The 144,179-nt window shown below is 43.2% G+C and overlaps 2 protein-coding genes across 13 annotated transcripts in view; one reads left to right on the top strand and one right to left on the bottom strand.

Annotated features, from left to right (window-relative positions):
• fignl2 (fidgetin like 2) overlaps nucleotides 1-7,784 on the top strand; it is a 35,590-nt gene extending 27,806 nt beyond the window's left edge. For 2 of the 4 annotated variants that reach the window (XM_029722418.1, XM_029722419.1), the window contains one exon: nucleotides 1,885-7,784. In XM_029722418.1, the coding sequence (XP_029578278.1) occupies nucleotides 1,885-4,028 (2,144 nt within the window). In that variant the 3' untranslated portion in view covers nucleotides 4,029-7,784. Of the gene's footprint in view, nucleotides 1-285; nucleotides 308-746; nucleotides 1,141-1,884 lie in introns of those variants that run through there. The other 2 variants (XM_029722421.1, XM_029722420.1) reach the window with 2 other exon arrangements.
• A 37,875-nt stretch (nucleotides 7,785-45,659) lies between these two features.
• LOC115167796 (sodium channel protein type 8 subunit alpha) lies at nucleotides 45,660-131,006 on the bottom strand. Of its 9 annotated transcripts, none has more exons than XM_029722409.1 (28): nucleotides 130,757-131,006; nucleotides 124,679-125,011; nucleotides 106,219-106,337; nucleotides 103,104-103,193; nucleotides 102,593-102,721; nucleotides 101,921-102,012; nucleotides 90,072-90,293; nucleotides 89,802-89,865; nucleotides 88,192-88,333; nucleotides 83,327-83,533; nucleotides 82,202-82,489; nucleotides 79,242-79,565; nucleotides 78,196-78,216; nucleotides 77,037-77,172; nucleotides 74,983-75,221; nucleotides 72,298-72,471; nucleotides 71,517-71,873; nucleotides 70,775-71,248; nucleotides 70,555-70,557; nucleotides 69,059-69,179; nucleotides 68,686-68,840; nucleotides 67,378-67,551; nucleotides 60,001-60,123; nucleotides 54,301-54,585; nucleotides 53,744-53,935; nucleotides 53,330-53,434; nucleotides 52,399-52,669; nucleotides 45,660-52,032 (listed from the first exon to the last, which is right to left on the bottom strand). In XM_029722409.1, the coding sequence occupies exons 2-28, from the start codon at nucleotides 124,952-124,954 to the stop codon at nucleotides 50,882-50,884; spliced, it is 5,934 nt and encodes a 1,977-aa protein (XP_029578269.1). In that variant the 5' UTR covers nucleotides 124,955-125,011; nucleotides 130,757-131,006; the 3' UTR covers nucleotides 45,660-50,881. The 9 variants fall into 9 exon arrangements, with proteins under 9 accessions (XP_029578269.1, XP_029578268.1, XP_029578273.1 ...); XM_029722408.1 differs by lacking the exon at nucleotides 101,921-102,012 and adding an exon at nucleotides 101,593-101,684 and having other exon boundaries at nucleotides 130,757-131,005; XM_029722413.1 differs by lacking the exon at nucleotides 101,921-102,012 and adding an exon at nucleotides 101,593-101,684 and having other exon boundaries at nucleotides 79,275-79,565; nucleotides 130,757-131,005.
• Between the last annotated feature and the right edge of the window lie 13,173 nt (nucleotides 131,007-144,179).

The following is a 144,179-nucleotide window of genomic DNA, read 5'->3' as shown; positions in this document are numbered from 1 at the left end:
ACCTTTTCAGTGTGTGTTGGGTTACCAGCCGGTCCTGGCACCATGGCACCAGAGCCAGACCGAGGCTCCTGTGGTGGAGGACTGGGTGCAGCGCTCCAAGGAGACCTGGAGAGCCGTCCAGGAATCCCTGAAGCAAGCCAGTGGACGGCAGAAGAGGAGTGCTGACCGCCACCGCAGTGAGGCCCCCGTGTTCGTACCGGGGGACAGGGTCTGGCTCTCGACCCAGAACCTGCCCCTCCGCTTGTCCTGCCGGAAGCTGGGGCCGCAGTATGTGGGGCCCTTCAAAGTCCTGAGGAGGATAAACGAGGTGTGTTATAGGTTACAACTCCCTTCCGATTACCGTATTAACCCCTCATTTCATGTGTCTCTCCTCAGGCCGGTGGTAGCTGGTCCCCTGCAGGAAGGTCAGGTGCCGGAGGTCCCTCCGCCCCCTCTGGACATCGGAGGTGCCCCGGCGTACAGCATAAGGGCCATACTGGACTCGAGATGCCGGGTGAGGGGCCTGCAGTACCTCGTGGACTGGGAGGGGTACGGTCCGGAGGAGAGGTGCTGGGTACCGGTGGAGGACGTCTTGGACCCGTCCCTGTTGAGGGATTTCCATTGCCTCCACCCGGAGCGCCCTGCGCCTCGCCCTCCGGGTCGCCCTCGAGGCCGGTGTCGGCGTGCTGCGGGAGCCGCGCGTCGGGGGGGTACTGTCACGACTCCTACCGAAGGTGGCTCGGCCTCCTGCTCAGGTGGCGCTCGGCGGTCATCGTCACCGGCCTACTAGCTGCCACTGATTCCTTTTTGTTTTCCCCCCTTTTCGTTATTAGGTGCACCTGTTCTTAGTTGGGCTAATTAGCTGGCTTTATTAGCCAGCAGGCCCGCCTGCTCTGTGTGCGGGATTATTTTTCCATTGTATGCTGTGCGTGATTACACGCAGTTTGTTGCACATTCTTCACTGGTGCGTATGTTTGTGCAAGCTGTGTTTGTCCCGTGTGTTAGGGGCACTTTGCTTTGTTGTGCGCTCTGTGCTCTGTTTGGGTTGGCTGTCATTTTGTGTGGAAGCCTATTAAAGCCCATACACCGAATCGCTGTTTTCCTGCATTTGATTCCTCATCTACCAACACCCACGCTTTACAGGAACTCTTCCAAGTCAAGGTAAGCTTTTGGTTTTACTAATTTATTGCTACCAGGGCCCGCAGGTGTAAGTGCTAAACTGCTTACTGACTGTACACCGTAACGTTACTGCATGATTGCAGGTTGTTAGTTCTATTAAATATGTTGACTATGACGTTACTTTAGCTAATATGGTGACACCGATGTAGACTGTGTGTAGCTGTTATGATATGGCTTGGCTTGGAAAGGTTTTTTCGACTGGTCACATACAGCTGATGTGTTGTGCATTGAAGTCCACAAGCGAAGGGAAAAGGTAAGCGGAGGAGATTGCAAAGATGCGAGAAGGAATACATCGTGGCTGCTATGAAAGTGAACTGTGTTCACATGTGATTAGGGGTATATTCATTCCGCCGATTATGTTGACAAACTTTTCATAGGCTAGGTTGTAGCAACCTCATGGTGGGTATAGGGAAAATTTGAGTATCATGTAGTAGCCTAAACCTATCGCTGTTACATTGAAATGGGTGAATGGAATATGATTGACAGTCATCCAATATGCTTTAATAGAAATACGGCCATGTTCATGAAAAAAAATGTAATCGTACTCCCTTCTTAAACGGCACCGACCACCACTGGTTTCAACACATTTATTGTTCTGTGTTGTCTCGTATATTTCCTGGTTTCTGTCTCTGTCTCCTCCAGGCTTGTATAAGATGCACTGGAACCACTGTCCTAAACAGCACCTTACAACCTGGTGTCTCTCTCTCTCTGTTTCCTCTCCTCCAGGCCTGTATAAGATGCACTGGAACCCGGAGCATGCCCAGTCCCTCAGCCAGTGGCCTGAGCAGCACTTGGATGTGTCCTCCACCACCTCCTCGCCGGCCCACAAGTCCGAGCTGTACGCCGCTGGCCGCACCCACGGCCGAGGAGGCTCCACCCACGGCTACGCCTGGGCCAATGACGACATTGGTGCCCTAACCGCCTCCAATCTGCTGAAGAGCTATGCAGAGAAGTACTCTGGTGTTCTAGACTCGCCCTACAACCGTCCACCGGGGCCCGCTGTAGGGGCCTACCCAGAGCCAGGGGCCTTCGGGGGCCTCAATGGCCTCAAGACTGAGCTGGAGCCCTGGCCCCTGAGCCACAGTGCGGAGGGGCCCTACCCCGGGTCCCTGGATGGTCTGTCAGGCCCCAAGGTTGGGGCCACATCAGCAGGGCCCCCAGGGGCCAGCAGTGTGTCAGTGGTCAACAGTAACCTCTCAGACTCTGGATATAGTGGTAGCAGCTCCTGCTCTGGGTCTCACTCCGGTGACTACAACCCCCCCAGCTACAACGGTACCTACCTCTCGTCTGGGTACTGCCCCGGGCCCCTGCCTGGCTCAGCACTTCCCCCCGCCTCCCTCCACCACCCCCTCCAGCCCACGCCCACCCTGGTGCCCAGCTACTCGCCCTCCACCCAAGTTTACAACTACCCGCCAACCAGCTACCCCCACCAGCCCAGCCTGGCCCCCGCTTACAGCCACCCCTCTGCAGGGTACTTACACTCCGGGCTGGTCGCCCCTACTCCTCTCCCCTCCCGGCCCACCGTAGTCGGGGGTAGCTACAGCTACCAGGAGTCTGGAGGTGGGGTGAAGAGGAAGGCATTTGACATGTCATTGGAAGAGGAGGGGGAAGGTTCTCGATACAGGAAGTATTCAGGCTACGACCCAATGAAGTCCGGAGGAGGAGGGGACTCTCTCTCTCCCTACAGCATGGGGGATAAAGGAAAAATCAGATTCACCACAGGCAGCACAGATCCCCTGGCATTTAAGCCCAGTAAGCCCTCCTCCCAGCCCCTGGTATCCCCTCCCTATATGGTGGCTGTAGCAGGGGAGAACAGCCCGGCAGCAGGGATGACTGGAGAGAACGGAGGAGGAGGGTCAGAAAACCAGGGCTTCTCCCACACCCAGCAGCAACAGCAGCAGCACCGCTCCTCCCAGGCTCACAACCAGAAACGCCCCTCCCTCCACGGCCAGGGCCAGCCTGGGTCTGGACCAGGGGAGACAGCCAGCCTGAAGAGTCCAGACCCCATGGTTCTGGATCTAGTCAACGGGGAAGTGCTGGACTGCAGCCCAGCCCTGCTATGGGGGGAGCTGACTGGGCTGACCCATGTCAAGGCTGCCCTGGAGGAGGAGCTGTTGTGGCCCTGTCTAAGGCCCAGCCCTGCCATCCTCCCCCCAGCCACCGTGCTGCTGTTCGGCCCCCGGGGAGGCGGGAAGACCACCCTGGCCCGCTCCATGGCCGCACAGCTGGGGGCCTCCTTCTATAGGCTCAGCGGGGCCATGTTAGCTTCTAAAGGCAAGGTGGAGGCCGAGGGGATCCTGGAGGCCACGCTGCAGGTGGCGGGGGCGAGACAGCCTTCTGTTGTGCTGCTCAGTGAAGTGGAGGCTCTGGAGGATGAGGAGGGGCTGAGGCAGGTGTTGCTATCCACCCTGGAGAAGGCCCAGATGGGGTTAGGGTCGGCGGGGGGAGACCCTGGGCTGGTGATCGTGGTGTGTACCACCGGCAGGCCAGACCTGCTCCAGGATACGGTGCATCGGAGCTTCGCCAAGCACTACCACGTGGGCCTGCCAGATGCGGGGATGCGGAGACAGGTGCTGCTGCAGACGCTGGTGCCCCAGGGATGTTCTCTCAGTGACAGGGAGCTGGGGGCTGTACTGCAGCGGTCAGAGGGCTTCTCTGTGTGGGAGCTGCTGCAGCTCTGCCAGCAGGCCCTATCCTCAGCATCCTCCTCGGGCCCTCAGGGGCCCTTACACAGCCTTTCAGGACAGGCTACGGGGCCCCCAGCCCTCAAAGACTTTGAGAACGCCTTCTGCAAGGTGCGTCCGCAGTCGCACGCCACCCCGAAAGAACTGGACACTTGTATGGAGTGGAGCAAGGTGTACAGCCACTGAGAAGGCAGAAAGGCAGGGAGACAGCCACTGTATGTAATATAATGTAGGGGACTGTGAATGTAAACCCTGTCTTCACTTTTGACATGATGAAAAGTCTTGGGAATGTTTTACTGTTTAGTTTTTTTGTAATTACTTATTATTATGCAACCAAAAGAGTTAGATTGTCAAGATCGAAGGTTTGGGAGAGATGAGGAGCAGATTTAACATAAGTTTCTCTGGTTAGTATGCCATGGTGTGCTGATGTTTCTATTAAATATACATATACTTTATTTTTCCCAAAGAAAAAGATAGATGAAGCCTTTGTGGACGGGGCAGTGTATTACAGTAGTAGTCAAACCTATATGGTGGGATAGCTGCATCATTGGAGATTACTTCTCAAAGGTTCAAATCCTAACTTGAGATCCATGTGCATAACTTGTCTCTCAAATCTCGACATCAACGCATGAATCACGCAAAAGTCGAGTTGAGTGCAACGTGCATCTCTAGACAGTTAGGATTCCACCCAAAGATCCATATTTTTTGGTGATCCAGGACATAAATCAGTAATGTGTTGTCAAGGTGACGTAGTCCAAGGTGATGGATCGTCAGGGTCTTTTGGAACAACCTGGACTTGTCCAATAAGAAACACTTTTTTTTTGCTTTCCGTTGCAAAACAGATTGAAAAGGGGCAGGACTACCTGGACTCGTCCGATAAAAAACACACATTTTAGTTTTTCGTTGCAAAAGATTTTAAAACATTTGTTTGAGAGATCCCCCTGTCGTCTGACTGCTACTCTCAGGACACTATCTATTACCAGTCCACTCCTGTGGTATTTTCGTTTTCATTGGTCATTTGGTGTGTGAAAACAGTTTAGAATCTATTTGGACAACTATAGTGTTTTTTTTTACCCCAAAAATGATCAACAATACCTCATTGTCTCTTAGCATTATGGGTTATTAACTTAAAACACAGCTTTTAGCTTCTCACCAAAATCATGTCATTGTGCTGAAATAATTCAACAAAAAGCATCATCATCATTTGATCTGGTCTTATCGTGGACACTTTGGCTCAATAGTCCCTCTTTCCCATATAGTACAGTATCACATCATTCACAGCTGTTTTGGAGACAAATCCAGTACAATAGCTCATCAATTGTGTACACCCTGAATGGTAATGTACATACAACAACAAAAAAACGTTAATATGCAACTTTACAAAAACATTGAAATAGAACATAAAGGTAATGAGACTAGGTTGTGGTTGAATATACAACACTGTCATTCAACGCCATGAGTATAACATCCACACATACAACATATTTGAACTGTGGTTTGTCACACATTCCTCATTCAGTGCAGTTTTCCCTGAGAACGCTGCTTTAATACAGCCCTATAACACAGACAAGCACAGCAAGGCAAGATGGCGGTTCCTTTGATGTCTGTTTGTCTCTTTCACCTATCTGCTTGTTTTCTTAGTATGTATGTATGTAGTCTTGTTTGAAATGCTCAGGAAGAATTTCTTTACCTCAAAAAAGAAATAAAGAATGTATGTAATCTTCAGTCTTAGTGAAGAGAGTAAAAGAGGGGAGGAAGAGCTGACGAGCAAGAGGAGAAAAGACCTCACACAGTCCTGTTGTATACACACTGCAGCTGTCTGTGCATATGCCTCGAGGGAGAAACTTGAAAATGCTACAAAGAGTAACATTGAATGTAATTCAGGTATTTCAAAGGATATTTGATCCCATAAAATCCATGTTTTTATTATTATATATGAATATATAAATACAAAAAAAAATTATCCTTTTATTTTTAATGTAGATGTTTTTGGTGGAATGATGATTGTCTTTATGAAGTGTTATGTAGAACACAGAAAATATTCATTTTTTGCTGGACAAACTGTTTACAAATCAACCCAAAGCATTGTGAGTTAACATGTCATATTCATGCATTAATGTTATATACATCTTTTATTGTAATAGATGCAACTCTTTATCGAACTCTATTAATAAAAGGTGCACATTTATATTCCAAGCCTGGACACAGACAAGAAGCAGTAAAACCATTGTCATATACATTTAATTGTCATATGCATTTAAGTGTCATATACAGCAGAAAGAAAATAGAAAATGAGCAAGGACCTAAAGATGAATCAGCTATATGCAGTCGGCAGCTAATCATGTCTAACAATAACCATATATTGTTAATCAGTATTATGCATTATGTACAATACAATACAATCCTAGATATAACATGACAATCCAGAGACAAGCATACACACAGGGTTGTGCCGTCGCTACTACTCTGTTTAACAACAGCCTGGAAATATCTTGTTATTCAGTCCAGCTGCAGGTACTGAGGTGAGGTCATGATTATTGGATCGTTACCATGGTGTGCAGACTGGAGGTACACTGGAGGATGATGTAATCGTCTTCTGCTTCTTCTTCTCCGTCTCTGTCTCTCTTTATCTCTCCCCATCTCTCTCTCTCTTCTCGTTATCGCTCTTTCTCTGCACCCAATGCAGTCATTATAGAGGTAGGGTCGTCCCTATAGCCCTAGCTGTTGGCCCCAGTGACCATGTGGCTGGCCCCCCTCTGCCCTCTCCCTCCTCCATCCATCCCTCCCCTCCTCCTACCCCCTGCTTCCCTCCTCCTTTTGGAGTGGCATTGCTCTGATTGATGTCCAGGAACCTAATATCACAACCCTGGCCTCTCTCCAGTCTCCCCTGTACAGCTGGTGGCTTCAGTCATGCCATAGAGCCGGGTCAAACACGCTGACCCCAGGGTTAAGGCACATTTTGTAAAAGTAGTACACCATAAAGGGAATAGGGTGCCATTTGGGACGCATAGTAGGTCTAAGAAACTGAAAATACATCTTCAAACTAAGCAGGAGAAATAAGCCTTAGGGAGCCTCTGAGAGATGGGTTTGAATATGTAATCATTTATGTGTAATAACATTAAGATACATAATTTATAAGGATCATTAGAGGCAGTTATAATTCGTTTTCAGATAGAGGTGTTACATATCAGGCAGGGGCTGGGGCTTGAGGCAAATTGTCGTAGTTTATAACAGAAGTCATGGGAGTTTAGTTCATGAAAAGCAGCCGATATCAATACTATCATTAGTTAATGTGAATAATGAAAAATATTTTAGCTATTTCCCAGAGCTCAGATTCCCAAAATCGTCCATGTTTGTCAAACATGGAGATTCGGAAAAACATAATCATTTTGATCATTATTCTGTCAGTTGTTGTTTTTTTGTTTTTCATTAATGGATTACCTCGCTCTACATATGTTACTGCTTAAAGTATTAATCAGAGATAATAAGTGGGAATAGGTCTTATCATTAGAGGTATTGATGATTGGGTGAGGTAGTACTTCCTAAAGGAAAGTCAAACAACCTCACAATGTTTGACTCATGCATATCATTGATATCATGTCTACAATACACCTTTGTTTAATCAGTGTTGATTCTTCTTAAAGCCAAGAAGGAAACAAAAAATACAACAACAGTTTGTTCAACAAAATAGGCTTTTGTTAGCTGTTTTTAATCTAATATTACAGTAACGTTGTTCTTGCTTCTTGTACATCTTCTGTAACCATTTCTACCTCATTTGGCAACATATTGTACATGAAAGTATTAATTTCATGTCTTTTTTTATGTCTGTTTTCAAACTGATAATAATGTTCTTGAACTGTAATAATGGTCTACCTCAGAAAATACTGTATTTTAAGAGAAGATTATTACACAATATTAAACATAAATATGTCAATATTGGAATGTTGGCCCTGTCATTATTTTTTGAATGACATCAGAGTGTATGATTTTTTGGTGAGTATTTTGACAGTTGTAAAATGAGAAGAGGATACAGGTAGGTGGGAAGAATAGATGTGGGGATTGAACCGCGGTCTACAGTGGGGAGCTTGATGCATGTGCCATAAGTCTTGCCACTCAACCACGGCTTTGAACAACATTGGGGTTTTGGTTGCAGAGTTCTGATTTCGGATTCCAATTGGGTTGTTAAAAAAATTCCAATTCCAGAGAGTGCTGGAATGATAACATGGTTTCATCTTACCTCACTCTACATCCATATCCTGGACTGACCCCAATGTTAAGGTCAGTTAAGTCACTTCAATTGATTAACAAATCATTTAATGAATCAAAACGCTAATGATTTTTCGCACTAGCAGTAACATGGCTTTATATACTGAACAAAAATATAAATGCAACATGCAAAGTGTTGGTACCATGTTTTATGAACTGAAATAAATGATCCCCAAAATGTTCCATACGCACAAAAAGATTATTTCGCTCAAATTTTGTGCGCAAATTTGTTGACATCCCTATTAGTGAGCATTTCCCCTTTGCCAAGATAATCCATCCACCTGACAGGTGTGGCATATCAAGAAGCTGATTAAACAGCATGATCATTACACAGCTGCACCTTGTGCTGGGGACAAAAAAAGGTCACTAAAATGTGCAGTTTTGTCACACAACACGATGTCACAAGTGTCTCTAGTTTTGAGGGAGCATGCAATTGGCATTCTGACTACAGGAATGTCCACCAGAGCTGTTGCCAGAGAATTTCATGTTAATTTCTCTACCATAAGCTGCATCCAATGCTGTTTTAGAGAATTTGGCAGTAGGTCCAACCGGCCTCACAACCGCAGACCATGTGTCAACGTTTTGAACAGAGTGCCCCATGGTGGCGTTGGGGTTATGGTATTGGCAGGCATAAGCTATGGACAACGAACACGAACAGCATTTTAACGATGGCAATGTGAATGCACAGAAATACCGTGATGAAATCCTGAGGCCCATTATGAGACCCATTTTTTTAAGGTATCGGTGACCAACAGATGCATATCTGTATTCCCAGTCATGCGAATCCATAGACTAGGGCTTAATTAACTTATTCCAACTGACTGATTTCCTCGTATGAACTGTAACTCCGTAAAATCTTTGAAATTGTTGCATGTTGCGTTTATATTTTGTTCAGTATAGTTAGGCTATATTGCCACCGTGCTATATATTCACACCACAGGCTGCTGAGGGGAGAACGTTATTATGGTAATGGCTGGAGGGGAATAGGTGGAATGGTATCAAACACATGTGTTTGATGCCATTCCATTAGCTTTGTTCCAGCCATTATTATGAGCCGTCCTCCCCTCAGCATCCTCCACTGATTCACACAGGCATCTCTGGTGAAATAGATTAGCCTACATATGAATGATGTACACAGAACAAAGTACAGGTTCAAATAAAGTATATTGTCTTGGTGGTTGTTTTTTGTTTTTGTGTTGGTGCTTGTGTTTTGGGAATGTGGTTATCTTCAGTGCTCTCGGGGCTCAGAGGCAGCAAAGAAGAAAAAAGAATACCGCTTTCAAACCAAGCTGCATGAACATTAAAAAACTATCCTGCAACTGTCAATGGAAGTTTGTTTAAAAAATGATGATTTATTGTTCAAATAAACCTTAGTTTCCTCCACTGTTCTCCAAAGAGTTGCTGGATATTTTTTCACCTCCTTAGTGCAAAGATCCAGCAGCAGCGGCAGTAGCAGACCCAGGCCAGAAACAGCTGAATAATTACACAGTACCCAGAGGACCCAGAGCAGCAGCACCAGAACACTGAGCTCCTCCATCCCTGTCATACCATGTAAACAACACCGTGCCCCATGCTGTCTCCACTTTGCTATTTCTGGGCTTCCTTGACACCTTTCAGAAAACACAGACTGAATGTGAATATATGACAAATGATGTATGGGGACGGTCAGTGACAACTACAGTTAACTCTGAAATAGTGAATTAAATCTACTGGTAGCCATCTCTCAAGAACCTGCAACCCAAATTGAATGGCAAGAATTTCCATAGAGGAACAATCAGTAACAATAATAGTATAAGGGCTCGATTCAATCCGTTTCGCTGAAGTTCAGAGCTATAGTGCGCGAACGCGGGAACATTGTCTTTAAATTTCAGTCGCGCTATAGCACTGAACTTCAGCGATACGGATTGAATCAAGCGCTAACTCTGAAATTAGTCAGTTACTTACTAGTTGTGGTTGAGGGTTAGGGTTGTGGTTGAGGGTTAGAGTTGTGGTTGAGGGTTAAGTTTAGGGTTGTGGTTAAGGGTTAGGGTTGTGGTTGAGGCTAGGGTTGTGGTTGTGGTTAAAGCTAGGGTTAGGGTTGTGGTTGAGGCTAGGGCTAGGGTTAGGGATAGCAGAAATGTCAACATCTTAACTGAACTATAACGTCTGTGTGAGTCCCTGTAGAGTAGCGTGTGGTGGCGGTGGTGGTGGTGGTGGTGTGTGCGTGCATGCGCGTGTGTGTGTGTGTCGGGAGGGGGGGTGGGGAGGGTGTTAACTGTGTGATTAATAATAGTCTAATAATGACATATAGCTGTTTGGTTCCCACATCCTTGTGGTTAGTGGTTGTCCTTCAGCCCATCATCAAGGATAATTGTTTCTCCAGCTGTTAGAAAATTAGTTTCATTTCTTTTTTTTTTTTTTATCATCATGAACACACTTACAAACAACAGACCGAAACATAACCTTGGAAAGGCAGTGAGAGGTTGGGGAGTGGGAGAAAGAGTGCTGAAGGTAAAACACAGAACATGTGGGTTTTAATAATAAGGCAGCAATAGCACCTTGGGTGGAGAGCGAGGCAGCAATAGCACCTTGGGTGGAGAGCGAGGCAGCAATAGCACCTTGGGTGGAGAGCGAGGCAGCAATAGCACCTTGGGTGGAGAGCGAGGCAGCGACCGACAGTGTTCCTTTTCCTGTAGAAGACTGGAGTGAATACCTCAGAAAGGAGTACTAACAAACACCAAAGAATACCAAGAATGTATAAGCCAGCTCAAGCTAATCTACCCCTTTATCTAATTGTACCATAGAGACTATAGGCCTGGTTGATCCTTGCTTCAACATGTGGTTTTCTTCATCCGATCAAGGAATACCAAAGCATACCAAGAATGTGTAAGACATCACTTACTAATCTACCCTTTATCCACTTATTACTATTAGTCCATGGAGGCAACAGGCCTATGTCTGGTGATGTATAATAGGATGTGTTCGAGGATCAGAGGAGATCTGTTGTGTTGGTGGATGTCTGATGGGCGCAACAGACAACGCCCAGAAACACTGCCTGTTGTCCCTGCAATCTGGCCACGGTGACGGTGTTTAGAAGTCAGAAGTTTACATACACCTTAGCCAAATACATTTAAACTCAGTTTTTCACAATTCCTGATATTTAATCCTCGTAAAAATTCCCTGTCTTAGGTCAGTTAGGATCACCCCTTTATTTTAAAAATCTGAAATGTCAGAATAATAGTAGAAAGAATGATTTCCTTCAGCTTTTATTTCTTTCAACACATTCCCAGTGGGTCAGAAGTTTACATACACTCAATTAGTATTTGGTAGCATTGCCATTAAATTGTTTAACTTAGGTCAAACGTTTCAAGTAGCCTTCCACAAGCATCCCACAATAAGTTGGGTGAATTTTGTCCCATTGCTCTTGACAGAGCTGGTGTAACTGAGTCAGGTTTGTAGGCCTCCTTGCTCGCACACGCTTTTTCAGTTCTGCCCACAAATGTTCTATAGGATTGAGGTCAGAGCTTTGTGATGGCCACTCCAATACCTTGACTTTGTTGTCCTTAAGCCATTTTGTCACAACTTTGGAAGTATGCTTGGGGTCATTGTCCATTTGGAAGACCCATTTGCGACCAAGCTTTAACTTCCTGACTGATGTCTTGAGATGTTGCTTCAATATTTCCACATAATTCTCCTCCCTCATGATGCCATCTATTTTGTGCGCCAGTCCCTCCTGCAGCAAAGCACCCCCACAACATGATGCTGCCACCCCGTGCTTCACGGTTGGGATGGTGTTCTTCGGCTTGCAAGCCTCCCCCTTTTTCCTCCAAACATAACGATGGTCATTATGGCCAAACAGTTCTATTTTTGTTTCATCAGACCAGAGGACATTTCTCCATTTCTCTTTCTTTATCCCCATGTGCAGTTGCAAACCATAGTCTGGCTATTTTATGGCGGTTTTGGAGCAGTGGCTTCTTTCTTGCTGAGCGGCCTTTCAGGTTATGTCGATATAGGACTCATTTTACTGTGGATATAGACACTTTTGTACCTGTTTCCTTCAGCATCTTCACAAGGTCCTTTGCTGTTGTTCTGGGATTGATTTGCACTTTTCACACCAAAGTACGTTCATCTCTAGGAGACAGAACGCGTCTCCTTCCTGAGTGGTATGACAGCTGCGTGGTCCCATGGTGTTTATACTTGTGTACTATTGTTTGTACAGATGAACGTGGTACCTTCAGGCATTTGGAAATTGCTCCCAGGGATGAACCAGACTTGTGGAGGTCTACAAAAAAAAAATTCTGAGGTCTTGGCTGATTTCTTTTCATTTTCCCATGATGTCAAGCAAAGAGGCACTGAGTTTGAAGGTAGGCCTTGAAATACATCCACAGGTACACCTCCAATTGACTCAAATTATGTCAATTAGCCTATCAGAAGCTTCTAAAGCCATGACATAATTTTCTGAAATTTTCCAAGCTGTTTAAAGGCACAGTCAACTTAGTGTATGTAAATGTCTGACCCACTGGAATTGTGATACAGTGAATTATAATTGTCTGTAAACAATTGTTGGAAAAATTACTTGCGTCATGCACAAAGTAGATGCCCTAACCGACTTGTCAAAACTATAGTTTGTTAACAAAACAATTTGTGGAGTGGTTGGAAAACACATTTTAATGACTCCAACATAAGTGTATGTAAACTTCCGACTTCAACTGTACAGTTGTTAAACTAATTATAAACTTTTATTAAATCATTTCAAATACTCTATACCTTGGTGCAAAGCGTTATAGTGATAACTACTAGCTAATTTACAAAGTTACTCTTAAATAGCTATACTCCCATACTCTGCTAATGAAGTGTTGTTGTTGTCTTCTGATTGGTTCTCGGCCAACAAGAAGCAGGAAGTCAATCATCTTCCTGTCAGTGTTGTTAATTGGAAGTAATTAGGCGAGTAGAGTTTATAATGAGATAATAAAAGATGCTAATGATCCACCATCATATTTACTCATAATACTGACAGAGGAGAGGAGAGGAGAGGAGAGGAGAGGAGAGGAGAGGAGAGGAGAGGAGAGGAGAGGAGAGGAGAAAGGAGAGGAGAAAGGAGAGGAGAAAGGAGGGGAGGGAAGGAGAAGGAGAAGAAGGGAGGACAAGGGAGGAGAGGAGAGTCACAATAAGGCCTCACAACAAGCTTACAAAAACTTAAATCACATTGCACATGGACACAATGTGAAGTATGCCCCCCTCCCCCCTCTCTCTCTCCAACTTTTCCCTATCACTCTCTTTCTCTCTATCTCTCTCTATTTCTCTTTCTCTCCACCTTGCCTCCTGCCTCTCCATTGTCCAGGCCCCCCCCCTCTCTCTCTCCCTCAGTACGTTTCTCCAGCTCAGCGCTTCTTCTTGCCACTCCATTGTCCAGGCCATGCAGCACAACAGCCTTGATACTGACAAGGTTGACATCAGAGGAGAGACCTGACACGGGGTGAGTTAGAGCTGCCAGCTGCTAGCAATCAAGTCTATTTTGAAATCAGGGACGCAGGGACCCCCAGGGCCAAAGCAGCAACCAGCCCAACCCCTACAGCCCCCACACTACCCCTTTCCCTACAAGTCCCACCGTAGCCTCCACAATCCTTGCCCCCCCCCCATCCAACCCCCCCCCCCCCCCCCCCCCCCCCCCCCCACAGCCCTTGGGCCCACACTATAATTTCCACCACTATCATGGCCCTCACTACCCCTATGGCCCGCAATGTAGCTTCCACACTGGCTGCCACCAAACCTTGACAGCCCCCACACTCTGGCCCTCACTCTACCCCGGCCCCCACCTATTGTAGCCCCACTTACCCTGTGCCCCACTCTGGCTGGCCCACAAGCCCAGAGCCCCCCACCCCATGAGATACTCTACCCTACTCCTACTACCCTGCACAGCTGTATTGGTTCCAGATGTGCAGCCCAGACCAGTCCAGCAATAACAGCAGTGAAGGGCATTTACCTAGGAGCACCCCGAAAATGATTACAGACTAACTGGTAGCGGGGAGGAGAAAGAAATCCCTGCAAGGATCAATGCTCTACCCTAACCAATACTCTACCCTACCCCTACTACCCTGCACATCAATTCTCTGAGAGAAAGAATGGGGCTGAACCATAGGAGAGGCTATTTCAAAATACTATTGAATTCAACATAGAAGGAATAGGATTGCCTCAAACAAATGTCATATTCTCATATTTTATAGCTATCTTGTCCTTGATAGAGCAGCAGCGATATTTTCATCCTATTTCACCCAGTAAATTAAAGAAAATATAACCAGAATTTGTAATGCCCTTGTAACATTTATTTAATTAGGCAAGTCAGTTAAGAACAAATTCTAACTTACAATGACAGCCTACTGGGGAACAGGTGGTTAACTGCCTTGTTCAGAACGACAGATTTATATTTTTTTAACCTTGTTAGCTCAGGGATTCGATCCAACCTTTCGGTTACTGGCCCAACGCTCTAACCACTTGGCTACCTGCTGCCTCAACGTAAGTTATCCTATTTGTATTGGCATGTTGGTTGGGGGGGTGTTTGTCTTCAATGTGTAGGCTACTAAAGAGAAATCTGAATGACAACCCTGGCAGTGGCTGCTCTTGGTAGACTGATGGAATCTTTTGACAGGAAGTAAAAGTCAGTTGATATCATATTTTGGAACAGTACTACAGTTGTTTTGTTTATTTACAGACAAATTGTAGTAATGTTTATGAAAATAAGGCCTCTTCACTATTTAAGAGATCAGCTACTAACCCAACTTTTACCTCGACCAGAGAAGGCCAACAGTGCCTTCAGAAAGTATTCATACCTCTTGACATATTCCACATTTTGTTGTGTTACAGCCTGAATTCTAAATGGATTAACCTTCAACCGGGTGGTTGAGCTGCCTGTTTAATTGAATTTTAAATGAAATCACACATATGAATTTTGTTTGGCATATTTTATCATCTCAACCAATGCCATTTAGTAAAATGATTTATCATATCATTCATTATCGGACTCCTACATTTTTGTTTGACACACATTCAAATATGGTTGAAAACCAGGAAATGAATTAAAACCGAACCTCAATTATCACACATTTTCAGACCTATTTGTGTATAAAATGGGAAATTACAAGCCTGTAAAATGTTGTTGATCTCTAAAACATCCTTTTGGAATTATGAAATTATTCAAATGTTGTTTTATAATTTTAGGAACTCTTGAAAAACATTCTCTACTAGGCAGTTGAGTTGCCCATTAAAGGAATGCAATTTAGTCAAAGCTAGCTATTATGGACAATGGGAAAATATGTTATGGGATTTTATTGTCTGTGCAAATAAACAAAGATTTTCATTTTCATATCAGTATTTACCGTCTTCAATATGTTTCACAATATTATTCATGTCATCTTACAGGTATTATGACCATATAAGCAGTAAACACATTCATTTACATATATTTGAATATTATTTTATTTTTTTCCCAATTACGATGTCATCGCAGCAACTCCCCAACAGGCTCGGGAGGCGAAGGTCAGATCATGCGTCCTCCGGATTGACCTGCCAAACGGCACTTATTAACAAATGCCCGCTTAACCCGGAAGCCAGCCACCAATGTGTGGGAGGAAACACCATTCAACTGACGACTGAGGTCTGCCTGCAAGCACCCGGCCCACCACAAGGAGTCGCTAGAGTGTGATGAGCCAAACCCTCCCCTAACCCGGACAACGCTTGGCCAATTGTGCACCGCCCTATGGGACTCACGATCACGGCCAATTGTGGTACAGCCCGGGATCAAACCCGGGTCTGTAGTACTGCGATGCAGAGCCTTAGACGGCTGCACCACTCGGGAGGCTGAATATACATACTTTGACACAAATGTATCATATTTTATTCTTCTTTGATATCAGTCCTCATTTAACTAGGCCTGTCTTCTATTAAGTAACTGAAGCAGACAATGTTAATTAATATATCTTTTTTTTTAATGACTCATAAAGTCTATGCAAATTCCAATGCAAAATTAGTTTACCCTAATTGGGCAACTTAACCAGCAGGTTGAGATGTTTGCAATGAGTTAGCTATCAAATATTTAAAGTGGTAAAATCCCTGAGCGTTTTCCTTCTTCTCCGGCAACTGAGTTTGGAAGTGTAGGCTAGTGACACAAAATCTCAATTTAATCCATTTTAAATCCAGGCTGTAACACAAACATTTTGGGAAAATGTCAAGGGGTGTGTATAGTTTCTGAAGGCACTGTAAGTACATTCAGACCATTCCCTAGCATTGGAGCCTGTAGAGGTAAAGCATAAGCCTCGGAGAGTAATACTGCCATCTGTTGGTGAATACTTATAACTACATGTACTGGGAGTAGAGAGGAGGGAAGCAAGTATGGTTGCACTATAATGATGTACAACACACTCACCAACTCACAAACAAACTCAGTATAGTCTCAGCTGCTGGTGCTGGAGTGGATGAGACCCAGGGGCAAGGGGCTCCAAACAATGGCAGAGGGAGAGGAAGGGAGGAGGAAGAGGGGGAGGATGAGGTCGTGTTCATTACGGCATGCAACAGAAAACCATTTAAAACGTTTGGCAATGGAAATGAGTGTTTCTTATTGATTATGTCCAAGTAGCCTCTCCTGTTTTCTTCCATTTGGTGCCTAATAAATAGGAACCTGGAGTCTTTGTCTGTTTGTAGTATTTCTCATGCTGTAGGCTATACAGCACACACACACACTGTGAGAGAGGTGGGTAAACCACAGCCATCTGGCTTGACTCATATCCCAATTACAGCTGAGGAGTGTGTGGCCTTCTGCAGTCCTGCGGTATGTGACAGGGACCAGGCCTGACCTCATACAACCCCTAACCCTTGACCTCTGACATCATCACAGGCCCAATCCTGGGGTCACAGAGAGGAGTCTAATGAATGACAGACATAAAAGATTGTCCCAAAGCAGCTGACAGACCACAGGGTGGCCACACATCTCTGGCTTCTCTATTAGTATGCTATGGATTATTTCAAAGGAATTCTAACTACTGATCAGTTGGACATCAACTGTGCCAAATAATATTTGAAGAATACTGCCACATGTAATTCCCCTAGCAAAGATAAATGTACATGTAAACTGTAATTGGAGGTTTTAGCAGCTTATTCAAGTGAGTTGTAGGCTAGTACATAGTCTAAGGCGCACATGCTGGAGGTGAATGCTGGCCATGTATACGATTGGACTTTTATTAAATGTTAATGTCTGTCAAGAGAAACTGAAAATACATTTAAATGTTTAAACTAGGAGCATTCTAAACCGCAATGTTGGGTGCTCTCCGGGGGCCTTATTTATCAACGCCCATTTCTGACTCATTTCTGGCGTAAATGGAGATTCTAGGATTTGCTTTAGCAACAAATTATTAGGATTTACGTACGTTTTCATTGATAAATCAGAGCCATACTACAATTTAAAAGTAAATGTTGCCTACCGCCCACACTTCTATACAAAAGACAAATTGTTGTGCAGCATTTTGTTTATCAATACATGATTGTGTTTCTATTTACTGCCTTGGTATAGGCTCTGAGATTGAATAGGCTATGACGTCACGATCCTATCGCACAGAAATAAGTCTACTGAAGCCTACCCATACTGTCAAATATTTTAAATAGGCTACTGGTCTATTTACTTTCGAGCGTGGTTGGCTATGGAATGAACAATGGATATAATTGGTAACCTAATATTTGTTGTGTAGCGGGAATAAACCAGTCATATCAGAAAAGGAGAGACATGCTCTGAAATATGATTAGGATTTAGGCCTGTATAATAATGCGATCTCCTTACCAAACGCAAATGCATCTGTTTTATCATTTAGGCCAAGGCCCAACTATACATGCTTACAATACAGTTGATCAACCACTAGAAGTTGTGCATTTGCATTGTCTGAGATTTGCGTGGAAATACATACACTTTCCCGTCAATTTCGAAATGGATAATACCTACCTTTGCAGGAAAACTGGCGCACTCAAGGTTAGGCTTTTTTGTGTGAGGCCCATGCTCCTTCACACTCCCTGACACTGATGGAATATGTCAGCATTGAAATGCAAAGAAAGAACACTTCCTATATTTTCCATAATGGCTTCTGTGACAGCATAGGTAACGTAATTGTGGGCTGGCTATCTCTTCTATGAGTTTATTTGTTAAAAGTCTAAGCAGTTGGGGGGGGGGTTCTAGGATGACATGTGGAATTGTATCAATATGGTCGTACGATGGATCATTTAGCTATTAGATATAATTTTTTTCCTTCATAAAATATAGAATTTGGTCTTTACTACTTTAGCCCAGAGAAACACATTGAATAACCCATTCATAAATGGCAAAAAAAAAAGACAATCAAAAAATGAAAATCACACGAAACAAGCTTTTGAAGTGTTTCTCCTATATCTAGGAGATATAAGAATGCTCAGGAAAAATATATACAGTTGAAGTTCGAAGTTTACATACTCTTAGGTTGGAGTCATTAAAACTCGTTTTTCAACCACTCCACAAGTTTCTTGTTAACAAACTATAGCTTTGGCAAGTAGGTTAGGACATCTGCTTTGTGCATGACACAAGTAATTTTTCCAACAATTGTTTACAGACAGATTATTTAACTTATAATTCACTGTATCACAATTCCAGTGGGTCAGAAGTTTACATACACTAAGTTGACTGTGCCTTTTAAACAGCTTGGAAAATTCCAGAAAATGATGTCATGGCTTTTTCTGATAGGCAAATTGAGATCCTTTGAGTCAATTGGAGGTGTATCTGTGGATGTATTTCAAGGCCTACCTTCAAACTCAGTGCCTCTTGCTTGACATCATGGGAAAATGAAAAGAAATCAGCCAAGACCTCGGAAAAAAAATTGTAGACCTCCACAAGTCTGGTTCATCCTTAGGAGCAATTTCCAAATGCCTGAATGTACCACGTTCACAATAGTACGCACGTATAAACACCATGGGACCACGCATCCGTCATACCGCTCAGGAAGGAGACGCGTTCTGTCTCCTAGAGATTAACGTACTTTGGTGCGAAAAGTGCAAATCAATCCCAGAACAACAGCAAAAGACCTTGTGAAGATACTGGAGGAAACGGGTACAAAAATATCTATATCCATAGTAAAACGAGTCCTATATCGACATAACCTGAAAGGCTGCTCAGCAAGGAAGAAGCCACTGCTCCAAAACCGCCATAAAAAGACAGACTACGGTTTGCAACTGCACATGGGGACAAAGATCGTACTTTTTGGAGAAATGTCCTCTGGTCTAATGAAACAAAAATAGAACTGTTTGGCCATACTGACCATCGTTATGTTTGGAGGAAAAAGGGGGAGGCTTGCAAGCCAAAGAACACCATCCCAGCGTGAAGCATGGAGGTGGCAGCATCATGTTGTGGGGGTGCTTTGCTGCAGGAGGGCCTGGTGTACTTCACAAAATAGATGACATCATGAGAAGGAAAATTATGTGGATATATTGAAGTGTAACCGATGTGAAATGGCTAGCTAGTTACCGGTGGTGCGCGCTAATAGCGTTTCAATCGGTGACGTCACTCGCTTTGAGACCTGAAGTAGTTGTTCCCCTTGCTCTGCAAGGGCCGTGGCTTTTGTGGCGCGATGGGTAACGATGCTTTGTGGGTGTCAATTGTTGATGTGTGCAGAGCCCAGGTTGGGGTGAGGAGAGGGACGGAAGCTATACTGTCACAGAAGCAACATCTCAAGACATCAGTCAGGAAGTTAAAGCTTGGTCGCAAATGGGTCTTCCAAATGGACAATGACCCCAAACACACTTCCAAAGTTGTGGCAAAATGGCTTAAGGACAACAAAGTCAAAGTATTGGAGTGGCCACCACAAAGCCCTGACCTCAATCCTATAGAAAATTTGTGGGCAGAACTGAAAAAGCGTGTGCGAGCATGGAGGCCTACAAACCTGACTCAGTTACACCAGCTCTGTCAGGAGGAATGGGCCAAAATTCACTCAACTTATTGTGGGAAGCTTGTGGAAGGCTACCCGAAATGTTTGACCCAAGTTAAACAATTTAATGGCAATGCTACCAAATACTAATTGAGTGTATGTAAACTTCTGACCCACTGATGAAAGAAATTAAAGCTGAAATAAATCATTCTCTCTACTATTATTCTGACATTCCACATTCTTAAAATAAAGTGGTGATCCTAACTGACCTAGACAGGGAATTTTTACTAGGATTAAATGTCAGGAATTGTGAAAAACTGAGTTTAAATGTATTTGGCTAAGGTGTATGTAAACTTCCGACTTCAACTGTATATTTTTTTTTTACACATATTTAACCCCTTTTTTCGGTAGGTACAAAACTACTTTCCTACTTCCGTTGTAATTTGTTTTACCTGTACTGGTTATCTTCAGATGAGTCCCATGACACTTGTGGGGGTCATAGAGAAAAATGGAGAACACCATAGTTTTCGTGAGAATCTCCCCTTTGCACGGTGGGGTCACACTGTTCGGACGCTACATATGTTTCTTTGAGAAGACCGATTTTCGGGATGTCTCATGGTCTGACATCGGCGGATGCGGTGGTTTGAGATGCACCCAATGCAAAAAACAGCTTGAACTGATGGATGTTGATGGGGATTTTTGTATTATGCTACTTAGATTTATTGACACACCGGTGTGCCAATCAACTCTAGGGGGGTTATCAGTAGTTAGTAGACACACTGAATACAACCATCTACTGTCCTGGAGTGTGTATAGTCTGGACAGGTATATAGCCATGGTTGGTGATTTACTGCCACCTACCATTATGGAATGTTTGGTCAGGAGTATAATTAGTTGGCTGACACCTCCTGCTGACCTGGATGGAATGATTTGATCCTTCCTTAACCCATAGCAAGTCCCACACAGTTGACGTTGAACAACATGACGCTGCCCTTTTAAAACAGGTTTTGCGGCAAGTGTGTCCTCTATCCATCTCTATGTATGTCAGCCATCAGAGACTTCCTGCCCTGTTCACACCTGCTGTATGAGAGACAGTCATAAGTCGTGACTGACGGAAGACTCTGACCCTTGACCTGTATGGAGAGGTCACCTCAAACAGGTTCTAATAACTTAATAGCTTCCACCATAATGAGCGAGGGGGGAGAGAAAAAGAGAGAAATAGGAAGAGACAGACAAAGAGACAGAGAGAGAGGGAGAGTCTTCGCACCATGTGGGCCATCATAATGAGAGAGAAAGGGAGAGAAAGAGAGAGAGAGTCTTCAGAGAGTGTGAAGAGCCCCTTGTGGACCCAACAGTGTGGGGGGAGGTGACCTAGCTGTCACAGACAGGTATCCTTATAAAGTGACAGGGATGATGACAGCTCTCCAGTGGTTGGTGAGAAGAAGCCCTCTCTCTCAAAGTGTCTTCAATCTACAGTAGTGTGTGTAGTGTGCCCCTCTCTCTCAGATATTGTTTTAGGTAGATTGTCGGCTACAATAGACTTCAGCTCCCAGCGGTTCCTCTTGCATGCCACAAGCAACGTAGGCTGGAGGAAGACTCCCAAGGACCAGCGTCAAAACTCTGCTGCTGCACATTCTAAAGGTCAGATATAAAACTCTTCCATTGACTGCATGTTTGTTTGACCGACTGGGTTTGAATTTGGGTCGCCTCTGCGCGCCACAAGACCGCTGTGTTAGCCCGCTGAGATAAAGCCTACACGCATTAGCTTGGGGAACCAACACAAGTCTTCAGGACTCAGGCAAGGTTCATGTGCTTTGCTCATGCTTGTCTGCCTGTTTCTCCAGTGTGGGGACCTGACCTGACCAGACCCAGATTCAGGGATGTGTGGTGCAGTGTGGTGTCTCCTGCTCCTGTTGCGCTGTCCTGGTACTGATGAGATGGTGCTGGAGGACAAAGCCTTAGCCAGCCAGTCAAGGTAACACTTTAGGCTACTCTCAATGCTTATCTACCGGTAGTTAGTTATCTTTGTTGAGCCATGAAGTTGAAATGACTGAATAATACATTCTTCAAGGTTTATCCAGTCAGTCCAGGGTGTAAATTGAAATTCCAATATTGAAATATCCTCATTGTAAAAGTATTGTTTTAAAATCTACAAAATGGACTCTATTCAAGTAGTTATTAACATGCAAATCATAAGGAGAATAAATTGTGGCCCCTCATCATTCCTTGTCTCTCCAAGGTGCCATACATATGAGCTGGAGAGAGGACAGAATGGCATCAACAGCTTCAAAAGGCATTCAGACGGAACGTTCACCAATGACTACACCCACTCCCTGGATAAGATCAAGGCTAAAGAATTTGTACAGTGGCTGGCCGGCACTAAACGAGAGAGGTAATGGCACTGACATTTTGTCTAGTAGCACACCACAGATAAACATTCCAGTCAGGATCAGGGTATTGTAAAGCAGGCAGGCCATTAATGATGTGACTGACCTTATACACTTTCACACCACTGAGACAAGCAGAACCGAGCCAAGCTGTACTGCACTGATCTGTTTACGCATCCACCATAGTTGTTGGAGCATTCTAAATGTGTTCTAGGACATTGTGAAAATATCTTATGTCTGAGCCAGCCCAATACGTTTCAGTTAGGGAGTCAGCGCAAACGTGTGGAAAGGAGGTAACACTTCCTTTTAAGGGGTCCTTATTACATATGTAATTACACTGTAACGAGTCTTGTAACTAATTGTAATAATTCATAGTTACACTGTAATAACATGTTGTCATTGCAGTCTGTAATTACAGGGGTGTAACAACGAATCCTTGTTGCCATGCCTGTAACAAATGTTAAACTTCCAATAGCATCCCATTGCACCATGTTTCAGCCTGCACAAACCATATGATAAGTGTTAGCCAATTGAAAACCCACCACCTCAATGACACAACTCTGCAATAAATGGCCCTGGAGTCTGATGCCCAGGCCCAATGGCAAAAATGGGTTCACAAATGGTTTGCATTAAAAATACTTTAAATTGTTAAACCATTTAATGGTGTACCTGACAATGGGTCAATTTCTTTAACCATCAATCACATTTTTTTAGACACATTAATAAATGTGATGAGGAAAATAATTTGTGCTTCCCAAATTATAAGCCTATTAACTAAGTTTGATTGAATAATGGTTTATAAATGCCCTTAAAATGGTCATAAGACAAACCCATCATAAGACAAATGGTCATAAGACATGTAATCTTGCAAGGGTTTCATTGTTGAGGAATATTTTCACTTTGGATGGGATGTATTTGTGCAATTATTTATCTATCCCAGGAATTAAGGCATCATCTCAAGGTTTACATACAGATTTGCTGCGCATACCCGACTGTAGGCTATTCATTATTATTGGGCTACAATCCACAATAATCTATTGATCCTCTGTGGCTAAATTATAAGCCTTCTCGTGGTCTAGTAGGCTATAATTGTCACGACTTCCACCGAATGTGGCTCCTCTCCCTGTTCGGGCGGAGCTCAGCAGTCGTCGTCGCCGTTCTACTAGCTGCCACCAATCCTTTTCCCTTTTTGTTTAGTCATGTCTGTTTTGATTGTTCACCAGTGTCTAGTTTAGTGGGTGTATTTAATCTCGCCCTACCCATTTTGTTTCGTGCGGGTTTGTTTGAGTTTTCCTGTCTTTGGTTCTGGGTGGCGTATATTTTGTTCATTCTATTAAACAGGTGTTTTTTCCTAGACTATGTTCTAGATGATTTTGTGGACTGCTATTTAGTCTGTGCCTGTTGTGTTTGATGAACAGTTAATAAATACGCCTTCTCCGTATTTACTCCTCTCCTGCGCCTGACTTCTACACCCACCTCTCCTAGAGAGACTTGACAGAAAACCCGCACCAGAAAATATATGGAGTCAGCAGGAGCGGACGCGCCCTCCCCATCCATGGAGGAGCGTGTCCTTCAGCATACAGCCGCTCTCCACTGTCTGGCGAGTTTTGGCGAGAATGGAGAGATGGGAGAGGAGCGGTCTCCCTACCCTGTCTTCAGCCACTCTTCAGCCTGCACCACCACCCTCTCCAACGGCGTCCAGCCCCAGCGGGATACGACTCGCGCTCCCGAGGGAGTACGATGGGACAGCTGCCGGGTGCAAGTGGTTCCTGCTCCAGTTGGAGCTTTACCTGGCGACCGTTCACCCGACTCCCTCGGGAGAGGAGAGTGTCAACGTCCTCGTCTCCTGCCTTTTGGGGAAAGCCCTAGAGTGGGCCAACGCGGTCTGGGATGGCCCAGACTCGGCGAGGGACCATTACCCAGAGTTCACCCACCGCTTCCGGGCTGTGTTCGACCACCCACCAGAAGGTAGAGCGGCGGGTGAACTTCTGTTTCATCTGAGGCAGGAGACGAGGAGAGCACAGGATTTCGCTGGAGTTCCGGACCCTGGCCGCCGGCGCGGGGTGGAATGACAGGGCCCTGATAGACCACTATAGGTGTAGCCTACGAGAGGACGTCTGCAGGGAGCTAGCTTGTCGGGACACCACCCTCACTTTGGACCAACTAATAGACATGTCCATCAGACTGGACAACTTGCTGGCTGCCCATGGGCGTTCTGATCGGGTCCTGTTTGTTCCACCTCCCAGCCCACCTGCTCCGACGCCCATGGATTTGGGGGCTGCTGCCGCTAGGTCGACTGGAGGAGGAGCCTCCTCCTGCACCAGTTGTGGTCAGAGAGGACACACTGCTGACCGGTGCTGGAGGAGCTCGTCTGGGAGTCGAGAGGGCAGACAGAGCACTGCTCATACACCTCAGGTGAGTCTGCACCAGACTCACCCAGAGCTCCCTGTTGGCCATATGTATGTGTTGGTTTCTTTTCCTGAGTTTTCCCCTCACTCCCAGCATAAGGCGCTAGTAGATTCGGGCGCAGCGGGGAGCTTTATTGATCGCTGGTTCGCAAGTAGGTTAGGGATTCCCTTGGTTCAGTTGGACCAACCCTTCCCCGTGCACGCACTAGATAGTTGACCACTTGGGTCAGGGCTGGTCAGGGAGGCCACGGTTCCACTGGACATGGTGACACGAGGGGGGCATGAGGAGCGGATTAGTCTCTTCCTCACTGACTCTCCTGTGTTTCCGGTGGTGCTGGGGATTCCCTGGTTGGCTGATCACAATCCCAAAATTTTGTGGAGACAGGGGGTTCTTGAGGGGTGGTCAGAGGAGTGCTCAGGTAGGTGTTAAGGTGTTTCCATCGGTGCGACGACGGTGGAGAGTCCGGACCAAGTCTCCACCGTGCGCATTCCCCCCGAATATGCCGATTTGGCTATCGCTTTCGGTAAAAAGAGGGCGACCCAATTACCACCTCATCGACAAGGGGATTGTGCGATAAACCTCCATGTTAACGCTGCACTCCCTAGGAGTCACATGTATCCCTTGTCACAGGAGGAGACAGTGGCTATGGAGACATATGTCACTGAATCTCTGAGACAGGGATACATTCGGCCATCCACGTCACCCGTCTCCTCGAGTGTCTTTTTTGTGAAGGAGGGAGGTCTGCGTCCGTGCATTGACTATCGAGGTTTAAATTCCATCACAGTGGGATTCAGTTACCCGCTACCTCTCATCGCCACGGCGGTGGAGTCATTTCACGGAGCACGCTTCTTCACAAAACTGGATCTCAGGAGCGCGTATAACTTGGTGCGTATCCGAGAGGGAGATGAGTGGAAGACCGCGTTTAGTATCACATCTGGCCATTATGAGTACCTCGTCATGCCGTATGGGTTGAGGAATGCTCCAGCCGTTTTCCAATCCTTTGTAGACGAGATTCTCAGGGACCTGCATGGGCAGTGTGTGGTGGTCTACATCGATGACATTCTGATCTATTCTGCTACACGCATCGCGCATGTGTCTCTGGTGTGCAAGGTACTTGAGCGACTGTTGGAGCATGACTTATACGTCAACGCCGAGAAATGTGTGTTCTCCAAACAAGCCGTCTCCTTTCTGGGGTATCGCATTTCCACATCTGGGGTGGTGGAGTGTGACCGCATTGCGGCCGTGCGTAATTGGCCGACTCCGACCACGGTAAAGGAGGTGCAGCGGTTTTTAGGGTTTTCCAATTACTACCGGAGGTTTTTCCGGGGTTTTGGGCAGGTGGCTGCTCCCATTACCTCACTGCTGAAGGGTGGGCGGTGCGTTTGAGGTGGTCAGCGGAGGCGGACAGAGCTTTTGGTCGTCTGAAGGCTCTGTTTACAGATGCTCCCGTCTTGGCGCATCCGGACCCCTCTTTGCCATTCATAGTGGAGGTGGATGCGTCTGAGGCTGGGTTGGAGCCGTGCTCTCACAGCGCTCAGGCACGCCCCACAAGCTTCGACCCTGCGCTTTCTTTTCAAGGAAGCTCAGTCCGGCGGAGCGAAACTATGATGTGGGGGACCGGGAGTTGCTGGCTGTGGTAAAAGCCCTGAAGGTGTGGAGACATTGGCTTGAGGGAGCGCAATACTCTTTTCTCATCTGGACTGACCACCGTAATCTGGAGTACATCCGGGCGGCGAGGAGACTGAATCCCAGTCAGGCAAGGTGGGCGATGTTTTTCACCAGATTTTGTTTCACCATTTCATATAGGCCAGGTTCCCAAAACGCTAAGGTTGACGCACTGTCCCGGTCCATCGATCCCACTCCCATACTTCCGGCCTCTTGTCTGGTGGCACCGGTGGTATGGGAGGTGGACGCAGACATCGAGCAGGCGTCACGGTCAGATCCCCCTCCACCAGAGTGTCCAGCTGGTCGGAGGTACGTCCCACTTGGTGTTCGCGATAGATTGATCAGGTGGGTTCACACGCTACCCTCCTCTGGTCATCTGGGTATTGATAGGACGGTGCGGGGTCTTAGAGGGAAGTACTGGTGGCCCACGTTGGCAAGGGACGTGAGGGTTTATCAAATCAAATGTATTTATATAGCCCTTCTTACATCAGCTGATATCTCAAAGTGCTGTACAGAAACCCAGCCTAAAACCCCAAACAGCAAGCAATGCAGGTGTAGAAGCACGGTGGCTATGAAAAACTCCCTAGAAAGGCCAAAACCTAGGAAGAAACCTAGAGAGGAACCAGGCTATGAGGGGTGGCCAGTCCTCTTCTGGCTGTGCCGGGTGGAGATTATAACAGCACATGGCCAAGATGTTCAAATGTTCATAAATGACCAGCAGGGTCAAATAATAATAATCATAGTATTTGTCGAGGGTGCAACAAATCAGAAACTCAAGAGTAAGTGTCAGTTGGCTTTTTCATAGCCGATCTTTGAGAGTTTCTCTACCACTCCTGCTGTCTCTAGAGAGTTGAAAACAGCAGGTCTGGGACAGGTAGCACGTCCAGTGAACAGGTCAGGGTTCCAGCAGGTCTGGGACAGCAGATCTGGGACAGGTAGCACGTCCGGTGAACAGGTCAGGGTTCCATAGCCGCAGGCAGAACAGTTGAAACTGGAGCAGCAGCACGGCCAGGTGGACTGGGGACAGCAAGGAACCATCATGCCAGGTTTACGTCTCCTCCTGTTCGGTGTGCGCTCAGTTTAAGGCTCCTAGACACCTGCCTAGAGGGAAGTTACAGCCCCTTCCCGTTCCACAGCGGCCTTGGTCCCACCTGTCGGTGGATTTCCTCACCGATCTTCCTCCATCACAGGGGAACACTACGATCCTGGTCGTTGTGGATCGGTTTTCTAAGACCTGCTGTCTCCTCCCTTTGCCCTGTCTTCCTACGGCCCTACAGACTGCAGAGGCCCTGTTTACACACGTCTTCCGGCACTACGGGGTGCTGATTGGGGTCCCTAGTTCACGTCCCGGGTGTGGAGGGCGTTTATGGAGCGTCTGGGGGTCTCGATCAGCCTGACCTCGGGTTTTCACCCCAAGAGTAATGGGCAGGTGGAGAGAGTTAATCAGGATGTAGGCAGGTTTTTGCGGTCATATTGCCAGGACCGGCCAGGAGAGTGGGCGAGGTTTGTCCCTTGGGCCGGGATGGCTCAGAATTCGCTCCGCCACTCCTCCACGAACATGTCACCGTTTCAGTGCGTGTTCGGTTATCAGCCCGTCCTGGTACCATGGCATCAGAGCCAGACCGAGGCTCCTGCAGTGGAGGAATGGGTGCAGCGCTCAAAGGAGACCTGGAGAGCCGTCCAGGAATCCCTTAAATGGGCTGGTGGGCGGCAGAAGGTGAGCGCTGACCGCCACCACAGTAAGTCTCCCGTGTTCGCGCCGGGGGACCGGGTCTGGCTCTCGACCCGAAACCTGCCCCTCCGCCTGCCCGGCCGGAAGCTGGGCCCATGGTTTGTAGGGCCATTTAAAGTCCTGAGGAGAATAAACGAGGTATGTTATAGGTTACGCCTTACTATTATTAACCTCTCGTTTCATGTGTCTCTCCTCAGGCCGGTGGTATCTGGTCCACTGCAGAACGCTGAGGTGCGGGAGGTCCATCCGATCCCCCTGGACATTGAGGGGGCCCCGGCATACACAGTACGGTCCATCCTGGACTCTAGGCGTTGGGTGGGGGGCCTGCAGTACCTCGTGGATTGGGAGGGATACGGTCCGGAGGAGAGATGCTGGGTACCGAGGGGGAACATCTTGGACCCATCCCTGCTGAGTGAGTTCCACAACCTCCATCCGGATCGCCCCGCGCCTCGCCCTCCGGGTCGTCCTCGAGGCTGGCGTCGGCGCGCTGCGGGAGCCGCGCGTCGGGGGAGGGTACTGTCACGACTTCCACCGAAGGTGGCTCCTCTCCCAGTTCGGGCGGCGCTCGGCGGTCGTCGTCGCCGGTCTACTAGCTGCCACCGATCCTTTTTCCTTTTTGTTTAGTCAGGTCTGTTTTGATTGTTCACCAGTGTCTAGTTTAGTGGGTGTATTTAATCTCGCCCTACCCATTTTGTTTCGTGCGGGTTTGTTTGCGTTTTCCTGTCTTTGGTTCTGGGTGGCGTATATTTTGTTCATTCTATTAAACAGGTGTTTTTTCCTAGACTATATTCTAGATGATTTTGTGGACTGCTATTTAGTCTGTGCCTGTTGTGTTTGATGAACAGTTAATAAATACGCCTTCTCCGTATTTACTCCTCTCCTGCACCTGACTTCTACACCCACCTCTCCTAGAGAGACTTGACAATAATGAATTATTTAATTTCTTTCTAAACAAACAGCAGTAATTTTGGCTAATTTATTTCAATGTATCAGATGTGCTCCAGCTCCTCCAAAACCCTTCGCGCGGCTATGATACTACAAAGAAATAAAGGATGAAGTCCAACGCTGGAGAGATGAGTTGCAGGCTCATGTCTATCAGAGCAGAGAGGGAGAGAGATCATAGAAAGTGAATCTCATTGAAGTTATGTGAGTGATAGACCGGTACTCACACAGCCACCGCCACCCCTTGGTCTCACACATACAGTCGGTTACAATGTTGTGCAAACCATAAACCCGGGCCGGCCCAACCCCAATCAACACTTAGAATATAGGCCCGGGCTGAAAATCTACTTTTCACATTATGTTTTTTGTGGGGAGAGGAGAGTTAAGGAAGAGACAACTCGAATGAACTTTGATCGTTTTTATTCGAATTTTTACTTTGCAAAATAATTTTTCATGCCATGAAAGTTACCGGATGCGGCCATATAGGTTTCGGAACAAAGTAGTCCAAAACGGAGAGGTGCCGGATCTTGTTCCTGCAGGATCCGGCTCAAATTAAGCAATGCGTTATGGGTTTATCCTCTCTCTTGGATGGTAAGGAAGTTTAGGTTGTCATAATGGGTAATGTACACATGAATTAAATGTTGTTTTATTATTATAATCTGGTATGACCCCCATGCACTCAAAAAAAACTAGGGGTTCAACAAGGGTTCTTCTAAGATCCTCAAAGTTCTTAGAAGAACCTTAGGGTTCTTGGCACTGAAAATGGCCCCCAAAAGGTTCTTCCAAGAACCCCATAGGAGGTGGGTTCATCGAGGAACCTGCTTAGTTGGTGGGGGTTCTTGCAGGAACCTAACTGCCCAACTGAAACATTTGGATTTGAAAGGACAGCAGGTGCAGGCACTTAGCTGAAAAATGTAAAGATCTCCTCAATTTAAGGTAAGGTTTGTCCCTTGTATGATCTAAATAGATATTGTTTTATGATGGTACCATCTATCTTTTCATATTTGTGCAAATCTTTCTAAAACAGAAAATGGATACAATTCAATGGATATCAATCAACAAAGAGGTAAGATTTTGTAGGCTATAAGAGTATGTTGAAGGCTAGCTGTATTGCGTGCAGATGACTGAACTGCTCACTTTTGTGTCTGTAGGTATACAGACAAGGAGGCATACAAAGGTATGTCAATTGGTATTGAGGATACCTAGTCAGTTGTACAAGGTGTGGGGGGCTGCCATAATCAACATCCACATCTTCAGCACCCGGGGAACAGTGGGTTAACTTTCATTTTTACCTTGTCAGCTCGGGGATTCAAACCAGCAACCTTTGCGGTTACCGGCCCAACGCTCCAACCACTAGGCTACGTGTATTGGTATGTTATGCAGATCACATTTACCATCCTCTTCCCTTACCTCTTCAATGGTTTACCATAGGCCTCTGCATTATGGACAAGGTATGTGTATGAAAACCATTATCAAAACCATGGTATGAATTCTGTTGTGTGAATGTTTTGTTAATCATCTGTAATTACTGTTTTTGGGATTCAGAGACTTCTCCCTTCCTACACCTGTTGATCAGGAAACCCGTTCGATCACCATGCACTGCAAAATCATTTTGGCACGGATACGGAGAACATCAACACATTAACATCAACACGCCAGAGGATAAACGCATTGGACTTGGGGCTGCTTTACACTAAAATCGTAATAAACACTGAGCACTAAAATAGTGTGTAATTGTTGTTATTGTAATGCGTAAAAATAATAGGGGAGGGTGGGGGGGTAGTTCAAATATTTACCCCCAAAGTTTCTTCAAAAGGTTCTTCGAGGATCCATTAAAAGGGGTTCTTTAAAGAACCCTTTTCAAGGGTTCTTTGGTGAACTTATTGGGGTTCCCTCACAGTTTCAATTTGAAAAAGCCCTCAAGGATACTCCAGGAACCTTTTCTTTTTAGAGTGTATGGTAGACCCAAATCAGTGAAGTTGACCTATATCTGCTCTTTTCTGTACACTCAACTTAACCCAGGTGGTACACTTTTGATACTAGCAACAATACTGAATGGAGATTTTGAAGTCCACATTCTCGGGTAGGTAATTAGAGCCTTTTGAGCCTCCAACCTTTGTAATCTTGGACACCCAGCGCATCTGTCCACAACAGATTACTACCTTGTGACAGTTATTCGTTGAGAAGAAAATAAATACTAAATTGGTGATTTTTGTAACACACGGCAACAAAAATTTGTTGTTACACCTCTGTAATTACAGACTGTAATTACTACCAGGCACATGTTGTTATTACAGCGAAACGATGAAATTATGGAACTACAATTAACTATTATACTTGTTACAGTGTAATTACACATGTAATTACACTGTAATAATGACCCTTTAAAATGAAATGTTACCGGGAAGGGTAAGACAAAGGTGAGGCTTCTACAGCCATAGGAAAACTGTTAAATGTGTGTTGTATCGGTATCTACCGGTGTACAGAGGCGACAGATTCAACTTGAACAACCTGAGTTTTCCCAACACAGGAGGTACCAAAGTAATTGAATCATATTAAACCATTTCATGGTCAACACCAAAGTTTTCACATTTTTGCCCTGCTTTGAATTAGAATAAAAGTCTTGCTCTGATTTGAAAATACCAGTGTGAACAGAACAATGTTCATTCCAGGGTCAAAATTAATTCTGTTACAATATATATGAACATTTGTGACCTTAGAATTACAAGCATCTATATGCAAAAATATGATTCTGAGATAATTGATAATACAGTTGAATGTTGTAAGCTATTTTTATTGGTAGAAAACATTGTACAGAACAAGGCAATGTCAATAACTCAATTTGTACACAAATGCCGATATAACCTTTCAAGCTCTTGATTTGTGTGAATATTAAATGTTTTATTTAACCTTTGTTTAACCAGGGAAATCCAGTGAAAGGAGGGTCTCATTTCCAATGGTGCCCTGTCAACAGCTATTCATCATATCAATACAATATTACAAAATAAATTATGGTTAACTTCAAAAGGGAGCAATAGATATAAATTATATCAGTCAAAATCAGTCCTCTATATCAGTCCTCATTTATCAGGTTCTTCAAACTGAGCTTTTGAGACCAGACAATTAAGTTTAAAGTGACCTGTAGGTCATTCCAGGAGCTACTATAGGGGCAAAGTAACTAAATGCAGTCTTCCCCAACTCAGAGGGGACCCGCAGAACCCCTAAACCCGCCAGTCTTGAGTTCCAATAAACTTTTATGAGAACAGTCAGCCCTCAAATGCTAGCCACCAGACGTTAGCTATCAAATCAGAGTTGAACAAGCTAGCTAATGTGAGTTAGCAGTCATTTTAGCTGACCAGGTCGTGTTGAAAGCTAGCTGTCTAGCTAGCTACATCATATCAAACCTATCATCTGGTTTGCTTGGTTAGCTAGCTAATAGCTAATGCCATGGCAAGCAAGGTAGGAATTAAGCTAGCTAGCCTGTTATGCTAACAATGACGCTAACCGTTTAGCTAGCTAGCTAGCTAGCTAATGTCATGCAAACAGTCAGCCCTCAAATGCTAGCCACCTGACGTAAGCTAGCAAATCAGAGTTGAACAAGCTAGCTAGCTAATGTGAGTTAGCAGTCATTTTAGCTGGCCAGGTCGTGTTGAAAGCTAGCTATCTAGCTAGCTACATCATATCAAACCTATCATCTGGTTTGCTTGGTTAGCTAGCTAATAGCCAATGCCATGGCAAGCAAGGTAGGAATTAAGGTAGGAATTAAGCTAGCTAGCCTGTTATGCTAATAATAACGCTAACCGTTTAGCTAGCCAATGTCCGCAAGCTAAATACTACATAGCTATGCGTCTGGCTGGCACTGGCAGGAGTATGGGGTAACGTTGGTTACATTAAATTATTCAACATCTTGCTAGCTAGCTAGCTTACAACATTAGCGAAGCCAGCTGCAGTCACATATTGGCTACCTAGCAACATGACATCGTTTATAATTTATGGATACAGTGGAAATGCAATTTGAGCTAGCCCACCAAGGCCAGCGAAACCTGGGGGGACTTCAAAATGAAAACGGGGCTTAAGAGTTCCAAACCTCTTTGCCAATAACAGCTAGTTTTCATTTTTCCCCTTCCCACTCAGACCACTCCCAGAGAGTCCTAGCAAAATTCTTGCTTGAGAAATTGCTCTTTGCTAAGAAGCTATTTTGTTTTTTCTTTGACCATTTTAACTGAAAACAATCACAGTACGGTATTTAATTGTTATTCAAAAATGATTTGATATTGAGATAAAAATGACTGCATTGGACCTTTAAAGAACAGCTTTGTCATCAATCCAAATACTGAAATACTTACAATGGGTATGTTTGTTGACTTCTGTTTGTCAAAATTGTTAGAAAATATAAACTTTGTTGTTGTTTACATTTTAGACATTTAGGAGACGAGCGACTTACATTTCATTCATTTTTTTTCTGGGCTGGCCCCTGTCTTGTTTTGTACGCTTTGTACAAATAATAAAACGCAGAACTACAGGATGTTTCTTAACATAACTCTTTATTAACTAGCTACAACTACATGTTCGCCTATCTCCAACCACGATCAACTGACGATGCCCTAGCCGTCTGGGTGGTGTTAACCAATCACTGCACAGTAGGATACGGCGGTAAAATGCATCCAATTATAATTCAGTATGTATTCACATATGAATATTACATCCCCCTTCTTTTAAAACAAAATACAAATGTTTACATATTCTAAGCTTTTCTTTTGAATACATGCTCTGTAGTTTGAACTCAAGGTAAGTAACCATTTATATTGCATAACACACCAACTGAATCAACATAGACTCTGAAACAATGATCCAACATACTGTTACTTTTAGAACAAGGGATTCTCAGCAACTCAGCTTTCACTGTAGAAATGACATCTTAACATTTCAAACAAATACGATACCAAAGCATTTCAAGTGAACTTTCAATAACAAGTTTACAGTCTGGAACTCTTTTAGGGCAGCGATCCGCCTACACCCTTTGACATTTCACAGGTCGAGGACAGCTCTGGGCTTGACCTCTCTTCCTGACCTTGTGCGATATGATGTTGAGCATGCTTCTGTGTCAGTCAACAGCTCTTGTGGTGTTGCAGGTAAGTATGGTGTATGTTGTGCTGTGTGTGTGTTTAGTCCATCACGTTCTCTTTCAGGGGAACAGTTCATCTCATCAGTGTGTTGTTCTTTTGTGTTCAGTAAGTGACGACGATTGCGGCGGTACACTGCTCCTTCTGCTGTGCGGACGTGATATGAACGTTCAGTGTCAGCTGGCTGGATGACGACTGCTGGTTTCCAGAGGCCATGCTCCTGGATTCTAACTGACTCTCCGTCGATCAGTGGTGGCAGTGGTCTAGCTGACCTGTCGTAGTATCGCTTTTGTTGTTGTTGTCTCTGTGCACGTTTTCCATGCATTTCATTGTAGCTGACGACCTCAGGTTGCAGCTGCTGGTTGGTGCTGGGAAGGGTTGAGCGAAGTCTGCGGCTCATCAACAGCTGGGCTGGTGATTTGAAGTTGTCAACTGGAGTGTTGCGGTACTCAAGGAGACTGAGGTAGGGGTCTCTCTTGTCTGCTTTTGCTTTGTCCATGAGTGATTTAGCAATCTGCACAGATTTTTCAGCAAGGCCATTACTTTGAGGGTAATGTGGGCTTGTGGTGACATGTGTGAACTCCCATGCTTTTGTGAAGGATTCAAACTCATTTGATTTGTAACAGGGCCCATTGTCAGATATTAAAGTCTCTACAATGCCATGCCTGGCAAAGGCTGCTTTTAGCTTGTGTATCACAGCTGCAGATGTGGTGCTGTGAAGCTTGTCGAGTTCGAAGTATCTGCTGTAGTAGTCCACTGTTACGATGTAGTCCTCGTTGTTCCAGGTGAACAGATCGGTTGCCACGACCTGCCAGGGTCGGTCTGGGATACAGTGAGGTAACATTGGCTCTTTGGTGTTTGAGGGGCGTCTTTCAAGACAGATGGTGCATCTACCAACAATGTCCTCTATTTGTTTGCACATTCCAGGCCAAAACATAATGTCCCGTGCTCTCTGTTTGCACTTTTCCATGCCCATGTGTCCAGCATGGATCTTTGTCAAAATCTCTTCTCTGAGACTGGTAGGAATAATGATTTTCTCTCCTTTGAAAATGATTCTGTTGATCTGTGATAGTTCATCACGATGGTTCCAGAATTCTGAGACGCTCTGAGGGCATTTTCTCCTCTCCTCAGGCCATCCATCCTGTATGACTTCCCTCAGCTGTGTGAGTTGAGAGTCCTTTCCTGTTTCTGCTTGGATCTCCTTCAGTTTTGTGTCACTAACTGGTAAGTTGCTGTACACAGTGTGTACTTGCATGTCCATGCCTTCACTGAGGCTGCTGTCCTTGTAGGTAAGAAACTTCCTGGAGAGTGTGTCTGCGACAGGGATGTCTTTGCCTGGACGGTGAGTGATTGTGAAGTCGTATTTTTGTAGTTGAAGGATCATTCTCTGTAGCCTTGGCGGGGCTGCAGCTAGTGGTTTCCTCATTTTTGACTCAAGGGGCTTGTGGTCGGATTCCACAATGACTTGTCGTCCATATACGTACTGATGGAAACGTTTACATCCGAACAGAATGGCATAGAGCTCCTTTTCAATTTGAGCGTAGTTGATTTCACAGTCTGTGAGAGATTTGGAAGCGTAGCCGATGGGCTTTCCTTCTTGCAGTAGCACTGCACCTAGTCCATACTTCGACGGGTCCACTTGGAGTCTGAGCTCTTTGTTGGGGTCGTAGTAGGCAAGGATTGGTCCTGGTTCTCTCGTGATCAAGTCTTTCACATTCTGGAAAGCAATGTCGTGTTGCTTGTCCCAAAGAAACTCACTGGACTGCTTAAGCAGTTGACGCAGGGGTGCATTAGCATTGGAGAGGCTGGGTGCGAACTTGGATAAGTAGTTGACCATGCCAAGCACTGTTTCCAGCTCTGCACGGTTTTTTGGTGGCTCCATTTCTTTTATGGCTGAGATCTTCTGTGGATCTGGCTTGATTCAATTCGCTGTGAGAAGATGTCCGAAGTAGCTGACCTCTGTAGTGCCGACTGTGCTCTTCTCTGGGTTGAGCCGGACTCCTCTCTCGCGGGATCTTTGCAGCATTGCGCGGAGGTTTCGGTCGTGCTCCTCTTTGGTTCGACCATAGACAAGGATGTCATCCACAATTGCCACAACTCTGTCGAGGCCTTCGTACACTTCGTCGATCTTTCGCTGAAACTCGTCTTGGGCTGAGATAATCCCAAAAGGCAGGCGACGGAACCTGTAGCGTCCAAATGGTGTGTTGAATGTTGTGAGCTTAGATTACTCTTCTGTGAGCTTGATAGCCCAGTAGCCTGATCTAGCGTCCATGACACTGAAGTAGTGTGCTCCTGCTAGCTTGTGTGTGATGCCATCTAGCGTCGGTAAAGGGTAATGGGGCCGTTTGATAGCCTTGTTCAAGTCTCTTGGGTCGAGGCATACTCGGAGCTTGCCTGTGCGTGGTTTCTCCACCACCACTAACGCGTTTACCCAGTCGGTCGGTTCTGTAACCTTGGTGACTATGTCAGATTGCTCCATGCTCTGCAACTCTTTCTTCAGACGGGCACGGAGAGCAAGGGGAATCTTTCTCGGGGGGTAGACCACAGGGGTTGCGTCTGGGTCAAGGTGAATGGTACATTCTCCTGGGAATAATCCTATTCCTGTAAAGACATCAGCAAACTCCTCCAGTACATTTTCTGTCTCTACTGGTGCTGTTACTGATAAAACTAGCTTGATGAGGTCCATGTCTAAACATGCTTTAAGACCTAGCACTGCAGGTGCTCTAGTGTCAACAATGTAAAAGTCCAACATCATGTCACTTTCCTTGTATTTGCATTTGAAAGTGCATGTGCCTTTTACTGGGAGCTGTTCACCACCATAACCAGTCAGTCTGCGCATGGTGGGCTGTAGCTCGCACTCAGATGTCAAGCTGCGGTACTTATTCAGAGGAATAATGTTTACTTGTGCACCAGTGTCTAGTTTGAACTTTAGCTTTGTGCCTTGTGTTCCTATCTCAATGTCAGCAAAGGCTTGCTCTGTCTCTGATATGTGACTTTTTCCTGTCACTGAATCAATAAACAGTTCATCATCATTTGACTCTTTGATTGACATTTCATCTTCACTCACTGTGTGTACTGTTTTTCCACGGTAAGCTCTGCACACTTTTGCAAAGTGATTCCATTTACCACATTTAGTACACTGTTTGCCTTTAGCTGGGCAATTTCCTTGTTCACCATGCACTTTGTATCCACAATATCCCCATGTTTTGGGGCGTTTTGAGTCTGTGTCGCTCTGTTTTGGAGTTATGTCTCTCTCCGTTCTGAAACGCGCTCTCTGGGCACCGGAGGTGTGCTTTGATGTCTGCCTGACTGCGCGCACTGCTTGTTCACGTGATGCGCTCGTGCTGCGGCGCGAAATGGTTTTCATCTGAGCCTGTGCTAGCTCGTGAGATCTGGCTATGTCGATAGCTTTGTCCAGCGTTAGCTCAGACCCAACATTCAAAAGTTTCTCTCTCACTCGCGGTGAGTGTATTCCAAATACAATACGGTCCCTGACCATCTCATCCTTGTTTGCATAATCACAGTCTTTCACAAGCAGACGCAGCCCAGTCACAAACGGTTCAAAAGACTCGCTAGCTCCCTGTACTTTCTCATGGAATTTGTACCTAGCGAAAATTGTATTAGTCTTCGGCACAACATATGCTTCAAAACGATCGTAGTATGTTTTCAGTACCTTTGATTCAGCCTCGGTAAGTGTCCATGTGTTGTAAATATCTCTCCCTTTTTCACCGATCCAGAGGAGCAGGTAGCTACATTTTTCCTCTTTCCTTCAGAGGACCCGTGAACATTAGCTCCACATGCTGTTTGTACTTACGCCATGCATCAGGTAAGTTTGTAGACTCCCAGTCCATTCGAGGTGAAGGAACTCCAGAAAAATCCATCTTTTAAGACCATTTACTCTGACACCATGTCTTGTTTTGTACGCTTTGTACAAATAATAAAACGCAGACTACAGGATGTTTCTTAACATAACTCTTTATTAACTAGCTACAACTACATGTTCGCCTATCTCCAACCACGATCAACTGACGATGCCCTAGCCGTCTGGGTGGTCTTAACCAATCACTGCACAGTAGGATACGGCGGTAAAATGCATCCAATTATAATTCAGTATGTATTCACATATGAATATTACAGCCCCCCGTGGGAATCGAACCCACAACCCTGGCGTTGCAAACACCATGCTCTACCAACTGAGCTACAGGGGTTGTTAGAATTGTTATTGAAACAGATGTTTACATTTCGACCTGCAGATGTGAGGACCTTCCCCTCCTTAACCTAGAAGGGTGTGAGAGGACCCAGATGTCACCAGAGGTACCACAAGGACATTTACTAGCTCCTTGTTACCATATACAGCAACATAAAACAGGACTTTCTACCACCAAAAAAGAAAAGGCAGTCCGGTCATTGGTTTATGTTGTGGTAAATTACATAGAAACCTGGACGTTATTTCTGTATTACAGGCTATGTCATGTATGGTAACTGGCTGTTCTGATTTTCTACCGCAAAAAGTCCAGGTGATAACATAAAAATTGAGTTTGGTATGCAACAGAATGTCAACCTTCAGGTCTAAACAGCTTACAATGTATTTTCAGTAAAAGTGGCCATTTTGGTTTTCAAATAGGACCGTAAAAATCCACATCAACCAAATTCGAAGGACAGTTCGGTCAGAGATAGCACACTATACAATGTCAGTCGGTAGAGCATGGCGCTTGCAATGCCAAGGGTTGCGGGTTTGATTCCTGCTGGGGCCACCCATATGTAAAAATGTATGCATAACTGTAAGTTGCTTTGGATAAATGGCATATACTATTATTATTTTAAGGGTTTTTATTGGATGATAATACGGGATGACAAATAAAATGTGTACTGCATTATGACATTTTTGCATTTACTGTGAAGTATTTAATTTTGAGCATGAAATTGTGAACTGAAAATCTGCATTTATGGAAAAAAGCTGTATCATTTGAACAGACTGATACACTCTGTATTACAGGTTATACATTATATTTGATACTTTAATCATTTGGATGGTGCTTATATTTGTCCTATTTCATACATGTACAAGTGTGTATTATATTATTTTTGCATATCCCAACTCCCCCTCAGAGTGGGGTCGTGGTCAGCCATTATCAACATTGACCCTGGAACAATTAGGATTAAGTGCCTTGCTCAAGGGCACATTAACCGATTTTCACCTTGGGGATTCGAACTAGCAACTATTCGGTTACCAGGAAGGCGCCACGCACTTTCCTTGTTAGTGCATAGTCATGCTTGAGACACAGGGCTGTGACAGAGACAGGTGATTTCGCAATTAATCTTTCCTCAATTACTCCTATTGTCTCTCTTCGGTTTTTACTCAGAGGCCGACAGGTAGCCTAGCGGATAGAGTGTTGGGCCAATAACAGATAGGTCAGTAGTTCAAATCCCTGAACTGACATGGTGAAAAAACTGTCATTGTCCCCTTGAGCATGCCACATAATAGGAACACGCCTGGAACTGTTCAGTGCTACAGATAGCCCCAAATGTATTTTATTTTATTAAACCGCGTTGGAGGAGAGAAGGAGAGGAACATTAGACTTTCTCCTCCAATATGGTTGAGAAGGAGATGAGGGGCAAGTAGATCATGGACGCAAGGAATCATGGAAAGAAGAATTGAGATAGAGCCTAATACATCATCTGAAATGAGACCCACTGAGAGGGACTGTTGGTAGACTAGCCAATGATGCCAGCCTACTAGTTTCAGTACACTTACATCACCTAACCAGTAGTGGGCACCCTTGCTCTTCAGATGAGACACCAGCCACCAAAAACAGAACCACAGCTTCCCACCACAGACATGTATGTTGACTTGGGAATGTAGCCTAGAAACGCTATGCGTGGGAGTGAGTAACAGCATATGTTTAGCAATCACAGTAAATACACTGCAAACATCAACAGTGTCTTCCCACCACAGTAATTATTGCAGGCTATCATCCATGTTACTCATATGTGCTGGCTGTATCATGTGATAGATATCTAGAGAAGGAATGACTACCGGTAATAGAATTGCATTATCCACTGATGGAAGGAGGGCGAGATGGAAGGAGGGAGCAGGTGGGAGGGAGGGGATGTAGATGCAGGAGGGAGGGAGGGGTACAGCGCAGCCTGTGTCCGCCTCTCATTGGAGGGAGAGGCTGCTGGCCACTACTGAAATGGAGAGAGCCCGCTCCCTACTGAAATGGAGAGAGCCCCCTCCTGGCTACCCCCCTCCTCTACCCGGGTTCCCCTACACAGCTCCCTGGAGAGAGACAGAGGATGCAGGGAGGACCAGGAGAGAGAGCGAGCGAGGGAGAGAGGGGAGGGAGAGAGAGAGAAGGAGAGAGAGAGGAGGCAGTAGGACTAGGGGAGGATAGAGGAGGCAGGGAGAGACAGAAAAGAGAGGGGTAGATGAGAAGGCAGGGAGAGACAAGAGAGAGGGGTAGATGAGAAGGCAGGGAGAGACAAGAGAGAGAGGGGTAGATGAGAAGGCAGGGAGAGACAAGAGAGAGGGGTAGATGAGAAGGCAGGGAGAGACAAGAGAGAGAGGGGTAGATGAGAAGGCAGGGAGAGACAAGAGAGAGAGGTAGATGAGAAGGCAGGGAGAGACAGAAGAGAGAGAGGGGTAGATGAGAAGGCAGAGAGAGACAGAAGAGAGAGAGGGGTAGATGAGAAGGCAGAGAGAGACAGAAGAGAGAGAGGGGTATATGAGAAGGCAGAGAGAGACAGAAGAGAGAGAAGGGTAGATGAGAAGGCAGAGAGAGACAGAAGAGAGAGAGGGGTATATGAGAAGGCAGAGAGAGACAGAAGAGAGAGAAGGGTAGATGAGAAGGCAGAGAGAGACAGAAGAGAGAGAGGGGTATATGAGAAGGCAGAGAGAGACAGAAGAGAGAGAGGGGTATATGAGAAGGCAGAGAGAGACAGAAGAGAGAGAAGGGTAGATGAGAAGGCAGAGAGAGACAGAAGAGAGAGAGAGGTAGATGAGAAGGCAGAGAGAGACAGAAGAGAGAGAGGGGTAGATGAGAAGGCAGAGAGAGACAGAAGAGAGAGAGGGGTAGATGAGAAGGCAGAGAGAGACAGAAGAGAGAGAGGGGTATATGAGAAGGCAGAGAGAGACAGAAGAGAGAGAAGGGTAGATGAGAAGGCAGAGAGAGACAGAAGAGAGAGAGGGGTATATGAGAAGGCAGAGAGAGACAGAAGAGAGAGAAGGGTAGATGAGAAGGCAGAGAGAGACAGAAGAGAGAGAGGGGTATATGAGAAGGCAGAGAGAGACAGAAGAGAGAGAAGGGTAGATGAGAAGGCAGAGAGGACCAGGAGTTGCTAGAAAATGCTGAGAGAAGTCACACATGCTGTTCTCACTGCTGATTTTGGCTTTCACCACCTGTGTGTATTGAAAAAGGCTAATTCCATATTGAATTACATTCTGTGTTAAATACCTCAAATGGTTAATAGCTAGCACAATACACCTGTCATATATCATACACATGCTATTCCTGGGTGATACACGAATTGAAAGATCTTAACAAAGCTATACCAATAAACAATAATGGTTGATTATTATAGATGTAAATTGTTAACCAGAATAATGGCCCCCAATTCGTGTCATAAAGAGAGGAATCACATGCTAAGTACTGCAGCTACATGACCAAATACACCCCAGTGAGAGGGGAGGGGTGTGGAGAGAGAGAGAGAGAGAGAGAGAGAAAGGGGCAGTGAGAAAGAGAGAATGAGGGAGAGAGTGAGTGGGAAAGTAAGAAACCGAGAAAGAGACAGGAGAGAGAGCGGTAGGTGTGGCTGTCTATGAAGTAGGTCGGACTGTAAGCCTGCCTGCTCACACTAAACACATGACCATTCCGGGGCTCAGCCTATGCCTACAAGCCAACTTCCCCTCCCACCAACCCATGGGACAAGAGGACGTTGTTCTGTAGCTCTGGTCCTTCAGGAAGGCTCAGCGTTAGCAAGCTGCACCAACGCTCTGGACCAGCGCTAACTGTACTGTAGCTAGCTAGCAGAGCACTCGCTGAACACCGACCTACCAGCTCACACACACATCCCATCACACCGCCTCCACAAAATAAAAACATGAAATAACATCACTGACTACACTCTCAGTACATGTCTGTCCTGAGACGAAGAGAGGTACAGGGCTGGCCGTTATAATGGTTATAAAGCTCTATGAATGTGATATGTGTTTTTGTTTGGCGTGTGTAGTGTGAGCAAGGTGGAGGCAGGGAGGCTAGTAGCTAGCACAGCATATCCCAGTGCCGTGGTGATGTCCCAGTGCTCTGGTTGTTGTCTCCCAGCGTAGTCACTGGGCCATGTGTGTGTGTGTGTGTGTGTGTGTGTGTGTGTGTGTGTGTGTGTGTGGGGGGGGGGGGGGGGGGGCATACTGGGAGTGGGCTGCTGAGTCAGCCTGCTCTGCTGCATTAATTTATCTGCACTGCAGTGCTCCACTCCACCACTCCCTCCCCCTCCCCTTCCCTCTCTCTCTGCCGCTCTCTCTCCACCTCACTGCACTCACACAGTCATCCCCGGCAGAGCGAGGGAGAGGCGAAGGAAGAGAAGAGACGGTCAATAGAAAAAAGGACTGGGTCCGACACGCATAATTGTCCAGATGAATGGATAAGATAGAGAAAAACATTTCATATAGAAAAAACCCTGTGAGACCGAACGAGAGAGAGGGGGAAGAAGAAGAGAGAGAAACACTGGGAGAGAGCTGAGCAGAGCAGGGGAGACCATGTGACTAGAAGAGAGAACCAGGCAGGGTTGAACATTTTGTGACAGTGAAAAAAAGGGAGAGGGAGGGAGGGGACAAGAAGACGGAGCGATGAGGAGAGAAAGAGGGAGGGAAGGGACAGGGAGAAGGAGAGAGAAAGGAGAGGAAGGGACAGGGAGAAGGAGAGAGAAAGGAGAGGAAGGAAATGTGAATGTGTACAGTGCAATATACACATAAAGAGAGTCAGTACCATACACTGTCTGTGTGGACATCAGCAATACAACTCTACTACATCAGATTCATACAACTCCATCTCTCCCTAAATGTATTTCCCCTCTTCCTGCTCTTATTTCAGGCGATGACAGAAATTCACACATATGCTGCATCCCAAATGGGAGCCATTTGGTCAATATTGCTGCACTATAAAGGGAATAGGGTGTCATTTGGGACGCCTGATCAAAAGTAGTGCACTATAAAGGGAATAGGGTGCCATTTGGGACGCAAACGGGGTCTTAAGGTTAGGGGGTGGTGATAGTGATACTGGACCATTGGGCTATCTACTCTGGTTCTTTACAATTAACCACAAAGAGAAGCAGCAGTGTTGCTATACAGATGGACTCACCAACATAATGGTCTTTGGTCTGTCTTATGGCTGTGGGGGGATGTCGTTAACATGGGGCTTTAAACAAATTCAATACAGCCTTACATTTCAAAGGATGGCTTTCATCGGCCGGGAAGGACTGTTAGCTGCTATGCCACACCACACTTGACTCTATTTCCTGGAGTGTGTTGTGATGCACTAATGGCATCCACAGTACTGTAGGAACCAAACAAAACGAGCTAATACACACAGAATGGTGAAAGAGTGCAGGGCAAGGGATTCTCAGTGCTAGGCTAGTAACAACACATTGTAAATGATGAGTAAGAGTCAGTAAAAAAGGAACTATAAAAGACTTCCATATTCCAATTTGCATCAAAAGTGTTGCCTACTGTAACGAAAATTAGTGAAGAATCACAATATTGTATAAGTCTGTACTGTAGATACAGTGCCTTTGGAAAGTATTCAGACCCCTTGACTTTTTCCAAACGTTATTCTAAAATGGATTAAATAAGTAAAAAAATGTACAGAAGTATTCAGACACTTTGCTATGAGACTCGAAATTGAGCTCAGGTGCATCCTGTTTAAATTGATCATCCTTGAGATGTTTCTACAACTTGATTGGAGTCCACCTGTGGTAAATTCAGTTGATTGGACATGATTTGGAAAGGCACACACCTGTCTACATAAGGTCCCACAGTTGACAGTGCATGTCAGAGCAAAAACCAAGCCATGAGGATGAAGGAATTGTCCGTAGAGCTCCGAGACAAGATTGTGTCGAGGCACAGGTCTGGAGAAGGGTATCAACAAATTTCTGCAGCATTGAAGGTCCCCAAAAACACAGTGCCCTCCATCATTCTGAAATGGAAGAAGTTTGGAACCACCAAGACTCTTCCTAGAGCTGGCAGCCTGGCCAAACTGAGCAATCGGGGGAGAAGGGCCTTGGTCAGGGAGGTGTTCTCGACAGAGCTCTCGAATTCCTCTGTGGAGATGGGAGAACCTTCCAGTAGGACAACCATCTCTGCAACACTCTACCAATCAGGCTTTTATGGTAGAGTGGCCAGACGGAAGCAACTCCTCAGTAAAAGGCACATGACAGCCCACTTGGAGTTTGCCAAAAGGCACCTAAAGACTCTCAGACCATGAAAAACAAGATTCTCTGGTCTGATGAAACCAAAATTGAACTATTTTGCCGGAATACCAAACGTTACATCTGGAGGAAACCTGGCACCATCCCTACGGTGAAGCATGGTGGTGGCAGCATCATGCTGTGGGGATGTTTTTCAGAGGCAGGGAGACTAGTCAGGATCGAGGCAAAGATGAATGGAGCAAACTACAGAGAGATCCTTGATGAAAACCTGTTCCAGAGTGCTCAGCACCTCAGACTGGGGCAAAGGTTCACCTTCCAACAGGACAACGACCCTAAGCACACAGCCAAGACAATGCAGGAGTGGCTTCGGGACAAGTCTCTGAATGTCCTGGAGTGGCCCAGCCAGAGCCCGGACTTGAACCCAATCAAACATCTCTGGAGAGACCTGAAAATAACTGTGCAGCAACGCTCCCCATCCAACCTGACAGAGTTTGAGAGGATCTGCAGAGAAGAATGGGAGAAACTCCCCAAATACAGATGTGCCAAGCGTGTAGCATCATACCAAAGAAGACTTGAAGCTGTAGTCACTGCCATAGGTGTTTCAACAAAGTACTGAGTAAAGGGTCTGAATACTTATGTAAATGCTATATTTCAGTGTTTGAAAAAATATAGAAATTAACAAAAAATTCTAAAACCCTGTTTTTGCTGTCTCATTATTGGGTATTGTGTGTATATTGATGAGGGAAAAACCAATTTAATCAATTTTGGTATAAGGCTGTAACGTAACAAAATGTGGAAAAAGTCAAGGGGTCTGAATACTTTCCGAAGGCACTGCATGTGGAAATATTTTGAAATCTCAACCAATTGCTTTAATAAATCACAATATTGTAGAAGTCTTCTGTACTGTAAAACACTGATATTCTGAATCTTGATCTATAGTTAAAAATAACCCACAGACAATACAGTTTGTAACTGGAAGGCTGCTTTATTGGTAATAAAAAGGTTCGTGCTCAAATGAAGACAATCTTTCATAAGTTCTTACTAAGAGTCCAAGTGGTTGTGCATCACTACCATCATACTGTATATATCCTGTTTTATATCACGGTGTTCAAATGATAAACAACAGTTTGAAAAGCACTTTTTAATTATTTTTCAGCAAAAAAAGAAAAAAGCCTGTAATAAATCCATGCCAAAAAAAAGAAAGAAAAAAAGAAAACAGAGTCCCGTAATTTAATTAATTCAATATTGATACAAAAATAAATTTCAGATGGAAAGAACAGAAATATAGAAGGCAAGCTGCTTTTTCACAAGCGATAGAAGTGGGTGACACACATAAGCACAAGAAACATAACATTTTGACTTTGAGCTGTTTTGTTAGGCAACATCACATTGTTGAAGTCTATCGAGAAGAGAAGAAGTGGGGTGTTCGTTTCGTTTTCTCGCTTGTAATAGTGGTTAGGATGATCTGATCCTCGGCAGTATCATTTCTGACTCCTCGCGTTGTATGGTACAGACAGACGATGTCGCGCTGTAGCCCCGAGTCCCCGATATATACGTTGTGCTCCATACGTTTAACTCAACGACCACCCCACCCTCACCTGTTCCCTTCCTTACACAGTTTTGAACATTTAAGTGTGGTATCATCATCTTCCCAAAAATCACAGAAAAAAGCAGAAAAAGGCACATGCCAATGAGTGGAGTTAAACACTAGATTAGAAACAAACCATTCAAAGTAAAAGTGAGAGACGATTGAAGCACAAATGATCAGACACTGAAGTGTTGAACTGTAACAGTACTAATGTTGTGTGACTGTATTTATGTGTGGGTAGTTACTCCTAATCGGCTTTGTGGCTGTAGGTGTGGATAGATACATTTACATAGAGCGTTGGACGTATCTATAGATAGATCTACTATGCCTTGGTTGGGATAGACATACTCCATCTTCACTGGAAGAGGCAGTCACATCCAACCTACTTCATCTTGTTGGGACAAATTACTGATTAGTTAGGTTGGTGAGTGAATAGTTGTGTGTCAATTTGAATGTGTGTGTGTGTGTGTGTGTGTGTGTGTGTGTGTGTGTGTGTGTGTGTGTGTGTGTGTGTGTGTGTGTCTATTCTGTGTATGTGTTTGTGTTTGTTAAGTGAAGGTTAAAAAGTATGAAAAGTTTGCAGTAGAATGTGAGAAATGTGCTGGTAGCATAAACCTCTAATCATATCAGGCTACAATCCATGGCAGCAGCTCCAGTGACATTGTATGAGCTATTTCCCAACACATACAGTAGGGTGCTGGAAACCAACCAGTTTTACACATCCACTGAACATGTTGCACATAAATCAAATGTGACAAACAAACAGTGTTCTTTTGTAATATGTATATACATATAGACATATATATGTATACATGTATATATATTTTTGTATTATATAATATCTATATTTCATTCAATTTCCGTCAACAAAGTGAAAAGTGTCTCAAAAAATCCAAAAGGTAACAAATGTGACAAAGGGCATAGCTGGAAGCCATTCTATACTGTTATTGTTTCATTTTACATTATTAGTGGTAACTTTTTAAAATTCCGTATTTACAAAAAACACAACAAAGCATGCCGATAAAATAAAAGAATATAGTACATTATTTATAGTTTCTCTCAAAAAGTTCCTTCCTTTTCAGTGATTGTGCCACCATAGTCTGCACTGTACATATATTTCTTATTTTTGTTCATTTTTTTTTCTCTCCAAGTAAGTTCAATGATCAATGCATCACTCATCTAAAACATCACATCCAAAATGAACACGGGTTAAAATTGGATGGCATTGTTTGCTCTTATGGTTGTATCGTCGGTGAACGATCAATCGGGAATGTATTTGGTTTTAAGTGTGCAGCAGCCAAACAGACGGACGTTATCTGGAGACATGTCTTCATATTGTAAACAGTCCTCTAGATAGTATTATAATAGACAGGACATGGGGATATCAGGTACGGGTACAGGCAGTGTTCAATCAACACACCACAATGGCTTTAATGGTGTGTCCGTAGATACCAGGTTGTTGTCCGACCAGGCATCCGTTTGTTTGTTTGTTTGTATAGAGGACCGACCATCAAGCCTGTGTAAAAAAAAAACAGCAGACACCTTAAAGAGGAAGTGTTAATATTATGTCTCATCTTGTCTAACCTGCCTGTCACTCACAGAGATCTGACTCGTATTGTTGGTTCGGCCTACGCTGGCCTGGCCTGGCCTAGCGCTCGCTCTCTCATCTTGTTTCATCTGAGTCGTAGTAGCTTCAAACTGCCTTTAAAATCCCCTCACGAGTTCTTAAAGGCACGATTCTACTGTGAATCATGAATCAACTTACCATGAGTTGATACGAGTTGATCATACAAGGCCTATCTGATAGAAGTCTAACAGATTCTGAAGAGACAGAGACAATCTGCGAGAAACTACGGTTGGACGGTTCACGCCACTTTGAGCTTATCCCCAGGCAGATTTTTCATTTATCAAACATACAGCAGGTGACCAATAAAATAATAGCCTGCTAGCATATGACATGATGATGCAAGCCTGGGTCCAACATCCATACACTACAAACAGTGTTGAAGCGGTCCCACAAAGCGCAATGATACACTGACAAACATGGGACTTTCAGCACTCACTCCTAAGAAGACAAAATCACTATTCTCCCTGCTGCTCTGGCTCGCCATCTTTACTTTCTCTGATCATTTTCATTCATGGCAGTCAGTCTAGAAACTGTGGAGGGTCCGGGAGAGGATCTGTCGAGTCTCTCCATTGGTCCATTGTTATACCATCCTCCACCTCCCTAATTAAGCCTATCAAATCAGATCTGTTTTTATTCTCTACAAACCTTCCATGGCCGACCGTCTTTTAGTCCTACAGCACATCATGCCAGGAGTGACTGAGCATGTCTTGCTGCAGCTGCTCTATGTATCCTCTATCTGTCCTCTATGTTACTTCTACAGTATGCATCTATGCCGCTTTATAGATGGCTACGCCACATACATTCTCACTGCTCGAAAATTCGAACTTTCTTCTGAGAATGATTGCACTGCAAGAAGGACATCGGATTCAGAGAAGGACATCTATTTACTTCAGAGCTGGCAACTCAAAGTGTCTGGAAAAGGCCACTGATGTACCACTGGGTCACAGTGAACAATATTCTAATAGGGAACTAACTAAGTGACAGAGGAGAGAAGTGGATAAAACAGATATGAAAAGAAGAACGAATCTATGGAAGCATCGCTATATCTTTAGTACATTTCAAACAGCCGTTTCAAAATCTGTTACATCTCCCCCTACAGATGACACTCTCTCTTCTCTGTCCACAGATAGACAAAGCACTGGAGGAGAATTAAACATTTCAACTGACACTTGATCTCGCTACACACAAATCTGTAAAGGATATGGCTATACAGGATATGGCATCAAACATTGCCTGTTCGTACTGCCACAGCAACAACAACAAGACGGAGTGGGTTGGAGACCGCAGGTAAGGGGAGTAGCCGTAGTAACACAGCTAAGACTGGTAACCATAGTAACACAGACAAGGGTGGTAACCGTTGGATGTAAAAAGGTAAATCAAGGTATGTCGCTAAGCCCCAGATTTGGTTTCTTTAGAATGGTCTGAAAAGTTGTTTTTTTCTAAATCTGTGCATCCTCATTCTGAAGATATACTCTTGGTACAACTCAGCAGCAACTTTCCCTGTCCCTCTCAGTACAAACAGAGCAGCAAAAAACCCTTCTAGTTTCTATTTTTCATAAATGTGCCTGAATAAAGCTTTGCCTCTGAGTGCCTCACTACATCCCCTGTTAAAATCCCAATGGGCTTCATAAAAAGATTGGTCTGGCAGTTGAAAAGCAACATTATAGTAAAGGGTAGGTCATACCACTTTATTCCTTCAATATTGTATATATAGATGTATATATATATATATATATATATATATATATAAATCATTTTCCAGTTATTGTTCTCATATACATTTTTCCAGTGGACGGCCTCAAACGTATGGTCAAGCCATTGTAGTGGTCAGAGAATTAGTGTCTTGTAGACTATGATTACGTCATGCATGATTCCTGATCAAAACATGCCTTCATGCAAGTCATTTCTATGCATTGAACGAGCACAATAATTATTAGTTATCTGAGACTCGGTCGGTCAGAGCGAGTCCCCGCCCTTCTTCAGCCCAAGTCTAAACGCTGACTAATGCCCCCTACCCAGTGTGACAGTGTGAAAGCCCATGTAGAAAATGTATTTTCCATTATGTCGGTATAACAAAGAGAGAGAAGATGAAAAGAGGCAAATGTGACATGGGCTAAACGTTATTTGTTCTTTTTTTTGTTGCTGCTCAAATAATGTAAAGACGCAAGTATATTCAGCACAAACAAATGAAAAGTAAAAACCCTTTGTCTACTGTTCTGGGTTTTTTCCTTTCTTTCTCTAATCTTTCATCCTTCGTATTTAAAACTTGCTTAGATGTTGATTATTGTATGTGTTTCCTTGATAAGAAGGACGGTACCGGAACTGGATGTTACAGAGGCCCAGTCAGACTGCGTAGTAGAACAGTTCTAGAGGGTTCTGTAGTGTTCCGTTCCGTTCCACTCCTGGGGTGCTCCCATAGTGGTGGACCTTTCGCTGCAGGGGCTCGTCCACACAGGGTGGTGGCAGTCAGAGACTATTTGCTCCAATAAATCTCCCTCCATTTTGTTTGCAGGGGTTTCTGTCCCTTTTTTTCCCGACGATACCCAACATATATGTAATATGTAGTATGCCAATGGCGGGCACACTTGTATTATTATTGACTTATTATTGATAATTATTTATATTATCATGGTTCTTCCTCACATTATTTCCAAGATATAAAGAAGAAATTCATCATTAGGCAGTAAAATCCTTTTGTGATAATGATGGTGTCCTAACTAAATCCTTATCGTGGGCAACATGTACATCGCCATCGGTGGTTTTCTTCAACCGACCCTAAGTATCCAACGACGAATCTCGATCCTTCATTTTGTATTGAATTTAAGTCCGTAAACATATATATTTTTTTATATAGTTTTCGTACATTTGTTTTAACTTGCAAATGATCTTTTTATACAGTTGTCTGTTTGTTGGGCTCAGAGTCTTTTCTCGTTGTGTGTCTTAATTTGCTAACGACAGTCACTGAACCCTAACTAACACTTCGATTCCCGCTCATCTTTTTGGTTTCTGTCCTTCTCTTTCCTCTCTCCCTCGTTCTCCTCCTGTTTCTCCTTGTCAGGTTTGGTCACGCTGTCGTAGGAGGGAAGAGAGGCGGTGGAGGGTGTGCTCTCTTTTTTCTCCTCGTTGTTGGTCCCACCATTCTCCAGCTTGGTCTTGGGCCTGCGCTTGCAGATGAAGCCCCGTTTAAGCAGGTGAGCGCGGTAGGCTTTCTGGATGCACCGTGCGGATACGTCCTCCTGGCGCCGGCGCAGTGTAGAAGTGATGGGCTCGTATGAGACCTTGGAGGGGTTAGCCGCCACAAAGCGCTCCTCCATCTGCGTGCGTAGCATGTCCAGCTCCCCGCTGTCGCCCAGCACGCGCTTGGTGAAGGCAAACAGGATGTCCAGGCAGTGGATGCGGTCGCCGCTGACCATGGGCATGTCCATGGCGATCAGCTCGATGGTGTTGGGTTTGGGAACGCGGAAAGGGTGCTCCAGGGTGTCGGCAAAGTCACCCAGTTTTTGGAAGGTGATGAACTGGGAAGCGGAGGGGTCGAATTTCTCCCAGATTTCATAGAAGGTCTCGAAGTCGTCTTCACTGAGCGGGTCGGCGCTCTCTTCTGTCGCTACACTGAAATTCTCTAAGATGATGGCGATGTACATATTGACTACGACAAGGAAGGAAATAATGATATACATGACAAAGAAAAATATGCCGACTGAGGGGTTGCCGCAGTTGCCTGTAGACGGTGCACCTGGGTTCTCCATGGTTGGGTCACAGTCAGGAGGGTAGTTGAGGATTGGGAGCAAGAGACCATCCCAGCCTGCAGACGTGGTGATCATGAATAAGCAGATCATGCTGTTCCCGAAGGTCTCAAAGTTATACATGTCGTCTATCCCGGCCCCGTGTTTGACGTAGCCGAAGTTGGACATTCCGAAGATGCTGAAGATGAACATGACCAGGAAGAGCAGGAGGCCGATGTTGAACAGGGCTGGAAGTGACATCATCAAGGCGAAGAGTAAAGTCCGTATGCCCTTGGCTCCTTTGATCAGACGCAGGATGCGGCCGATTCGAGCCAATCGGATAACCCTGAAAAGGGTTGGCGAAACGAAGTACTTCTCAATGATGTCAGCCAGGAACATGCCTGTGGAGGGAGAAGGTAGAGACAAGACAGAGCACACAGTCAGCAGAAATGACTCCCAGTGTCTACCTTCAAATTGTCTCTTCCCTTCTACGATTTTTGGAATTATAGTTACGTTTCCATCCAATTGGCTCCAGAATTTCATGCGAATATTCTACAATCCACATAAAGAAAATATGCCATTTTCCCACCAGCGGATTGTTTCCACAAAACGGACTTGTTGCGGATAGAAATCAGTGCGTTTTGATGTAGTGCTCACAGAATGTACTTTTTCGCTGCGTCCTGGCCAATAATTAGTGCACTACATAAGGAAGCGGGTGCCATTCTAGACACAGCCTCACACTTCTTACACGGCCTCACTCTACTTACCCGCGATGGACAGGATGACAACGACCGTGTCGAACACGTTCCAGCCATTGGTGAAGTAGTAGTGGCGCAGGGCGAAGAGTTTCAGGACGAACTCGATGGTGAAAGCCACGATGAAAATGAAGTTGACCCAATAGAGGATGTTCTCCGTCTCGTCCGACTGGTCGTCTGTCTCCACCATCATGGTGACCATGTTGAGGCAGATCAACATCATAATGGAGATGTCGAAGACTTGCTGGGTCACAAAGTCAAACACCAACCCTTGGATATAGTTCTGTAGAGACAAGGAGACAACAGCAAGACACATACACACACACACACACAGAAACGTACGCATGCAGAGAACACACACACACAGACAACAACAACAACAACGACGACGACGACGACGACACACACACACACATTTTGTTAATCGCAGGGAAATCAATATGTTATCGATTGAAATCAATATTTCAGTGTTAACATCAAATCAGAGTTTATTTGTCACATGCACAGGATACAGCAGGTGTAAACAGTACAGTGAAATGCTTCCTTGCAAGCTCTTCCTCAACAATGCAGTTATGTATACTAAGTAATATAAAATAAATACATACAAGAACATGAGAATAGTTCAAATAATGCAACAACAACAAACAAAAAACCACTAAAAACAACAGAAAACTGCAAAGTTGAGTAGGCGCTAGCAACAAGGCGACAGTCTCTGTCATCCTTCCATATCACTAGTCAGTGTTCCGTCAACAATGAAATACTGACAATACTGATTTCATTCTTTTGTGGCAGTGTTTTACACCATAAAGACCTAGCCTTGTCCCATACTGTGTGTTGAGCTGGCTAAACAAATATGGAGTGATATTACTGCCAACAAACTGTTGGCACTAATATCACTCCATAAAAAAAGCCAGGCTAATAAAAGCAGAGAGCAACAGCCAACCTGTGGTCTGGGAATGGGTTTCTGGGGCTTCTTTGAACCCAGTTTCTTCATGGCATTGTAGTACTTCTTCTGTTCCTCTGTCATGAAGATGTCCTGACCTCCAAAGTATAGGGACACACAAACATTTGGTTACAACCCAAACCTAACCCTAACCAATAACACAGCACTAGGCCATTAGCCAAACGTTGATAACAATACCATTAGCCGCATTACACATTCAGAGCCGTATGCAAACAGTGTAAATAACTACATTAAACTGTGATACTTTCATATGACCAGGTAAAATGCTTTATAACATGTTATAAGCATGTTTGAGCCATTATAATTTTTTTATAACAAGGCCGTATATAATATGCTATACGATTTAGCAAAAAGAGGAGGATGAGGAGGAGGAAGAAAGAAAATAGTTCTTATCTTTTTCTTCTGTTGGTTAAAGTTGTCAATGATGACACCGATGAAGAGGTTGAGGGTGAAGAAGGATCCGAAGATGATGAAGATGACGAAGTAGATGTACATGTAGAGGTTGTCTTCATAGATGGGCTGGTCCTCCACCCTTCTGGAGTCTATGGCTGCGTACATGATGTCCATCCAGCCTTTGAATGTCGCCTTGGAGGCAAAGAGATTCGATTAACATAGAATATTCAAAACACAAAAAAAGTGAAGTCTCGTTTTCATATGAAGAAAAATAAAAAATGTCGAACTCAAACCCAAATTTGATGTGTATCCTGGAGAAGAGCTTGTACATGGAAAGAAATGAGCACATGTGGAAAACAGTATAAAGAACCAATAAATGGACAAACGCATAAAGGAGAGGAATAGAGGGAGAGAGAAGAGCCTCAGAGCGCTGTGCAAGAGGATGGAAGGAAGAGAGAAGAGTAGACACATGACAAAATAGGTTAAAAACAGTGAACGGACGTGTGTGGGGGGGTGGGGTAAGAGAGAGAGAGGGGGGGATGAAGTGACATTCTCACCACTTGAAGCAGAGCCAGGTATCCAGCACCAACATTGTCAAAGTTGATCTTGACATTCTTCCACCTGACCTCAGTGAAGTTCTGATTAATAAGGGCCAGGCACTGTGTCTTGTTGTTGACCTCGGTGGCAAGAAAGTTATCCTCTGAGGTCTGGTTGAAACAGTAGTAGTACTTGCCCGCAAACAAGTTGACTCCCATGATACTGAAAATCAGCCAAAAGATGAGGCAAACCAGCAACACATTCATAATGGAGGGGATGGCTCCCACCAGGGCGTTGACTACCACCTAGACCCGACCCGACGGAGGAGACAGGAGGATAGAACAGTGTGAGAGACAAAACATACTCCATGATACCTATCAAACCCCCCATCAGAGCAGCAGCATACTGTTATGGCATCTTATAGCAGAAAGTGGTAGCGGAATTGAATTTGACATGTTTTATTATTGGAGTCATATAACAAATTGTATTTCAACGTTATTATGATATTTGTATCAAGTATAGTATAGTTTACAGTACGGTTAAGAATATAGTTAGAGTACAATTTAGAGTATGTTTGTGTATATTGTAGTATAGTACAGTATAGTATAATGTAATACAGCACAGTATACTACAGTATTATCATAGTATAGTACAGTATCATATAGTATATTACAGTATAATATAGTATAGTTTAGTAAAATCATATATAGTATAGTATAACAGTGAAAGAGCAGTATCAGCTCTGTTCTAATTAGAAGGAATAGTCTTTGATCTGATCAAGCACACCGCTAGGATTGCCTAAGGGGTCTGCGCACAAACTTTCCTTTAGAGTGAGCATATAACTGTCAAACAAATTGAACTACAAGTGTTTTGCCACACCAGTATGCGGCCTCATCTCTTCCCAAACATTCACCCCCCTCCCTCCATCTGTCCCTTTTCATAAAACAGACTCTAAACACCCTCCACCCAAACTACCACTATCATTTCAACACAATGCAATGGAAAGCATTCTGATCCATAGGGTGCATCCTAAATAGCACCATATTCCCTATACTGTATAGCGCATTACTATATTACAAAAGTAGTGCACTTTCTGGTTAAAAGTAGTTCACTATATAGGGAATAGGGTGCAATTTGAGGCACAACACATAGACTACGTCCGACTTCCACAACACCCACGCCCCCCTCGCCTATCCTCCTTTACAGCTTCTATCTCCACACTACCCAGCATCCGGACAGACCGGCCTTCCATACACTGACGTGCACTAAGCTCAGCGTTCTACACTATCCAGAACCTAAAAGGGTCATTCGGCTGTCCCCAAAGGAGAACCCTTTGAAGAAGCCTTGTTGGTTCGAGGTAGAACCCTTTTGGTTCCAAGTAGAACCCTTCGGGAACCCTTTTTTCTAAGAGGGTAGTGCGTAGTGGGGTTTACCACTAGCTCACTAACAGTGTTAGGCAGGCCGACCAGACCAGCAGCTCTCAGGCACACAGCTGAGCTAAGCATGCATGTCATCTGTTTTTAGCAGACAGACTTGTTTTGTGGAGCCATATTCCCTCCTTGCATACAGTCAGGCAGACAGAGAGCAGAACGAGAGCTTCACGAGCAGCATTCTCTCAGCAACGTGCAGGACGTTGCAATGACTATTTAAAGCTACAGTCAGGGATTTTGGGAGCTGTTCAACGGTCATGTCAATGATGGATATTTATTGATTTACCCATTGGTTCTTGGAGAAATATTACTTACAAATGCTTTTAGTGCTTAGCATAAGTGGATGTCTTTATTTTAACCAAAAATGTAGGTTCACTCTTCTCTAAGAGGTTAACATGTAAATGATGACATCATAGGTACTCTCTTTCTACATGTTATTGGAAGTGTTAACTACAGGCTTTTGACTGTTCCTCTTGAATGATTACGGCATATGGAGCTACTGGCTGCTAACTGGCTGCTATGGCACTGGGGTTGGATAAACACCATATGGCCAGAATGGACACTTCAGGTAGTTGGGTGCCAACTTCTTTCTGTGTGAGCATCCCCAAAAATATGATAAAAATAGCTTACTGAAATAGCTGAATTAGCTGAAGGCTTGTTCCTGGACCTCTAATAATGCATGTAAGAATCTATTGTGAAAAGTCAAATAGCTGCGAAGGAAAAGCTACCTTTGGAGAGGGAACGATCACGATGCGTAAAGAGTTATCAGTATGCCGCATCATCTCACCAACATCACACCTCCCACCTTTCCCATAAGAGAACACATATCACTGCACATGCTGAGAGAATGAACTACTTGCTCCTACTGAGGTAGTATAATTTAACTTGTTTTCAAAGATTCAAGGTAATATTAGCCATGCCTTATATAATCAAATTGGCCATGCCTTATATCATATATAATATATATACCTGTATATATCATATATTATAAATATATTCTCAAAGCAGAGGGAAAATGGCTTTCAAAAGTGCATAATGTGCATCGGCAATTAGAGTACATGCGTGTTGTTACATGGATGGCATTGTTGTGCAATCTCAAGAACCGTTCAAATTGATAAATAAACAGATAGAGAAATGTTTTGGATAGAGAGATAAAGAGATAACCGCCCAAAATGTTGCTTGTCTTTATGTTACATATCTATCTGACAAGTGGATTTGACACTTGTGTACCTTCTGACACAAATCAAGACCAGTCAGGAATAGATGGTGTAGAGTTAGAATTCAGTCCCTCTGTTCTAAGAACTCAGGCATCTGTGTTAAGGTTCTCAGAACTCAATTCTAAGGTTCCGTGGTTCTAAGGTCTCTCTGTGATTGGTCTGTAACTCATGATGTTTCCTGCTCACGTGTCTGCTGCACATTTTTTACATGATGCAGCTGGAAGGTTTTTTTTAATTAATTTTTTTTACATTTAAAGTTAATAATATACAAAATGTTTTAGAACTAAACATTGAAAATGCAACCAAAGACTAGAGAGCAAGCTCATTAGAAAATATATAGTAAGACAGGTGTAAAGGTGACTTGGCGACTGTGTCATGCTTGTACAGTACATTGCATCGCTCCAAAAGTAAAGAAATGAGGCTACAAAGCAGCATAATTAAAGATATAGCATTTAACAAGTGAACATAGGCAGTCAGGTAGGTAGGAACAGCCCATTGCATCATTGCATGTTAAGCAGTGCAATATATTCAAATTTAAAGCTGTGTTATGCTGCTCTCTCTCAGAGCTGTTGACTTGCATTGGCCTCCACCATCACACAACCTTCCATTGCAACGGCCAGAAAATTCAAGTCAGCAAGAGTTCTCAACATTCTAACTCTCCAGAATCTCTTTCATTATTATGGTTGTTGGTGTCATCTCTCCATTCTCGTACTTCCCTATCAATTTATTTACTACTTTGACTTGTCAATTTTAATTTCAAGTTTTCAAAACAAAATAGCAACTCAATTGATGAACATAGACATTGTCTTGAATAGGTGAGTAAGTTAAGTTTTTTTTGTTTTTTTCACTGCTACAGGTATTAGCCTACTGGGCCACCCTCACCTCCTACCACACACACCCAATGAATGAGATCATTCATAGGGGCAATGCAATGTTTGACTACAACATTCCTTAAAAAATGTACCATGATTTTTCACCCAAAAATGACATTGGAATTTTGACCAGTCTAGCTGCCATAGAAATACAACCCTTCTAATTCAATGCTAGTCTCATACCTGAGTAAACCAAACAAAGTAAGTATAGTAGCCATAAGTATAGTAGCCTACATCCATAAAGCCTATCCAAGGGCCTAAAAGTTTTGTGATGTCATCAGCTCGTATTTGCAATGTCATCCTCAAATTTAGCCACTGGATATTTAATATGAATGGGCACTTCAGTATGAACAGAAATGTCAGTCAAATTGAGGATTAGCTAGCTAACCTCTCCTGTACCGTAGTAACAGTAGTGCATAGCACACGTCTAAGCCACTACACCTGGTCTGTCATTTTTGGGACATAATGAAGAGGAATGGGGGAAATGCTCTGTGACTGTCTAGGGTTTAAGAAAGACGAGTGTTGTACTTATAGTTTAATATAATATTGGCCCTGCCTGCCACCCAACCCACTCCTATTATTTAAGAAAATATAAGATATAAGAGAAAGCTCCAGCGTGCTATACAATGTTGCCTCCCAGTTTTACTTCCTGTGTGAGTGGAAGGCAACAGGAAGCAGGAAGTAGGAAGCTCTATAAGACCTGCAGTATAGTTGCTATGTAGCATATTGTGTTATGACATGGGGATAGTAATTCCTTAGGTGAGATGGCAGCCTATCAGCATATTTCCTAAGCTTCTGCCTTAGGGTCAAGAAGAAGACAAAAAAGCAAAGATACTGAATCGGGTCTGCATTTACATTAAATCGGCTCTCGGGCCACATCTGGCCGATGGGCCGTGAGTTTCAAGCCCCTGGTCTACATTGAACTAACTGACATGACTTAACTGACCTCTGCGATTCAGCCATTTAACATCTCAGCCATTTAACATCACACAAAGTGATAATCACAATGACACAGGCAGAAGCTTAGAAAATATTCTCTTCTCAAACCCACAACAATGTGAGTGTGGAGTGTAAGTGTGGTTCTTTCTCAGTCCCTGATGATGCAGATAGATCCTGGACGAGCAGGAAACAGAGAGGAGCAGACAGACTGAGACCTGCTGCAGGCCCAGGCCCTCTACTTGGCAAAGATGGAGTGAGCAGTGGAAGGTTAGGAGGAGAGGTAGGGGTAGAGGTAAGGGGGTGCTGCACAGGGCTGCACTTACATACAAGGATTCAGGAGAGGGTGAGGGTGGAGAGGGTGGTAAGCTCAAACTAGACGACAACGCAACCAATCCAAGGATAGGGAGATAGAAAGGGACTACATGTGACAGAGAGAAAGAGGGACTACGGGTGACAACAACCAGTTGTAACCTGTCTTTACCACCAGGTACCTGGTTCCTACTGGTTGTTCTCTGTGCCAGGTAGATGTGTTAAATGATAGGGTGAGTATAGTGGTTGGGGCGAAAGTTGGGGTGGGTTAGGGGAACTGGGGACAGGTGGTGGTAGGGGGGAGGGGGGCTTCTCGATTAAAAGCAGAGATTGAGAATCAGGCCAAATGAACAGCCAATTGTTGATTCAAATGTTCTATGAAATGGTATGTAGTTTGGCTTTGTTGACATGTAGTGTTGACTCGTATTAATTTTATCTTCTCCCTCCAGCCAATCATTAAAACAAAAAATAAATAATAGTTTATTTTTCTAGTTTTTATGTGATGAGGCAGCTTTGTGACATATCCCTCTAGTTCACTCTTTTTTGTTATTTTCTTTCTGTACATAGCAGTAATACTGAAAATATGAATTAGTATTTATATATCTTTTTTATTCAATTAAAACCAGGGAAATAGTTTCTGCTGGTAATAGTGTATAACTTTGTGGCATTAATATTTAACATTACTTTACACTTCCAGCTGCATCATGACGTGTGCGTATATATATCTATATATAAATTGTATGTGTAAAGTATGGTAGGTGACTTCTTGTCTTGACTATTTTCTTCAAGTTCCTATTAAAAAAAAATCCCCCAATAAATAAATGGATAATTTTTTTGTCATTAAAAAAAATTGAGTTTGGTTACTTTTTGAAAAGATTTCAGTTTCTAGCATGCTTTAATAAACTGTTGAATGGGCATGCGTAAGGATCAGCTGCTTAGCGTTTGGATCTTACCCTCATCCCTTCAAAACGTGACAAGGCTCTGAGGGGTCTCAAGGCCCTTAGTGTCCTTAGTGATTTAATAGGACCTAGATCCGAGTAGCCCAGTGCATTAGCTACCAGACTGATTATAGACACCTACACACAAACAGAGAAGCAAAAGAGTTCCAAACTGTTAGAAGTAGTGAGAATATTCTCTAAAAGTAGAAGAGAGACTCAGACGAGAGCCCTTGGAGCAATAGGGCTGGCATGGGTGGAGAGAGTTGCTTGACATACACACATAAATCTATATGTATGTATATACATGTATAATATTGCATTTATATATGTATATACATTGAGAGAGAAGGTCAATGTTTAGTATAGGTTTTATGTGCGTAGTGTTTTAGTAGCAGTAGTAGGTAGGCCGCAGGAGGAAGGGTTTGTTTCTGTTATTTTAGGGCAGTTGGACGAGACTTGACAAACTCCTTTGTACCTGCAAAGAAACTTGTGGTTGAGAGAGAGAGAGAGAAAAAGAGGAGAAAGAGAAATACATAAGACTCAAAGGAAGGGAAAAATAGGCCAAAAATGTTTTGCCACAGCACACAACTGATTCAGTACAGATACAGACAGGCGAACGAAGGGGACCGGGGAGGAGGAGGAGGAGGAGGAGGGGAGGGAGGAAAGGAGAGAGGTTACAACCTGTAGAAGTTAATATAAAAACCCAACAGACTTGTAGAACCTTACCCTGGCCCCTCTAACATTGTCTCTCCATGTCTGTCGCTCTCGGCTGAGGCATAATATCCCATATAATTTAAGACAGACAAACTTAACGGAACCTAAGAGAAAGAATACAGGTAAATATGTACATGTACGTCATTTTGATTTGCCAAAAATCTCCTTATCATATTCACACAGCATTAGAATCAAATAGGAGCCACATACAATTCATACAGTTAACCACACACTGACAGTAGAAAAGGGTTGGGATAGAGGGTTAAGGGGAGATTGGACACATTAGTTATTTGGCACTGGATGGCACTTAAAGGACCACTGGAGAGACACTGAGTACAGTAGAGTTACACACAGGAACAGGTAACAACACACAACCTCAAAGAAACGGGTGCATCTCCCCCACTCTCACACACAATGGCGCAACACCAAATCAACCCCTAAGCTATGCACTTGTGAAGCACTGAGAGGATTTCTCAGGGGTAAGTAATATTGGTAATAGCTCCACCTTGCTCGACCCACTCTCACACACAGTACCGCAGCTGCCACTCGGTCATGGGGCCCTGAGTTCTTTTATTTTGATATATTTCTTTTTTAAGACTCATGAGCGTTGATCAGGTTTTATTTGTACTTGCAAACATGATTTTGGGGAATAACACTAGCCAAAAATAAAAGTTTACAGCAGTGACTTTTCTGTAATCAACGCAAAGAATTCACCTAAGCTTGACACTTTAAATATTGATTAGTCCTCATTCCTCCCATTTATCACTCATAGAAAGGCAACATACCGACAGTCAACAAATGAACTGCTTCCATCTCAGAGGTTTCGTGATACAGCTAGATAATAAAGCATTGGACCGCTCAGTAAGTGCTTAGCCCAGAGCTGGGCCTCAGTCTCTCAGCGTTCTTAAATAAGCTCTGTTTTAGCCTATGGAAATGGACTAGGAACCTTGGTACTAAGTTCAAGCATCAGGTTAGACGCTCAGCGGAAAGGGAGCTTTTGCAGAGTCCTCATTAACAGGAGAGTCTGGTGATCAATAGGCAGCAACACATACCGTATGCACTGTATAGAAGCGAGGGAGGGGCCTTAAGGAATGATGAGGTAACCTCAAGGAGGCAATGCCTGTCGTTAGAAGATGAAGGGGAGCTGCTGTGACCAGTAGGCCTGTACAGTAGCCACTTCCTGTTGTATCTCAGACACAATTGGGGTCGGAGCGCCATGAGACTGGAAAGCAGAACCAGTAGGCGTATAGTGAAGAGAGGAGAGCAAGGCTAGTTGTGGCAATGGCTTTTTTCAGTCAATATAGGAAGTAAACTGAAATTCCAATGTCAATTTTCATCATTAGTCATTTCCGTTTACTTCCCGAATTGAAATAGAATTGACCCCCACCCTGACGTGACTAAATGGTACTACAGTATCTCATTGACTCAACATTACAGATGTCCATCTAATAGTTCTTAGAACGGCAAACACAAAACGTTTGGCCCGATCTCTCACACCGCCATCGTTCAGGTGGTGAGACTGGGAAGAGAGAGAGCACCAGTTCCGTAACAAAGGGGAAACAGTGGTACAGAGTAAAAACATGTGAAGGCACCTCCAACCAGCCAACCAGAACATACTGGTCAAACTCACTGCAAAGAACACAACATCCAAAGCTGACCAGACCAGTCACAGATAGAGGGGGGATTCTAACAAAGGCAAAATCTTTATTTCGATTTTAAGGCCATTGGCGGTACTACAGTCTATGAAAACGGATATGCTACAATGGCACCCTGGTCATTCCAGTTGACAGCGGTGAAGCTATCGGCATGGAACTCACCACTGGACTCATGACTCATGATGAGTCATCTCTGGGTTATGTGGTTCAAGGACTCCTGAGTCTCCAAGACTCCGTATGACCTGTATATTACACACGATTCCATCAGATTCTAGCTAGCTCAATTCTTTTACTTGAGGACATCCCATTTGTTGATAATCAGTATAGCTGTATAATAACCCAGCAAGCTGTATGATCTGGGCGATGATAAATTGATTGAATGTATTAATAATATATCTTTTTTTAAACACACACATCAAGGATAACACAATAAAGTCACTGACTTATTTCCATTCTGCTTCTTTAAAACAGACGCAAAAATAAAATAAAGATTTTGCCTTTATTCTACCGTCACAGTATTTGGGGTATTTGTCACCTTCAGCCTCAGCCTGACCCCTTGGAGTGCCCCTCCCCCTTAGAGATCAAAGGGCCTGCTGTGTGGGTGTGGCAGCCCTCAGCGAATCAGCGTCGAGCTCTGCAAGGCAAGGCCAATCACATCTCTGGGCTGTGATCCAATGAGGAACAGTGGAACAGAAACAGAAAGAAAAACAGAAAGACAACGGAAACTAAAATCAAACAGAACAAAAACAACAATGATGAAAATGGCTAAATGTCTTAGAAAATAAAAAGGATGGATGGATGGATCCAGCCTCATTCCACTATTACATAACGACTCCATCCCCAACCTCAACTGGCTACTAGCTTTACTAGAAGGATTTGTTTTGATCTAGATTCTACCTTACAGCACTGTGAATATACAATTGAAGAGTACTGAGTCCTGCATAAAAATGTTGGTATCCAAAGAAATACTGTACTGTATTATTAAGAAAGCGTCATTAAGATAGCGGTGTACTGTAACTGACTCTTTTCTCAACAATGTAAAGCACATGATTTGATAAAAATCTATTCTTCAAATTTTGGACCAAATAGACTAGAGGTATATTGTAAGTAATGTATGGCTAAACAAAGCAAGGGTCCAGTAAGTTACTCTGTCATCTCAAAGTAATTCTACTGTATCACATTTGCTATTCACATTTCTAAAATACAAATCAAGAACCAGAGAGGCCAATGAAAATATAACTCAACAGAAATATATCAAAACACAAAAGGTATGTGGAACAGATAAACACGCACACACACACAAACACACACACAGAGAGTAATTCATGCTCGTATAAACTTAAGCAATGATGGTGTCCCCCTTCTGATGGTGCCCACAGAGAGACAACATGGTTCATTCCAAACCAAACCACAGACATCACAGTGACAATGACAGACAGTAGAGTCACAGACAGGCCACAAACAGACGGACTACCCAGGACGACCTAGACTCGGTGAGGCACAGCAGCATTATAAGAGGGACTGACTGCTTGTTTGCCAGTCTGGAGGACCAAACTTACCAACTGGCTGCCACCATCATTACATCATCACCTCAGCACAAGGTCAAAGGTCACTCACAACATTCCTGGGGTAAGAGGAAGCGTAAGACTTTAAGGAGGACGGGAGGGGGGTGGGGGTTGGGTCGAGGGAGGGAGGGAGGGGGGATAGGGGGTGGGGGTATGTCACACTTTGTTGTCAAACATTGACAGCTTGGGAGGGAATTGTCGCCCCCGTACCATACGACCATCCCAAGTGCATCTTGGGAAACGTAGGCCACTGTACGGCCGTAGTACAGTACGGCCATCCTCCCAAGTGTTGGTTCACACCGCAACAATGAACACACTGCAGCTCTGTGCATCACAACCCTGTTGGCTCGGGCTGAAGCCGAGGGTTGTGGGTAAAGATGGGGGTGGGGAGGGGCGTGGTAGAGCCATCAATATACAGAGTTTGGTGAAGTGTTCTGATGGAACCCCATAGTGGCACCAAACTCACCACCTAACGATATTGTAGTGTATATCAATGGCTCTGGGTCGTGGGTTACATTGGAGTCAGTCAGTCCATGGAGGGGACACTAACCCTGTGGGGTACATATAGGACTTCAATTAGATTTAGGTAGAATTTGTTCTACCAGAATCAACACCGAAGGTAAGGTGTCTTGTGTTTTACATGATTGTTTTGTAAACTACGGTATGTTTTAGGTTAATGTTACCTATATTCTATCACAGTTACTACTGTACATAAAACAGCACCATATCTGGAACATGTCTGACATTAACAATGACTGAAAATAGTTAGCAAAAAGACTGTCATTAATTCAAGTTGATTATTCCTTAGGGAATTGCTGTGTAACAATGTCATTTGAAAGGCATGAAAAGGAAGTAACTGTACTGAAAATGAGATCGGTATAATATGCCTTCAACTCTGACAATGGCTGATGCCAATCAATACAGCCTGTTGTAAAGTCGAGCATACTGTGACCGTAAAGGCCAAAACACACCGTGACTACCAACGGCTAAAAACAGCGGGCGCCCGTCATTTTCTGTTCATTTCGAGTCTACATATTTGTATCACCACCGTTCGTTGACACCCAGCGGGCGTTCGCTAACAGAGCACGGCCACCCGCTGCTTTTCGCCATTTGTCTTTTCTGTGCGTCTCAGCAGTGTTCGTTCGGTGTTTAAGAATAGATGGGTCAACCACGGAAATACATAGAGAATCACAGGATCTCTATGGGGTCAACAGTCACATTCTCATACTGTATCATCTCCAGTGGCGGCTGGTGGCACTTTAAATTGGAGGACGGGCTCACGGTAATGGCTGGAACGGAATGGAATGGCATCAAACACACGTATTCCATCGATGCGTTTGATACCATTCCATTCCAGCTATTACTAAGAGCTGTCCTCCCCTCACCAGCCTCCACTGATCATATCTAACCTCCGACCATTAGGGGTTAGATAGAACTCCTGTCAGACAGAGATGGCTTGGGCTGGACCATACAAACAGTGTGTCGGCGACTGTTGAGAGGTGGTTAGTTCAAGGGCAGAGGTAAGAATTCAAAAACACACAGAAGAGAGCTTCTTCATCTTTCCAATGACAAGGTAATAACCAAGGTCATTGGCCAAATCTGACCATCGAAGCAGGATTTCCACACCACAGATACAGTTCAGTCAGGGGATTGGATCATATCTAGGCAACATGACATTACTCAATGCCCCTTGCTGAGGCGTCAACTTTCAAGTCTGAAGGAATTTCTCTGCCTGTATATATATATATATATATATATATATATATATATATATTACTGTTAAAGCAACCAACCGTGAATTATCATTCCCATAACTAATCGATTCAATGGTCCTGGATTCATTTAGAATGGATTAATCAACTTAGAATTACATAACGGAATTAAAGAAATTCCACTTTTCCAAAGACTGTCAAGAGTTGTGTCACAGAAGGGGCAGAGAATGACCAATAACACAGAGATATAAAAGACATCCAGTACATTAGACATACAGTAGATTACACTGTAGACAGGTCAGAGACACAGCAGAGGACACAGTAGAGACACAGTAGAGACACGGTGGAAGACGCATACCCTGTTGTTGCAGAGCATTCCTTGAATATGTTGATCAATAATCTTGGTTATTGATTGGCTGATTGATTCCAATTTGTGCTGCTGCTTAGCTACCAGCGTTCGCATTCCAATATCATTGTCATCAAATTTGAATCATTTTTCTTATCGCTGTTATGTCATAAAACAATAGAATTGGTTTCTATTTGCACATGATGGGAAACAGAGAGTGCACAATTCCTTGCTTCATCGCACACAAAGGGCACATAATAGACAAACTCACAAACAGAGAATTGCCGTTCATATTCAAGCATTGCAGATTGACAAGAAACCAAGTAAACAGAGAGAGAGAGAGAAATTGCTTCATGGAGATGCAAGTGGTGAGAGACATAGATTCCCTTTGAAATTGATGGACTAACTCATGGTATAGTAAACATTTCCATGTTCTCTTGGGATATGGATATTGGATATTGTAAGATTGATGTATCCTACACTTCCTGTTAATGTGACTATCATCATGTCTTCTCACCCATTGCGTAACATGAAGTTGCTGTTCGTTTACTACTCTATCTATCCTCCCAACCCTACCCTACCGTACCACACCACACCCTGTTAGACAGAAGCCTATGTTAGGAATAACTGTACCAAATACCTCTATAAGGGATAACTTAAAGTAACTGTCCAGTGAAAATCTCAGTTTTAAAAACACATCATCTGTTAACTCGTACTCAAATCGAGATGTTGACTCGTCCTATACTCATATTTGTTGCCAAAGCATAAATTAGAGAAAAAAACCTCTAACTTGTATCACAAACAGACCGTTTCAAAAAATGTTTTCTATTTCCTTATAGAGTATGACATAATGTTTTTGTCTGAGACGTCGCATTGGCTGAACTGGCCAATCAGCTGTTTACTTGTCATAAAAAAACATTTATTTATTGACAGGTGTACGCCCACACCATTCTGTTGTTGGTGTACGCCCACACCATTCAAACACAGAAAATCTGCTTTTTAACATACTTTATACAAAAAACTTGGAAGGAAAACTATTTCACTCATATTGTAATTAATTATAGATCATATTTCATAGAAATTTAGAAACACTGGACAGCTACTTTAACAGTGTACTGTGTGACTGAAAGCACGCCTTAGGCCCTATATATAATATATGGAATTTATCTATTTTTACATAAAAATGTGTGTTTTCACCGTAACTCTAAATGACAGGCAGCCTTTTAGAATGTACACAGTATAGTATGTTGCTTCAACAGAGTGTGGTTGCCATAGAAATAGAATTCCAAGAATGGGCCTCCCCATTCAAGTCAATTCTATTTCTACGGTCCTAGCCTCCTATCCTGCCTATACAAAATGGCTACCAAATCTAATGTAAAGAACCAGAAAATGTTACTTACATCGACAATAAAGAAGTCGAGCCAGCACCAGGCATTGGTGAAGTACTTGTGGAATCCGTAGGCGACCCACTTGAGCAACATCTCTAGGATAAAGATGTATGTGAACACACTGTCGGCGTATTCCAAGATGGTCCTGATGGTCTTCCTCTGCTGGATGTACACATCCTCAAAAGCCTGGTGATGGGGGGGGGGGGGGAGATCACATACACGGTTAGCTTCAGCTGAATTGTGGGGTAAATGAACATGCTCTGTGATTGATGAATTTTTTGATAGATTTTAAATACATAGCCTATAATTTGCCTCCGCCATATAAGTACAACAATGAATATATAATAAATCACGGAGGATTAGAAACACAATAAAGTCAACAGACTATTTACATTAAAAGTGATGAAAATGTATACAACAACGGTTCTGTTGCTCAATCATGACAAAAAAAAATATTTAAAAAATGTAGTATTGATTGCACTATTCCATTCCTGCTGATTTGACGTCATGCCTGAAGACATAGCTCCCTTGGCACCAGAAATAGATTCCCCCCGCCTATCCTATCTGATAAATCACACAGTCCATTAGATCCCCTCTCAGATAAATGGTACAGTCCATTAATCACAGAGAGAGTCCAGATGTGTCTCAAATGGCAGCCTATTCCCTATGTAGTACACTACTTTTGGTCAAAAGTAGTGCACTATAAAGGGAATAGACTGCCATTTGGGACAAAGCCTCAGTCAGGCTCTGCTCTGATGCTCCTGCCTGGACCCACTCCCCCCACCCTTCTTAGTACAGCGACTGGCTGAGATGCTCCTGCCTGGCCCATCCCCTCCACCCTTCTTTGTACAGTGACTGGTTGAGATGCTCCTGCCTGGCCCCTCCCCCACCCTCCTTAGTACAGTGACTGGCTGAGATGCTCCTGCCTGGCCCCTCCCCCCACTCTCCTTAGTACAGTGACTGGCTGAGATGGTCCTGCCTGACCCCCCCCCTTCTTAGTACAGTGACTGGCTGTGATGCTTCTGCTTGCCCCCCCCCCACCCTTCTTAGTGACTGGGCCTGCTGACTGCACCACTCCATGTTTTGTCCTATGTCCTCATAGCCAGGCAGAGAGAAACACAGCCCTTAAACAGCCATCCTTCTCCACTCACACTTGACCTCCTTTCTGCCTCCGAAATGGCACCCTACCCTAGTCTCTAGCGCACAAATTTTGACCAAAGCCTCTCTGTCCCGCTGTGTGTGTGTGTGTGTGTGTGTGTGTGTGTGTGTGTGTGTGTGTGTGTGTGTGTGTGTGTGTGAACGTTCCACACTGTGACTTACCAGGGCCCCACTACTGAGTAGGATCATAAAGATAATGACGGTTTCGAACCAGTTATGCTCCACAATTAGATAGCATGTCTTTCTCAGGAACCACCAATATTTTCCCCACCCGTGAGTGATGGGCACGTCGCAGCATGGATACTTGATAATACACTCTGTACGGAAGGGGACAGGAGCAAACACACAACATCATACCGTTTACTAAAACATTGAAAAGAATGTTACGAATTACAAACTGGGAGGAGCGGGGCGGGGCGGGGCAGGGCGGGGCGGGGCACGGAACGCAAGGGAGTGTCAGGGCGTGGTTTAGGGCAGGGAGGGGCGGGGCACGGAGGGGCGGGGCGGGGCAAGGAAGAGCAAGGTGCAGTCCTACCAGGTGTCCAACAGTTTTCTGGGTCTAGGTACTCTTCCACAGCCTCCACCACCACCGCCTCCACCTCCACATCAGGCTTGATGTCTATGGTGCTGCCCTCCGATGAGCTGGTGTCGTCCAGCTACACACACAGACAGAGATGCGCACACACACACACACACACACACGCACAGAGATACAGACAGACACAGAGAGAGAGAGAGAGAGAGACAGAGAGCGAGCGAGCGACAGAGAGACACACAGACACAAAACACACAGAGAGGACGTGAGAATGACAGGGCAAGGGACAGAGGAAATACATCATCGGCAGCAGGCTGACTGATCAGTAGCCCTGTCGGCAGCAACGGCTCTTGGGTTATTGGTACACAGAGAGAGAAAGACAAGAGAGAGACATGACCAACGGCGAAGCCTCTCTCACAGCCATTCATACGTACTGCTGCGTGCATTGCAGCGGGTCTCACTTCCTGTCTCAATGTATAAATAGCTACCTCCCTGAGGCTTCATATAGGTAGACAGATGACGATACAGAGATTAAAGGATGAAGAAGGAGAAGATGTAGACACACTCCTGGGGCTAAGATACATTCTGGTCATACACATAATGAGCTGCGTCTACCCATGTCTACATGCTGAGTGTGTGATCGGTCATGCGCGACGTGTTCTAAATGACCTTGAGTAAACACATGCCAAGACTAGCAGAGAACCAATGACCTGGTTGTAATTCACCTGGACTTTACATTACATTAGAGAGCGCTAGATTTGAAACGAGAGCCTCCAATGAGCGATTCAAGTTGACTTAAACGCTAGACTACCGTAATAATAAGCAAACGATGAGGCTTAAACTGGGAATATCAAAACCCCAGCAGCTGACTGCGATTCCTAACATTATGATATGACAAAGATTTAAGACGTACTGTAGCCTACACGGCTGGAATATCAAATAACCATCCACTCCAGCCATACTGCTAAATGTATCGGCGACGTTTTAAGAAAAGAAAAAAAAACCACCAGTCAGCAGATATCCATTTCATCCACGGCTGTAGCCATTACTATATGAGTGTGTGTATATATGAGTAATGGAGTTACATAAGAGCCTTGGGCAGTGGAAACTAATGTTACACTGGTGACCACACCCATGCTTTACAGCCAGGAGACCACAAAACAACAACCATGGAGTAATGCATTACTCCAACATTGATACAACATCACCGCAACATTACAATAAGATTACCTCGGCATTACCAAAGCACTAATACAACATTACCACGACATTACAATAAGATTACCTCGGCATTACCAAAGCATTAAATTACCACAACGTTACAGTAAGATTACCTCAACATTACCAAAGCATAACTACAACATTGCCACAACATTAATACAACATTACCACAACATTACTACAACATAACCACACCATTTGGTGACTGCAACATTACCCCCATGCAACATTACTACATCGCTGCAACATTACAACATAACCACAACATTACTTACCCCCTGCAAAAATACCACAACATTACTACAACATAATCCTCAAATGACCTCCTGCAACATTACAACAACATCATTATCAAGAGACAAACTATGGGTGTATCTAAAATGGCACCCTATTCCTGGTCATGTGCTACTTTTCATCAGAGCCATATTGATGTACCAGGTTCTCATGACAACATGCTCATTAAACATTTGGCTAACTAACTCTCTGTTCACTCACCTCTTTGCTGTTCTCGTTCTCCGACTCGCTACTGAAGTCCTCGGTGTTGAGGTTCTCAAAGTCGGACTCTCCGACCGCGATGGGAACGCACACGGTCAGGTTTGGATTATGGATGAAGGACATGTGGTCCTCGTCGATCATGTACTTCCCGACGCTGCTCCCTATACCACTAGTGGTGCCGTTACCATTCTTGGTGTAGTCCAGGTCGCGGTTGATATCCACACCACTGTGGTTGGCGATACAGTTCAGTTTCTTGTTGTACATGTCGTCTAAAGGTTTCTGTTCGTCCTCCACCGGCGGCTTCTTGGTCAAGCTGAGCACCAACTCTGCCAGCTTGATCTTGAACCAGGCGATGCCCTTCTTGATGCGGATGACGGAGATCTGAAGGTTGTTCATTTCTCCGTCGTCATCTGTTGCGGCTAAGTTGTCTGCGCTGAACGAGGACAGCAGCAAGGCAAGGAAAAGGTTCAACACCTATAGGGAGGAGAATCAGGCACACACTGGGTCAGACGTGAGGGTGGATCTGGTATGGCCAACGGAGATGTGTGTACAGTGCATGTATGTGCATGTATGTATGTGTAGTGCAACGAACCTGCCGTTCATAAGACGGCAAACTGCTCCCAGAGAGTTACGTTTCTTGGGCCAGTGATTACGGTCACTGCCCTCGGTTATGGCGACTGGGGTTTGAGGGCCATCAGGAAGGCTAGTATTGTATACAAAGATACACTCTGGGGACACTTACCACCAAGTTCCCGATAACCATGACCATCATGAAGACGATGAGACACATGCCCTGGCCGGCCACCTCCATACAGTCCCACATGGTCTCGATCCACTCCCCGCACAGCACCCGGAACACCATCAGGAACGAGTGGAAGAAGTCGTGCATGTGCCAGCGGGGCAGCTTACAGTCCAGGGCGATCTTACACACACAGTCCTTGTAGTTCTTGCCGAACAGCTGCATGCCGACCACGGCAAAGATGAAGACGATGAGCGCTAAGACGAGGGTCAGGTTTCCCAGGGCGCCAACAGAGTTACCGATGATCTTGATCAGCATGTTGAGTGTGGGCCACGACTTGGCCAGTTTAAACACTCTTAGCTGAGGGAGAGGGGCATGGAAGAGAGTGATGGAGAGGGGAGGGAGGAAGAGAGAGAGAGGGAGGAAGAGAGGATGTGAGAATGATGGAAGAAGGGAGAGCGGAAACTACTAATTAGCAGCTGGGGTTTGAGTGATCAATAATTCTGGTTGCGGTAATGGCTCTTGGGGTATTGGTATGGTAATTGATAGAGCAGAAGCAGTAATTATGAAAACTAGCAGTACATATACTAGTAAGGCAGTATATACAGTAAGTTGTTTTGCATACAAGTAAATGTATCACTACAACAGACAGTGCTGCAGTTGAGCAACACCATGTAATCATTCAGTACGTGAATCAATGCACACTGTGGAATTGATATGATTTGTGTACACAACTGACAGACACGTACATTTGGGGGGAGGGCGGGGATAAAAGAGAGATTACCAATCGGAATGATCTGAGCACAGACAGCCCCTCCACGTCAGCCAATGCCAGCTCCACTAACGATAGGGTCACGATGAAGCCGTCAAAGCAGTTCCACCCTTCCTGGAAATAGTAGTATGGATCCATGGCAACCAGCTTGGCAAACATCTCCACAGCAAAGATCCCTGTGAACACCTGGCAGGGACAAATAGAGGTCAGAGGTCAGTTAGAGTAACTGCTACGGAAACATTTACCTTTCAAAGTGACAAACAGAGGTCAGACGTACTGTACTGTAGGAACTGGTACTATAACTCTTTTAAAAAGTTAGCGGTGAGCACTACCTTAGATGGAAGTTAAGATTAGCCCACTAGCATGAAACTAGCACTTACCTCAATTAAGATTCAAGAACGCTTTCTGGAGTCTCTTTGAAATGCATTTCCAATGTCTCCATGGCGTGTGTTTCTCTGTCTAAAGATGGCTGCCTTCACATTCAAAATGTGCAAAACTAGCTCCCTTAGGACAGTGACATTTTCATCACAGGACAGACATTTGGCTAGCAGAATGTCACCTAAGCTAGTAGAAATTGTGGTTTACTAGCCCGGCTAGTCAGTGCTGAAAATCCTTACTTTCCATCCCTTACAGCTGCTCTGAAGTCAGTAAGGCCATTGTGACACCTCTGTGTTCTGCTAATGAGTCTAATGAATGGCTGAAGGTCATAGTTAATCATGGAGTCAGCTGATGTAACACCCTGGGTGTCCATAGATCAAGGTGTGGCCAGGCAGTGTTTGTGTGTGTGTGTGTGTGTGTGTGTGTGTGTGTGTGTGTGTGTGTGTGTGTGTGTGTGTGTGTGTGTGTGTGTGTGTGTGTGTGTGTGTGTGTGTGTGTGTGTGTGTGTGTGTGTGTGTGTGTTTATGTGCGTGAGAGCATTTGTGCGTGTGAAGATGACTCATGCTTCAAGATTATACCCAACCCATGAATGAAAATACCTCTAAGAGAACACACACACTGCCCGATGCTGAATATCACAGAAATAGGTAATACACTGTTTTTTAACAAATTATTTCACAACAAGCACACACTGGTCTAATATGTAAAACATGAAGACTGATCTCATAATCTACTGCAAGTGATACATTTTCCAGCTGCTGTAAATTGATCAAACCCCTAATATCAATATCCTAACCATACCGCTGAAAGAGAGACTGTGTTCTACTGATATGCTATCCATGCTAACAACATGAACGAGTAGCTTTAGCTGACATGCTAACTAGACAGTGAAATCCTATGTGCATCAGCTCTACTTTTGCTGTGTTTCTGTGGAAATTCTAATAGTATCCATGATAACAGCATTAGCTAGTTGCTTTAGCTTTAGCTTGCATTAGCTAGTAGGCTTAAGGCCCTAAGCAATATACTGAAACCGTACGTGCAGCTCAGGAATTTGACTCAGTTTCTGTAGAAATGCTAATTGTAAAAAGGGCCAGGTTGAGATTTCAGAAAGAAAGAGCCGTTCTTCAGGCACCATTTTAGGGGAGCTCATCGATCAGGCAGCATAAAATATGAATGTGGGCCACCCACCAGCCTGGCATGCAGCACAGAGACAGAGCAGGCAGCGTGAAGCAGATTGCTGCCTGGGACAAGGAAATAGCAGCACAGAAGAATGATATGATAAGAGAGGGGGGTTGAGAGGAAGGAAAAAGGACAGAGAGAGAGAAAGAGACTCCTACAGTATACAGACCAGCACCATGTAAGAAATTGGGGGGGGGGGGGGGGAGAAGAGATGAGCAGAGAGGAGAAAGACACAAGGAAGATGTGTATAGATACGGGGACACTGTAGGTAAGGGGTCCGGGAACGTTTTCATTTAGCTTTGAATAGCCAATGAAAGAACTGCCAATTACGTGTACCAAAATAACACAAGCGAATAACACAAGCGAATAGATCTTATAAGAGGAGTTGTCATTGTCAACGCACCAGGACGAGATAACAATGAAATGCCAGATTCTGTTCAGTTTTTTAAATGAACACACCATCAATGATGGGATATACAATGGAAACGAGACAGAGAGCTGAGAGAGAGAGACAGAGAGCTTAGAGAGAGAGAGAGAGAGAGAGAGAGAGAGAGAGAGAGAGACAGAGAGAGAGAGAGACAGAGAGAGAGAGAGAGAGAGAGAGAGAGAGAGAGAGAGAGAGAGAGAGAGAGAGAGAGAGACAGAGAGAGAAAGAGAGAGAGAGACAGAGAGAGAGACAGAGACAGAGAGAGAGAGAGAGAGAGTGAGAGTGAGAGTGAGAGAGAGAGAGAGAGTGAGAGAGAGAGAGAGAGGCCTGGGGTGGTCACATCGTGGTCTAGCTCGCAGTTAGTGTCGCCGCCCCAGGTGCACACATATGAATCTGTCTGACACACACACACTCTCCTCCTGTCTTTCTCGTCCCCTCTGCTGACTGTCCTATCAAGTGGGTTGAATTATTTCAGCTAAATACTGGAAAGTGTCTAATGTTACCATATACTTTCTAAGTTAATACCACACAAATACTAGGTAAGTACTAACTTAAAGTACTTTTTAAAGTGGCACTTCACCACTTTTTAACCTCACATTCATTATCTACAGCGCCATACCAGTGTCTACATGTGAATATGAGGTTAAAAAATTCCCCTTTAATTATTAGCTTATAACGGCTGTAAAATACCACACAAAAAAAGAGATCCTCACCAGGTTTCCCACAGACAGCACCTCCTCAAAGTGCGGTGTCATTGGGTAGTGCTCCATGGCCATGAAGAGGGTGTTGAGGACGATACAGATGGTGATGGCCAGGTCCACGAAAGGGTCCATGACGATCAGGTTGACAATCTCCTTGATCTTCAGCCAGATGGGACAACACTCCCAGATGAGGAAGATGTTGGAGAACTTATACCAGCAAGGTGGACAACTACGCTGAGACTCCTCCAGTTCTGAGAAAATTGATTAAGAGACCACGCCAGGAAAGGAATATATCAAAAATCCAAATAATAGAATAGTCTCCAACAGCGCAAAATCCTGTCCCCGCCCACCTGGCGCTACAGCCAGGCTTAAGGAAACACTCAAAAGTATTTGAAAGAAAACAGAGATACATGTTATAAAATAATAATAATAATATGTTCTGTTCATGTAATATGTATGTCATGCAGTGTCTATAAGTACAAGAATGACAAGCAATAGTTTTAGAACACCTACTCATATAAGGGTTTTTCTTTATTTGTACTATTTTCTACATTGTAGAATAATAGTGAAGACATCAAAACTATGAAATAACACATATGGAATCATGTAGTGACCAAAAAAGTGTTAAACAAATGAAAATATATGTTATATTTTGAGATTCTTCAAATAGCCACCCTTTGCCTTGATGACAGCTTTGCACACTCTTGGCATTCTCTCAACCAGTTTCATGAGGTAGTCATCTGGAATGCATTTCAATAAACAGGTGTGCCTTGTTAAAAGTTAATTTGTGGAATTTCTTTCCTTCTTAATGCGTTTGAGCCAATCAGTTGTGTTGTGACAAGGTAGGGGGGTATACAGAAGATATTTGGCAAAAGACCAAGTACATATTATGGCAAGAACAGCTCAAATAAACAAAGAGAAATGACAGTCCATCATTACTTTAAGACATGAAGGTCAGTCAATACGGAAAAGTTGGACATTAGAACGGTGGAAATTTGTCATTTGGTCAGAGTCCAAATTGGAGATTTTTGGTTCCAACAGCCGTGTCTTTGTGAGACGCGGTGTGGGTGAACGGATGATGTTCGCATGTGTGGTTCCCACCGTAAAGCATGGAGGAGGAGGTGTTATGGTGTGGGGGTGCTTTACTGGTGACACTGTCTGTGATTGATTTAGAATTCAAGGCACACTTAACCAGCATGGATACAACAGCATTCTGCAGGACTATCATGTGGTAGGACTATCATTTGTTTTTCAACAGGACAATGACCCAACACACCTCCAGGCGGTGTAAGGGATATTTGACCAAGAAGGAGAGTGATGGAGTGCTGCATCAGATGACCTGGCCTCCACAATCCCCCGACCTCAACCAAATTGAGATGGTTTAGGATGAGTCGGACCGCAGAGTGAAGAAAAAGCAGCCAACAAGTGCTCAGCATATGTGGGAACTCCTTCAAGACTGTTGGAAAAGCATTCCATGTGAAACTGGTTGAGAGAATGCCAAGAGTGTGCAAAGCTGTCATCAAGGCAAAGGGTGGCTATTTGAAGAATCTCAAATATAAAATATATTTTGCTTTGTATAACACTTTTTTGATTTCTACATGATTCCATATGTGTTATTTCATAGTTTTGATGTCTTCACCATTATTCTATAATGTGTAAAATAGTACAAATAAATAAAAACCCTTGAATGAGTAGGTGTTCTAAAATGTTTGACCGGTAGTGTATGTAGATATAGATATAGGAGATGTAGAACTGTTCGTCCAACGAGAGAGAAGGGCACCTCAGTTGAATCCCGTTTGGGGATTAATAAAGTCTTAATGTAAAAATCTTATCTTATCTTAAATCAGTTAGAAAAGGAAATAGCGAAATAGAAAGAATTGTTCGTCCCAAAAAAAAGGGCGTCTAAGGTAAGAGCCTGTTTAGACTAAGAAAATATGGGAAGTAAGATCTGCCTTTCTTCAACATCAGATTTGAAACTTTTTGTTTTACACTGTCAGCTGAAAACAATAGAGCATGGAAATAGCTAGTTAGTTAGTGTAGGGAAATTAATAGTATGAATAGAGTACCCTCCACTAGTGTGTTGGTGATGACGCTCATGACACTGTTGGCCCGCTCTTTCCTTCCGAAGGAGGTATTGAGCTGGTCCACAGACACCATCAGGGAACCAGACAGCTTCTTCTTCACCTCAACCTCAGTAGTGGGCTGCCAGGAGGAAGAAGAAGAATCAAGCACTGATGGTAGTCAAACCATGAACACCATCCCACAGCGCCATCGCTGGCCAGGGAGGGATGTGCACTTGTAACAAGACTCGATTGGAAGGAGGGGTTAGGCCCATATTGGAGGTTGGTCATTCTTTGGTTGGCACAGCAGATAGTACTGTATTTGTCTTGTTATTGCTAGATGTAGAGAATATGTTGGTTCTAGAAACATGCAGGTCATACGCAGCCAGAGTGGGAGCAGTGGTATGGGGATATTTGACTGTTACATAATACTTGAATAAGAACGTAATATTCTGATATTGAGCAGGGAAGTGTTTTGTATTTGTGTGTGTATGTATTAATGTTGTGACTTACCTATTCTCTGAAACTTGTAAAATAGATTCCAACCACCATTACATCACACCCATTCTAACTCAATGCCCCCCCCCCCCCGCCTAAATGTTCCAAAGCTGCCACTTTGACCGTGTCCGAAAACCCGTACTTGCGTTCTCAATAGTAGGCTGATTGAGTGTAGGAAAATGTAACGTTTTATAGTATGTGACATTTTGAAAATGTTATATGGTTTAAATGCCAGGATGTCATACTAATTTTGCCTTTTATCTAGTAGAATTCGCTGCAACACTATTGAGGAAGAAAAGCGCCTTTTCAGACCCACGTGTGTTTGACAACAGCTGATAATCAGATAAGAGGACGCGCTCTACCGAAATGAACGAACGGCGGGAAACAACGCAATTGCGCATTAGATGACGCCTTCTCAGTATGGGTGAGCCTAGTATGTTGATATTTGTTGCTTACTGCATACATATATACTAGACAGTACGGTCTAAATAGTACGTAGTATGATTCGTGCACAGTATGCTGTTTTATTTAGTAGTAGGCAAGAAAGATTTCGGACACAGCCTTTTGTTCTACTTTCCAAGCATTATCCTGTCCCTAACCCCATCCATACACAGAACTCCACACTATCTGATAGTAATCCATTTTCTATTTGACCCTGAAATATCACCTTCAAGTCCTGTAACAAATCCTGTAGCATTTGAGGAGAACATAGAGGGAAGAGTAGTCTGGTTACTGTAGGAGAACACAGGGGCAACACTATTCGGATTGCAGTTGTTCCAGTCGTCATGCATTGAGCATGCACCAAGTCAAAGAGTAGGAGAGGAGAGACATCATAGCCACTAGTTTGGTTGTTATCATGCTGGCTAATTCAAAACATTGTACAAGACCTGGTAGAAGGGCAGGTCAAACTACCATGCTGCTTACTAGCAAGAGAGAAAGATTGGTTTGGTTTTTTCCCGTTTTCTTTGTTTTGGTTTGCTCACTGTTGATTGTTTGAAAAGGGAGGAAATATTTCCTCTATTTTGAAGAGGGTTTTTACTTACAATGACTGTTATATGTGGTTGTTTATACGTATCTTAGTTGGATGCACTGACTGAACGTCGCTCTAAGATCAGACAGTTTGCTAAATGACTAAAAAGTTAAAGGGATAGTTAAAGATTTTGGCAATTAAGCCCTTTTTTTCGTACTTACACAGAGTCAGATGAGCTCATGGATACCATTATGTCTCTGTCTGCAGTTTGAAGGAAGTTGAAGGTAGTTTCTGGAGCCATTCCTAACTAGCATGAGTGCAATGACATGGAAGTCTACAGGAGCAAGGGCCTTGTTGCCAAAACCTCGAACTATCCCTTTAATGTCAATGTAATGTAACACCGTTTGGAGTGAGAAAATGAAAACGTTGAGATATAAAACAACAGTATGCTGGAAGTCACTGAAAACCCCAGTTATAAAGTAACAATAAGAACATGTTTTTCTGATAAAGTAAACTAAAGTTTCTCTATTTTGCTTCTTTGGGTTGGGGGGCAGCATATCATACACGAGACACTATGAGCAGGGGAGGAGGGCGAGCGCAGATAGCGCAGACATACGGACTTGCAAAGAAAAAAGTTGAGAGGAGAGACAGAGAGAATAAGAAAGTGAGGGAAGAGAGAAAGTTGAGAAAGAGGGGGCCATGCCTAGACGAGACGGGTCTGAGTTACTCATTGACTTCCTTACACTGTCGTCAGCAGATGCCTTATCTATTTTCACCTCAGGCAGAAGGCGTCCGCCGGTCCCCGGACTGATCAGCGACACCACGCCGTTGCAGTCCACCGTTGAGTTCCTCTTCCCGCCGCCGTGGTGGTAGCCCGTGTAGCTGCTCCGCCGGTACGGGCTGAACAGGGAGTCCCGCCTCTCCTCACACTCCTCCACAGTGCTATGCTCGTCGTCGGCGAACTCGTTCTCCGAGCCCACGTCCTTGCCGCGGCCCTTGAAGCTGAAGATGCTGCTCTTGCTGTTGTGCCTCGACAGGAACGGCGAGCCTGGGATACTGAGGAGGGACTGCAAGGGACAAGAAGACAACGAGATGAGGAGAGAAGAGGAAACGAGAGGAGAGGAGAGAGATTGATGTAGCTGTGTAAAACTCCTGACACAAAGCATACAAAGAGCACTGAAGGTCGTGGGTTGAATCCCCACAACCACCTTTCCTGCTATCTGTCCTCCTGCCTTACGTCTTTATCTGTTTTAGTACTGTCTACATCTGGGATCTCCGTCCCATAGGTTCTCTCTCCAACCCTAATCCAGTGCACCTGATTGTAATAATTAGCTGGTTGACAAGTTGAATCAGGTTAGATACAACTGGAGTTGGAGTGAAAACCTACAGGAGGGTAGTTGTCCAGGAACAGGGTTGGAGAGCCCTGGTCTAAATGTAGCTTCAAAAATTTGAAAGGAAGGTGGAATTCCTATTGAATTACATATGGAATTATCGGATCCTTATGAGAAGTCCAATCTCCTTGAGAGAAGAAAAGAGATGAGGGGGTTGTTTTGAGTCATTGATTGTGCCGTTACTTGGGACAATCCTCGTTGTCATCAATTCTGGGGTCAAAATGAAAGGCAACATCTGTGTGTGTGTGTGTGTGTGTGTGTCTGTGTCTGTGTGTGTGTCACTTAGGGAAATGCTGACGGAGAGTGATCAAGTGACCTACTAAACACAGGGAAAGGCATCATAACAATAATAATATATTGGATTTCTATTTTCAATGATCCAATGCTGGTCTACAATTGTCGAAACTAAACAAAAAACAGAGATCCAAACAAGACAACGGCAGACTAACAACAGGAAGAAACAGAACATGTAACAAAGAGAAGGGGGAGAGGCTTAAAGAAGGGAAAAGATCGTGATGTGTTGCACTTGGGAACGGCAAGGTGGCCTGCTGTGGTGGAACGGAGTGAGCGAGTAGGGTGCTAGGGGAGAAGAAGGTCAGAGAGGCAGGTAGAGGGGGGGCAAGGTGATGAAGGGCTTTGTAGGTCAGAAGGAGGATATTGTAGTTAATGCGTTGGGTGACAGGGAGCCAGTGGAGTTCACAGAGGATGGGGGTGATGTGCTGCCAGGACTTAGTGTGCGTGAGGAGTTGGGCTGCAGAGTTCTGAACCATTTGGAGCTTATGGAGGGAGCTTGAGTTGATGCTGGAGAGTAGTGACTTGCAGTAGTCGAGACAAGAGGTGATGAACGTTTGAATAAGGTTTTAGCTGCAGGACGGAAGGTTTGACGAAAGAGGATTTGACAGTTTGTTGGATGTAGTGGTCGAAGGAGAGGGTGGAGTCCAGGAGGACGCCAAGGTTGCGTGCACGGGGGGGGGGGGGGACGACGACAATGGTGTCATCAATGGTGAGAGTGAGGTTGCCAACTTTGCAGAGTGTGGTTTTGGTGCCTATGAGGAGGAGTTTGGTTTTGTCACTTTTTAGCTTGAGGAAGTTGTGTTGCATCCAGGTTTTTAATGTGGTAGGATTCAATGTGGTTCAGAGGTGCGTTGAGGAGGGATTTGGTGCTCAGGTAGATCTGGGTGTCGTCGGCGTAGCAGTGGAAGTCGAGATTGAAGTGGCGGAGGATCTGACCAAGGGGGAGGATGTAGATGATGAAGGGTAGGGGACCCAGCACAGAGCCCTGGGGAACACCCTGTGTGTCAGAGGTATGGCCATTGAGGGAGATGTAGTGGGTCCGGTTGGTAAGGTATGATTGTAGCCAGTAAAGCGCAGTGCCCTCATACCCAGACCCTCAAGTCTGGTGAGCAGGACTTGATGGTTCACCGTGTCGTATAATCAAATAATTAGGCGACTGACATCCTACCCCAGCAAGGTCAAACACAGGACAGTCAGACAGGAGAAACACACAGCTGAGCCCAACGCTGCATGGGAAAAGATTCACTTCCTGCTTCTACTTTGTGTTTTTCTTCTATGGGCACACTCAATATTGCTGCCAGTCTACGTATTGTCGGAACATTGATTTGAATGGGACTCTCCATTCTAGCTGTTCTATGGAAATATGAGCTGTTAGCATACCACTGTTCTCACTGTGAACCTGGACCTGTACTGTATCTGTATCCTCTGTACTGTATCCTCTTACTAATGTTGCATATAGAATCCTCTTTCTTACTACTGTTAAAGTACATGTTAGCTCTGCTGATTCGACATGTTTATGGTCACAAGCCTGCTAGAGTACTCATCTGGTTAGCGGGCCTATTCTCTAATACGGATGATGACGATGACCAAGATCTCAGACAAAACCTAGTTCTAACACCAATAGAATTCACATGTACGCATGAGCGAATACTGCCCTGTGTTGCCGAACAGATACGGTAACAGAACACTATGAAAGATGCCAGAGCAATACAGCACTGTGTGACTGCTCTTCTCTCACTGAAACATTCATGTACTCACTGTTAATAATTCAAGCCTTGGATGCATGCTACTGTATCTTTAGCTACAACAAATACACGCACAGTACTGTATATGTTATGATGCTATAAACTGGTTATAACCTTTAGCTACAACCAATATACTTCACACACTGTAGTAGGAGCCTTAAACAGATACATTACAAAGCTCTAAATAGTGTTTATCTGAGTTTATCTCTCAAGGCTAAATGATCTATGCCCCAGAATGCATTGCACCGTGACCTTCAACCTTCGCCATCTCACCTGGTTCATGATGGAAGACTTTCGACCCAACCGGTTGTCAGGGAAACGGAAGCGGCTCCTCTTGCTGCCGTCGTCTGACTCGGATTTGACGAACTTCTCGCAGTCCCCCTTCTCCTCCCTCTGTGACTGCTCTTTCTGGCGCCACTTCTTCTTGCGGTTGCGCCGCTCCTTGGCGCTCTTGGAACTGAGCTTGGACATCTCTGACGAGCTACAGGACAGGTTCCCCCCACCGTCGTCCTCCGCTACGTCCTCCGACACCGTGCCTGCCGACGTCGCCATGGCGTTGGCCTATCGCAGACCGCCACACCAGGACAGAGAGAGTGAAAAAAACACCTGTCTGTGTCCAGCCCTCCTGAAGCCTAATTTTTACCCTGTGCAAATACGCAACGCATTTAGCTAGCTACTCAAAATGGCGATAATGCATAGTTTCATCAAGATACAAATTGCGGGGCTGCAGCTGCACTTGACTTACTTCACTTACTTGGGGCTGTGGAAGTATGCATCTTTTTGCTAAGCAAGTACGCAGAACGGCCATTTTGCGTAGCTAGGCTTCAGAGACATGGCTGTACAGCTTATATCAGGCTAAACAGACTTAAACTAAGCATTATGTGACAGACAGGGTTCGAACCCCGGTTTGCTGTGAGCCAGAAGAGTGCATTAGCCCGCTAAGCCAAAGCCTAGGCATTGGCTCAGGAAGCCCATGCAGATCTTCAGGTCTCAGGCAAGGTTACTCACCTCCGTCACAAACACAGTGAGGTATAGGAGCACGGTAACGAACACGGCTCCACTGCTTATATTAGGCACAACAGATTTAAACCAAAGAGACAGTCAAGGATAGGAGTGAAGTATAGCAAGCAGAGACAGTGGCAATAGAAAGACAAGCACATACAGTAAGCTGCTGAGAGACAGACAGACAGAACTGACAGACAGTCAGACAGAACAGACAGACAGAACAGACAGACAGAACAGACAGACACTGACCTGTGTGGCCTCCTGCAGAGCCAGTGACAACAGAGACAGAGAAACAAACACATATGACCAAACACATATGCACTATATCCAGAGAAGGGTGCCATATCGCAACCTGATAGACATGCTGAGACACAAAGACACTGGGATACTGACCTGTGCAGCCTCTTGCTGGTTCTTGATCTGCTCCAGCATGGCTTTGAACTCAGCCTCTTTTTGCTCGGCCTCCTCCATGGTGGCCTGGTTCTGCTCCTCATAGGCCATGGCCACCACAGCCAGGATCAGATTGACCAGGTAGAAGGACCCCACGAAGATCACCAGCACAAAGAAGATCATGTAGGTCTTCCCTGCTGCCCGCAGGGTCTGGGAGGGGAGAGAGAAGACAACAGAGGGTCAGATACACTGATATTTGACCTATAACCATTGACCTCTAAACCGAACAACATCCCTTCCCTGCCATCCTCAGGGTCTGGAAGAGAACAGAGAGTACAGCAGAGCATCAGACACTTGTCACTCATCCAGAAGAGGCCGTCACTTTGTCGCCCCCTCCTGTACTCAGATCTGGTTCATTCCACTGCTAACTGGCTCATATGACAGAGCTGTGAGGTTCATATCGAGGTAGAGTTGGAGGGTAGAGGTCAGAGGTTATGTATCAGTTACTGAGTAGTCGTGAAGATGCCCAGGCTTGGTCGAAATGTAGAATCTACTGTAACACTTCATCACTTCAAACACAATAAATTATATTTAGATTCCCTTCTGCTTACTAGAGCGTGATGCTGATTCCAATTCACTGTCATGTACATTATGTACGCTGATAATCAATGATTTAGAACTGATTTGAAACTAGGAAGTAGGAATTATTCTTGGGTGTGCCAGCGCCAGAAGCACTTCCATGCACTGACTGCATTTCGCTAGGTTCCCAGTGTGTGTGTGTGTGTGTGTGTATTAGTTTCCCAGCATGGGCACAACTCCCCAATATCTGCATTTTGACCTAGTTTTCCAAGCAGTGCAGTGGAAGCACACTCCAAAAGCGAGCTAGCGAGCTAGCTAACACAAGCCCAATGATTTCAGTGGATTGGGATGCTATCCCCAGCGGAGAGAGGATTATGAGGCTCAAGCAGAAGCACAGAGCAGCAGACAAAGAAGACTCCAACATACCTTTAAAAACAGCCTTTGAAAATAGCCCGTTTCATAATACTATTCAGAATTCCATGTATGTATTACATTATCATGTCATGTACTAGTTTTCTATTGTATAAAATAAATGCAGAGGCAATATTTCAGTCTACTAAAAGAAAATTGTCCACTTAGGGAATAGGTTGCCATTTTGGATGCACATTTAGTTCCCCTTTCAATAGAGGGAGTACAGTATGGTCTGCACTAGGGCCCTTCAAAAGAGGGTGTATGGTCTGTAGGGAGCAGAGTCGAGGCAGAGAGAGAGGACTTCCTGGGTTCTGGCAGAAGTAATTCCCTACCCCATCAATTATGGATGCGGTTTACATGTAGCGCTGGTAAGAATATTCAACACAACACACTGCGACACTCCCCAGCAAGACAGGGTAGGAGCACAAACTGACAAAAGGACAGGAACTCTACTGTCCTCCTGTTTCACACACGGACTTCCGCCCGACATCAGGACAGCGGAGTCCATAAAATAACTAGCTTACCAAGACTGTGATATGCGGTCGTCTCTCAAAGCTACCTCAACCTTTCACATTTCAAAAGTATTTGTTCATGTTTTACCTTGCTCTGGATAAGTACGTGGCTAAACGACCGCATTGTAAATGTACTGCAGACCAAATATTCTACACACGCACACACACCTGAGCCTACTCTGGATACAGTGCATATGATTGGCTGCGATCTTTAAACCTGGTCATGTTTGAGCGGGTAGTGTATGCAGGCAAAATCTAAATCCTAGGTTGAACCGTAACGGTCTGACAATCTGATACAATACAACGGGAAATCATCTCAGATCATTTCACATTTTCCTCCTTAGAAAACAAGCACATATTGTACTGTAGTATCTTGATTTAAAACAGGACAGCACAAATATCCTTCTGGAATACAGATGGATGCAAACGATGACTTGAGTCTCCATATTACAACGCTCAGATGAGCGAACACTGGCGCAACAGTAGATTTGGAGATCTGAGCAAAAAAAACGGTCTGTTCTGAGCTAAGAGAGAAGAAGCCATGTAACCTGCATCCCAAATGGCACCCAATTCCCTATATAGTGCATTACTTTAAACATAGCCCTATGGGCCCTGGTCAAAAGTGGCTCGCTATATAGGGAATAAGGTGCCATATGGGATGCAGCCATAGTCTCCTTGATTGCCCATACTGTAATCCCCAGGTTATTCTCTTCCTTTCCTTCTCCTCCCTCTGACCACTCCTGCCCTCTCAGCTCTGTATGGCAAAGCCTAAGTGTCTCTTTCCACCATTCCAGAGAGCCTGTCCGGCTGAGGAGCTGCATCCCATATGGCACCCTAAATATGAGGAGCCACAGTGTGGAAATTAGGCTGTAAAACAAGCAGCATGAGTTGAGCCAGGGGCCACAGTATGGGTATTAGGCTGTAAAACAGGCAGCATGAGTCGAGCCAGGAGCCACAGTACGGAGATTAGGCTGTAAAACAGGCAGCATGAGTCGAGCCAGGAGCCACAGTATGGGTATTAGGCTGTAAAACAGGCAGCATGAGTCGAGCCAGGAGCCACAGTACGGAGATTAGGCTGTAAAACAGGCAGCATGAGTCGAGCCAGGAGCCACAGTATGGGTATTAGGCTGTAAAACAGGCAGCATGAGTCGAGCCAGGAGCCACAGTACGGAGATTAGGCTGTAAAACAGGCAGCATGAGTCAAGCCAGAAGCAACAGTTGTAATGTTGTAATATCACCCAAAGACAACCAAATCGGCCAGCTGAATATGTGGACAAAGCATGTTCCATTTTGCATTTGACTCAAAAGTGAAAACCAAACCAATATATAATTTGGTAAAGGATGACCATGTGATACAACCAGCATAGAGATACAATATCATAGATACACACTACCGTTCAAAAGTTTGGGGTCACTTAGAAATGTCCTTTGGGGTCACTTAGAAAACATACATGAAATGAATTGTAAAATGAATAGGAAATATAGTCAAGACGTTGACAAGGTTATAAATAATGATTTTTAATTGAAATATTAATTGTGTCCTTCAAACTTTGCTTTCGTCAAAGATTCCTCCATTTGCAGCAATTACAGCCTTGCAGACCTTTGGCATTCTAGTTGTCAATTTGTTGAGGTAATCTGAAGAGATTTCACCCCATGCTTCTTGAAGCACCTCCCACAAGTTGGATTGGCTTGATGGGCACTTCTTACGTACCATACGGTCAAGCTGCTCCCACAACAGCTCAAATCAAATCAAATCAAATCAAATTTATTTATATAGCCCTTCGTACATCAGCTGAAATCTCAAAGTGCTGTACAGAAACCCAGCCTAAAACCCCAAACAGCAAGCAATGCATGTGAAAGAAGCACGGTGGCTGGGAAAAACTCCCTAGGAAAAACTCCTGAGAAAGGCCAAAAACCTAGGAAGAAACCTAGAGAGGAACCAGGCTAAACCAGCTCAATAGGGTTGAGATCCGGTGACTGTGCTGGCCACTCCATTATAGACAGAATACCAGCTGACTGCTTCTTCCCTAAATAGTTCTTACATAGTTTGGAGCTGTGCTTTGGGTCATTGTCTTGTTGTAGGAGGAAATTAGCTCCAATTAAGCACCGTCCACAGGGTAGGGCATGGCGTTGCAAAATGGAGCGATAGCCTGCCTTCTTCAAGATCCCTTTTACCCTGTACAAATCTCCCACTTTACTACCACCAAAGCACCCCCAGACCATCACATTGCCTCCACCATGCTTGACAGATGGTGTCAAGCACTCTTCCAGCATCTTTTCATTTTTTCTGCATCTCACGAATATTCTTCTTTGTGATGCGAACACCTCAAACTTAGATTTGTCTGTAAATAACACTTTTTCCCAATCTTCCCCTGTCCGGTGTCTGTGTTCTTTTGCCAATTTTAATCTTTTCTTGGCCAGTCTGAGATATGGCTTTTTCTTTGCAACTCTGCCTTGAAGGCCAGCAACCCGGAGTCGCCTCTTCACTGTTGACGTTGAGATGTTGGTGTTTTGCGGGTACTATTTAATGAAGCTGCCAGTTGAGGACTTCTGAGGTGTCTGTTTCTCAAACTAGACACTCTAATGTACTTGTCCTCTTGCTCAGTTGTGCACCGGGGCCTCCCACTCCTCTTCTATTCTGGTTAGAGCCAGTTTGCGCTGTTCTGTGAAGGGAGTAGTACACAACGATGTACGAGATCTTCCATTTCTTGGCAATTTCTCGCATGGAATAGCCTTCATTTCTCAGAACAAGAATAGACTGACGAGTTTCAGAAGAAAAATCTTTGTTTCTGGCCATTTTGAGCCTGTAATCGAACCCACAAATACTGATGCTCCAGATTCTAAACTAGTCTAAAGAAGGCCAGTTTTATTGCTTCTGTAATCAGAACAACAGTTTTCAGCTGTGCTAACATAATTGCAAAAGAGTTTCCTAATGATCAATTAGCCTTTTAAAATGATAAACTTGGATTAGCTAACACAACGTGCCATTGGAACACAGGAGTGATGGTTGCTGATAATGGGCCTCTGTACGCCTATGTAGATATTCCATAAAAAATCTGCCGTTTCCAGCTACAATAGTCATTTACAACATTAACAATATCTACACTGTATTTCTGATCAATTTTATGATATTTTAATGGGCAAAAAAATTGCTTTTCTTTCAAAAACAAGGACGTTTCTAAGTGACCCCAAACTTTTGAACGGTAGTGTATACTGTATATAATACTGTATATCATACTGTTTACCCTATATCATACTGTATACTGTATATCCTACTGTATATCATACTGCACAATGTATATAATACTGTATACAATACTGTATACCATACTGTATATCATAATTTATACTGTATATCATACTCACCAGCATGTAGAGGTTCTCCCAGAAGTCCTGTGTCATGAGTCTGAAGAGAGCCAGGAAAGCCCATCCAAAGCTATCGAAGCTGGTGTAACCGTAGTTTGGATTCCTCCCAGCTTTCATGCATGTGTAGCCCTCGGGGCAGCGGCTGGGGGGAGAGGAGAGAGGGCCACACAGCCATTCAATGACTCAGCATTATACAGTGCATTCGGAAAGTAATCAGATTCACTTTTTCCAAATTTTGTTACGTTCCAGCCTTATTTTAAATTTATTCAATCTCCACACAATATCCCATAATTACTCAGTATGTTGTTGAAGCAACTTTGGCAGTGATTACAGCCTCGAGTCTTAGTGGGTATGACGCTACAAGCGTGGCACACCTGGATTTGGAGAGTTTCTCCCATTCTTCCCTGCAGATCCTCTCAAGCTCTGTCAGGTTGGATGAGGAGCGTTGCTGCACAGCTATTTTCAGGACTCTCCAGAGATGTTCGATCGGGTTCAAGTCCGGACTCTCGCTGGGCCACTCAAGGACATTCAGAGACTTGTCCCAAAGCCACCTCTGCGTTGTCTTGGCTGTGTGCTTAGGGTCGTTGTCCTGTTGGAAGGTGAACCGTCACCCCAGTCTGAGGTCCTGAGCGCTCTGGAGCAGGTGTTCATCAAAGATCTCTCTGTACTTTGCGCCGTTCATCTTTGCCTCGATCCTGACTAGTCCCCTAGTCCCTGCCGCTGAAAATATCCTCACAGCAAGATGCTGCCACCACCATGCTTCACCGTAGGGATAGTGCCAGGTTTCCTCTAAATGTGACGCTTAGCATTTAGGCCAAAGAGTCTAATATTGGTTAAATCAGACCAGATAATCTTGTTCCTCATGGTCAGAGTCTTTAGTGGGCCAAGTGGGCTGTCAAGTGCCTTTTACTGAGGAGTGGCTTCCGTCTGGTCACTACCATAAAGGCCTGATTGGTGGAGTGCTGCAGAGATGGTTGTCCTTCTGGAAGGTTCTCCCACATTTTTTGGTACCCTTCCCCAGATCTGTGCCTCGACACAAACCTGTCTCGGAGTTCTACGGACAATTCCTTTGACCTCATGGCTTGGTTTTTGGTCTTACATGCACTGTCAACTGTAGGACCCAAGCAACTGAATTTACCACAGGTGGACTCCAATCAAGTTGCAGAAACATCTCAAGGATGATCAATGGAAACGGAATGCACCTGAGCTCAATTTTAAGTCTCATAGCAAAGGGTCTGAATACTTATGTAAATAAGGTTTTCTGTTTTTTATTTGTAATAAATTTGCAAAAAAATACAGTTTTCGCTTATGGGGTATTGTGTGTAGATTGATCAGGATTTTTTATATATTTAATCAATTTTAGAATAAGGCAGTAACGTAACAAAACGTGGAAAATGTGAAGGAGTCTGAATACTTTCAAAATGCACTGTACATACAAAAACATCATGGCTGCCGTATCGTACAGTTGTCTGGTTTAATAAAAGGATAAGAGAAGAGTGGGTCTGAAGAGGAGAAGGACAGACAGACAGACAGACAGACAGACAGACAGACAGACAGACAGACAGACAGACAGACAGACAGACAGACAGACAGACAGAGTAGGTACTCACCCAGAATCTGAGCTGTTGCCACATAAAAGGGCATCCAATTGTCCAGGCAGGAAGTAGAAATTGGCTGGTGAAAGAAACAAACACACACACACACACACACACACACACACACACACACACACAGAACAGCATCAGAATAACATCTCTCTCTAGCTATGTAGAGGGATATAGGACAAAGGTTTCAAGAGAATTGAACCCTTTTGCTATGGTGTGCCACTGTGCCCTAAAGAACACAACCCTGGTGTGTTTGACTGTGACTAGGCTACTTACTGTCGTTATTGATGTATTCATTCCACTCGAAGCCTTTGCTGCCATTGGCCAAGTAGTTCTCGGTGGAGTTGATTGGCCAAATCACGCATTTGTGCCGCAGGTTGCCCATGAAGAGCTGTAGTCCAATCAAAGCGAAGACACTGAGACAGAAGACCGTGAGGATCATAACGTCTGACAATTTCTTCACAGATTGGATTAGAGCACCGACAATGGTCTTCAGGCCTGGAGAGGGAGAAACACACACACGCACGGACGAACGAACAGACAAACGTACGCACACACGCACAAACCAAAGAGGTGATGCAGAAGTTGTGTATACCTGAAGTGTCTTGAAGTTCCCAAACAAGGTGACTGCGATTTTTTAAAGATGCTATAGTTACAGTACTGTACTGTACTATCCTGTCAGTTTTACGGACATTCCTTCATCAGACAGTATTCAACTTACAGTATATTGTTTGAAGGGAATGGATTGTTCTGAGCATTATAATGACCATTATAATACGCATATTAAAACCTAATGCCTGAGCTGGTTATTTAATCACATACAATACGAATGTAAATGTTATCAGTATAATACACAGTTTGTATTTAAGCATTAAGGCCTGAGGGGGTGTGGTATATGGCCAATATACCATTGCTAAGGGCTGTTCTTAAGCACGACGCGACGCAGAGTGCCTGGACACAGCCCTTAGCCATGGTACATTGGCCATATATCACAAACCGCCGAGGTGCCTTATTACTATTATAAATGGGTTACCAATGTAGTTAGAGCAGTAAAAATGTTTTGTCATACCCCTGGTATACAGTCTGATATACCACGGCTGTCTGCCAATCAGCATTCAGGGCTCAAACCACCCAGTTTAAAATATGTTATATGTTATGTACAGAGCATTCGGAAAGTGTTCTGACCCCTTCCCTTTTTCCACATTTTGTTACATTACAGCCTTATTCTAAAATTGATTAAATAAAAAAATCTACACACAATACCCTATAATGACAAAGTGAAAAAGGGGTTTTAGGAAGTTCTGCAAATGTATTAAAAATTAACAACAGAAACATCTCATTTACATAGGTATTCAGACACTTTCCTATGAGACTCAAAATTTAGCTCGGGTACATCCTGTTTCCATTGATCATCCTTGAGATGTTTCTACAGCTTGATTGGAGTCCACCTGTGGTAAATTCAGTTGATTGGACATGATTTGTAAAGGCACACACCAGTCTATATAAGGTCCCACAGTTGACAGTGCATGTCAGAGTAAAAACCAAGCCATGAGGTCAAAGGAATTGTCCGTAGAGCTCCGAGAAAGGTTTGTGTCGAGGCACAGATCTGGGGAAGGTACCAAAAAATGTCTGCAGCATTGAAGGTCCCCAAGAACACAGTGGCCTCCATCATTCTTAAACGGAAGAAGTTTGGAACCGCCGCCCGGCCAAACTGAGCAATCAGGGGGAGAAGGGCATTGGTCAGGGAGGTGACCAAGAAACCGATGCTCTGACAGAGCTCCTCTGTGGAGATGGGAGAACCTTCCAGAAGGACATCCATCTCTGCAGCACTCCACTAATCAGGCCTTTATGGTAGAGTGACCAGACAGAAGCCACTCCTCAGTAAAAGTCTCGACACCCCGCTTGGAGTTTGCCAAAAGGCACCTAAAGGATTTTCAAACCATGAGAAACAAGATTCTCTGGTCTGATGAAACCAAGATTAAACTCTTTGGCCTGAATGCCAAGGTCACGGCTGGAGGAAACCTGGCACCATCCCTACGGTGAAGCATGGTGGTGGCAGCATCATGCTGTGAGGATGTTTTTCAGCTGCACGGACTGGGAGACTAGTCAGGATCGAGGGAAAGATGAACGGAGCAAAGTACAGAGAGATCCTTGATAAAAACCTGCTCCAGATCGCTCAGAACCTCAGACTGGGGCGAAGGTTCACTTTCCAACAGGACAACGACCCTAAGCACATAGCCAAGACAACGCTTCGGGACAAGTCTCTGAATGTCCTTGAGTGGCCCAGCCAGAGCCCGGACTTGAACCCGACTGGAGAGACCTGAAAATAGCTGTGACGCGACATTCCCCATCCAACCTGACAGAGCTTGAGAGGATCTGCAGAGAAGAATGGGAGAAACTCCCCAAATACAGGTGTGCCAAGCCTGTAGCGTCATACCCAAGAAGACTCAAGGCTGTAATTGCTGCCAAAGGTGCTTCAACATATTATTTAGTAAAGGAGCAGAATACTTATGGAAATGTGCACTCAGCTTTTAATTTTACATTTGCAAAAATGTCTAAAAAAACGTTTTTTGGCTTTGTCATTATGGGGTATTGTTTGTAGATTGATGAGGGTAAAAAACGATTTAATCCATTTTAGAATAAGGCTGTAAAGTAAAATGTGGAAAAAGTCAAGGGGTCTGAATACTTTCCCGAATGCACTTCGTAAACTGATTACACAAAACATTAAGAACACCTGTTCTTTTCATGTCATAGACTGACCAGGTGAATCCAGGTGAAAGCTATGATCCCTTATTGATGTCACTTGTTAAATCCACTTCAATCAGTGTAGATGAAGGGGAGGAGACAGGTTAAATAATTATGTGTATGCCCTGAGACTGCCATTCAGAGGGTGGATGGGCAAGACAAAAAATATAAGTGCCTTTCAACGGGGTATGGTAGTAGGTGCCAGGCACACAGGTTTGTGTCAAGAATTGCAACGCAGCTGGGTTTTTTACGCTCAAGTTTCCCCTATGTATCAAGAATGCTCCACCATTCAGCCAACTTGACACAACTGTAGGAAGCATTGGAGACAACATGGGCCAACATCCCTGTGGAATGCTTTTGACACTTTGTAGAGTCCATACCTCCAACAAATTTAGACTGTTCTGAGGGCAAAAGGTTTGTGGGGGGTGGGGTCAAATCAATATTAGGAAGGTGTTCCTAATATTTGTTATACTCAGTGTATATCAAAAAGGTAAAATTGTCTCTAAGAAGGTGGGCTGAAAAACTGACATTTGGTTAAATCTTGGCAAATAGAATACTGAAAGTAGTTTCATTAACATAATCACAGAAATCCCACTTAAATTTACATTTCATTAGTTAAAGACAGTCAAAGTTTAGACAGATTTCAACAACTGAACACATACAACACATTTTAAAATACAAAACAAACAAGAAATATTAAAGAGCCATCCCCCTCTGTTCTGAGCTTCAGTATTGAAACTCAATGGCTTTATACAGTTAGTCAGAGAAAAATACGACACAGATAATATATCACTATTGAACCAGGAAGAGATATCACTATTGAACCAGGAAGAGACCTATAGTATCTTGCCTTTCAAAAGATTTGCACGTCTAGCCAGCAGGGCCAATGGTGGATTACACCTGAACCAGAGGGGGAGGACGAAACAAAACAGTGAAAATCCATAAGAAAGGAAGGAAAAGAAAGGAAGCACAGCAGCACAACACGGGGCCCATGATAAGAGGACAGAGGCACAAGCAGGCAAGGAAGTCGAAACCAACCACATGCAGGTCATTTAAACTCCAAGGCTGAACAGAAACAATTCAATGCCATTGCCACTCTGGGGCCTTTCCTTTCTTCTTTTTCTTGTATTTTAGTGTCGTTAGGTTGAAGCACAGACTCTTTCCCCTTCTTAGCCCAACCCTACTACAGCCAGACTCTTTCTCCAAACCTACAGCGCTTTACTGAAGACAGAATCATATTATTTTACCTTCAGGACAGGCATCATCCTCAGGCAGAACTCACAGTGGCTGAAGCAATGGGTCCATAAAGTGCAGGACGATTCCAAACATTTCCGTAAGCGGAATGTCTCTTACTCTTGAAACCGGAAAGTCCCCTCAAACATGGAACTGAGACCCCTGAGGGGCTTCTGTTGACTCTTTACATTAGGGGTTCTTAAACCTTTTCAGCTCGAAACGCAAATGTGAAATTGAACATCGGTGACCCAAATCGTCATCCAACAACCCAAATTAAGAACAAAATAGGGTGTGATTATAGATGTACTCTCATAACTCGCGACTCACCTCTCACATACCCAGGGCCCATTTTTGGTTTAGGCCAAGCCTGCACTAGTGGTACAACAGGCTTGGCCTCTCATTCTATAACATGTTCCCATCTTATGGTGTGTTCAAGACAGCTCGGAACTCAGAACTCGGAACAAGGAAATCTCAGAACTCTGACGTCAGTGCATTCAATAGAATTGGGAACTCTGAAAAAAACGAGCTCAGACTGTGAAAAAAGTTTTTAACTGTCATCCAACTTGGAATTACAAATCGGAAACTCTGGCATCTTCCTAGAGTCACGACTTCTCCGACATGAAGAGATCACTGACGACCCCATTTTTCATAGTCTGAGATGGTTTTTTTCCAGAGTCCCCAGTTGTCTTAAACGCAGCAAAAAACAAAACCACTACGATGCAGACGAGTGGCAAAAAAACGGACCACTAACAAGGCACCTAATCAATATATCGTTGACATAATAAGAAACAATTTCTTCTATATTTTCAGTGACGCTCCTGAGTGAATTTACTTCATACATAATAAAATCTATTTATTCTTAATGGCCTTGCCCGAATACCCATTTCTGCAGTCTAAATAGTAAGCATTTTGGGTATGCGAAAATAATGTATTTAGTATATAAAGTTTAAAAGAAAATGGTATGCTTTAAATGCCAGGAGATCCTAATCTTTTCGGCTTTTCATGCTATTGAGGAAGGGAATTGTCTTTTCATACCCACGTGTATTTGACAACAGCTGATAATCATCTGATAATCAGATAAGAGGACGCGCTATATCAAAATGAAGGAATGGTGGGAAACAACATTAGATGATGCATTCTAAGGAGGAACGTGGGCTATCTAACCCCCTGCCTATAATTCTCACAGAAACCACTTTATGTCACCAATTTCATTTGGAACACTTTCCCTGGCTGCCAAACCTCTTGCTCAGCTAATAATCTAATATTTTTCCTCAAAACAAAACATAAAAGTCATTCCAGCAAAATGATTGAGGTAAATGTATTTAATATTTCATAATTTAAGAAAAAGTCATATATAATCTAATTAAGTTATATATACACCATTAGGGGAGCCTAAAAATGTATAATTTACTTGTTTAATAAAGCAGTACAATTTAAGGTGAGAATGATTGGAGCAATCCAATGCAAGTCTATGGTACATAAATAAAAACATTTGGGGGACATGATTTGGTGCAGAAATGAAAGGAGGCTCCTTACACCCAAAACCTCATCATAGTGAGGATATATACAGTGCCTTCGGGAAGTGTTCAGACCCATTGACTTTTTCCACATTTTGTTACGTTACAGCCTTATTCTAAAATTGATTAAATAAAAAAAGATCCTCAGCAATCTACACACGATACCTCATAATAACAAAGCGAAAACAGGTTTTTTTATTTTCATTTTATTTACATATCTTATTTACATAAGTATTCAGACCCTTTGCTATGAGACTCGAAATTGAGCTCAGGTGCATCCTGTTTCCATTGATCATCCTTGAGATGTTTCTACAACTTGATTGTGGTCCACCTGTGGTAAATTCAGTTGATTGGACATGATTTGGAAAGGCACACACCTGTCTACATAAGGTCCCACAGTTGACAGTGCATGTCAGAGCAAAAACCAAGCCATGAGGTCAAAGGAATTGTCCGTAGAGCTCCGAGACAGGATTGTGTCGAGGCACAGATCTGGGGAAGGATACCAAAAAATGTCTGCAGCATTGAAGATCCCCAAGAACACAGTGGCCTCCATTATTCTTAAATGGAAAAAGTTTGGAACCACCAAGACTCTTCCTAGAGCTGGCCGCCCGGCCAAACTGAGCATACGGGGGAGAAGGGCATTGGTCAGGGAGGTGACCAAGAACTGGATGGTCACTCTGACAGAGCTCCAGAGTTGTGGAGATGGGAGAACGTTCCAGAAGGACAACCATCTCTGCAGCACTCCATCAATCAGGCCTTTATGGTAGAGTGACCAGATGAAAGCCACTCCTCAGGAAAAGGCACATGACAGCCTGCTTGGAGTTTGCCAAAAGGCACCTAAAGACTCTCAGACAATGAAAAACAAGATTCTCTGGTCTGATGAAACCAAGATTTAACTACTAGGCCTGAATGCCAAGCGTCATGTCTGGAGGATACCTGGCACCATCCCTATGGTGAAGCATGGTGGTGGCAGCATCATGCTGTGGGGATGTTTTTCAGAGGCAGGGACTGGGAGACTAGTCAGGATCGAGGCAAAGATGAACGGAGGTAAGTACAGAGAGATCCTTGATGAAAACCTGCTCCAGAGTGCTCAGGACCTCAGACTGGGGCGAAGGTTCACTTTCCAACAGGACAACAACCTTAAGCACACAGCCAAGACAACGCAGGAGTGGCTTCGGGACAAGTCTCTGAATGTCCTTGAGTAGCCCAGCCAGAACCCAGACTTGAACATGATCTCTGGAGAGACCTGAAAATAGCTGTGCAGCAACGCTCCCCATCCAACAAGACAGAGCTTGAGAGGATCTGCAGAGAGGAATGGGAGAAACTAGCCAAATACAGATGTGCCAAGCTTGTAGCGTTACACCCAAGAAGACTAGAAGCTGTATTCGCTGCCAAAGGTGCTTCAACAAAGTACTGAGTAAAGGGTCTAACCCCTTATGTAAATGTCATATTTTTTATAAATTAGCAAAAATGTCTACAAAACAGTTTTTGCTTTGACATTAGGGGGTATTGTGTGTAAATTGATGAGGGAAAAAAAATATTTCATACATTTTAGAATAAGGCAAAATGTGGAAAAAAGTCAAGAGGTCTGAATTTCCCAAAGGCACTGTATAGTAACGTGTGTTGCCATTTTGTTTCAATATTTGATTAAAATAAGATACCTACACTGTACAGGGGTTACCATGAATTTGACAGTAAAATGTGGTAATTCAAATTACATGGTATCAAAGTAAGTACTGTGTGATGACAGTATTTTACTGTAAGTACAAGGGATTGGTGCAAGCAGGTTGGCTGCTAAGTCAAGTGTTTACAAACATTACAGAATATTAATGAATATTTGGTGTTTATATCATATGAACTTCTAGAGGCCTTAACAAAGGCTTCCAAACTTGCAGCGACTACAGGGAAAACAAATCAAAAGGACATGACAAAATGCTCAACCATTTAAGGTTTAAGACGCTGCCACTCCAATCTGTCCCCTGTAAATGTTAAATTGATGGGGCACTATAACCACATATGAATGAAATTGGTACAAAATCGAAATAAAATATATAAAATATATTTCAATACACTAACTTTAACTCGACATAGGGGGAAAACGCTGCTTTTCTAAAAATATATATTTTATTAAACAACAAAAAATGTGTTAACAGTAGCCACTTACTTCCCTGCATAGTTTGTTTGCCTAAGCATAACCATCATCACATACTTAATTCTTACCAAACTTTACTTTTTTGAGCAAGCAATTAGACATTGTTCTTAAGGGGGGCAAGTTACCACAAGCTATCGATGAGTCTAGTATGTTGATATTTGTTGCTTACTGCATACATTTTTACTACACAGGACTTTCTAAAAAAGTATGTAGTATGATTAGCACACATTAAGTAGTTTTAGTAAGTGGTAGGCGAGACTTCGGACACGGCCATTGACTATTATCCAGACAGCGTTTACTTTAAATGAATCTGAGATAAATATTTGTTTATTTCTGGCACCTCACTGCTTTGACATCAACTGAGTTGTCAATACAACAGATTCCCCCAAAAATGTTACATCAAAATAAGAGAAAACAGCATTACTCTTTTCTATGAGAAGAACAATAACCCAGTGAGTAAACAGGTTAAAATGACATCATTACAACCAGAAACAGGTCATCATCATGTCATTTCATCATGAAGTTATCATTAGGTAAATTCAACCAGTTTGGCTCAGCTTTGCCTGCTGAGGATAAAGAACCACATTTGACCATCCTTCATATATCATATCATATACATTACCAGTAGAAAGTTTGGACACACCTACTCATTCAATGGTTTTTCTTTATTTGTAATATTTTCTACATTGTAGAATAATAGTGAAGACATCAAAACTATGAAATAACACATTTGGAATCATGTAGTAACCAAAAAAGTGTTAAACAAATCCAAATATATTTTAGATTTTAGATTCTTCAAAGTAGCCTGCCTTTGCCTTGATGACAGCTTTACACACTCTTGGCATTCTCTCAACCAGCTTCACTGGAATGCTTTTCCAACAGTCTTGCAGGAGTTCCCACATATGCTGAGCACTTGTTGGCTGCTTTTCCTTCACTCTGCGGTCCAACTCATCCCAAACCATCTCAATTGGGTTGAGGTCATCTGATGCAGCACTCCATCACTCGCCTTCTTGGTCAAATAGCCCTTACACAGCCTGGAGGTGTGTTGGGTCATTGTCCTGTTGAAAAACAAATGATAGTCCCACTAAGCGCAAACCAGATGTGATGCCGTATCGGTGCAGAACGCTGTGCTAGCCATGCTGGTTAAGTGTGCCTTGAATTCTAAATAAATCACTGACAGTGTCACCAGCAAAGCACCCCCAAACCATCACACCTCCTTCTCCATGCTTCACTGTGGGAACTACACATGCAGAGATAATCCGTTCACCTACTCTGCATCTCACAAAAACACGGCAGTTGGAACCAAAAATCTCAAATTTGGACTCCAGACCAAAGGACAGATTTCCACCGGTCTAATGTCCATTGCTCGTGTTTCTTGGCCCAAGCAAGTCTCTTGTTATTATTGGTGTCCTTTAGTAGTGGTTTCTTTGCAGCAATTCGACCATGAAATATTCAATGCTTCTCTTTTTTTAACTCTTGAGAAAAAAGTACAAACAAAAAAACACTTTCAGTGCATTCACACAGTCTCCCCTAAACAGTTGATGCTGAGATGTGTCTGTTACTTGAACTCCGTGAATAATTTATTTGGGTTGCAATCTGAGGTGCAGTTAAATCTAATGAACTTATCCTCTGCAGCAGAGGTAACTCTGGGTCTTCCTTTCCTATGGTGGTCCTCATGAGAGGCAGATTCATCATAGCGCTTGATGGTTTTTGCAACTGCACTTGAACAAACTTTCAAGTTCTTGACATTTTCAAGATTGACTGACCATGTCTTAAAGTAATGATGGAATGTCGTTTCTCTTTGCTTATTTGAGCTGCTCTTGCCATAATATGGACTTGGTCTTTTAGCAAATAGGGCTATCTTCTGTATACCTCCCCAACCATGTCAACAATTCCTTAAGAAGGAAAGAAATTCCACAAATTAACTTTTAACAAGGCATAGCTGTTAATTGAAATGCATTCCAGGTGACTACCTCATGAAGCTGGTTGAGAGAATGCCAAGAGTGTGCAAAGCTGTCATCAAGGTAAAGGGTGGATACTTTGAAGAACCTCAAATCTAAAATATATTTGGATTTGTTTAACACTTTTTTGGTTACTACATGATTCCATTTGTGCTATTTCATAGTTTTGATGTCTTCACTATTATTCTACAAACTGGAAAATAGTATAAATAAAGAAAAACCCTTCGAATGAATCGGTGTCTACAAACTTTTGACTGGTACTGTATGTACTGTAGGTACAGTATGAGTTGACTCAATTAAAGGTTAGCAGGTCATTCAGTCCCCCCATCAGCAGAAAATATGCTCGTGTTCTACTTTCTTGTCAAGTATTATTTCTAAAAATGTATCATCAAAATAAACAAAACAACAACCGAAAACTGGAAAAACAAACGATTTCAATGCCATTTTGATATCAGCCAAGCTTCTTGGTAGGCTAATACTGTAAAGCAAGTGACTAAAAAGCATCATGCAGCATAAAATATGTCCACAAACTAGGCTTGGCAGTCTTCATCAATAATAGATATATTCACAGCTATATATATAGAGAGTTCACAGCCATACGTTCCGAGACGCCACTTTTTCCTCCATAGCGATTATTAAGTGATTATTAATGCTTCCGTTTGTGCTGTTTATTTATTTAATTTCTCTTGTTTTTTTGTATTTTACCCCCTTTTTTCTCCCCAATTTCATGATATCCAATTGCGATCTTATCTTGCAACTCCCCAACGGGCTGGGGAGAGGCGAAGGTCGAGTCATGCGTCCTCCGAAACATGACCTGCCAAACCGCGCTTCTTAACACCCGCCAAACCCGGAAGTCAGTCGCACCAATATGTCGGAGGAAACACCGTTCAACTGACGACCGAAGTCAGCCTGCAGGCACCCTGCCCGTCACAAGGAGTCGCTAGACCGCGATGAGCCAAGTAAAGCCCGCCCGGACAAACCCTCCCCTAACCCGGACAACGCTGGGCCAATTGTGCGCCGCCCTACCGGACTCCCGGTCACAGCTGGTTGTGACACAGCCCGGAATCGAACCTGGGTCTGTAGTGACGCCTCAGACCTTAGACCACTGCGCCACTTGGGAGGCTGTTTATTCTGATAGTTTTCAAAACCTATTAAGACGTCCAGTGAAAGCAGATATGCAATTTGTTGAAGCTACAACACGTTATCCAGAATGCTAATCACCAAAAAAAAGTCTGTTCAATTCGCTGCTCTGTTTTGCTTGTTTACAGTGGGTAATTTCATAGGTCATTTGTCGGAGGTGCTCTCGTATTGTTACATCAACACCAACAATTCAAGAATAAAGTTCTATATGGAGGCTAACATGGCAGCCGTTCTAAAACCTGGTCTAACTCTCTATATATATGTTTCTGGATATATTCTGTGGGCTGTCGCTAAGAGCTATGTCAGCTCTCAACTTGACGTCAACATATTCTAGCTTTCGTCTTCAAGTCGGATACATAGAGTAAAATTCGGAAATGTCCATCCTTTGTAATAAATAATATAAATGGATTTGGTTAATTGAATCTTTTCTTCCAAGCCAATTATCAAGTTATTTTTGTATTATATGAATAATTATCTTCATCTTCCGAAAAACCTGGAGGCTTTTTCCAATGGTAAAAGTACTATGGATGAGCTTTACTGTAGCTGATGAGCTCAACTGTCTTCGACAAAGTGTATAGTACAGTGAATTAGGAAAGGTTAGTTAACTATAAGCTATTCCTTATGATAAGCTAAAGAAAAATGTAGCCCATATATAATCAACATATATATTTGACTTTGTCTCTGGTTGTATTCTAGTGATATGCTATCGGACTGGTACTGTCAGTGTCCTTTTCTTTATAATAGCCATTTGCAGTGGCTTACAGCTATTTCTGAGGAGAACCAAAGCTGCCTTAGAAACTAGAGCCTTATTTAGGATGAGAGTTTTAGTAGAAGAGAGTGCAGACACGTTGGAGGGCCCTGGAGTAGACTGCAAAGCCTATCAAAAATGTATTAGTACCATTTTTGATAATTTTGGAAAAAAATAAATAAAAATGATTATTATTTCCAAATCTTTTTTTTGTTGCTTAAAAATTATAATAATAGTGAGTATAAGAAAAGTAAAAGGGTGAGATATAAGTATCAGCCTTAGTGTTTAAACTGAATCTCACCTGGTATGACAGAGATAGTTTTCAATGCTCGGAGAACTCTGAATGTTCTCAGCGCAGAGACATTGCCCAGGTCCACAAACTCTGTTATATATCTGTAAACAGGGGAAGGATCACACACAAACAAACACCAATGACAAAACCACACGCAAGAGCACCACAACACCACCACGCACGCTACGCACGCACCGAACCAGGAAGTAACCACGACGCCACTCACAGAGCCTGTCCACTGAAGGGGAGGAAAGGAAAAAGGAAAGAAAAAACACGACCCACAATACACCTAACACTGACCCCATGGACCAAACCCCAATCCCCCATCCTGTCTTACCTGGAATTACAGAAATAGTTTTCAATGCCCTCAACACTCTGAACGTGCGCAGAGCTGAGACATTGCCTAGGTTTACAAACTCTGTTATATACCTGCAGAATCAAATCAAAGTTACAAACTCTTGTTATTTACACACAGATACAATCACAAATGTAGTGGTTCAACAGAAACACTCTTCTTGATGTTTAAGACATTAAAAGCCCAAGTCGCTGAACTAGTTCTACGTATCATCAAAAACATGGTAGCATACAGTTATAAATAGTTAGCGTTATAGTTAGTATGTAAAAATGTCATGTATTAGTAACTATACATCTAAATACATCTATATCATGTCAAATCCAACATGGTGAGAGCAAATTGAAAGAGAAAAATGGAGACTTGAGTGAGTAAGAGAGAGACAGAGAGAGAGAGAGAGAGAGAGAGAGAGAGAGAGAGAATGAGAAAATGGGGGAGAGATAAGGAAGTATGCAGGAACAGTCAGGAACCTTCTGAAAACACCTGATTGAACCACTTTCCCAAAGTAAAGAGAAAGAAAGAAAGACTGGACAGTTCTGGACAGTAAAAATAACTTGAGATGTATTTATGCTCTACTCAATGATCTCACACAGTAATAATGCTAAGTATTTCTTATAAGAAGGACCAGGTAGGTATGTATAGGAGTCTGATACTTACGCCATAGAAATGACCATGAAATCCAGCCAGTTCCATGGATCCCTTAGGAATGTAAACCCATCTATACAGAATCCTCGAGCGACAATTTTTACAAGAGATTCAAACGTATAAATCCCTGTGAACGTGTACCTGGAAGACAGAAGCATGGAAGCATGATCAGAATTAGCAAATTATCAAATCCATGAACAAGAAAGAGTTTTTATCTGTTGAAATGATACACTGGTAATACACTAAGGCATCGTCCGAATACCCAACTTGCGTTCTAAATAGAACATTTTATAGTATGTGGAATTGAGTATGGCCTAATTGGCAGGATTTAATTTTATTACACGGTATGTAGTTTTAGTAAGTAGTCGGCAAGAAAGATTTCAGACACAACCTACGACTTTTAGTGCGGTTAGTAATACACCAATGATAAAATTAACCTTATGTTGGTTGAGACATGAATAATAAACTTGTGCTAGTTTTTACTATGTACTTGTGTAGATAAATATACTAAACGTGTACTTACTCTACTTGTTTGGACCACTCAGGAGGATCACTAAAAGTCATGAATATACAGTTGGTCAAAATAGTACACATAATGATCATGCTGAAAAGAGTGGGGAAACGAATTAAGGAAAAGTCCAGAGATTCACAGTGGGAAACAAACCAAAAATGTCATCCAAAACAGTTTACTAACTATCAGATTACGTTTGATGGTAATTTTCCACTCAGTTCATGCAGATTATGCACACTCTTTTCACTATCTCTCATAGGAATATTACTATATGGATGATTCGACAGAAGTGGTGCAAATTGCAGTCCCACCCCAAAAAAACTATTAAAAAAAACAGACATTTATTTACATCATGATACAGTACTGTATGGTCTAATTCAACCAACGGCTATTACAAACATATTGTTAAATTCAAATAGTACAAAGTCATTGTTTATACACCTATTTCTATTGAGCGGTGGCTGTGCATGGCTCTCTGTTACTTCTTCGCTATGTTTCGGTAGCGACAAATTTTGTGGGGCGGTAAGGAATTCAGGTAAATATTTCAAATATGCAATACAAACAAAGTGTGTGAGTAGTATAAATTATATATTGGAAGACGTGTGCTGAAAGTTTGGGAAAAATAGGATCCAAAATGTATTATTCTTTGCACCCCTTCTGTAGAATGACCCATATCCTACTACTGTAGTACTACTGAACCATACTACTACATACTAGAAATACAGATTTAGGATCTTAATTTGATCACCCTGTTGCAGGAGAACTTTCCTGCAATGCAGGATATTTAAAACTTGTAGTGTATGTGACGATTAAAAAGGCTTCTGAAGTTTGTAATTTCCATTTTGAAAATTCATCCCCTACAAAAAATGTCCATTAATTATAATTTCCTGTTGCAGCAGGATAATGTTCCTGCTGTAGCAAACTGGCTCAAATTAAGATCCTACATCTGTAGAACTATTCATACATCTGCAAAAATCAAGAATGAACACATCAAATCTAGCTAACAGCATATCCTAAAGGACGTTCATAGTAGATGAACTTAACTGAAATACTAGTACAATGGGTTAAGTGTGTCCACAGGTCACATATAGGTTCCCTCTAAAACCATTGTTTCCCATGAAATATGTATCTAACGTATAGGTGGTGGGAGTGGACAGCACCCTATTCCCTTTATAGACCCCTATGGGCCCTGGTCAAACATAGTGCACTATAATGGTGCCATTTGGGATGTAACCATGAACCATACTGCACTATACCTTTCAAGACTAACAAGACTTCACCACAGGAAAAAATATGTGGTTGTGTGAAGGAAACGCCAATGTCAGCAGTAGAGCAACCAGGGATGTATTTCAATACTCTAAAGTGACTTCCTCTCCTCTATGTCTCCTTTCCTTTATCTGCACTGATCTCAAAACAGACCATGTGGAAATCAAAACGGAGTCCACCTAGGATTGAATTACATCTCACCTGTCTAGTGGTTTAATGACAAAGAGAAGAGAAGAGACCAGTAGGAGACAAGGAGAGGACACATCTTTAGACTAGCGAGATGCAGCCCCGATGTGTCAGCAGACCCACATGGCAGGCTGCGATTGGTGCTGAGTGGGACGTCCAATCTAGGAAGTGACTGACATGATCAAACTACTCAAGACAGGATTAACCTTGAAGTAGTAGGCCTTATAGTACCTACACATTGGATGATTTCAATAACTAAGACTCATCAGGAGTCTTAGTTATAAGACTCATCACAAAACGTCTACCAGTATGAGTGCTGATCTAGGATCAGGTCCTCCCTGTCCATATATTTGTATTCATTATAACTTAAAACTGACACGAGATCAGCACTCCTAGTCTGAGAAGCTTTATGACTTTGAGCCCTGGATTTGTGTGACTGTTAAAATAGCAGCAACCCCACTGAAAAACCAAAGCAACCCCCATATTAATTTCACTCTCAAATCTCAAAAGTAATCCTTCAAAACAGATTGTCTGTGGTATACGAGCACAATCTCTTGTGGGTGCATGGATGGATTGTGGGTCAAACACACATTTTGTTTGTTTGATATAGACTGGATAGACTGGATATGTCTATACGTCTACCTGTCGAGTCTGTAGCGATATATGATGTCTATAAGTCAGTGCCCAGGTCAGGATCACGAATGAGGATCAGTTTCAGTGCTATTTTCAGCATCTTAATACATCAATGGATGTAGGATGTACGGACTAAGCCATCTGACCTCCTCTTATATTGGTAGACAATAGCTATCCCTTCTTCTAACACCTAAAGACCGGATGTGACATCATTATTAGTCAGAGTTCCCTCCCCCTTCTCCATGGCCGAGAGTCATCCTGATGAAATAATACATTATAAGGGGGTCCTTTACCATAACAAGTCTTAATACATTATAACTGAATAATACTGGATTAATACCTGCATTCTTATCGAAGTCACTCTTACACTAGCCCTCCACTCCTCCCCTCTCCCAATTTAGCAATCTGCTCTGATCAGTTCCGTAAGCATAAACCCAGGTATGTCTACGTTACCTAAGGTTTCTGTGGAAATCATTGGGTGCTAGCCTGGGTTAATAGATACTAGAAGTCTCCCAAAAAAAGGAAAGAAGAAAAGGTAATCCCTCTTTTTAGAAGACTTTAGAAGCCCCTCTACAAGGGGGCTTAGTAAGAGGGTTTATGGTTGTCAGGTTAAGGATTGATTAAATGTAAAACCATACATGTAATCTTTCCAAGATTAAGGATCATCTACTTTGGAATTTACCCATTCTCATTGGTGGTTTAATCTTAAATTTAAAGAGCATATCCATGTATTTTTCCCCACTGTAGTTAACAGTCTTGCCCTTGCTGATATCTGCATCTTTCAGACTCTATAGCGCTGACTGTGTGTCCAAAAACTTCACCCTGGCTTATTCCATATAGTGCACTATAAAGGGAATAGGGTGCCATTTTGAACATCGACCCATGACATGATACAGTCTATACTACCTACACCGAAGCAGTAGTCATATGAACAGTAATAGCAGCATGCAGCAGAAACAGAAGGAGCAACATCATAGTAAATACTCTAAATGAATAGGTAAGACTGTTGTCTCTCCTGGTAGGACACCATTTGAAAGGATATGAATGTATCAAAATTTTTATAGCTATTCGCCTGAAAAGATTAAAAGGACTTATGATGTACAAGGCAGGGTTGGCACTAAAGCGGAAGATTGTCTTCCCTCTGTTTAGCACTATGAATGTCTGTGGAGAGAAGAAACAAAGAGAAAGGGATCAAGAGAAACAGAGAAGTGAAATATTGAAGTAATAATTTAAGGCATGCACACCCAAAATAGCTATAGGTGGTTCATCCATCCATATGTGCTCACAAAAATGTCAGATAAAACATAGTCTACAACATACATCATTCCAAACTTGTATGTATAATATAGATATTCATCTATTATTTGAACAGAAAATTCCCAATACTAGTATTCTATTCTACCAGAATAAATACTGTCGGTTTTGTGTAAAAAAAAACACCTTTCACTAACAAAAAGCATAAATCTATAATTTTCTAATTCTCCACCTTATCTTACATCAGATCAACATAGGTAAACTACAGGTTTGAAATACTGTACTATGCAACATCCTGAAAATGGCCACCAAGCAAACTCGACGCAGGGCAGGCAGCCTCTAATCTCTGGGTTTTACACATCAGCCCCTGTCACCCAATCATAACGGGAAATGTGCAGTGTGTAGAGAAATGTCCTGTCGTAATGTTTCAGCTCCTGCCTCTACGTTGTGTCCTGCCCTGCCTGCCGTTGATGGCTGTAGTGGTTTTGAAAGGAGTGGAAGCAAGCAGAGGGACCGACGGAGGAGGAAGGGGCTGGCAAACCTCTTTCAGCAGATAACCTCATAATTGTTTCAATAAAACATGACAATTTCCATGAAACTTTAATGAGACCCTGTGTGCATTTGCAAAAGTGATATGTACCCTTGTGCTTTTAACAAGACAAGGCTTCCCTGCATTACGCCTTGCAGAGCATAGACCACGGACCAGTGTTTTAGCCCAAAGACAGAAGAGAGGAGATGAGAGGAGAGAGTGTCCCAGCCCCATTGGGAGACCTGAAACTGGGCTCCCCATCTAGTCTTTCACTGAGAGGAGACGAGAAGAGAGAAGATAAAGAAAGAGAGGCCATATACTGCGCTCACACTATATCATCCTCAGCTGACATGCTCTAACATGCACTTTTGTATACATCCTGTACAGTTATGTATGAAATATTGTACAGTTATTATAGAAAAGTGCTATGGGGAATAATACTGTACAAGACACAGGATGGAAATCAAAACACACCCATATGACTTGACTTGTTTCAGTCACATGGCTAGCAGACCTTCATTTGATTGCAATTCAAATCAGATCCTGATGTAAGTAAGGCAGGGTTGAGTGATGTTGAGTAAGTCATTAACTACAGTACAGTGCTAACTCCTGGAGCTGTACTGTATGTACAGTATCAGTCAAAAGTTTGGACACACCTACTCATTCAAGGGTTTTTCTTTATTTTTCTATTTTCTACATTGTAGAATAATAGTGAAGACATCAAAACTATGAAATAACACATATGGAATCATGTAGTAACCAAAAAAGTGTTAATCAATCACAAAAGTGTTAATCAAAGTAGCCACCTTTTGCCTTGATGACAGCTTTGCACACTCTTGGCATTCTCTCAACCAGCTTCACCTGGAATGCTTTTCCAACAGTCTTGAAGGAGTTCCCACATATGCTGAGCACTTGTTGGCTGCTTTTCCTTCACTCTGCGGTTCAACTCATCCCAAACCATCTCAATTGGGTTGAGGTCAGGTGAAAAGGTTGAATGAGGTGTGTCCAAACTTTTGACTGGTACAGCGGCATTAATGCTATCATATATTCTGAACATTACAAGCCAACCGCACAGGTCCAGCTATAGTGTGATACACTTGAACATGTACCAATTGCCATTTAGATATGCCAAGAATACCAATACGACATTACAGTGGAAAGAAGCAGTTGCTTGGGCTACATATGCACTTACGTGTAAGGAGAGACACATTTATGAACAAACACACTACAGATATGCACACAAACACACACACAGACACCACACCACCAACACACAGTCTCACACAGACACACCCGCATGCAAGAGTCCTTTTTGTAATGCATGACTAAACTGCTGCAAAGCTACTGAAAATTTGATTATCCAGAGGAACAGGGAGAGAGGCAGGCAGACCGAAAGGCTCTGGGCAGGCTAGAAGCAACTGCAGCAGCAGTAGCAGTAGACTAGGTAGAGAGAGAGAGGGGGGGGGGCAGGACAGAGGGAAGGCTGTAGAGTGGCGAAGGAGCGGTAAAGAAAGTCAGAGTGAGGAGGAGGGGGATGGGTGGGAGAGAGAGAGAGAGAGAGAGAGAGAGAGAGAGAGAGAGAGAGAGAGAGAGAGAGAGAAAGCAGTAGCTCAAACGCTGTAGCTCCAGGGTTAGTGCTATCTGGAATCCTTTGCGATGTCCCTACCCTAAACCCTAACCTAACCTTAAGCATAACTCTTATCTAACCCTAATATCCTCCACCCATATCATTTTAAATGTCAACTTTAATGGGGTAACGTCAGAGTTGGGACGTCCCAAGGATTCCTGATAGCATTGACCGTAGCTCCAGTCACCAGGCACTAGGCAGAGCAGAAGAGGGTTGTTTGCAGTAGCAGCAGCAGCAGCAGAAGCAGCAGGATATGCATCCGAAGGACAGCAGTGGCCATTTAACCTGTTAAACTAGCCGGGCTAGCTGCTCAGTGCTTACATCCTCAATTCAACTCTTCTTCAATCAATCAATCCATCCATCCGCTACCCAGCCACCACACCCCTATGTCATTCACTCTCTCAGTTTCCATATGTCAAGCATCCTCTCTCTGTTTTTTTAATTCACCTAATTCCATTGTGGTCCTCTCTATGCAACATGGACTCAGAGGTAGACGTAACATAGTAAACATACATTTGGGACTCTCTAATTAGTATGATATGTTACGTTTCATATGGCATGTATTAATTTGTGGATCTCCATCATCCATTTCGTATGATATGTTACGAATTACATTTCATATGATATCTTACAACTTCCAAATTCATACAATATGTTACGAATTGGCAGAACATCTGATATGTTAGAAATGGCAATTCGTTGCGGCTAACGTTAGCTAGGTGGCTAATGTTTGCTAGGCTAGGGGTTAGGGTTACGGGTTAAGGTTAGGGTTCCTTCACTCTGCGGTTCAACTCATCCCAAACCATCTCAATTGGGTTGAGGTCAGGTGAAAAGGTTGAATGAGGTGTTTTGACTGGTTATGGGAACGTTTTGACTGGTTATGGGAACGTTGATAATTGGCTGAGCAAATACATAATTTTAAGTTGACAACATTTTGGTAGTTGGCATTGCAAATGGCGGCGGCGTCTCCGAAGTTTTAAAGTAACTTTCCAGTGAAAATCCAACTTTTAAAATGTAGTATTTTGTTGACTCATACCCAAATAATTTAATTGACTCATCTTATATTCGTATTTGTGGCCAAAGCATAAATTGGACAAAAAACGAATTGGTCTTTTGACCAAACACATCAAATCTTTTTCAGGGCTGATCTGATTGGTCAAAAAAACAATTAGTGAGAAAATAAATCAGAATTGGGCTGCCTGTGTGGCCAAACAAACCGCTTCAAAAATGCTATTTCCTCAGAGAATTATATCATCCTCCATCAATCAGCAGTCTACACACATTCATATTTTTAATGACTGGTATACATCCACACCATTCTGTTTTTGGGGTACGCCCACACCATCCAAACACAGAAAAGCTGTGGTATTTCATAGAAATTTGGAAACAATGGCCAGTTACTTTAAAGCTACAGTAATTTGCAGCAATTGCCATGGGGCTATAAAGAAAATGTGGAGTTTTAAAGCTAAATTCCTGCAATTCTGCCATGGCTTATGCCATGTTCTTATGCTATCTGAGTGACTCAAACATAATAACTAAATCAATTGGGGGCGATATGCCATGATATTTTTTATAATTTTAGATTCTCCCTGACTATCTAGTTTCTATTTTGGTGATTGTTAGTTTTCAAAGATTATGTTACTTAAAATATATAACTTTTCTACATACTTTATGTCTGGTTTTAAGTTTACACTTAAATGTTTTACCATCCGCCGCTGATAAATGAACATAGGGGAAACACTGATTGAATAGCACATGGTTACATCTGTATCGTTGTTGTTTCAAGTCCGATGCGCTTCGAAATGTTGTTACATTTGTAGAATTTGATGGGAGCTCATAACAAGCAAAGTTATTTGTAGAATTTTACTTCGCCTATGAGAACCATTAGCACAGGCAAGTCTGATTAGGCTTAGCTGTACCACAGCCTCTGCCATCGATAGAAACAAACGGAGTATGGCTTTGTGTCAGTGGTTGCACCTTTACAATGCAGAAAACCACTTGTCTCTAGCTCAAACCATTCAAAATGCACTTACAGTTGACCTATTTTACCTGAGCTATAAAAAAAAAATTCTAGCATGGATTCGCGGGACGCTCTTAAAGGGTTACTCACAAATTATCACAATAAATAAGGAATTATGAAAATAGTTTGAATAAATCTATTAATCTATTAAAAAAAACATTTGTCACAGAAAATAGATGATTGTAAGTCATTATAACTTCATGAGGTATCATGAAAAAAATGACCTTTAAGAGGAATATATTAGTTAAAGTAGACAAACAATTATGCATATTTTTTCGTCATGAAGTTAATTTACGAAAATCACTATTTTACAAGCTATCTTGCTAGCTAACATTAGCCAGCTACTTATACATTTAGTTTGCTATATGGGTGTTTGACATTTGTATGAATTGTAATTCATTTTTTAGGTACTCCTGAGCAAACCAGCAAACCATCTTGGGAAACCCAGTGGATGTAAAGAATGTAGCTAAAGCATTTAATGTTACTGAAAATTGAATAAAACAATTTTGTAAGCTTGCCTTGCTGTTCATAAAAAAGTCTGACTTTCTATCGTTAACATTAGAGATTGAAGATATCTGTCAAGCAATGCAGCTGAAATAATGTCAACTAGCTAACTATTTTTGCTTATTGTGTAGTGGAGGATAAAAATACCTTTATGCCTATGGATGCATAGCAATGTAGCCAATATGTGTAGGGACCCTAAAATGTTTGGTATAAATAAACTCAGCAACTTCAGGACCTTGTCTTTCAAAGATAATTCGTAAAAATCCAAATAACTTCACAGATCTTCATTGTAACTATTTCCCATGCTTGTTCAATGAACCATAAAAAAATGAATGAACATGCACCTGTGGAACGGTCGTTAAGACACTAACAGCTTACAGACGGTAGGCAATCAAGGTCACAGTTATGAAAACTTAGGACACTAAAGAGGCCTTTCTACTGACTCTGAAAAACACCAAAAGAAAGATGCCCATGGTCCCTGCTCATCTGCATGAACGTGCCTTAGGCATGCTGCAAGGAGGCATGAGGACTGCAGATGTGGCCAGGGCAATAAATTGCTATGTCTGTACTGTGAGACGCCTAAGACAGCGCTACAAGGAGACAGGATGGACAGCTGATCGTCCTCACAGTGGCAGACCAAGTGTAACAACACCTGCACAGGATCAGTACATCCGAACATCACACCTGCGGGACAGGTACAGGATGAAACAACAACTGCCCGAGTTACACCAGGAACGCACAATCCCTCCATCAGTGCTCAGACTGTCCGCAATAGGCTGAGAGAGGCTGGACTGAGGGCTTGTAGGCCTGTTTTAATGCAGGTCCTCACCAGACATCAACCTCAACAACGTCGCCTATGGGCACAAACCCATCGATGCTGGACCAGACAGGACTGACAAAAATTGCTCTTCACTGACGAGTCGCGGTTTTGTCTTACCAGGAGTGATGGTCGGATTTGCGTTTATCGTTCAAGGAATGAGCGTTACACCGAGGCCTGTACTCAGTTGTTGAATCTTGTTATGTTCATATAAATATTTACACATGTTAAGTCTGCTGAAAATAAACACAGTTGACAGTGAGAGAACGTTTCTTTTTTTTATGAGTTTATTAGTTCAGAACAGTGGTTTTAATTTTTTATTGGTTCCACTGGTTAATCATTAATCCCCAAGAAATTGCAGAAAATGACTGAGTGAAGGAAATGCGACTGTTACATGTCAAACTGCTATTATGGAATGTCCTTATTCAGTACTACTCTACTTTGAACAATCAGCCTCCACTCTTCTGGGGAGGCTTTCCAGTAAATGTTGGAATATTAGTGAGGTCGGGCACTGATTGATATTGGCTCGCAGTCTGCATTCCAATTCATCCCAAAGGTGTTCAATAGAGTTGAGGTCAGGGCTCTGTGCAGGCCAGTCAAGTTCTTCCACACCGATCTCGACAAACCATTTCTGTATGGACCTTTGTGCACAAGGGCATTGTCATGATGAAACAGGAACGGGCCTTCCCAAACTGTTGCCACAAAGTTGGAAGCACAGAAGACTCTAGAATGTCATTGTATGCTGTAGCATTAAGATTTCCCTTCACTGGAACTAAAGGACCTAGCCCGAACCATGAAAAACAGCCCCAGACCATTATTCCTCCTCCAACCACCAAACCTTACAGTTGGCACTATGCATTGAGGCAGGTAGCATTCTCCTGACATTGGCCAACCCCAGATTCGTCCGTTGGACTGCCAGATGGTGAAGCGTGATTCATCACTTCAGAGAACGCGTTTCCACTGCTCCAGAGTCCAATGGCGGCGAGCTTTACACAATTCTAGCCGACGCTTGGCATTGCGCATGGTGATCTTAGGCTTGTGTGCAGCTGTTCGACCATGGAAACCAATTTCATGAAGCTCCCGACGAACAGTTCATGTGCTGACGTTGCTTCCAGAGGCAGTTTGGAACTCGGTAGTGACTGTTGCAATTGAGGACAGACGATTTTTACGCTCTACGCTCTTCAGGACTCAGCAGTCCCCTTCTGTGAGCTTGTGTGGCCTTGACGTTGTTGGTCCTAGACGTTTCCACTGCACAATAACAGCACTTACAGTTGACTAGAGCAGCTCTAGCAGGGAAGAAATTTGATGAACTTACTTGTTGGAAAGGTGGCATTATATGACGGTGCCACATTGAAAGTCACTGAGCTCTGCAGTTAGGCCATTTTACTGCAAATGTTTAGCTATGGAGATTGCATGGGTGTATGCTCAATATTATACACCTGTCAGCAACGGGTGTGGCTGAAATAGCCGAATCCACAAATTTGAAGGGGTGTCCACATACTTTTGTATATATAGTATATGTTGCTCATATGGTTAGTATGCATTTTGCATGAGAAATATAAGGAAATCTATTACTGCTGCCAGTATAGGCATTGTGAAAAACGTCTATCCTAGCCGCTTCTGCTGTTCGCGAGTGAGTATTGTAGCGATGTCCTATTCCATAGAGTTATTTATCTCTACCTACCACTAGTTGCTCCGTTTTCGAGGGACACAAAAAAAATTAGGGGGAGGGCTAAGGGGAGAGTTATTGGGATTGAGCCTAAGTGTACCTCAAAGATTCCTCACAGCGAAATACATTTCAATAACATGGGCTTGGCTGCATCTAAGAGAGAGTGATGCCGCTCTTTCACGCATCCTTGCACACGCCTTCCATTTCGCCCCTGTCCCCCCCCCCCCCCCTCGCCTTCCTTTCCAGCCTCCCTCCCATTAAACTGGCCTGGTAGTGACAAAATTCCACACCCGGCACAAGCTAGTCTCGCATTACCACACCGCATAGTCTCGTTCATCACTCGGCTGATGAGAACGGACGTGAGTAAGCTTGGAAATCGAGGCTAAGCACAATCTAGCTAGCACAGCCTGGCCCATCCCCAACTCAACCCAGGACAGTATAGCATGGGTCAGCCCTAGCCCAACACAACCCAGCCCGCATCCAGGTTGGATGACCTGGTGTTCTGACAAACTAACCTACACACAGAGGGTGTGATACACTTGAATGAAGATTCAAATCTGCGCCCCAAATGGCATCCTATTCCCTATATGTGCCCTGGTAAAAGTAGTGCACTATAAAGGGAATAGGGTGCCATTTGGGAGTGGTGACACGCATCAGTATTCTCAGATAGTCAGAACGGCGTCCCAGTATAGCCCAGCCCCAGCCCCCACACAGCAGACGGAGGTAGAGTGCTGCATCATCAACCATCAGCCAGCCAGACTGTTCGTTGGCCGGCCCTTCCCTCTCACACTCCCAGTTTCAGCCTTGACACACTCTAACAGAGCCAGTACTGTGTCAGGGGAGGGGAGACAGACCAGTAGGGAAGCAGAAGCAACCTCCCGTCCTCGCAGCTTCCTCCACATTATATTCTCCTCACATCCGTCCATCCATCCTCCATACACAGGCTGTTGGTGTGTTTCCTTCATTTGCTTATTATTCCCCAAAGCAATAACACGGTCTCTCATGACTACTAGCAATAACATGGTGTTCTCCCATCATGGCTGTAGTATTCTCGCGAGCCATAAGCGACTCTCCAGCTGAGAAACTGTAGATAGGCTACAGAGATGGAAGAATCTTAGCCTAGGGAGGATGACTTCCCTTTCATTAGCTTTTGCCCCTTCAAGCAGTAACTGGTTTCACATCATGGCTGTACAGGGATGCTATAATCTTAGCCAAGGAGGATCTGTTCCCTTTGGCATTAGCACAAGACTTGACGCTGGCCATAATCAGATTCCCCTGTTAGCTGAAAGCTGAGAGGGGTGTTGATAAAAGGCTGGGAGGGAGAGTGGTTGTAAAACAGAGGTTATGTCTAAAATAGCACCCTATCCCGTATATATTACACTACATTTGACCAGGGCCCATAGGGATCTGGTCAAAAGTAGTGCACTTTGTAGGGAAAAGGTGGCATTCCAGACCAGAGACGAAAAACATAGATCTCGTTCCTCCCTGCATTCATGTGAGAGAGGCAAGAACAGAGTGGCTGGGGGGTGAATTCTAAACTGGCTCACCTTCTCTCTACTGGCCCTGTGTCTGTTTTTCACATTTCATCATTTCCTTCTTGTGCACTGAACTTGTTTGTTACATAACTGTCAGCGTGTACTACATAGAGAGAGGGAGGTAAGTGAAACACACACATATACTAGAGCACGCGGGCTCTTTATAACATCATTTAATATAATTCTACATCATCCAAGACAATAACTTCCATAGAGGTTAGCTATAGACAGGGCTCTAAAGTGTGACCATTTTGGTCGCATACGCTCCTAAAGATTTAGCTGTAAGACCTAGAATATTTATTTGGGAGAACGATGTATTTTTTTAACAAAGGTTTTGCTGGGTAGTTGATGGCTAGTCGGCTGTACCTGCGCCAAAAATCTAGTATTTCTCTTCGCCATAATTTTCTTTTTAAATGGTGAGCCAACATGTTGTCAGCACTTTTGTTACCATGATTGATCAAAACGCGTTTTCTCGTGGTTCTCTATTGTCCTTCTGCAGCTGATAAGCGATTCGAGCAATTTGTTTGGAACATCGAATCACAATAAAATGGCAGTATCGTATCGCAATATGTATAGAATCGTGAGAATTGCAATACATATCATATTGGCACATAAGTATGAAGATAATCATTTGTATCATGATGTCCCTGGAAATACCCAGCCCTAAATTAGTAGAGAGAAAACGGATGGTTTCTAGCCCAAACAAAATATATGACCCATATTACCAGCGCTATGTTTTTTCTTACTGTCACGCATTGGCGATTTTTACATTCATAAACCAAGTCGCGGACCGTTCTAAAACTACTTGCGGGCTAACGATTTGTTTACACCTTATTCAGTTAATAAGCTAATAACTATCAAGCTAATATCATGGTAACTTTACCAGTGTATCCGATCATTTGGGAGCACAGAAAGAAAGGAGAAGGGATAGCTTCATTAGGAGATCAATGACTGCACCAGATTTGCCAGTTCTTGCTGTGAGATGTTACCCCACTCATAGTATTAAAGAATGAATGTGATCTCTTGCATGTTGTCACTCACAACATTGATGTTCTTATAGAGACAGTGTTACATTTTCAATGTAATGCATCTCAATAGGAAAATAGTAGAAACCTATTCCACAAATTACTTTGTAATTTCAATGACAGGTATTTCTATTAACGTTTTAGCTTTTTATAATAAACAATGTATTTAAAGGGTTATTCCTTTTTAGGGCGCAAGCATGTGCTTTAAAAGTAGACAGAATTCCTATAGGCCCAATATAAGCTTTATCTCAATCAATTTACAAACTCTGCTTATCTGGTGCTCCTAAAGTGTATGTTATGTTCCTAACTTTTTTATGTTGGTAGCACCAGCGCTACCAATTCCGTTTAAAAATGTAGAGCCCTGGCTAAAGACCCAAGATCAGGGCCTGTATTTATGAAGGGTCTTAGCATATGAATGCTGGTCTAGGATCCCCCCGTCAATGTAATATCATTCATTATGATCTAAAATAGTCAGGAGCCATTTTACATTTATATCGACATAGTTAAGACTGACGAAGGAGGGAAGTAGACAGCACTTCAACCAACATGAGACAAGGTGCAGACAAAAATCATAACATCAATAGGTGCTACTGTCGCTCTTGTGACCTCACCTCTATTGACTGTTTTTCTCCATTATCATTTAGGTACAGTAGAAGATATTCATGATGAGAGAGGAGGATGGGACCCCCTTGTCTCTTTTACAGCTACACTCTTAGAAATATCGAGCCGATATCAACATGCACGATGACAAAAAACATTTTCAAAGTCATACTTACACTTGGAGCGGCAGGTAGCCTAGTGGTTAGCGCGTTGGACTAGTAACCGTAAGGTTGCAAGATTGAATCCCCGAGCTAACAAGGTAAAAATCTGCCGTTCTGCCCCTGAACAAGGCAGTTAATCCACTGTTCCTAGGCCGTCATTGAAATTAAGAATTTGTTCTTAACTGACTTGCTTAGTTAAATAAAGGTCAAATAAAAAACACACCAACAATGCAACATGCATCACTCTTCACAAAACACACTGTCCACACTGCTCGTTTAAGTCAGCTAGCTAATGCATTTCTGCTGGTTTGCTTTGCCTTATTTCTTCTGCAGGAATACATTTTCGAACAATTAGAAAAGTCATCTGAAACGTCAGTGTTTCAACTAACAGTGTCTGCCATTAACCTTTTCCCCGTAGCCCTCTGAGCCATTGGGGAGAGGCAGGGAGAGAGAGGTGGACATAGAGAAGAGGGAAGAGGAGAGATGGGGGAGACAAACAGGAACAACAACTGAACCTCAACAACTAGAGTATTCTAGAGTAATCAAGCACACTAAACCTTTAATGCCTTGGGGACAGGGCATTGTACAGCATAATAATAATAATAATAAAACATATACTGTATGTCACGTCCTGACCATAGTAAATGTGATTTTCTTTGGTAGAGTAGGTCAGGGCGTGACAGGGGGTGTTTTGTGTTTTTCTATGTTTTGTATTTCTATGTTTAAGTTCTAGGTTTCTATTTCTATGTTGTTTTTGGGATGATCTCCAATCGGAGGCAGCTGGTCCTCGTTGTCTCTAATTGGAGATCATACTTAAGTAGGGTTTTTTTTTCACCTGTGTTTGTGGGCAGTTATTTTCTGTTTAGTCTCTGTACCTGACAGAACTGTGCGCTGTCGTTTTTTTCTCTTTGTTATTTTGCTTCAGTATTTTGAGTTGGTCCCCTCTCTACGACAGCCGTTACACTGTATGTAGCTTTAAGGGCTGTAGCGGTTCACAAAACCCACGATTCAGTAGGTAATGTGGTTTTGAGGTCACATTTTGGTACAGCAGGAAAATGAAATGCAATTCACAATGTTCAGCATTCACAATGTTCATGACATTTTCTGTTGTGACCAGGTTGTTATGTTGGGCCTCTCAAGTTGCCATCCTGATTCTACGTTAATAACCATGTGGGAGATGCCAGTTGTGAAGTTGTAAATACAAGTTGGATACATTCATGTGATTTGAACTCGTTGAGAACCGTCAATTGGCTAACGCCCAAGAAGCTGTGTCAACCATAAACTATAAGTACAGCTATCATGATTGTAAACAAATTATAAAGTTCAAAAACCACATTCATAGATTGCTTTTTATACATAATTGCATTTAACTGCCAAAAATGCTGTTATAGAAACCATTTCCTTAGTAGGTGACGTCAGAGGTCACCATGTGGGAGAAGTGGGTGCTCAGGATGATAGACGAGTTTCCCACTGGTAATTACCAGTTTTAGGGCCATTCAAGTGGATTTTTACCAGTCATATGTGGTAAATTCCCACTTCCCACTTGGTTTCGAATGCACCATGAGCGTGTCTGTAGCACAGTACATCTCCCACTCTGGGGTAATGGGATGGGCTGTCACTGTTAAGTAAGTGCAGGGTGCTTTGGCCAATTCATTGAAAACGTATGCTTTGGTTTGTGGGTACTACCTGTTTGCTGAAATGGGTGCAAGAGGGATGTTCGTAAAGTACTTTCACGAGTTGTTGAAACGCGCTATTCTCAACCACCGAGAATGGGCGCATATCCGCGGCTATAAACCAAAGACTGTAAAAAAAATATATAAACATAGCCTACCTATCGCTTTTGTAATTTCTTTGACCCTATCAGAATCAGCTGCCAAGGGCTGCTTGAATGCAGAGGGGAGACAATGTTGTGGTGTTGTTTCTTTGCTTTCCCATCTTTCTCCGGGATACTGGGGTGATGTTGGAGTAAATGTGTCCACATATGAGGTGTTGGCAGCTGCATAGGATATTCTCGTTGAGCGCGGCGACCTACTGTTAACGTTTTATCCACAGCTCTCTGTCCAACATCGTTGTAATCTACTGGGAAGCCAAAAATGTTCCCAAACTGAAGATTTAAAGGATGATGGAGAATCCTCCGATTCTGATTTATCGTCCCCACCACTCACCAACGTTCAGACATAGTTCCCGGCTGCGCCTCACAAATAGTTTGAAATGCACCAATTAACATGATACATTTGATTACAACTTGCGCATATGCTGCAGTTGTTTTAACAGAATAGCCTAAAAAACATCCGCTCAGATTTACTCAAGAGACATACAACGCAGCAAAGCCATAGCCTGTAGATAGGTACAGTTGAAGTTGGAAGTTTACATACACCTTAGCCAAATACATTTAAACTCAGTTTTTCACAATTACTGACATTTAATCGTAGTAAAAATTCCCTGTCTAGGTCGGTTAGGATCACCACTTTATTTTAAGAATGTGGAATGTCACAATAATAGTAGAAATAATTATTTATTTCAGCTTTTATTTCTTTCATCACATTCCCAGTGGGTCAGAAGTTTACATACACTCAATTAGTATTTGGTAGCATTGCCTTTAAAATTGTTTAACTTGGGTCAAACGTTTCGGGTAGCCTTCTACAAGCTTCCCACAATAAATTGGGTGAATTTTGGCCCATTCCTCCTGACAGTGCTGGTGTAACTGAGTCAGGTTTGTAGGCCTCCTTACTCGCACACGCTATTTCAGTTCTGCCCACAAATTTTCTATAGGATTGAGGTCAGGGCTTTGTGATGGCCACTCCAATACCTTGACTTTGTTGTGCTTAAGCCATTTTGCCACAACTTTGGAAGTATGCTTGGGGTCATTATCCATTTGGAAGACCCATTTGCGACCAAGCTTTAACTTCCTGACTGATGTCTTGAGATGTTGCTTCAATATATCCACATCATTTTCTTTCCTCATGATGCCATCTATTTTTCTCCAAAAAGTACGATCTTTGTCCCCATATGCAGTTGCAAACCGTAATCTGGCTTTTTTATGGCGGTTTTGGAGCAGTGGCTTCTTCCTTGTTGAGCAGCCTTTCGGTTATGTCGATATAGGACTCGTTTTACTGTGGATATAGATACTTTTGTACCTGTTTCCTCCAGCATCTTCACAAGGTCCTTTGCTGTTGTTCTGGGATTGATTTGCACTTTTCGCCACAAAGTACGTTCATCTCTAGGAGACAGAACGCGTCTCCTTCCTGAGCGGTATGACGGCTGCGTGGTCCCATGGTGTTTATACGTGCGTACTATTGTTTGTACAGATGAACGTGGTACCTTCAGCCGTTGGGAAATTGATCCCAAGGATGAACCAGACTTGTGGAGGTCTACAATTTTTTTCCTGAGGTCTTGGCTGATTTCTTTTGATTTTCCCATGATGTCAAGCAAAGAGGCACTGAGTTTGAAGGTAGGCCTTGAAATACATCCACAGGTAGACCTCCAATTGACTCAAATGATGTCAATTAGCCTATCAGAGGCTTCTAAAGCATGACATTTTCTGGGATTTTCCAAGCTGTTTAAAGGCACAATCAACTTAGTATATGTAAACTTCTGACCCACTGGAAGTGTGATACAGTGAATTATAAGTGAAATAATCTGTCTGTAAACAATTGTTGGAAAAATGACTTGTGTCATGCACAAAGTAGATGTCCTAACCGACTTGCCAAAACTATAGGTTGTTAAGAAGAAATTTGTGGAGTGGTTGAAAAAACGACTTTTAATGACTCCAACCTAAGTGTATGTAAACTTCCGACTTCTGTACATATCATTTTCTAGGCTGACCTATTGTTGAGGCCCTTGAGTTTTTATGTATTTATTCGGGTTCAGTGCGGATCGAACCGCGATCCGTGTACCGATCAGTTCGATACGAATACGTGTACCGTTCCACCCCTAGTAGCTACTGTACACAGACCAATCACGAGCCAAAAAGAAAACTCCTGTACACGGTGACATGATCTTTTGTGTCATGGGTTTATTATATCGGGAATTGAATAATAATATATACAAAGTGGGACTTACAGTGGGACTTAAAGGGGTTGTTCAGTCACATGATATACTGTAGCTGACACATTTGTCAGCTACAGTATATCATGTGACTGAACAACCCCTTTAAGTGGTTTAATTACATATCTCAACTGGACAACATGTCAGTATTCTGAGGATGAGATCTTTACCGCATTTACGTGAAAATCATTTCTTAAATATGCATCAAATATCTATACTGACATCAAACTGTCAAAACCACCAAGCCATCGATGACAGGAATCCTGTCCTCTAAACCAACTGAATAAGGTTAAAACTCATTGACAATGCTGAACCTGCACAGAAGCTGACTCATTCTACACAGGACAGGACCTGAGTCATGTTGCTTACTATCTTAGTTAAATGACAGCCCTTATTCCACTAACCTACAGGGCCTTCGGGAAAATATTCAGACCCCTTGACTTCTTCCACATTTTGTTACGTTACAGCCTTATTCTAAAATTGATTCAATAGTTTTTTCCCCCTCATCAATCTACACACAATACCCCATAATGACAAAGCAAAACCAGGCTATTAGACATTTTTGCAAAGAAAAGAAATGGAAATAGACATGTACATAAGTATTCAGACCGTTTACTCAGTACTTTGTTGAAGCACCTTTGGCAGCGATTACAGCCTTGAGTCTTGGGTATAATGCTATAATCTTGGCACATCTGTATTTGGGGAGTTTCTCCCATTCTTCTCTGCAGATTCTGTCAAGCTCTGTCAGGTTGGATGGGGAGCGTTGCTGCACAGCTATTTTCAGGTCTCTTCAGAGATGTTCGATCGGGTTCAATTCCGGGCTCTGGCTGGTGCACTCAAGGACATTCAGAGACTTGTCTTGAAATCCCTCCTGCGTTGTCTTGGCTGTGTGCTTAGGGTCATCGTCCTGTTTGGAAGGTGTAAGTTTGCCCAGTCTGAGGTCCTGAGAACTCTGGAGCAGGTTTTCATCAAGGATCTTTCTGTACTTTGTTCCGTTCATCCTTTCCTCAATCCTGACAAGTCTCCCAGTCCCTGCCACTGAAAAACATCCCCACAGCCTGATGCTGCCGCCACCATGCTTCACTGTAGAGATGGTACCAGGTTTCCTCCAGACTAGACACTTGGCATTCAGGCAAAACAGTTTGATCTTGGTTTCATCAGATCAGAGAATCTTGTTTCTCATGGTCTGAGAGTCTTTTTGGCAAACTCCAAGTGGGCGTTCATGTGCCTTTTACTGAGGAGTGGCTTCCGTCTGGCCACTCTACCATAAAGGCCTGATTGGTGGAGTGATGCAGGAATGGTTGTCCTTCTGGAAGGTTCTCCCATCTCCACAGAGGAACTTTGGAGCTCTGTCAGAGTGACCATCGGGTTCTTGGTCATCTTCCCGACCAAGGCCCTTCTCCCGATTGCTCAGTTTGGCCAGGCGGCCAGCTCTAGAAAGAGTCTTGGTGGTTCCAAACTTCTTCCATTGAAGAATGATGGAGGACACTGTGTTCTTAGGGACCTTCCTTGCTGTAGAAATTTGTTGGTACCCTTCCCCAGAAATGTGCCTCAACACAATCCTGTCTCGGAGCTCTACGGACAATTCGTTCGACCTCATGGCCTGGTTTTTTCTCTGACATGCACTGTCAAATGTGCGACCTTATATAGACATCTGTGTTCCAAATCATGTCCAATCAATTGAATTTCCCACAGGGATGATCAATGGAAACAGGATGCACCTAAGCTCAATTTCGAGTCTCACGGCTGCTAGAATCTTGACTAGAACCAAACAATGTGATCATATTATTCCAGTGCTCCAGTGTACTCCAGTGCTAGCCTCTTTACACTGGTTTCCCGTTAAGGCTAGGGCTGATTTCAAGGTTTTACTGCTAACCTACAAAGCATTACATGGGCTTGCTCCTACCCATCTTTCTGATTTTGTCCTGCCGTACATGCCTATATGTACACTACGGTCACAAGACGCAGGCCTCCTTACTGTCCCTAGAATTTCTAAGCAAACAGCTGGAGGCAGGGCTTTCTCCTATAGAGCTACATTTTTATGGAATGGTCTGCCTATCCATGTGAGAGACGCAGACTCGGTTCGACCTTTAAGTCTTTATTGAAAACTCCTCTCTTCAGTAGGTCCTATGATTGAGTGTAGTCTCGCCCAGGAGTGTGGAGGTGAACGGAAAGGCACTGGAGCAACGAACCGCCCTTGCCGTCTCTGCCTGGCCGGTTCCCCTCTCTCCACTGGGATTCTCTGCCTCAAACCCTATTACGGGGGCTGAGTCACTGGCACTCTTCCATGCTGTCCCTAGGAGGGGTGCGTCACTTGAGTGGGTTGAGTCACTGACGTGATCTTCCTGTCCGGGTTGGCGTCTCCCCTTGGGTTGTGCCATGGCGGAGATCTTTGTGGGCTATACTCGGCCTTGTCTCAGGATGGTAAGTTGGTGGTTGACGATATCCCTCTAGTGGTTTGGGGGCTGTGCTTTGGCAAAGTGGGCGGGGTTATATCCTGCCTGTTTGGCCCTGTCCGGGGGTATCGTCGGACGGGGCCACAGTGTCTCCCGACCCCTCCTGTCTCAGCCTCCAGTATTTATGCTGCATCATATATGTGTCGGGGGGCTAGGGTCAGTCTGTTTTATCTGGAGTATTTCTCCTGCCTTATCCGGTGTCCTGTGTGAATTTAAGTATGCTCTCTCTAATTCGCTCTCTCTTTTTCTCTCTGATTCTCTCTCTTTTTCTCTCTCTTGCTCTCTCTCGCTCTCTCTCGCTCTCTTTCTCTTTCTCTTGGAGGACCTGAGCCCTAGGACCATGCCCCAGGACAACCTGGCCTGATGACTCCTTGCTGTCCCCAGTCCACCTGGTCGTGCTGCTGCTCCAGTTCCAACTGTTCTGCCTGCGGCTCTGGAACCCTGACCTGTTCACCGGACATGCTACCTTGTCCCAGACCTGCTGTTTTAAACTCTCTAGAGACAGCAGGTGCGGTAGAGATACTCTAAATGATCTGCTATGAAAAGCCACTGACATTTACTCCTGAGGTGCTGACCTGTTGCACCCTCTACAACCACTGTGATTATTATTATCTGACCCTGCTGGTCATCTATGAACATCTTGGCCATGTACTGTTATAATCTCCACCTGGCACAGCCAGAAGAGGACTGGCCACCCCTCATAGCCTGGTTCCTCTCTAGGTTTCTTCCTAGGTTCCGGCCTTTCTAGGGAGTTTTTCCAAGCCACTGTGCTTCTACACCTGCATTGCTTGCTGTTTGGGGTTTTAGGCTGGGTTTCTGTACAGCACATTGTGACATCAGCTGATGTAAGAAGGGCTTTATAAATACATTTGATTGATTGATAGCAAAAGGTCTGAATACTTATGTAAATAAGGTATTTCTGTTTTTTTATACATTTGCTAACATTTCTAAAAACCTGTTTTTGTTCATTATGGGGTGTTGTGTGTAGATTGATGAAAGAAAAAACGATTTAATTAATTTTAGAATAAGGCTGTAACGTAACGTAAAATGTGGAAAAAGTCAAGGGGTCTGAATACTTTCAGAAGGCACTGTATCTTTGATGTAAGGTGTTGAGAAAAGGCAAGGGCAAGAAGGGGTGTGTGTGTGTGTGTGTGTGTGTGTGTGTGTGTGTGTGTGTGTGTGTGTGTGTGTGTGTGTGTGTGTGTGTGTGTGTGTGTGATGGAGAAGGGGATACGGAGGAGGTGTGTTTCTTACTTACTTTCTGAGCCTGGTAAAAGGGGTCCAAATCCTCCAGTGGTGTCGCCACCATTCCACTAGGGATGTCGCCATAGATGAAGGGCAGATTCCGCCCAGCCTCCAGGTCGCTGTTGGGCTTGGGTTTGTTGTCATCGTCGTCGTCACGGTGACTGCTGTCCTGCTTGGGCGGCGGTTTGTTCTTCTCCTCGTTGATCCGGAGCTCGATGTTAGCCAATGATTCCGCGGTAAAATACTTGAAGCTGTCAGGTCCTGGTGGTGCCATAAGGGGTGCAGCCATGTTTTCATCCTGCAGCTACTTGGTCGTCAAGTATTGTACCATCCACTGTCACCAGCTCTGGGGGGGGCCAAAGAGGGAGAGTAGAGAGGAGGAGAAAGAAGAACAATTGAGCCAAGAGAGTAGTTGAGGCCCTTGAGTTTTTGATGTGTTTTTCTTGAAAATAAAAGGCATAAAATATTAAATGCTTTGAATAATTTTGTATATTTTTTGTAAATGTCATACATGAATTATCATAACAGCAAGATGTATTTGTATGAACTGGAAGTATTATCATTATTATTACTCAGTGTAACTCTTTTTATGCATGCACTATGGGCCCTGGTCAAAAGTAGTGCACTATACAAGGGATAGAGTGCCATTTTGGATGCAGATACAGTCTCCCTGTTTGTCTACAGTAAGGAAGAGCCTCAGAGCAAGAGAAGGTCTTTCTAGTTCTGTCACAGCAGAGCCGTCACAGAAATGGACCAGTATAGTCTAGTCTTGACAGAAGAAGAAAAGAACAGAGGATGTGTCCCTATTACCTATAAAGTGCACTACTTTTGACCAGAGTTCTATGGGCTCTAGTCCAAAGTATTGCACTATGTAGGGAATAGGGTACCATTTGGTACGGGCCCCCAGACACTAACACTGAACGAGAGATACGGGTTTTAATGTGAGATCAAACTAAAAATACCAACGAAAACATCAAATAATGATGCTGCTATTTTCGAAACACATTACAGATGTAGAAATACGGAACAAACATGAGTCAATGGCTTTCATCTATGATAGATATGACAAGTAGGTTTGATCATTGGTTGCATATCAAATGGCACCCTAGTCACTATATAGTTTACATAGCCCTATGGACCCTGGTCAAAAGTTGTCCACTATACAGGAAGCAGGGTGCCATTTGTGAGGAAGCCATTAAGTGCTGTAGGTGACACCCTGTGTTTTATTAAAATATATTTTTATTAAAAAATAAGTATTTTGGGGGGAGAAACTACTCAATAGCATTTTACTCAGATTGATATATTATTTGTGCTCATTATCAATTGAAGATACTGATTGCATCATTTTAAAAGGTGTGGTAAATTCAGGCGTGTTGAAATCAGAGATGAGTCAACTTACTGAAAGAATGATGAATATTCAAAGGATATTATTATGATGATGACAGGATTTGGTGGGTGGCGCCTTGGAGGAGGAGATTCATCCTGACTACCAACCCAGTATAAAATGCTAATATTGTCTACATATGGCAAGCATAGAATTAGAACGCTTGCCATTTCATTTTATGATGGCAAGTTTCTCACTGTCACAATCCATGCTAACCATGCTTGGCCCAATGTAGGAAACGCAATAATATTATGATAATAGTATAGTAGTATAGTAGTAGTATAGAAATGTGTCATGTCATGAATCTCTGTGCCAATACAGGAAATAAGAGACCCATCTGGCAGCAGACCCAGCAGACCACAACAGACTAATGGGATGTGTAACTAAGGAAACACCTTCCACTGTCCTGTATTTCCTGTTGATTCAGAGAATACACAGACACACTATAGTAGAACAGAATGTGTTTTACAACAGCAGCACAATGCATAGCCTATCATTCATAGGCTCCCCCTCGTAAAAGAGGTTTCTTACCTTTTGGGTCTTTCCCGGATTGATTAAAGGTAAAAAAATGTTTTGCAAAAATGCCTCATAAGTGCATTAATAGGGTCATGTTTCCTAGTTTGACAATGTAGACACTTACTTGACCGAGCTAAAGATGCTACATGAGATGGCTACATGAGATGGCTATATGAGATGGCTACATGAGATTCTACATGAGATGGCTACATGAGATTCTACATGAGATGCTACATGAGATGGCTACATGAGATGGCTACATGAGATGCTACATGAGATGGCTACATGAGATTCTACATGAGATGGCTACATGAGATTCTACATGAGATGCTACATGAGATGCTACATGAGATGCTACATGAGATGGCTACATGAGATGCTACATGAGATTCTACATGAGATGGCTACATGAGATGGCTACATGAGATGCTACATGAGATGCTACATGAGATGACTACATGAGATGACTACATGAGATGCTACATGAGATGACTACATGAGATGACTACATGAGATGACTACATGAGATGCTACATGAGATCCTACATGAGATTCTACATGAGATGCTACATGAGATGCTACATGAGATGACTACATGAGATGCTACATGAGATGCTACATGAGATGACTACATGAGATGCTACATGAGATGCTACATGAGATTCTACATGAGATGCTACATGATCATGATCATGATGACATCATGCTTTTAGGGCTATATTGTATTCGTAGCTTTGCCTGCAGCCAAAATGTCACCCTACTTTTAACTAGTGCCCATAGGGCTCTTTTCAAAAGCAGTCCAGTGCCTATAAGAATCTGGTCAAAAGTAGCCCACTGTTATAGGAATCTGGTCAAAAGTAGTCCAGTGTTATAGGAATCTGGTCAAAAGTAGTCCACTGTTATAGGAATCTGGTCAAAAGTAGTCCTGTGCCTATAGGAATCTGGTCAAAAATAGTTCAGTGTTATAGGAATCTGGTAAAAAGTAGTCCAGTGCCTTTAGGAATCTGGTCAAAAGTAGTCCAGTGTTATAGGAATCTGGTCAAAAGTAGTCCAGTACTGATAGGAATTTGGTCAAAAGTAGTCCAGTACTTATAGGAATCTGGTCAAAAGTAGTGCAGAGAATAGGGTGCCATTTGGGACTCTTAAGAGAGAAGGATGAAGATACTAAGACAGCGGTCAGGGGGATGAATGAGCCAGCAGCAGCAGTCCCTCCCTTGCCTGAGAGCACACATTGAGAGCCTACACACACACACACACACACACACACACACACACACACACACACACACACAGAGAGAGAGCCTAATCAATGAAAGACAGTCAGAAGAGCAAAACTCTGACACACTGTCACTACACAGTTTAATCCCACTAATAAAATACCGGAACTTTCACTTACACTGGCACTGTCTTAACTACGGGTTCCCAATACAGTATAACTATACCTTTGCTTTGAATTTCCTTAAGAAAGTATCAAAACAGCACCAATTCAGTTGCTGGTAGATCTATTTCCCACATCATACCTCACATAATAGGATACTGTACAGTACATGGCAGTACAGAATCATGTTGGGGCATCACATCTGTCAAAAGACCATTTCAAAGCGTCTCTAGGAGGGTACATCTGTCCATATAGAAAAATCATGCTGTCCAGATTACAGGTATGATAAACACATATCAGAACAAATCACACATTTTACAAATTGCACAGTCTATAGCCTACACATTCTGTATAGGTTTATATCTAACCTCTGAATCAGATCTCTCATCAGACCCAGAAGGTCGGAGGAGGATGAGGCCCAGGCCTACATCCAAAATGGGCCTATCATTCATCATTTAGAAACCTGTAAATATCGAAACTTCCTGCTAACATATTGCAATGAATAACGTTGTATAAATCTCACGATTTCAAATGAAAGATTCAATTCAACAAAGGACAAAATGTCAAGGCTTGTTCTCATGCTGAATGCTCGTCCACTGTAGAGCTTGTATAATTGTGTTGTTTGCATTGACACAATACAACTAACTACAGGGATTGACAACATAACTAACCTTACAGCTCATAAAACACTTAGAAAATGCTAAAATCTCATATTGCAGCCTAAAAGATAAGAGAAGGAAAGCTGCATTCCAATCCCTCATCTCACGCTTCTCACGGGCGCTGTCCATTTCAGCACCACACGATCGAGCAAGGAAAGAGACCAGCGGCTGAAATATCAGGTTCCAAAATAGCCGTTTTAATGCGATATCAACTTCGTCGCTCTTTTGATTTTATTGCTTTACACTCAAAAAGGATATAGATAACAGGACAAACCGGACAACAAGGTTTTGGGATGCATGCAGGCCACGAGCCTACAGACATAGGCTTACTAACAGGGATATGGGCTGCAGGTGTGGTACAATCCGATCGTTAAATATGTCACGTTGATAAAACAAACACTTAACTCATCAAGCGAGATCAAAAAGCACATGATGGTTGTTAAGGCTACAGCGTTTACTTACCGACGTAAATGTTACACACTGGCTGGTGTAAAATAAGGCTATGCATCAGCATAATGGGATAGCAACCATCCCTCATTCTATTCTTACTTGGACCCAATGGGACATACGAAATTAACCGTTTTTCAGTCATTTTGTTTCATCCAGTAGCGGTGCACCAGCATGTTTTATGTAACCATTTCAGACAGAGAGCGCCGTGCAGCTATTCCCGTTAACGACCGTGTCTCACAGGTAAACCGGTGGCCAAATGTCCCTAGGCTACCTAAAATGCCCTTACATAATGACCACCCCTTTCCTTTTCCAAACATACCCTAGACTACACATTCGGCGTCATGGTATGATGGCAATCTATATTCTGTGAAGAAGCAGGCAGGTCTCAGCGGGTTGCTGCACCACCTGCCATATTCCTGGTAGTCGATGGCCCTATCAATTTCAGCTTATACTATTGTTTACTATATTACAAACTCAATGACACCAATCTCCCTGGCAAAGACATGCACACTAGGCCACTGTATCGTTGTTATCTAATCTCATTTTCCACAGGCGCAATAGGCGAGCTATTGCTGAATGGTGTGTTTGTTCTGATGTATAACCATTAATATCGATCATTCTATCGTTGCCAATCGTATTACAAAGTCGATTTGTAGACTTTACATAATAAGGCATGATAAGCATCGTGCACAGATATTGCGATGCACACGTTTAGCGGCAGCCTACCCAAAAGTGCGGCCCATCGGAGCCAAGGAAACACTGCGAAATGCTGCAGTGGGTGGTTTCTATGTTATGCTCAGGTTTTTCCACGGAGCAAAAAAAGTCCCATCTCGAACACATAGTCCTACCTTGTCGCCATCAACATCATAGACTCAGGAAAAAAAGATTGTTCTCCATCATTTTCTCCAATAATTCAGTGTTTCTAGGATATTCTGAGCATTTAACACGCTGCCTTGTCCTAAAATAGGCTCCTTGAAGGAAGGAGCTACAGTATGTAGGCTACCACACCCGTAAAGCCATGTCGACCACCAGATCGATACCAGGGTATGTGTATGCAACGAAATTACAATGGTAATAAGATTCTTGCTTTGATTACATTTTTTGGGATGAAGGGTGGATGAAAAAGAGGTGTGAAGGATAGCAGCACCGTTTCAAAGGCTCTGGTACCACCCCCCCCCCCCCCCCCCCCCCCCATGTTAGAATAGGCTAGAATAGATGGATGATTTTTAAAAAAATGCATGGTGGAGGAGAGAATTAGGCTATCACATTAGGCTACTGGTTCTCATCACCATACATCGGCCCATATTTGCTGCGTGTCATAACTATCACGAAAATAAATCCACATTTAAGCACGAAATCCTTCATTTTCGTTTGATAATCATACATTTCGATTTTAAAAAAAAATCATTTCATCGTTTAGTTTTTTTAAGCAGTCAAAATCGGGGACATCGTCACCCCGTAATTTTTCCTATTTGTCTGAACAATATTATGGTTAGCTCTGTGAAGGAAATTAGCAATATATCGATTAAGCTTAAACATAACGGGAATCTGGTTTAGGCTCTGGCAGGCAGCCTATTCAAGCAACAAAAAAAATGCTGGTCAGAGAGCGGCTCTGCGACATTTTTATAAGGTTATTGACAGACTATAAACAACCGATTCGTCAAAACATGCAACCGTTTTAGAAAAAGCTAAGAATCCACCTACTTTATAAGCGTTACAAGGAACCCAGAAAGGCGTTGTTGGACTGCAGATGTCGAAAAGATTCGGGAGAAACTGCGGTTGTCGCCATATTGTTGCTGCTATCTTCCCTCTCAGTACTTGCAGCTACCCTGGCTGCATAATTGATGACTCTCAGCAGAAATGTAAGGGAGTGTCGCCAAGTGCCTTTCACGGAAGAAATCAGTGACCACCACCACCATTCATCTTCGCTTAAAAATAGGCCTATGATAAACTAGGTGAATTGTTATCTAACATTTGTTCAAATACCTCCACGAGATGTGAAATCGTTAAAGAAGACTAGCTTATAAGACGTTCAGCATAGGCACAGCAACTGAATGAGCCAAGCCATATCAGCTGAATATGGTGTGGACCACTTTTTACAGTCTTGTAAGATTTCTGATGGATGATACGCGGGTTATTACTTACTGTACACGGTGGGCAAAGTAATGAGTTGTTGGCATAGACCTACAGGAATGTTTTACTAAAATGATTACATGACAAACTTGAAATTGGGCCTAAAATTCGTTGCAAATAAGGATATGCAAAATCAGAAATTATATTGTAGGCTATGGTGGGATAAACCTATAATATTGTTCAAGGGTATCAACATTATCCCCGTTGTTTTTTTTACAGGCCTAGTAGGTTATTGAATCAAGTGACCTCTCGCAGTCTGCAGTACTAGTTAAAGAGTGACCAAACGTGGTTACGTTACGTTGCAATGCCGACACCTCTACACTTTGAAATAGTAAATGAAGGAATCAATGAATGAACCCCCGATTGGATCCACCTGTCAGTTTTAGTCCATCTAGCCTACATTCCCTCACTCAAATAATGGACTTTAGGGCATTTGGAATCTTTCTACGTGCCCTGTATATAAGTGTATTGTTGTCTGAAGTTTCAGCACAAGGAAGTACGTCGTAGACTTGTTCGCAACGGGTAGGCTAGGGTTTGCACTTGGAGCCCGCGCTAAATGATGCTTGAACGTGGCCTGAATATGGCTCACTCAAAGTTGCCAATACATTCCCGTGGCGATGACAGCGAACGCTGATTCTATTTAACTGACACACGGGAGATCTTCCCCATTTCTAATGTAAATCAAAACTATAACTGAAACTTAAATGTACATTCTAAACGTCCAATATTCGGTGATGTTAATGATCGCAACGGCCGCTGTCAGGAGGTTCACGTGTTGTTGGAGGTCGTGATGTACCTTTGGGTGCTTGGCCTTGGCAGGCAAGCGTGCAGGTGAAGTCGTGGCACCTCTGTGGCGAGACTATCCTCAACAACCTCTGGGTGCTCACTGCTGCACACTGCTTCACAGTCGTTCCGTGAGTCATTTACAGGCCTGCAAGAATAGGCAGCCTATATTTAGTAGATATTTTTATTAGCGAAATCCTAGCCTGAGTGCCAGTCGGATTGTGCTATCATGCCAACTCCTTGTCACTCATTGTCATGCCATGTGTTTGGCTGGACAACGACAGCAATGTAGTTGGCAAGAGCACACATTGGTATAGGCTAGAGGAATTACTGTAAAGCAGATAAATCCAAAAAAGGCATAAAGGTATAATTACTTGAGATAGGTCATTGACAATACCACTGATACATGCAGGCTTGGCTACACCTTTCAGATGACTATTTTGTTAATTGTTTAGGCCAAATAAGACAATGCTTTAACACTTTGAAATGACATTAGTGACTGCCACACGCTGCCATTTTTCCTAGTCATTGCTCAATGTAAAAAAAAGCTGCTATCACTTTTCTGCTAAATATAGTCATTTTTGTTGTTCAACCCAACTCTCTTTTCTGCTGCACCTAGACCCCATAGGATGTCCAGTCTACGCATGTTGGCAGAACTCAATGTGCTAACGGCGCTATGTTACAGAGGTCAGAAGTCATGAGAAGTTTCACCACCCCAGCTTCTCCAATGACCTACCTCTTCTGCGTCTCTGCTCTCCACTGAAGTACACTGACTTTGTCCAGCCTGTCTGTACAGTGGAAGACAAGATGGAGGAATTCAATTTAAACCTCAACCTGTGTTTTGTCAGTAGCTGGGGCAGCACTTATTTCAAAGGTTTGTGTGTGATCTATTAGGAAATTACAATACAGTACAATATTACATTTATTAATCAAACTGTTACATCTGAAGCTGGTCTCCTGCACTAACTTCAACCCCCCCGTATAACACAAAGACACCCATTTTGAGAGGACTACAGGGTTAGCCAAAGTTCAGTGCCCCTGGGTGAAGAGCAGTTTAGGGGTTAAGAGCCTTAGCCTGGGTACCAAACTGTTTGTGCCATCACGACAAGGAGTTGACATGATAGCACAAACAGATCTGGGACTGGACTATAAGAGCCTTGCTCAAGGGCACAACAGTGCTGAATGTTGAATTTAGCAGTAGATGAATACAGCATGTGTGTCTGGTCTCTCTTTAGAAAAGCCGATGGGCATACTGCAGGAAGTTGAGGAGAAGCTGATTGAGAGAAATACTTGTAATCGGATAGACTGGTACAACAGTTACATCAAGAATGGTATGATCTGTGCTGGCTCTGAGACTGGAGGGGTTGACACATGTCAGGTGAGATGGCCATCATGTGTGTGTGTTCAAAATGGCACCCTATTCCCTTTATAGTGCACTCCTTTTGACCAGAGCTCATGGGAAATAGGGTGCGATTTGGGACGTAGACTATTTTGAACCTTTTTTTATTTTTATAATCGCTCCCTGTGCTTACCCCATGCATTATGCCTGTCTCATAACTAAGGCGTTATATGTCTGCATATGATGCATTATAAAAAAGGGTTCATTTATTCATTTTTTTCCCTTCATGAATTCATTATGAGAATAAAGTTGTGTTCTCCATTACAGTGCCTTCGGAAAGTAGTCAGACCACTTGACTTTGTCCACATTTTGTTACGTTGCGGCCTTATTCTAAAATTGATTCAATAAAAAAAATGTACACACAATACCCCATAATGAAAAGCAAAAACAGGTTTATAGAATTTGTTGCAAATTTATAAAACATAGAAAACAGAAATACATTATTTATATAAGTATTCAGACCGTTTGCTATGAGACTCGAAATTTAGCTCAGGTGCATTCTGTTTCCATTGATCATCCTTGAGATGTTTCTACAACTTGATTGGAGTCCACCTGTGGTAAATTCAGTTGATTGGACATGATTTGGAAAGGCACACACCTGTCTATATAAGGTCCCACAGTTGACAGTGCATGTCAGAGCAAAAACCAAGCCATGAGGTCGAAGGAATTGTCCGTAGCGCTCCGAGACAGGATTATGTCGAGGCACAGATCTGGGAAAGGGTACCAAAAAATGTCTGCACCATTGAAGGTCCCCAAGAAAACAGTGGCCTCCATCATTCTTAAATGGAAGAAGTTTGGAACCACCAGGACTCTTCCTAGAGCTGGCCGTCCAGCCAAACTGAGCAATTGGTCAGGGAGCTCCAGAGATCAGCACTCCACCAATCAGGCCTTTATGGTAGAGTGGCCAGGCGGAATCCACTCCTCAGTAAAAGGCACATGACAACCTGCTTGGAGTTTGCCAAAAGGCACCTACAGGACTCTCAGACCATGAGAAACAAGATTCTCTGGTCTGATGAAACCAAGATTGAACTCTTTGGCCTGAATGCCAAGCGTCACGTCTGAAGGAAACCTGGCACCATCCCAACCATGAAGCATGGTGGTGGCAGCATCATGCTGTGGGGATGTTTTTCAGCGGCAGGGACTGGGAGACTAGTCAGGTTGAGGAAAAGATGAACGGAGCAAAGCACAGAAAGATCCTTGATGAAAACCTGCTCCAGAGCTCTCAGGACCTCAGACTTGGCACACCTTGGCATACAGGTGTGCCAAGTTTGTAACGTCATACCCAAGAAGACTCAAGGCTGTAATCGCTGCCAAAGGTGCTTCACCAAAGTACTGAGTAAAGGGTCTGAATACTTACGTAAATGTGACATATATATTTTATATAATTTAGTAAAACATTTTAGAAACCTGTATTTGCTTTGTCATTATGGGGTATTGTGTGTAAATTGATGATGCAAAAAAAAACATTTTAATCCATTTTAGAATAAGGCGGTAACGTAACAAAATGTGGAAAAAGTCAAGGGGTCTGAATACTTTCCGAATGCACTGTATAGGGGATACAATCATCCCACCCCTGCAGATTTTGCTCACGAAGAGACAGACTCATTAAATCATTTGTTTTGGTATTGTCCATATGTAGCTTGTTTTTGGTCGCAGGATACTGAATAAAAATATAAATGCAACATGCAACAATTACAAAGATTTTACTGAGTTAAGTTCATATAAGGAAATCAGTCATTTGAAATGATGAAAAATCCATGCCATAATCTATGGATTTAACATGACTTGGCAGGGGCCCAGCCATGGGTGGGCATAGGCCCACCCACTTGGGAGCCAGGTCCACTCACTGGGGAAGCAGGCCCAGCCAATGAGTTTTTCCCCACAAAAGGGCTTTATTGCAACAGAAATACTCCTCAGTTTCATCAGCTGACCCGGGTGGCTGGTCTCAGACGATCCTTAGGTGAAGCCGGATGTGGAGGTCTTGGGCTGGCGTGGTTACATGTGGTCTGCGGTTGTGAGGCTGGTTGGACGTACTGCCAAATTCTTTAAAACAAAGATGGAGGCGGCTTATGGTAGAGAAATTAACATTAAATTCTCTGGCAACAACTCTGGTGGACATTCCTGCAGTCAGCATTCCAATTGCAAGCTCCCTCAAAACTTGAGACGTCTTTTGCATTGTGTTGTGTGACAAAACTGCAGATTTTAGAGTGCCCTTTTCTTTTCCCCAGCACAAGGTGCACCTGTATGATGATCATGATTTTTAATCAGCTTCTTGATATGCCACACCTGTCAGGTGGATGGATTATCTTGGCAAAGGAGAAATGCTATAATTATCCAGGCTCGGGCTAAGACCCAGATACAGACACAGGAGGCGAATAGTACGAGTGTCAGAGTTTATTATAGTACAAGGGGCAGGCAAAAGGTAAGTCAAAGCAGGCAAAGATAAGTCAAGGCAGGCAAAGAGTCGTTATCTAAATCAGAGTCAGGCAGGTACAGGACGGCAGGCAATCACATTTACATAAGTATTCAGACCCTTTACTCAGTACTTTGTCAAAGCACCTTTGGCAGCGATTACAGCCTTGAGTCTTCTTGGGTATGACGCTACAAGCTTGGCACATCTGGATTTGGAGAGTTTCTCCCATTCTTCCCTGCAGATCCTCTCAAGCTCTGTCAGGTTGGATGGAGAGTGTTGCTGCACAGCATTTTCAGGTCTCTCCAGAGATCTTCGATCAGGTTAAAGTCTGGGCTGTGGCTGGGCCACTCAAGGACATTCAGAGACTTGTCCTGAAGCCTCTCCTGCGTTGTCTTGGCTGTGTGCTTAGGGTCGTTGTCCTGTTGAAAGGTGAACCTTCGCTCCAGCCTTTGCAGTCACTTATGAATACCAGGCCTGGTATCCAAGATTTTTCATAGTGTTCTACTGTTTCCAGTACTTGTTTTATATTATTTCCAATGTATCGTCCATGTAAAAAAACTAGGCTGAATAATATCCGACAATACGTTTTTAATTTTATGTGCTAGGTATTTTGTTAGAATTTTTGCATCACAACACCGAAGTGTAAGGGGCCTCCATGTCACATCCTGACCAGTAAAGGGGTTATTTGTTATTGTAGTTTGGTCAGGACGTGGCAGGGGGTGTTTGTTTTATGTGGTTCGGGGTTTGTTGGGCTATGTGCTTATGTAAGAGGGGTGTTTGTCTTATGTGTTCTGTTTTTTTTTGGTCTATGTTCTATGTAAGTGTATTTCTATGTTAGTTCTAGTCTTTCTATTTCTATGTTTAGTTAATGGGGTTGACCTTCAATTGGAAGCAGCTGCTCCTCGTTGCTTCTGATTGAAGGTCCTATGTATAGAGGTGTTTTTGTAATGGGATTTGTGTGTAGTTGTCTCCTGTTTTGTGTCTGTGCACCTGACAGGACTGTTTAGTGTCGGTCATTGTTTTGTATATGTGTTTCTTTTGTTTTTCCTTCTTTTCTATAAATAAAGAAGATGAGTATACACGTTCCCGCTGCACCTTGGTCTAATCCTTACGACGCCCGTGACACTCCAATTTATTGAATGGACTGGATCTATATATTGTTTCAGTAATTGTGAAATCAGACCTTTTTGTTGAGTATGATACTCTACCATTTTTTTAGGAGTAGTTAAAACATGCTAATAACGGTCCTATGAGTACATCCAAAAAGGATTGATGTACCTTAACTGGTATGCCATCCAGCCCTGGAGTTTTCCCAGACTTAAAAGGCTTTAATTTCATCAAGAAGTTTCTCCTCTGTAATTTGGCCTTCACATGAGTCTTTCTGTACAGCTGTTAATTATTAATAGAAAAAACGTCTGAACAATTAACTTTGGTTAATGGAGATGGAGAAGACTGAAGCAAAAACATATGCTTAAAGTACTTTGCTTCCTCTTTCGAAAGATAGTTTGGTGAATGATGGGTCACTAGCATTTCTATGTTGAAGATTCAAAAATAATTTGGTGCATTATCCTCCATATCCCATCCAGTTCGCTTTATTTTTACAATATATTACACTTGATCTTTCCTGAATAAGTTCCTCCAGTTCTTTTTGTTTTTCCTCTTGCTTATTCTGTGCCTCTATGGTACAGTTTTAATTGCTATCTATCTGTACTGTTAGTCACTCTATTATGAACTCTATTGACCTAAATTGATGTTGTTTTAAATATGAGTATAGAATTTCATGGCCTCTAAAGGCACATTTAAAAGTGTCCCATATAATAATAAATGGATCTGCTGTACCTATGTTTTGTTGGAAAAAGTCAGCTATAAGTTCTTGTCCCTAGTTTAAAAACAATTGTCATCCAAAAGGTTGATTACATTTCCAATATCATTGCCCAAGTGGAAATTCTGTAAGAGTAATGCCAATTATTTGATGGTCCGACCACATTCTGTTCCCTATCAACACTTTTTCAACTTTTGATGCCAACGAGAATGACATAAGTAGTCAAGACGGCTGGCATGATTGATCCTCCAACATGTATATCTCACTAGGTCAGGGTATTAAACCTCCATGTATATCTCACTAGGTCAGGATATTAAACCTCCACCATGTATATCTCACTAGGTCAGGATATTAAACTTCCTCCATGTATATCTCACTAGGTCAGGATATTAAACCTCCATGTATATCTCACTAGGTCAGGATATTAAACCTCCACCATGTATATCTCACTAGGTCAGGATATTAAATCTCCTCCATGTATATCTCACTAGGTCAGGATATTAAACCTCCTCCATGTATATCTCACTAGGTCAGGATATTAAACCTCCTCCATGTATATCTCACTAGGTCAGGATATTAAACCTCCTCCATGTATATCTCACTAGGTCAGGATATTAAACCTCCACCATGTATATCTCACTAGGTCAGGATATTAAACCTCCTCCATGTATATCTCACTAGGTCAGGATATTAAACCTCCTCCATGTATATCTCACTAGGTCAGGATATTAAACCTCCTCCATGTATATCTCACTAGGTCAGGATATTAAACCTCCTCCATGTATATCTCACTAGGTCAGGATATTAAACCTCCTCCATGTATATCTCACTAGGTCAGGATATTAAACCTCCTCCATGTATATCTCACTAGGTCAGGATATTAAACCTCCTCCATGTATATCTCACTAGGTCAGGATATTAAACCTCCACCATGTATATCTCACTAGGTCAGGATATTAAACCTCCTCCATGTATATCTCACTAGGTCAGGATATTAAACCTCCTCCATGTATATCTCACTAGGTCAGGATATTTAAGCCTCCATATATCCACTAGTTCCATTATTTCCATGATATTCGTGATTTCCTTATGTGGATGAGGGTGATAGTTTGTAGTGTGATTTCCTTTGCGGTCCTTTAAGGTATTTAAAGATCATCAAGATAATCTCCCATCATAATAATAGAGTCTTGTATTGCGTGTAGGCTTGATAAATTCATATACACTACCGGTCAAAAGTTTTAGAACACCTACAATTTCAAGGGTTTTTCTTTATATTTACTATTTTCTACATTGTAGAATTACAACTATGAAATAACACATATGGAATCATGTAGTAACCAAAAAAGTGTAAAACAAATAAAGATATATTTGAGATTTGAGATTCTTCAAATAGCCACCCTTTGCCTTCAAATCAAATCAAATTTTATTTGTCACATACACATGGTTAGCAGATGTTAATGCGAGTGTAGCGAAATGCTTGTGCTTCTAGTTCTGACAATGTAGTAATATCCAACGAGTAATCTAACCTAACAATTTCACAACAATTACCTTATGAACACAAGTGTAAAGGAATGAATAAGAATATGTACATCAAAAAATATATGAATGAGTGATGGTATAGAACGGCATAGGCAAGATGCAGTAGATGGTATAGAGTACAGTATATACATATGAGATGAGTAATGTAGGGTATGTAAACATTATATGAAGTGGCATTGTTTAAAGTGGCTAGTCATACATTTATTACATACATTTTTCCATTATTAAAGTGGCTGGAGTAGAGTCAGTATGTTGGCAGCAGCCACTCAATGTTAGTGATGGCTGTTTAACAGTCCGATGGACTTGAGATAGAAGCTGTTTTTCAGTCTCTCGGTCCCTGCTTTGATGCACCTGTACTGACCTCGCCTTCTGGATGATAGCGGGGTGAACAGGCAGTGGCTTGGGTGGTTGTTGTCCTTGATGATCTTTTTGGCCTACCTGTGACATCGGGTGGTGTAGATGTCCTGGAGGGCAGGTAGTTTGCCCCCGGTGATGCGTTGTGCAGACCTCACTACCCTCTGGAGAGCCTTACGGTTATGGGCGGAGCAGTTGCCGTACCAGGCGGTGATACAGCCCGACAGGATGCTCTCTATTGTGCATCTGTAAAGGTTTGTGAGTGTTTTAGGTGACAAGCCGAATTTCTTCAGCCTCCTGAGGTTGAAGAGGCGCTGCTGCCCATTCTTCACCACGCTGTCTGTGTGGTTGGACCATTTCAGTTTGTCCGTGATGTGTACGCCGAGGAACTTAAAACTTTCTACCCTCTCCACTACTGTCCCATCGATGTGGATAGGGGGGTGCTCCCTCTGCTGTTTCCTGAAGTCCACGATCATCTCCTTTGTTTTGTTGACGTTGAGTGTGAGGTTATTTTCCTGACACCACACTCCGAGGGCCCTCACCTCCTCCCTGTAGGCCGTCTCGTCGTTGTTGGTAATCAAGCCTACCACTGTAGGTTCTTCTGCAAACTTGATGATTGAGTTGGAGGCGTGCATGGCCACGCAGTCGTGGGTGAACAGGGAGTACAGGAGAGGGCTGAGAACGCACCCTTGTGGAGCCCCAGTGTTGTAGAATAATATGTTAATTGAAATGCATTCAGGTGACTACCTCATGAAGCTGGTTGAGAGAATGCCAAGAGTGTGCAAAGCTTTTTTGGTAACTACATGATTCAATATATGTTATTTCATAGTTTTGATGTCTTCACTATTATTCTACAATGTGGAAAATAGTAAAAATAAAGAAAAACCCTTGAATGAGTAGGTGTTCTAAAACTTTTGACCGGTAGTGTATATGAAGAATTATGAATAGAAAACAGGTATCTGTGTTGTTGGCTAGCTCTTGAACAACAGAGTCCCGACGAGAGAGTACATTTTCTATACCAAGTGAAATCTTGCATCAGTATCTCATTGTTATGGATGTATCTAAATAAATGTCACTAGATAACAGCTTAAACAAATGCAAATGAAGCTACATTGTTATTCTTCTGGCTGCACTGTTTGAAGTGACTAAGTTAGCCGTAGTTGGGCTAGCTAGCAAGAAAGGGTTATTAAGAACGTTGTCAGCCAATATGGCAATGGAACATTTAGAACGAACGACTGGGATGCAGCCGTAGATACAGAACAAAAAGACAACGACTGGGTCGCATCTCTGGCAACCGAACCGATTGAACGAACAACCAGCCGGGTTAGGAAGCAACCCTAGATTTGTGTTGGGACTATATCTTGTAGGATGAAATAGTACGAGTAAATGAATCAAAATTAAGTTTTAATGAAAATATGTCAATCATTATTTGAATATGTTGGTAACCCGATGAATAAAAGTGATAATGCCCTCGATGCAAGGGTTTGGAGGATATATTGGCACGGTTTGCCGGCCCTCGACCTCGTCTTGGCCCTAACAACACCCGTGCCAATATGTCCTCCAAACACCGGCTTCTCGGGCATTATCGGTTAAATATGTAAGGTTAGCCTAGATGTAGCCTAGTAGGCTCACGTTAACTAGTGTCATGACTGTCCTGTGAGGATCTAAATAGGTCAGATCAGCTTTGCAATAAATAACTTCAACCAGACCCCCCCTCACCTGCAGACCCCCCCTCACCTGCCCTGTTGTAAATCAAGGACAGAACATTCAGCATCTCCCTTTCCAATGTTCACCAGAGGAATGTGCCTTTGTTTTAAGAAGACTTCTCCTGCCGAAACTAACACGTAACTCTAACACGTTCTAAAGCGACTACTAGAACAATATTTCTAACTTAGGATGTGGGGAATGGTCAGAGGCGATCCAAAGAACACTAATGTCGTTTTGGTTATTTTGTGATGTCATTAAAAATGCTATAAAGGAAATACTGTAACTTGGATAGTATACTATACCCACTATATGTGTGAAGTGTCCATCCTATGCGTTGTGCATGAAATATGAAAAATGATGAGTGTTTTTGTTAAGAGAGGGACATGAATTTTGGAGCCATAATAGATAATAGTTTTACATAACTTTACACAACTTTACACAAACACAAGTTACGCTCGTGAGTGAGGTCAGAGAGTGTGTCAGCCTGATGGAACTGCCCTTTTGAACAAACTGCATAAAATGACGAGTTAAGAATTAACCTATCAGACCAGAGAGACATAGAGCTGCAGCTCACTTTTAAAGTAGTTTGAACTCAATCTCAACACGAGGTAGAGATGATAAAGTCACCTCCCAGACAATCACTGGTACGGCTGATTAGTTGTCCTAAGTAAAGTATCTTCAAAAGTGAATTTAAGTGGGACCATTCTACTACTCTTTTCAAACCATCATATTCTCATCACCCCACTGGGAACCATCAACACGGCTGGCTAGCCTATCTTCAAAGAAGCTTCAGAAGCGAATGGAAGGAAAATCAACTCTGTAGTTCTGTTCAGGACATCACGACAAGTCACCGGATACCGGACGACTGCAGAGGAGAACAACAGTAGAAGACAGGTGGGGACCCCTTTTGGACAATCAGAGCCTTACAAGTGTGCCACAAAAAGGCCCAACCCCTTTCCAAGGCGGCCCGGTTCAGAGAGATACACAGCAAACCAAGGCATTTTCACGTAAATACATTCATGATTTCTTACTCCAAGCGGGTGGCGGTTGGTGTGTAAAGCATAGGAGTGCTATAAGTGAGAGTAGTATCTAAAATGTCCCAACATTAAGTGTCTCTGTCCCTCTCTCGCCATGTCTTTTGTAACAAGCAGCCATATTGTTGTCAGTCCGCTAGGAACCTGTTGTTAATGTATTAAATGTGTATGTTTATCCAGTGTTACCATTTAGTTAGTAAATAAATAATTAAACCAATTTGTGTAGTACTGAATCATAAGTAAGGCTCGGATTTTTGCAGATGCAAAGAGGTTACGACTGTTCAGAATGATGATATGATACGAGGTTATGAGTAATAAGTTGACTGTTTATAAATGTGATAGGTAAAGAACTTTAGAGTTTAATTCGGGAGATGGTAACTTTAAAGAACTGCTCTCGTGGTGCCCCAGATGCAAATTAGTTAATAGTGACATGATTATTTTAAATCGGGTAACAATTAAACATATTTAGGTTGATTAGATAAATAAGTCTTCAGATTAATATTTAAAGTCAAGTCACTAGCTAATTTAGCTGGTTCATTTTTGGCCATGTGAGGAAGTTAGGCTAGCAAGTTAGGTAACAATTAAACATATTTAGGTTGATTAGATAAATAAGTCTTCAGATTAATATTTAAAGTCAAGTCACTAGCTAATTTAGCTGGTTCATTTTTGGCCATGTGAGGAAGTTAGGCTAGCAAGCATTTTAGCTAGGTTCAACTAAACTTTTGTTTTTTTTACTTGCTTGCTTGTGCTCACACACACACACAGACACACACACACACACACACACACACACACACACACACACACACACACACACAAACACACCAATCAGTACCATGGATAGCCACATGATATTAAGCTACATTGATTGAATTACATTTTTTTGGTATCTTTATGTTTGTTTTCAGTGTATTAAACTAAACATATATAGCATTGTTGATTTGATCATGTTTAAGTTCAAATGGTCCTGGAATAGCGGCGGCAGTGCTCCTGTTGTCTTTGTGCTGACTTGCCGTAACTACGTGGTTCTAAATCAGTAGCTCGTTTTTTTGTAAAATGACGAAAACATGAACTTGCTTCACTATGCTGCAGGTCATATAACTGCTTGTTATGTGCAATATTTGCTTTGTGGACTTCATTGGACAGATGTTGCTCTCCGGCTTTGTGATGAAACAAACGTATAGTTGAATTTATTCCACTACTGTGTGACTGTCGTCTTTTTGTTGTCAGGGCCTTATTGAAGGCCTATATCATGGTGGCGTATAAACGAATGGGTTACAGAGCAAACAACGTAAATATCACAACATGCGTTGTAATATGGCTTTACTGGCTTGGCTTCCCCAGTGATTTTACCCACGTACCGCTACTGATCGTGGATGTTAGGCCTCATCCATAGCTCAATTTATTAATTGTGTGGTAACATTTTCCCAGCAGCTGTCACGTCCTGGCCAGTATAAGGGTTAATTGTCATTGTAGTTTGGTCAGGACGTGGCAGAGGGTATTTGGTTTATGTGGTTCGGGGTGGTGTTTTTGTAGTAAGGGCATTTGATTTAAGTATTCCGGGGTTTTTTGGGCACTGTTTGAGATTCATGTATTCTATGTTTAGTCTAGGTAGTCTGGTTCTATGTTTAGTTAATTAGGGTGGGACTCTCAATTGAAGGCAGGTGTGGTCTATTTGCCTTTGATTGAGAGTCCCATATATTAGGGTGTGTTTGTGTTTATCATTTGTGGGGGATTGTTCTTGTACTGCGTTTTTGTATGCCTGTAAGACTGTTCCTGTCGTGTGTATTGTTTTTTTCCCAGTGGATGCTTTACTCCTTTTTTTAAAATTAAAATATGAGTATCCATAATCCCGCTGCAGTTTGGTCTATTCAACACGGCTCTTTTTGTGACAGAATCCCCCACCACCAAAGGACCAAGCAGCGGAAGAGGAGGAAGCCACA

The sequence above is a fragment of the Salmo trutta genome, chromosome 30 (assembly GCF_901001165.1).
Source record: "Salmo trutta chromosome 30, fSalTru1.1, whole genome shotgun sequence".
NCBI classification, from domain to species: Eukaryota; Metazoa; Chordata; class Actinopteri; order Salmoniformes; family Salmonidae; genus Salmo; species Salmo trutta.
Note: the sequence above shows the minus strand (reverse complement) of the source record. Positions and strands in the feature narration are given on the sequence as shown.

Bases quoted from the DNA above. Each gene is read 5' to 3' on its own strand.
- LOC115167796 (XM_029722409.1), bottom strand. From the start codon at position 124,954: ATGGCTGCACCCCTTATGGCACCACCAGGACCTGACAGCTTCAAGTAT. The intron at 103,194-106,218 runs ATATCCTTTCAA...TCGTTTCCCCAC, and splicing joins ATAAAAATTTTGATACATTC to TCTTTTCAGCATGATCATTA. The intron at 72,472-74,982 runs GTGAGGATCTCT...TGTCCCTGCCAG, and splicing joins TGCTGTCTGTGGGAAACCTG to GTGTTCACAGGGATCTTTGC.